The sequence below is a fragment of the Paramisgurnus dabryanus genome, chromosome 5 (genome assembly GCF_030506205.2).
Source record: "Paramisgurnus dabryanus chromosome 5, PD_genome_1.1, whole genome shotgun sequence".
NCBI classification, from domain to species: domain Eukaryota; kingdom Metazoa; phylum Chordata; class Actinopteri; order Cypriniformes; family Cobitidae; genus Paramisgurnus; species Paramisgurnus dabryanus.
This window is the reverse complement of record NC_133341.1, coordinates 15,650,641-15,772,386: the sequence shown is the minus strand read 5'-3', so window position 1 is coordinate 15,772,386 and position 121,746 is coordinate 15,650,641. Positions and strand designations below refer to the sequence as shown.

Sequence of the window (121,746 nt, the reverse complement as noted above, 5' to 3'; positions counted from 1 at the left end):
CCACTATGCATCTTTACATTGACTTAACATTGAAATAATTTGCGCCAGATGCTCTATTTGCATTTGGTGTGAACGCAGCAGTAGGATGTCTAAAAATGTAACAGATATTGATTTGAATCCCAACCCCAAGCTACAATGGTAAGAAAATAGGTAAAACTATGAGAAAACAATACATAAAATCAAGCGAAAAAGAAAGTTGTGCAACGGACACGAAAAACTATTTACAAAATTCGTGCGAGTGACACGAAAATTACATTTGTGCTCAATGCACGAAATAAAGCTACATTTCGTGCCTTGGACACAAATAAAAGAATCAAATTTTGCGTGACTATAATACGACTTTCCGAGGTCACTGAAGAGGTTAAGTCTCCCTCTTTCTTTCTCTCCCTCTGTTCAACCTTGATTGTATCGATTAAATAAATAAATAGCCCAAATCATGACTGGCTCCAGTGTTAGAAAGAAATCATTAAGGTCACATCTCAGGGCTGATAGAGAAAGATAACAATCTGTTTGTTAAACCAATACGTTCCTGAAGAGAACACATTCCAATTAACAGTCCCATGAAAACAATCGCAGGTTTTGTCAGGTTAATGGAGCAAAATATTATTATATTGATATTTTAAAAAAGTTTCGTTTCTGGCAAGCTAGATATATCTGAGCCTATTGCACTTTGTTATTGAGTTGAGCATTTTGTACAGAAAATTTGGTTCCATGAAGCAAAAATCAGGATCTAGTCACATACTGTACTCCATGACTTGGGTCCTTCCACCGAACTGCCATACAGATTAATGAAAATGCCATCTTTAGCTCCTTAATTTGCAGGATGTGTATTATAAACAGCTACGAAGCATAATGTCATTGAACTAAATTTATTCTTATTTTTAAATGCATGAATTTTTAAACAGTGAAATGTTTTCGTGAGAGCTGTGATCAATAAACTGCTTTATTCAGTTAGTGATGTTTTTTTATTATGAAGTCTCTTCTACAGAAATACAATAATTGAAAAAGCTACTGTATAGAGGTGTGTCAGAGCAAAATGACTGCTGTGTTGGTTAAACACATCAAACAACAACAGTGCAATATAATGAAATAATTATTTTATTTATTTACACTTTAAGAGGTACATTTATTGTGAATATTGTAGACAGACGACAAATGAAACAGGGTGTTATAAATAATGAGGCGACATGTCGTCATGTCAGCTTATAAACTGCAATTTGGAACCATTTTTTTTTTTTACTTTATGCTAATGTGAACATCATACAGTGATCTGTTTTCTTTGCATTTTTTCATCGGTGAATTAGCATACCAGCATAAGATTGTTTTAATATCTTGTGAGGGACTTCAAAAGAGCACAAAATCATTTTATTTATCTGCACTAAATATGTAAACATCCTTAAAACAAGTTCACTGTGCACAACTGTGTATTTCACGTTCATCACTAAATGTTGTTGAATGTTTATGCTTGTAGAAAAAAATTAATTTGCCACTTGAATAAAAATGAAGAGTTCAGCTGCAAGTGCATCTGACATGTTTTTTTTTTCTATCAAGCTCTTATGTAAGGTTCAGTAATTTTACCTTAATGGCAATAAAAAGGTTATTAGTAAGTAATTGAAATGTCTTATTCTCACAAATATAAATTTAGTCATTTAATTGTAATAAAAAATTAAAAAAATAGATGGCATTGGTGGTGTTCAGCAGCTTTTCCATCTGAGCTCTTCAAATGTTTTGGATGCTTATATATTTGTACTAGAAACAAGACATCAATCTCTCCCACTGTCACCCTTATACAGTTTAAAATGTTTTAATCCTTACTGTACTTACTGTTTATCAGCTCTGCCTCTATTTGACATGTCCTCATAATGAAACAAAAGCACAATTAAATTAGTAGAAATGGCTCTAATCCTCAATCCACTGGGTCCACCCCAAACAGCCGCAGTGCTTTACCAGCATACAGACACAGGTTTTGGTGAAGTTTCTTTTTTCATATTATGCTTGTTGTACAATTTAATTGCATAAATGCATACTGCTGTATGCTGGTCTGCTGGTTAACATGACCATGCATGTATCTAAAATATGCTTATTTCACCCTGAATTGTGCTTTGGATGAGAGAATCATATGCATGTGTGGTCATCTATTGACTTTATTTTGCATAAAAGACTCTCATGTGCATATGCATAGTGTATGCGTGATAGTCTGTGTCAGTTAGTCTGTTGGCAACGGTATTTCAGACACTGCTTGAGTCTTTGCTGAAATGCGCTTGTTGTGATAGTGTACAGGATGGGGTTGAGGGCACTGTTTATAGGTAGGATAAAAATCACCACCCATAGGATGATGGTACCTGGAGAGAGAGAGAGAGAGAGAGAGAGAGAGAGAGAGAGAGAGAGAGAGAGAGAGAGAGAGAGAGAGAGAGAGAGAGAGAGAGAGCAGATTAAACCATATTTTCCAAAAGAAGAATTGCAAGCACTTATCTGTCTGATAAATGTGCGTCTGCGCTTGCGGCGATTGAATGTCTAACCCTCCCTATAGTCTGGACTTTAGCTTCTCGGTCTTCCAATCAAAATGCGCCTTCAGACTCAGTTGTCAACAATTTTTTACAAGAAGTAATTATATGTGGATTCAGATTCAAAATTTATTCATTTGAACCAAACCAATACATTATGGCGCACATGATTCCATTATGGGTAAAGAAAAAAGGCTGTCAAAGTCCAATTACTGCCTAGACAAAAAAATATGTCATTCACTATTAAGCCCCATTTAAAGTGAATTGGAAAGTCTCTTACTTAGTGGCCATATTTATAACACCACCAGGTAGCTATTTTAGTGATACGATATTAATTAATTTCTACTTGAATGGGGAAATGCAGACACTTTTAAGATCACAATTTAACAACATATGTGACCCTGTCTGTGAAATCCATGTTCATGTAGCTCAGTGGTACAGCATTGCATTAGCATTGCAAAAGGTTATAGGTTCGATCACAGGAACACACAAACTGATTACAGTAAATGTATGCTTTGTAATGCACTGTAAGTTGCATTAGATAAGCGTCTGCCAGATGCATAAATATAAACTCTAAATCTAATTATGAGATTAGGAGCATCAAAGTTTGATTTCAGTCACTGATTTCAGTTTTTGACATGGCCTTAAATGGCCATCAGAGTTATATTTTCACAGAATGTCGTGCCAATTTTATCAAATAGTAGATCACTAAAAATAACTTTAGCTGGGTTTTCACTGGCTTTTGATAGTTGCACATTACATCCATCAAGATAATCAGTGTGAATAAACACAGCTTTTATGGACTTTGAAGCTTGAACATAATCACTAGAAATAAAAAGTTAACCTTAGGCTATAAGTGAACTACACCACCATCAGACAACTTCAATGTCACTTACTGTACTACCACCAAGCTTCCTATGTTTTGTGATAAGCAACTACTTGATAAAAATGTGTGTGTGGTTTTAAAGATCCTGCTATACTCAATGAACACAGATACTGGGTTGCATTTTCTGAATGGATATTAGAGCTCTACAACAGCAGACAAGAGAATTCGAGGCTTCATTGACTGTAATGCAAGCCAAGATAAATCACCTTTGGTGATTTATAATGAATGGTTCTGATTTTACCTCTGAATTATATCAATGAACTCATTAACTAATGTTCAAAGCTATAGAAAGTTCAAACAAACGCTACTGTAGGTTGTAATACACAATCCCAATCATACCTGCGATCTGTACTCTCAACAGTGAGAGAATCTTTAAGAGGAAGATCGGGATCCAGCACATAGCGTCGGTGAATACAATGAAGAAAAATCTCTTTGCAATGGAGACTTCCCGATCATATACTGTTTGACGGGCTGTCTTTGCCGTCTTCTGCACTGAATAAAACATGCTGGAGTAGGAGAATACGATCACCACGAAAGCCAACAGATTCAGACCTGACAAACACAGAGAAAAACACCAGTAATGTAATGGTCATTTTTGCTTTTGATGGGAAATTAAAGGGACACTCTACTTTTTTTTTAGAAAATATGCTCATTTTGTAGCTCCCTTAGAGTTAAACATTTGATTTTTACCGTTTTGGAATCCATTCAGCTGATTTTCGGGTCTGGCGCTACCACTTTTAGCATAGCATAGCATAATCCATAGAATCTGATTAGACCATTAGCATTGCGTTAAAAAATAACCAAAGAGTTTCGATAATTTTCCTATTTAAAACTTGACACTTCTGTAGTTACATCGTGAACCAAGACTGACGGAAAATAAAAAGTTGCGATTTTCTAGGCTGATATGACTAGGAACTATACTCTCATTCTGGCGTAATATTCAAGGACTTTGCTGACGTAACATGGCTGCAGCAGGCGCAATGATATTATGTAGTGCCCGAAAATAGTTCCCTTAATATCTTTCAATAGCAGGGGACTATTTTCGGGCAGTGCGTAATATCATTGCGCCTCCTGCAGCCATGTTACGGCAGCAAAGTCCTTTATTATTACGCCAGAATGAGAGTAAAGTTACTAGCCATATCTGCCTAGAAAATTGCAACTTTTAATTTTCCGTTTGTCTTAGTACACGATGTAACTACAGAAGAGTCAAATTTCAAATAGGAAAAATATCGAAACTCTTTGGTTATTTTTTAGCGTGATGCTAATGGTCTAATCAGATTCAATGGATTATGCTAAGCTATGCTAAAAGTGCTAGCGCCAGACCCAGAGATCAGCTGAATGGATTCCAAAACGGTAAAAATCTAATGTTTAACTCTAGGGGAGCTGGAAAATGTGCATATTTTCAAAAAAAGTGGAGTGTCCCTTAAATTTAACCCCTTTAGGCTGGACCAACCAAATAAGCTGATTTAATCTTTATAGCTTATAAATAAGCAAATTTAATTGTTGTATTGGACTGGTTCAGTGGCACAGAGAGGCATTTACCCAGAGTTTATTTTTGGTAAAATACACCATTTATCAAAACTCTGAATGCTCTTGATATTAAATCCTACAAAGCAATGTTGTTTTTGTATTGAAGAACATATTTGTATATTTCTATAAATATTTGTATATCTGTATATTAATTCTGTTTGTTGTTATCAATTATAAATTAAGTAAGTGTGCAGCAGAGACTGGCTGGTTGATGCAACCCTGGCAACATCTTTCTTGAGTTTACATTCTTAAAAAAGCCTTTTGTTACACTGTAACACTGTCAAATCTCTGGGGAAATTCAGGAAAATTGTTCAATCCTCCAGAGACTGACACAGATAAACCACACACACAAGCACCTACTGCAAAATTTACACACTTCAGTTCCCTCTGCCCTCACCGAGAAATATGGCTGTTGAGTAGCATCTGGCACCAGGTTTCTCTGTCTGGTCAGAGTGAAGAGGAAAACAAACTCCATTTCGGCCATAAAAATTCCCAAACGTCTGTTTATCCCAGAAAGGAATAACAGCAATGATGAATCCCAGCAGCCAGATGAAGGTCAGGGAGCAGAGAGTCTGTTTTCGTCCGGCACGGTAATGCTGGAATGGGAAGACGATGCACAGGTACTTCTCTAAAGTCATGTAGGTCAGCATCATGACAGAAACCTCCGTGGACAGCATGGCAAGAGAGCCAATCAGCTGGCAGGACAGACTTTCCATCCATATCTGAGCGTGACGGTTGTACTCGCCGCAGTACTTGATGTCAAAGGCACCGATGAAAAGAAGGTACACGCCCATTAGACAGTCTGCACCTGTCAGGGATCAACAATCAGAGGTTAACACATCATCCATCCATCCATCCATCCAAAGTCTGAGGATCCATCTGTAATCCATCAACCTGTCATGTTTTATTTTTGTGTACTATATTTATCTTTAGTGATGTGTGTGTGGTTAAGTCTCTCTCTCTCACTCTGTTTATGAGGTGTCTCTTCTGTGCCCTAGAAACCTGGTGGGCAGTTGGTTCAGTGAATTATTAACAACCACTAAATCAAGTTTTTCTACAGTAGTCTCTCCGTAGTCATCCACATAAACAAAACTCCATCTCTACCACTGCTGAAGAAGATCTTTCTACCCTCCTCAGCACATCTCTCTTCTGAGGGGGTGGCACATTTTGATAATTTAAGGGAGCAAAGTGTCCTTTTAACTTTATGTAGGTTACAAAAAAAGTACGTATCCAGCCATCTGCTCATCCGTCAGTCTTTTTTCAGCTCTGTATCTGCTATCTGTCTCGGTGTCTGAGACACAGATTAGCCTTACATTCTGATCCCCAGCTGAATAGCTCTGCGATTTGGCCATTCTGTTAAAAATTCTCTGTTGCATTATGACAACGTGTGCCCGGGAATGTGTTGTGCTGCTGCCGTTTGCGTCATGTGTCAGAGAGGTCGTATAAAAGTATGGCAGCTCTCTTTGTGTGTGTGTATAAAGATGCTGTCTGTTGTAATTATTTATCTGCCCAGCAGGTTGGAAAGTGTGTGTGTTTTGATGTTTATTAAAAGCTTGTGATAACCCATAGATGTATAATTTATTGAGTTTCAGGGCTGTATGTTGATGTGTATAATTAGTCGCATAATGGCACGTGTGTTTGTGTGTGCAATTAGAGGGAACTACGACCCTTTAATCCTGTTTGTCTGATGTCTCTAAACATCAAAAATGTGGCACTTCACTTACACTCCATTAGAAAGACAAATAAATTATTCAGTTATTATTTATGAACATTTACTTCTGTTGATAATTATGTATTTGTCAATATAAAAACATTCTTGTAGTATTGAACGGACTCATCATTGAGAAATTTCTGTAACACTTTACAATAGGTTGTATTTGTTAACAATTAGGCCATTTTCTCACAGACATTACGGAAAATACACGGAAAATGCGTCTGGGATTTTATTTTTGGTTCATTTGGTTCACACTGCCAATGATTTTCCGGAATCTGTGCATGTGTTCACATGGATGCCATAAAGATCCCGTAAAGACACGTGATGTGTTTAAAATCCTGCACTCAGTAGTTTTTTTTCTGTGCAGCGTCTATACATGAATATCAGCTGACGTCACTCACTTGTCTTCCGCCATTTTGAGTACCTGAAGTGGTCGCAAAAGAACTAGAAGCTATGCCTTCAATATGTTGTGAGCATCAAAATCGCTTTTTTTACAACACTAAGAAGGCTCGACACAACATGATATTTCGTTGAAATATCACCTGTGTCTCTACACGTGAACTCGAGCATTGAGAACATTGTTTGTAAACACAGAGTTTACTAAAAAGAAGGTTTTGAACAACTGACTTTGGATGATTTGGCGTCCGCTCGCCGCCTTCTTCCCAGTCAAGATGTATCGAACTCCGAATGCGATGTAAGGAGGGAGGAGAGTAAAGATGGATAGCCCCTAAAGCATAGTTCCATAAAAATGCACGGATAATTTGTTGTTTTGTCGCAAGTAAAAAACAATATTGACCTTCTAGTTGAAAAAGTAGCCTCATATGAGATTCATTCATTGTCACTCGAATCGATTCTTTACGTCTGGCAGAGATGATGAGCGGACACCATAACAGCCAAAGTCAGTTGTACAAAACCTTTATTTTTAGGAAACTTTGTGTACACAAACAATGTTCTCAATGCTCGCGTTCATGTGTAGAGATCCAGGTGATACTTCGAGCAAAGTTTCATGTTGCGTCGCACCTTCTTATGTTGTAAAATAGTGGTAGTTCGGTAGCAGCGGACAGTGGCTGGAAGAACGCATCAGGGATCGAGTAGGCATCACACCCTAACCAAGATATTTTTTTTAAAGTAGCGTTTCTTTTCATGACAGTCGAGGTGCGACATGTTGTCTTTCGTAGCCCTTTACTGTATCCATAAGAATCATAGACAGTAAAAGATAAGAAATCCGTAAATCGTAGCAAGCTAGCCAATGCTTGTCAGTAGCCTACTGGTACTCGGTAGGTCCTCAAGATGGCGGCATGACGAAAAAGGTCACATGACTGATTTCCATCTATAGTTTGCTTACTATCCATTATTTCTCTCACTCGCTTGCATTTTTGTTTATGATAAGACTAAAGGAGCATGTGATGGGCAGTTCTAGTATGCTGGTGAATGATGTCAAATAGTGACGAGCTCCCTGATCTCTGCTTCATTCCAGTTTGCAGACATTTCTTATTGTGAATGTTAATGTGCATTTAAACCCCCCGTTTTAAAGAGATTAATAATATATCTTGTTGCAATGACGCACATGCATTTTTGTTTATTGTAAGCTCAATCTGTTTCACTGCAGTCATATGACTTCAGTCTCGCGCATGCGCTTCACAACAGACGCAGAAGAGAAGACAATGCTGAATAAAGTCGTCATTTATGTTATTTTTGGATCAAAATGTATTTTCGATTCTTCAACACATTCTTACTGACCCACTGATGTCACATGGACTACTTTGATGATGTTTTTATTACCTTTCTGGACATGGACAGTAAACTGTACGTAAATTTGCAGTGAAGGGTCAACAAGCTCTCGAACTAAATATAAAACATCTTAAACTGTGTTTGAAAGATGAACTGAGGTCTTACGAGTTTGGAACGACATAAGGGTGAGTCATTAATGACATTATTTTTATTTTTGGGTGAACTATCCCTTTAAGTATAATCAATTTGTATAATAATTTAATTCAACTTGAATTTTTTAACTCTTTCACCGCCAATGACGAGATATCTCGTCAATTAAGAGAAAACGCTTCCCCGCCAATGACGAGATTTTCTGTCTTTCCGCAATACCGCTATTATCCACCAGTTGGTGATTACAAGAGAACTAATGAAGGTAGGATGAAACGTTTTTTTTTTGTTTGAAAGCAGAGGGTCTGTTCTTTCATCTGATATATTGTTTGTTTATATATTTAAAGAAGAACATTTTCTGGAAGGCATTAAACTTTTGTGAAAATCATGAAAAAATGCTGGTGCTGGCTGGCAACTTTTTTTAAAAATGCTGGCGGGGAAAGAGTTAAGTTACCACAACTAGTCACTAGTCAAAATAAAAAAATTCTGTGAGCAAATTACATATGAATAACGCATTAGAATTTATTAGGGATGTCCCGATCCGATCACGTGATCGGAAATCGGCCCCGATCACGTGGTTTCAGACTCGATCGGGATCGGACGTTACCTCCCGATCAGGACTCGGATACATATGCAGGGTTTAAAATCCATTAAGTTCTCGCTCTGCTCCGCGCCAGTGTACGCGCTGCGCTGGTGCGTGTGAACTGAAGAGAATAGGCTTGTTCGACTTCATCCGGCTGCCGGTTCTTGTGGTGCTGCATGACGTCAAAGTTCCGCGAGAACGATGTAAAAGCAAACTCCTCCGTATGATTTCGCGGATCACTCTCGCGGTAGTTTGACGTCACCAGGGTGTCGAGTGTTGCGGCGCCGCATGAAGTCGAACAAGCCTATTGACGTGCTTTCATTCATAGGCTTCACACACTCGTGCGTGCAAGGAACCCACGACAAAACCGCGTTTTTACCGCTCATTTAAACGACGCGTTGATCGTTATTGTCAACATGTGCTCAGACGCAGCTCCGCGTCTCACTCAGAACCTCAAGAACGCGCATTCGCGCAGGATCATTTGACATTACTGTAGAGATGAGAGAAAGAGAGGTAAGAATGGTGCCCATGTCGAAAAAACTTAATAGAAGTCTAGAAACAAAGTATTAAAGTATGTATAGCCATGTCACTCATCTCATTACAAAATGTTAACTAGATAACTGGATACAACTGATTGTATAGTTTAATAAAATAATGTATTTTGATTATACAAATCAATTACGACCTAACTATAGTGATTGTTTAACTAACAGCTGACCAGCTTAGGGAATCTCTATGGCTAATTTATAAGATATATTGCTGAATCAGTATGTTGTTTTTCTTGTTAATTGAGTCTTTTTGGGTAGCCTATCTTATGCCTAGAATGAGTCAAGGAGGTTAAGTCTTGTAACTTCATTCAAAGTTTGATCAATTGTGCATAATGACATGTGCACCAAATGCATATAGGGTGTCAGACTCATAGATTTGCATAATTTAAAGTTCAGGTTTTAAAGTTTGGGTCAACATGTGGCACAGCTTTAAAACTGAAACTTATAAAATCCTATCAGAGATACAAAATGTCATTGAAACACACCCAGTTGCTTTGCTGTCATCAGGATTAAACATGTTACCCCTCGAACCCTCCCTCCCAACAGAGCCTCCCCACAAAACAAACCCCAATTTAACCCCTGAACATATATAGTATATTTTCATTATTTTTTAACACATCTGTAGTTATGCGCTGGCACAGAGTTAGACTCTTTTGACTCCACACAGAAACAGCAATGCGTGCGGCATGACATAAGGAACATCCTGGACTGGTTCTGTTTTTTTGCTCTTCTTTATTCTTTTTTTTTAATGTATTATAGAAGTATCGGATCGGGACTCGGTATCGGCAGATACTCAAAATCAAATGACTCGGACTCGGACTCGAGGGCAAAAAAACCTGATCGGGACATCCCTAGAATTTATCGAATTAGCCACTAAAATAGTAACAAATTGCTGTGCGATTGTGTTGAATTATTTAGTTTCACTTAGAAATGTCACATTATGGAAATTACTTGGTTATGTATGCATAGCATTGTCACTGCAGATTTCTGATGTACTCCTACTTGGTTCATTACATTTTGGAATGAATAATGTTTGATGGATAACAGACTTACAGCAAAGAGATTTGATGGCCATTGTGTGATGCTGATTCTCTGAGGCGATACAGGACCGCAGACAGATGACGAATATGTTCCCGAAACAAATGATGAAAGCAACGACCCAGACGAACACGCGCAGAATGATGTTCGCCAGCAGATTCTCAAAGGAAGAGATCCCGTCTGTGTTTGGTTTGCAGCTTCTCACGTTGGGAGAATATCCACAGAATTCAAAGCGCTTAAAATAACTGAAATTATACCACACATAAATAACAGAGAACAGAAGAACAAAGTTATTTTGATATTTACCTTCAAACAGGCATGATTTGGATAAGTCTTTTAAATGTTAATAAGGCATTCGGAGGATATGAGTTGAACTGGCACAGTGGCAAAAAAGCCACACCACGTCTTAAAAAAAAACTTAAAGGAACAGTATGTAGGATTGTGGCCAAAACTGGTATTGCAATCACAAAACGTGTGGCTAAAACTGGTACTGCAATCACACAGCTGCTGGCCAATATACCAAACGACAACATAAACATCAGTTGAGGGCTGCAACTCCACTTTTTAAATGACAATATCCTGGCCAGACCACTGTTATCAGTGATATAAGTATTTGAAATGAAAATGATTTCTTAATGTCTAGTGACATATCAGGGCCATTTAATGATTAATTGATATAAATTTCTTACATACTGTTCCTTTAAACAACAAGACTACCTTTGTCACCCAGCTACATCAGAAAGATCATGCTGGTTGACCAGATACGTTTTGGGGGAGGGTCATGGTGGTCCACCAGATTCAGAACAAAACCTGAATTAACCAGCATGAACCCACCTGACAAATTATTTTGTACAATAAATACCTTAAAAGTTGAGTGTTTGTCCAACTTTGTACCATACACCTCATATTTGATGGTTTCATTTAATTTCAAGGATCAGATATTTTACAAATACTGCGCCATTGACCAGGTTTTAGTTGTTCAATGGCGCAATCATTTTTAGTTTCCAAAAAATAGCAATGCACCAACAATGCGCCTGAACACATCCGTTTTCAGACCAGCATGCCAATGGGCGAACAGATGGGCGCAAGTGGATTTGCTATTAAAACAACACGGCACTGGACATAAAAATGAAAACTGCGGGTGTACTGTTTGCTAGTGCCCTAAGTGATGAATTTTTAAAGGTGCCATAGAAATGTAAAACTGTATTTACCTAGGCATAGATGAATAAAAAGAGCTCTGTTGTACGCCCCAACATTAAATGACACATTAAATTAATTACAAAGTTGTTAAAATGCTAAAAACAAAGTTGTGACTTCTGAGTTAGCGCTACATGCTAATTAATGCTATATGCTAGCGTTTAGGCTGAAGTTCTACTATTGACTTTACAGTTATGTTTTGAAGGTCCATACTGAAAAACTTACAAACTTACCACTCAGAAACATCCATTAACAATCTTCAAATAATTAGTTGTTCCTCAAAGTCTGTATTTTCGTCTGATACAGGCTCAAACGTATAAGGTTTGTTTACTAATGTGAGCTACTGGCATGAGCCTCAGAGCAGAGCAATCAGAGCAGAGCTCAATATTATTATTCATGACCCTTCCAAATAGGGCAAAAATAGACCATTTCATTCAAAGGACAAATCCTAGGGTTGTAAATGGACATGTAAAAATGTTTCTGGATAGTTTTTGCACTTAATAAAGTTACATACCTTCTATGTAGATGTCAAAGAACAATTTAATACATTATTTCAATGCATTCTTTGGCACCTTTAAAAGTGAGTCCTTCAGTACACACAGTAGTTTCATTCAGAGTTACCACTGACAGATCAGTAGGTAAGGAGCATATTATCGTATTTCAGACACAATCTCCTAGAGCAGACTGTCGCAAATCGAAAGAGTTTCTTGAACACAACTGATATCTGTAAAGTAACAATTACGGTAAATTCATCTCCACATCAAAGCGCACAAGGGTTCAGAGTGAGGTTGGACTTTTTGAAGACTTCAATACAGCATTGCTCTTCTTTTTTTTTGTTAGATTGTGTGTGGAGAGAGATTCATTCTTCAGAAATAATGGAAATCTATTTAAACTGTCTCTGAAGGCCTTAACTTTACTGCCTTTTTATGTCAATTTCATTTCTCCAGCAGGGAACACATCTGTTCTGAGAAATATTAAATATGATAGGTGTACAGATCAAATTATTCAAGAGCAGAGAAAGGGACACCTTATAATTTCTGCCAGTGGAAAGCTAAAAAAGTAGTGTCATATTTACTTGCAGATGTGACATCTCAAATGAAGTCATCATTCACCCTAGACTGACACAATAATGACTATTACATTTTCTGTCCGTATTGGAGGGCATCGTGCTGTGTGACTTATTGGCTTAATAAAGTTTTTGTTGTGTTTGTTTGTGACTTGTAACTCGCTTTGGAACCCAAAGATTTTAAAAGAAAATCTAAATGTGAGGAAATTACACATTACATAATCAAAAATGTAAAGAACATACAAACTAAAATAGAATATCTGCCTGAGCTGAACCTTGAAAAAAATCTTGAAATAAGTTTACTTTTTTCTTAAATACTTAATTGAAAAAAAAAAATTCTCACCCTATTGGCAGATTTTTTTTGCTGTTTTAAGCACACATTAACTTAAATTGTATATTTTTTGTCTAAAAACTAGACTTATTTTCTTATGTCCATTTGCTCATCAAATTAATTTATGATTTATGATTTTTGTTATATAATATTACTACTGAAAACAAGACAAAAATGAAAGTCATTTTTTACATTGGATATTTTAAGATCTGTCAGTGCAAGTCATTTTAGTTGAGACAGCTAAAACGTGTTTTAGTCTAGGACTAGCCTTAAGCCTTGTCTGTGAAAACAGGGGATCATGTCTAAAATTTGACAAGATTAGGCCTTAAAGGTTAAATATGTCTGTTAAGATTTAGTTTCTAAATCATCTTTTACCTATACAGCTATCAAAGTCTTTTTTCTTCAGCCCATCTTCAGTCAGCCATGAAAAATGTCATTAAAACTGGTACCTGTTGCTTATTTTTCTATGTAAAGCACTTTGAATTATAATTATGCAACGCACTATATAAATAAACTTGCCGTGCCTGTTTTTAGGCAGTACAAACAAACATTCAAACTACCTGTTCAGCCACAATATGCTGTATTATAAGATGTGATAAGCTGTATTATAATAGAAAAAAAGGAAATTTAGTTTGCTTACATGTGGGTGAGGTTATTTAGGGGCCGAAACATCCTGATGCTGATGTTGGGAATCTCCACTTCTTCCATACTCCTGCACACAAAGCAGATAAATGGAGATCAATTGCCATTTTTCCTTTAACTGTTTTCATCCAGAAAACTACCACATTTTAAAAGCCAAAAAATGTAGACATGTAAAGCCAAATAAATCATTAAAAATAAGTGTGATAAAATGTCAACGTAACACAGACCTGTGTATAGAGACACATAGGCCTACTGTAATGTAAAAGTACAGAAAAAAGTATTTTTGTATTACGGAAAATTTCTGTAAGTTTTTGTGCTTGTTATTTTATCCCAGCTGTCGGAATTTTACCGTTTTTTTACAGAATTTTTTTTACAGACTTTTTACAGAAAGATTCATGTATCCTGCAATTATCTGCTGACTATTAACACAATGTTTACTGCGACAGGGTCAATAAGGTGATCATTTGACCTCTGCCCAGTTCTCAATCTCTGTATATAAACTGCACCAAAATTATGATTTTTAGAATGAGCATTTCTATTAACCAATCACTGGGCTTTAATCAAATCTGCTAAGACCCCTAATCTCACATGTCTCTTTTTAAGGTTAAGAAGTGATCTCACAAACTGTCACACGAATTTAATGAAAAAATATATTTATGAGTGCTATACTCGACTACAACAATCGTTTCGTGTTATTCAATTTCTTTTTCCAAAGAGACAAATTTGACAGCTATGTGCAACCTCCATGCAATAAAAGTGTCATGAATGATTGGTTAATAGGAATCCATTTTCGGAAACAATATAGGATGTCGGTCCAGGTGTGTCCCACGTGTGTAAATGATGCTGTGGAGGTCAAGCCATTGCGAATGTGTAATTGTATGAAGTTTGACTTCAAGTTTGACTAGGCTGGACACGACTCGCTTTACTTTTCCACTGCAGTTTAGTATCACTTCAAAGTTTCTGGGATTACAGACTTGTGCTGCCTCTACTGTTGTGACATAATGATAAATGCGACACAAACAACTGAAGCAACAGAGCATATCAATCTTTATTTTTTGATTCTCGGCATGTACAGTAGATATTTTTCCATTTAAAAAGGGAGTTTGGGAACTAGAACAACAAAGAGCAGAAGACGACACCACTTTGTTTGCTCAACTGCGGACAATAAGCTTATCTTTCATACAGCAGTGATCTGCAGTGTTTACACGTCACATTTTACTGTAGTATCGGTACAGCTTGCTTGGTGCTCTGTTTTTAAATGTCAACCTAATCCAGCCGACTTGCATTTGTATTCTTTTAATAACAGTTGTATTTTATAATGTAATCATAATTAACTGCCTAATCAGAGCGCATACACTGTTTGGAAAAAAGGTCAAAATATGTATCCCAGCTGTTACAGAGGCAGTACCCTTTAAAAAGATCCTATATATGTACCATCAGGTACAGATGATATGTATACAGCTCGTACAAATATGTACCTTTAAGATACTAACATGTATCTTTGGGGTACTAATAAGGTCTTATTGGTACCAATCTGTACTTCTGAGGTACTAATATGATGTTCAAAGCTGTACTTTTTAAAAGGGTACTGGCCCAGTAACAGCTGGGGTACATATTTTAACCATTTTTCTTCAATAAAATGAATATTCTATTCAAACTGACTTTTCAATAACTCTGTGAATAACAGACTGAGGTGGATCATAGCTGACGAGTGGATTCCTTATTACTGCATTCATTCATCACATATAATTAAATGCAAGTGCTCATCTGAGATATGTAATTTATCTTTTATGCAAAAAAAAAAAAAATGTGACACCTGTTTACTCACAGAGACTGTAAATTCACCAAACTGTCAAACTGATTGCTGTATATGTGCGCCAGAGGATTATTGGAGATATTTCTGAAAAAACAAAAAATAAACACACCATAAATGGCTATTAGTTAAGAATGTGCCTTTGTGATTCATTTGGCCTGTCATCTGCACAAAGGTAAGAGAATAATACTGACAGACCATTAGAAAAATGGTGTCAGACTACGAGCCTTGAACAGAAACAGAAGTTGAAAAAAACCCACAAAATAATAATATAGTGAAGAATATCAGTCTCACAGCTGTTTAAGGTTCTGGAGGTTCTGGAACAGAGATGGAGGTAGATCTGTAATCTGGTTCACTGACACATCTCTGTAAAAGAAATCACATCAAATGTAGCAGCTGATTTAATACATCAATCATTAATGGAAATGTTTTTAAAAATCTGTAAATAGAAACCGTTTTACCAGCTCATGATTTATGCTTATTATGCTGAGAATATTTAGTTAGCAGGTGCCTCTCTTTGCTTTTTTTCTTTTCACTTTCAAGGTGCCAATCTGCAGTTGATATGTATAGTGTGCCTCAAAACATTTATAACCTGATAAGTGTCACTGTACCGCCAGCGTTTTGCATGTGAATTCTTATCTAATCATGACAAACTATATATCATTTGAAAGCTCTAAGAGTTTTCATTTATCCTCAGCATTATGACGTAGTGAGAGTCAGTTTCTATAATGTGACAGGGCCACAGGTGGACCCAATTTGTTTTTACATACAGTACTGTCCAAAAGTCTTAGGCCACCATGCCAGAATTAGATTAGTTGTTTTTGCAATGTTGTAGTGATCATATAAAATTATTTATCAGTCTCTTTAATAGAATACATCCAGAAAATAAAGAAAATGTGTATATAGGCGGACACTACTGGTATTTTTACTTTCTACATAAAAGTACATTTTTAAATATTTGTATTTTATCAGGGTTTTTCTTTAGAAACCATACATTCCAAAGCATATTGTCATAATTTTTACCCCACTTCATTTCATAATTTCAAGTTTTTGGTTTATATTTAATATTTAAGTACATTAAGCATCTATTTGTTTTACTTTTACTTGAGTAAAAGTACACAATTTTATGTAATTAGGTATTAAATCAATTTTAATATGCAATATAAAAGGAATAAACAGTATGATTCTATGCTTTAGAATGTAGTAAACATTTTTAGTAAAGCAAAGTAAATTTTTTCCCAAGACAAACACTCTGATAAAGCACAGATGCTTGGAAAATTTACTCAAAGTACTCAAGTAGTGTCCGCCTCTGATTGGTATATACTATTAAAAACTGTATAAAAGTATAAGCTGAAGTGTCAAGTATTTAGGGTAAACTCCCCTTCCACTTGAGCAATAGCAGTGAACTGCAGGATCTCTTAAACCTAAATGATATTTAATCCTAATTCCAAATTTCTAGTCTTTTTACTTCATTCTGCTTAAAAACCCTCAAGATGTGTTTAGTGCCAAGAGAGATCACACTTAACACCGACGATACCTAAAGAAGACATTTAGTCCTGATTTTTTTTGTATCTTTTCCTGTATTTTCAGTTTTCAATTTACAGTAACAATTACAAATCACAAATGTCATTTGTCGTTTTTTTTTATCATAAATACTTTGACGTCCTCACAATTAAATCTCAAATAAGATCGCTGAACTTAGCTGGGACTTCACAGTTATCAAAAATGCTTTTTTGTTAATTCTTTGTGTAATGTTCTAAACATCGTCACTTTAAAATGTTATGATGAATCATTTAACAAATGTTTATCCTGCCTTTCATTTTAACTTAAATAAAATAAAAATGCATCGTTTGCATTTGCTCCAATGAAGCTAAATAAGAAAAGTAAACTGGCTAATAATGGAGAATAATAATTTTTCGCTAAGCATGGGAAACAGAATGCTTTTTAATGACATTTTTAAGAGGGTAATATTCTCCCTATGTCATTGTACTGTAGCCTATTTCTGGGCTTTGTCATTCCTTACCAAAATAAATTGGATTCATTTAGGTTTACTTTTTCTTTTATCATTTCATAATTATTGTCAGTGGCATCACTAGGTCCTTTTTACATTTCTGCCCAGTCCACCTAAAAAATTTGGATTTATTCCACAATTGTTATACAATTTTGTGGTCACTTTTAAGTCCTATTTACAGTAAATCTCATATGAAAACGTCAGCGGCTTCGGCTCCGCTTCGTCATTCAGGCAATTTTTTTAGATCCTGAAGCCATGGATCAAAGTGAACATCATAGTGTACATTAACTGATGACATCCTCATTTGTAGTTTTTTATTTAAAAAAAAAATGTTTACACAATGTGATGTCTGAGCATAATAATATTCAGACTATTTTTTATACATTCTCATTGGAGGCCAAACCACACTAATATTAAAAACTTAGAATCGCCCCTAATTATTGCAAAGTTATTTTTCAAGTCATGGCAAAAAAAGTAATTACATTGTTTTAACTTCATGCTGCATTTTTTTTTACAGTGTAAGTGAATCAGATTTGTTGTATGTGAAAGAGTCATGCAGCTTATTAATGTGTTCCAAAGAAAGAAAGAAAGAAAGAAAGAGTAAGGGGCGATCACACCAAAAGCGTTCATGGCAGTTGCAGGCGCCTTTTTTGAATGATATTCTATGGGCAGGGAGCGTTTGCGCGCTGTTTATGCGCGCCGAGCGCCTTGTGGTTTTTGCCGCCGGCCGCAGCACGCGCTTTTGAGGGAGCGCTGAGAGCGGAGAAGCGCCCGACGTCATTCGCGTCTTTCCATTGTCCAATCGAATGAGGGGAGAGGCGGGCCTTACGTTGTGGTGAGGGAAGTTTACAGTTGCTTTGAAGAACCGGACTACACTCGCTCACTCTCTCCTGTGTGTTTGTGCACCTCTCACCCTCAAACAAGGTCAGAGCAAGCGCCCTCTTTTTAAAGTTTCTGCTAATATGACAGTTAACAGCAAAAGAGCGCTCACGCTTCAATATTTGATTGACAACACAGCTGACTCGGTGGTTGCTTAGCAATATAAAAAGGCGGGTCGCACTGCTCTTTTTTTTAAAAGGCAGTGCGTCGCGCCTTGCGTTTCCAAGCGTTTAAAATGCGGTTGGTGTGATTAGCCCCTAAGAAAGTCTTACAGGTTTGTGATACAAAAGACATAATAATAATTTTTAGGTGATTTCTCCCTTTAAAGCTCACAGTCACATTTTTTCCTCTCTTCTCTGCTACTTTCTAGTCTCTGTCTCTTTGGTGTGCACATATTTAAGCATCTACTGTAGCAGTCAATACAATGATAAAAATGCGTGAACTGTGTAAATGAATGCCTTTGTCTATTTATTTATGTGTGTACTCACAAGTCTATCAGCATATGCATGTCTGCAAATGTTCCCTCCTCAATGGTACTAATGTGGTTCCTCCTCAGTGCCCTAAAAAAAAGAAGGTACACAAACACAATATCATCATCTCAAACATCTAACCCAAATCATCAAAGCGTTCATAGCCATAGAATAAAGTCATATACATGTAAATCAGTTACTCTCTCTCCGATTCTTGAAAGAGCCTTAAGATCACACTTAAGAACCATCCATCTGCAGCATGCTCAGGGCCGCCTTAATCTAATGTGAGGCCCTGGGGCTGAGAGGTTTTGGAGGCCCCCCATCCCCTCAATTTATAGTCTCATTTAAAAAAATAAAAGTGTAATATCTAGGTAATCTACATCACAAAATGCATTAGTTTCTTTCAATACATATAACAGTGAGTTTTCCCTCTTTGACCCAGAAAACACCATAATATCATTATTAACATATCACTGAGCCCCCTTGAGCATAAACACAAGACACTTTATTTAACAACCACACACAGCAACTTGTGGTGAAAATAAAACCAAAATGTATGAGAGTATATATGTTTATAAGCTTTATGTTTATATAGTTTTAGGAATATACAAATTTGCAGAAAATTGCCACTCACTAACTAAATGCTCACCACAGTTTTAAAAATATAAGAAGTTAAAATTAGTTTTAAAGTGAAAATGCATTAATGTTTACAAAAGATAAGTCTTTATAGACAGAATCTTGTTTTTTAATCAGTTATTTATTTTGTAGGATATTGAAGATATAGTATGCATTGTATTTAGTATTTATGCATACTACGCATGTAAAACGAACAAGTATGAATATGCACAGACAGGGAACATACCTGTATATTATGCTGCGTTCCAGGCAACCGGTAACCCGTAACTCACGAGTTCAAAACCACGACTCACGACTCTGAACTGGGAGTACATCGATCTAGTACGAGTTCACGGGTGGGAAGTCACGGGTTTGACTGCCGTTCCAGTGCACTTTCACCGAAGGTTGTAAAAACACGAGTTACAGGCTGCCTGGAACGCATAGGGTCGTGAGTCGTGGTTTTGAAGTCGTAACTCACGGGTTTAAAAGCCTGCCTGGAACGCAGCATAAGATCTTTAGATAAGGAGATTATAAATATGAATGGTGCAATCAGGGGATGATCATTTGAGATGGTCTTGTCGCGCTTTGACTTGCACATTTACCGTTGCGTCGTCTTTCTAAACCAACAGATGTGTGTACTGTGAGCTTACATCGCGTCAAACTACATCGCAACAGCTGGGCACGCGTCACTGATATAAACGCAATTAACCTTAACTTTATAACAACGAACAGCATTAATATGTCCGGGAAATCCTTTCTTTATTTGGCGGCACAGTATCTTGCGCACAGTTGGAGAGACATCTGCATGCCAGAGACTCAGCTGCACGAGCACAGAGAGAGAGAGAGAGAGAGCGCGAGCGCGCGCAAAAGAGAGAGAGACCTGCACCTCACTAGTGCTTATTATGAAATTTCAGAAATTACTCTTTCATTTGATGGTGGATTATTTCCCGTTTCTCTGTCACACTCAGTCTAACATGCAGGAATGCCAAGTTGACAACGCGCACTTAATTACATTACGCGGAATAGAAAAATCTGTTACGTCTGGTATTTTATTTCATGGTAAGTTACCACGGACCAATCAGCAGCCGTGTAACGTGCAGTTAGAGTGATTGACAGATAACCTGACAAGTTACAAAACAATATGAACGTGAACTTGGGAGGCCCCTGAACTTGGGAGGCCCCTGGGCTTCAGCCCAGGTAAGCCCGTGCATTAAGGCGGCCTTGAGCATGCTACAAGATAACTATACCTCAAACCCTTTCTATAATGCTTGAGTACAAAAAGATACACGGAGTTAAAAATAAGGCGAAAAATACAATATTTACACAGGTCAAGAAATGAGGTTTGCAACCATAAAAACAGGAATTGAAAGACCCTTTAAATACACACAATATAGTTTGCAGAGGTGGACAATAGTATTTAAATTTTTAAGTATTCGTATTGTGTTTTTTCTTTGGAAAACATACATTCCAGAGAATAATATCATAATTTTTACTCCACTACATTTTATAAATGAAGTTTTGATTAACATTTAATATTTAAGTACACCTAGTACCAAAGTACTTTTACCTGAGTAATTACATGTAGGCATTAAACACATTTTTTTTCTATGCAATAAAAACAATATAATTCTATGCTTTTAGAATGTTTTGAAGAAATTTTTTTCCCCAAGGCAAACACTCGTTGGAAGATGCTTGGAAAATGTAACTAAAATAGTCTACTTGAGTACTGTCCACCTCTGCCAGTTTGTGTAAGATTCAGTAAAACTTCCTGATATTAAAGGGAATTCTGTCATCATGTTGTTGTGAACTTGTGTGAGTAAACTGACGATAAGTAAAAGCGACTTCTACAGCACCACAAAAGAAAGTCATATTTATATATTTAATCAATCACTTAAAAATGATTAAAGTTTTTTGTGGTATACTGGCCTTTTAAGTAGCCGTTCATTGAAATGTATATTCTATATCTGTGTAATTACGCAAGCATCTAGGTTTACAAGGACACAGTGAAACTCTAAAATGCATGCGTCGTGAGAGCAGGAGAGTGAAGTTGTTGACAGCATGTACTTCAAATGTCACTAGCAGATCAAATATCTTACATCACAGCAGCAGAAGATTTCCATGATGTATATTAACATCAAATACATTATGTAATTATTTTAATTTATTCATTCCTTTTGCCTTTAATCAGCTCAGGTCCTAAATTATTCAGTTTAACCTAAGTCTGCATTTATTTAAGTGTTTCCAGCAGAGCCCGGTGACTAAGAAGCTCTACATGAGCCCCACCTCTCTCCTCTCCACACTTTACAGCAATAAAATCCATTTAACAATTTATTATATGAATATACTGGACTATGAATAGCACTCACATAGTGTGTTACAGAGTCAGTAAGTGTTTGTGTGTGTGTGTGCATACTTACAAAACAGTAAGAGAAGAACAGTTTTTAAAACTTGAAGCCCAGAGAGATGAAATTTTATTCCCCTCCATTTCTCTGCAAAAACAAAACACTCATTCACCTGTAACTTCTCAACAGTGGTATAGTGGTGCCTGGAGAAGTGGGTATACTCTTAATGTATTGGCTAATTTTTTAAAGCAGCATAAGGTTAAACGGCCTGTGTTACAAACAGTGAAATGTAAGACTAGTCTTGCATATTTAGTTCACTCAAAAATGGGTCAGTTTTGTCTCATAACTTCGTATGCTTGGCTTATTTGCATAAGGATCATTATGAAATTAATATTATTAAGTGATATATTAAAATTTTGATGTAGGTATACCCCATGTAATCTAAATAAAGAAGTGGGTATACTCCCTACACCTGGGTATACCCTGCATACTGTACTGTGCAAAAGTCTTATGTCACCATGCCGGACTTAGATTTGTTGTTTTTGTAATGTTATAGTGATCATATACAATTGTTTCTCAGTCTCTTTACATCCAGAAAATACAGGAAATGTGTATATAGTTTTAGCTGCCATCAAAGCAATTCATATCTCATTTCAATATAGTTCATAGTTAAACCTCCGCAAGAGAACCTCCATCTCTTTACCTCCGCAAGAAATGGCGTAAGGTCCAATACCTTGCCAATGAATTTTGGCACAGATGGAAAAGGGAGTACCTACTTAGTTTACAACAAAGACAGAAATGGCAAAAAACAAAAAGAAATGCAAAAGTCAATGATATAGTAATTGTACAAGACGATACCGCAACCAGAAACGAATGAAAGCTGGCTAAAGTTGCCAACGTGTATCCAGCTGAAGATGGATGTGTGCGGAAGGTTCAGTTGCTGATCAGCAACTCTGCATTAGATGAACAAGGAAAGAGACTCAGCAAGCCAGTCTATTTGGAGAGACCTATTCACAAGACAGTCACATTACTTGAAGCTGACTAACATAATTTTAACTTGCAGTAATCGCTCACACATAGTTAATTGGTTAAAATCACAAGTGATTTGGTGGGAGTGTAGCTGCCATCAAAGCAATTAATATCTCATTTCAATATAGTTCATAGTTAAACAATATGAGGTTCAAATTTATATGATTAAAATCATGTTTTATAGTCAATAAATAATAATTTCATGTTTATTTCTTTTTGTTAAAATTGTTGTGTAAAAAGGGGGGGGGACTTATTTTTGGTTCCGTGTGGAATTTGTTATTAGGGTGACGTTATTTTTGGGTGCACTCATTGTGATTAGAGAGACATATGCTGTGGCTTGCCAGCCTGTTGTTTGAAAGCTTAAGGAAAGGTGTAAAGCTGACTACAAGTTGTCCTAAGGTGTGAAGATGAATCTCCCTTCTTAAGTTATTCTCTCGGGTTCATGCGGCCAATGAGGTATTTGTTCTGTCTTTGTAATTTATTTGTGTTGTGTGACTGTGTTTGTAACAAGCCAATTAGGATGTTATTTTACATGGCATAAATGTATGTTTTGTTTATTTAGTTTTCTATGTAATTTTGTCTTAATATTGTCTGCAAGTATGTTTATAATTTAAGGTTAATGTATGATTTTTTGTGCTTTGTTTATACCAGTTCTGACGGCAATTTAGTATAAAAAGGGACATGTGACGACATGTTTGAAGATTCTGTCATCAAATAAATGCCCGTTAAAACCCAGGAACGACTTGAGCCTTTATTTAAACTTGAGAGGAGTAACAATAGTATTAAAAAAATGTATAAAAATGTAAACTGATGTGTCAAGTTTTTAGGGTAAACGCCCCTTCCACTTGAGCAATAGCAGGAAACTTCAAGATCTCTTGAACCTAAATAAAATTAAATCCAAATTTCTAATTCTAATCGAATGACTTCAGGACTTAAGTCTCCTCAAAAAAGCTCAAGATGTGTTTAGGGCCAAGTGAGGTCACACTTAACACCAACAATGGCTGCAGAAGACATTTAGTCCTGAATTTTTTTTTTTTTTACATATTTCCTGTATTTTCTGTTTGTATCTTAATAAAATAGATTGAAAAACAAATATAGATGGACATTAAAACTTCTAAAACAACAAGTCTGGTGGTGGCAGCCTAAGACTTTTACACAGTACAGTGTGTGTGTGTGTGTGTGTGTGTGTGTGTGTGTGTGTGTGTGTGTGTGCGTGCGTGCGTGCGTGCGTGCGTGCGTACCTGGTAATTATCACGTTGTGGGGACCAATTGTCCCCACAAAGATAGGAATACCAGTGTTTTTGTGACCTTGTGGGGACATTTTGATGTCCCCATGAGGAAACAAGCTTTTAAATCAAACAAGATGATGTTTATTGAAAATCTAAGGTACAAGAAAGGTTTTTGTGATTGATGGGGTTAGGGAATGGGGCAGGTAAGGGGAATAGAATATACAGTTTGTATGGTATAAAATGCATTACGTCTATGGAATGTCCCCACAAAACATGGAAACCAGAATGTGTGTGTGTGTGTGTGTGTGTGTGTGTGTGTGTGTGTGTGTATATGTGTGTGTGTGTGTGTATATATATATATATTATGTATAAAGCCATAATTAATATAAAATAATGTAGATGTCCAATAAATAAATAAATAATTCAAATTTGTTCAGCACAGTACAGTATAGTAAAATCAGTAATATTTTAAACTCACAGCCAGTTGAGGCGAGGCATCTCAGGACAGATAGAAGTTCTTGGAAACTGCTCTACAGAGTTATTCAATAAAGACCTGAAAAATAAATATACAAATCATCGTGTGTATCATTAAGAAGACAATTTAAAAGCCAAACACTCTTTAATATTTGAAGAGTTTGGTTCCAAAACGCAATAAATCCATTTTGACAAATTTCTGTAAAAACGTGTTTTCTATACCAAGAAAGTGTCAAGATGAAAACCACTATTTTCTGTTACAAACTTTCACGTAGCATCTTTAGGTTATAAAAACATAAAACATTCAAATCCATAACTTGATTTTCAAAGATTTATTATAAAAAGAAATTATTTTTTCCACAAAATGCAATAAATCCATGACAAGTTTTTTTTTTTTTTAATTCTATAAATCTAATCAATCAATGTATAAATGTGCATTCATTTTGCCATTTTATATTCATTTAGTTGAACAGTTGTACACACTGGTAAAAAAAAGAAACATTAATGGCATTAATCAAAACACTTACTTTGTCATATTAAGAACACTGTCATTGCTGTGCGGTTATACTTGACGTCGTCGCTTAACATTTTTCACAGCGATCAGCTGTGATTCTCGTTGACTTTGAGTAAAAGTATGGAACGTTTTTCATAAGATCCCTTGGGGTCAGTGTGTTAGCACGAGAGAAGCTAGATACTGTCGGGAGAACAAGCGATCGTCTCCCGAGTGCCTCTCGCGTAAATTATTAGATGTTGATGGCTTACGTTTCTTTCCCATCACAGAAATTATCAATGCTATTAAAGTATTATTTTGTTTTTGTTTGTTTGTTGATCACGAAGTACAAAGTAGATGAGGAAAACTAGGACTGTGTACTCAACGCGCCGCCATTATTTGTTTACATTGCGTGGAATGGTGCGCTGTAATTTGTGGAGGGGATTTATTGCATTCTGTAGAAAAGGAGGAGTGGCGTTTATTGCGTTTTGGGAAAAAAGGGAAAAAAGATGACAGAATAACACGGCGGATATTGGATTTTGCGTAAAATTAAGAATTTACTTTTAAATACTGACCTGATATAATCACTCATTTTTTTTTCAAAAATGGCATTTATTGCGTTTTGGAACCAAACTCTTCATTTATCTTTTACATAAGCCTATATAGATTAATAGCCAAGGTGAAACAGAAGTTCATTCTTACAGAAAAAATAAAGACTTCAGTCCTTCAAAAGACTTCTGTCGCAAAGACGATATCCTATTTTCATCCAAAATCCTAACCATGCACCAGGAGAGACAAACACACATCAAATAAAGAATTACAAATCCCTCCACATTCAAACAGTTGACATTGAAAGCCATCTGAACATCTTCTGAAATAACTGCTGCTCAGCAGTTCATGTTATAGCTCCATTTTTGGTAATAAGAACAAGTCAGAGTCTTCTCAATCTGAGCACTTAAAGGCCCAGGTTTCATTTCAATTATTCTGTATTTCACTCATACAGAGAATAAACACAGTCCATCAATTATGTCTGTTTGGAAAAAAGAAAAAAGCAAGTAAACAGACAGACAAAAAGAAGAGCTAGATGAAAGAGTAAAGAATGAGACCAAGAGAGAGGGAGAGAAATGACTCACAATTGAAATTTGAATTGCATCTAAAATTAAATCTAGTGTGTGGTATAGGTATGATTTTCTACTTACAGCCACTCCAAATTGCTGAGGTCACTAAATATTCCTGCTTTCAGAGAAACAATTCTATTCTGACTCAAAAAACTGCAAAATAACACACAGAGAGATACAACAGATACAGGGTCAGAGAAAAGAAGGCAAAACAAATTATACTTTTATTTAAATAATCTTGATTACACAGCCCATCTGCTCTCACTGTAGCAGCCATCTGACCAACACTGCTGTTCTTCTACCTACTCACCCCCCATATCTCAATATAATTTCAATTAAAGGCTTTATTGCCATAACAAAAATTGTATTATCAAAGCATTTGAAGCTGAGCTGCGTACATGTAGTGTAAATAGTAAAGGTAAGATGTGCATTGTGTAAGTTCAATGTTTGAGCTCAACACTACACAATTTATTTTTATTTATTTATTCATTTAGCTGACGCTTTTACCAAAAGCGACTTACAATTGATATATGTCAGAGGTCGCATGCCTCTGAAGCAACTAGAGCTTAAGTGTCTTGCTCAGGGACACAATGGTGTGTCACAGTGGATTTGAATCCGGGTCTCTCACAACAAAAGCGTGTGTCTTATCCACTGCGCCACCACCACCAATTTACAACAGGTCCATGCATGCATACATGGCAACAGCATAAGGATGTATTACATTTTGTCCCCAGCTATAGCCTATTGTTACATCATATTTTCCCTTCTTTCCATGGATAAATGTGATGATGAAAGTATCAGACTGATGCTTGTGAAGAATCAGATGGGATGCTCATAACCACAAAAACACAAAGACAGTCTGCTGTACAGTCACATGTATACATTTTACCTTTAACTGTCACACCCTTTTGAGTGGGGGGGGGTGTAAAGATGTGTGTCAAATTTATTTAACTGTGTCAATCTTTGGTCTAGAAGCAAAATCTTTTCTCTGAATTTTTTTCACTGAAGTAGTTGTAAATATTAAATGTCAAAATAATTACAGCAATTTTATAAAAAAATCAAATGTATATAAAAAAATGTAATGTTTACTCCCAAAATGCTATAAAAAATAATGCCACAAGTCTGAACTAGTTCTGGTCCAAATTTCAAATTAAAATCACAAACAATGAGGTTTCTGTCACACTTTTAGTGGTTTTACCAACAAAGGCCACTAGGTGTCAACGGTTTGCTGCATACTCGCAAATCACAAATTAATTACTGTCACTGCATAATTATAAAATGACACAATGCAGCGCAATGCGCAACGCGTCTTTTGCTAGTTTCAACCCGTCGCTATTATCATTTTCATGTTTAGCGCCACGTTGTTTGAATAGCAAATGCATTTGCGCCCCCTTTTGCACCCATGGGCGTTCTGGTCTGAAAACAAGGTGTGTTCAGGGGCATTGTTGGCGCGTTGCTATTTTGAGGCAACTGAAATAGATTACGCCATTGACCAACTAAAACCAGGGGTGTATTCCAGAAAGGTTAATTTACCATCAGATTAACCCCAAACTTTGCGTTGATCAACCCCAAACTTGCTTACTCTGGGTATGTCGGTTCCAAATCACAGTTTAAGAGTTAGTTCAATCAACCCGCTAAAAGTAACCCAGAGTTAACGCACGCTCACAGTAACAACATAAAGGCATTGTCAATGGATCACAGATTTCACGAGTCACCATGGAAACGGCAGAGAATTTAAAAGTTTTTAAATGAGAAATAACATTTTAAACCAATACTTTCTGGCAATATCAACGTTTTATAACGTTATATATGTGCGTGATTACAAAACAAATAAAATTTATTAATTAAATAATTAATTAATACAAACCTATTTTAACCCATTTAAGTCCAATATTATACGAGTCTCAACGAAAATAAACATATTATTTAAATATTATTTAAAAGCCTGTAAAAAGAATCATATATTTTATGTTTGATTTTAAATATATTAATTATATCTAATTAGATATAATTTGACATATTTAAGATTATCTTTTCCCTTACAAAAATTAACAATGGTTTTACTACAGTTAAAACAAAAAACATGGTTACAGTAAAACCATGGTAACCACAAAATAACCATGGTTTTGACAACCATGGTTTTCAAAACCATAGTTAAACCATGGTTAGTGTAGTAAAACCATGGTTTTGCTGATTGTAATTAATGCACCAAAAAAAAAACATGGTTACCACAACTTTACACTAATAAAACCATGGTTAATTTTTGTAAGGGTTGTGGCACATAAAGTGCATAAATCTGTCATAAGGCTTATTTACAGTTTTTTTATATGATTGTATTGTGTTTGCATAAAATGCACTATGATTATATTCACTATATTGTACTTATTTCACTTCTGCTCCTTTGGGTGACCATGTTTAGTTTTTGGACTTTCCATTGTATGACACTGTATCACCATATTTTTAAACATTTACTTAGCTGATAAATGAACCCTATTTTAATTGTAAAGCTTCCTTACAGTTTTTCAATAGTTTTGTGTAATGCTTTTCAGTACACTACACAAAAAATTATCATTCATTTGCATTGGACGATTAGGATCTGCTGTGACAGAAGTGGAGAATAGAAATGTTACGTTAGTGTCAATAGTAACATGTTCTAATATGTCCTGTATCATCTAATATAACCAAATATCTCAATTTCCCTTTGGCTCAAAAATGATAGCTCAGGAAAGCAGCTACAAAAGGCCCATTTTAAAGAAACAAAAAGGTGATTTAGAAAAAGACTAAAGATCAAATGTAGAGAGTCTGAAGTGCATGTAGGATCTGAAGTGCATGTTTAAAGAGTAACTAAACCCTAAACCAACTTTTTTTAGTTAATGATCTGTAAGAATGATGCTTTATTAGTGCTGTTCATTGATTTTAGTAATTTTTTTGACATTTGGATATAAAGTGTTTCAATACTACAATATATGGTGTAAAAACGTCTGGGTGCTGCCCTCTTCAGGTTGAATGGTGGCTACTGCAGTTGAATTTTCCTATTGGATGTTGGGTCCAAGAAATAACTCGTGACGTGAGCAGGTTCAAGCTCACCACGCCCTTGTTACGATCTCACCACACACTTAGTTCGTCCCATCCATCTCCGTTGGGATCTGCCCACTTGTCTTGCATTTTTCAAATATTGCCGTGGGTGGAGTCAGGCTCTGACCAGGGGTTTAGTTACACTTTAAGAAATAAATATGATACTATGAAATATATATTTATAATTTTATTTCATTTTGTACATGATTCTAACTGATAATTGGAAATCTCTGACCACTATGCCAAGTCTGTGATTCAATGGTGTTTCATCTAATGAAGTCTGTGCTTCACCTGTGTCACTCTGTGGGTCAGTGTTAAATCGTGCCTGTGCTTCATGGGTGTCATTCTGTGGGTCAGGTTAGATGCACAGACACTGCAGGCAGGGGTAACTTCTGTCCCTTAGTAATTATTATTATGATAGGCATCATGTGTTTCTATTTGTTATACCCATTTACTGTAACATTGCCACATTGTCACTTAAGTAACATATGTTAAGATTTCTGTCTCAATAATGACAATGTATTTGCACACACATTTATTAGAATTTTAGATTCATCTCAAACGATCTAGTAAGGGAAAGAGATTGATGTGGTTATTTATGAATTGACAGAATTGATATGGAAAAGTACTTTATTGTTAACATTAATTACTCTGATGGAATTGTGTTTCATTAATAATGGACATAATTAAATGTTTAGTATTTAGTGCGAACACATATATGAATCAATGTTTATTAATAATGGGCATAACTAAATGTACTTAGTACAATCACAAATATCAATCCATGTTATTTAAAATATCATATATTTTCTAAGACAGCAATAAATATTCGCGACTGTAATAAAATAAATGCTTTAACATTGTAATATTATGCAAAATACATGCTTCCACCCCCGCTGCACGCTCATCATAAGTACACGCATGCGCAGTCATCCTCCGGAGCCTCGTTTTATTAACTAAAATGAACTTACCCTGCAACATAACCTGCTCCGGACCAGGTTATTTTCAGGGAGTCAGTTGCTATGGTTACATACATAACCTGAAAGTTACCTCCGTTTTTGGAACTGAAAGCAGAGGTTATCCGCTTACTTACTCCTTACTTACCCGGGTAAGTCACATAACCTGCTTTCTGGAATACACCCCTGGTCTAAAGTCTAAAGTCTATGGCGCAGTATTGTTTTTGTTATTTAATGAGTGCGTTAGAAATATGCGCCTATAAACGAGACGACAACGCGGGTTTGCTTATCACACACATGGATGCGCAGCAGCACAAAAAAGCTTTTAAATATGAAAATGTAAATCATTCAAATGTAAAAGATTATAATTGAGTCTCTTGGACATAAATGAGGACTAATTATGAGACGTTAGAAGGTGTAAAGAGCTGCTTCACCTGCAGCCTGGTAAGTAAATAAATGCTTTGCTTCAAACAAATGCATCTGTTTTTAAATGTTTTTTTAAAATGCTACCCCATGGATTTGTTGTATATGATGACTCTGTACCTGTGGATATTGGGAGATGAGAAACATTTTTTAGTAATGCTTACTAAAAACTCATGACGCTGTCCAAAAGCTGAAACGACTTTCCGCACGTTTGTAAATTCTTTATGTCCTGTTTGTTACAAATAAAGTATTTTTAGAGTACAAACCTTTTCTTACATACTTGTAAATTATTTTTTGATGATATTGGATACCCATAAATTTGCAGCAATTAAAAGCCTGCTATTTCTACTTCCATGACTAAAAGAAAATGGGTTTTAAAGGTTTTAATAAAAAAAAAATAACAATTTCAATACAAGTGAAAAACAACACAATTATTTAACATTATTATTAACTGAGGGGTCTTCTTCCTCCGCTTAGTTTTTCAGTTTACAAATTCCGTCATCTAAATAGGGATTAGACATAGCGCCAGCGCAACTGGCTTTTAAAGGGGATAAGAGCGGAGACTCTCATTGGTTTATTGCACATTACGCCCAAAACACTCACATTACTCATTAAAAGAATAGGAACAACCCCTTTCCATGCGCTCGGCGCACAAACCATTTTCCCTGTTGTTTAATTAGCAAAAGTGGATTCGGACACGCCCATTTAGACAGTGCGCTGTACGCTTTAGACCAGTGGTTCTTAACGTTATTCCTCGAGGCCCACTGCCCTGCATGTTTTGTATGTCTCTTTTATCTGGCAGACTCAGTTCAGTTCATTGAGATCTCTTCTAATGAGCTGATGATTTGAATCAGGTGTGTTAAATAAGGGAGACATACAAAATGTGCAGGGCAGTGGGCCTCGAGGAATAACGTTAAGAACCACTGCTTTAGACCATGCACTTAGATCGTTAAAATAATAATTCATTTGTATTCCTTCCTGGTGAGTGACATTTATCTAAATAGTTTTACCAACAAAGGCCACTACGTGTCAACAATTTGCTGCATACTCGCAAATCACAAATTAATAAATTACTGTCACTGCATCATTATTAATGAAAAAGATTTTTTAAGCTTTAATAGGATATTAATGTGATGAATATATAATAGTGATGGGGTGAGTGCCATTTAACGAAACGACTGTCACTACTAAATCATTAAATTTCAAGTTTATAATATATCTAACACCTTGGGCCCACCTGTTGGCCAGTGACATTTTAGAAAATTACTCGTACATTATTTTTGCAAAATGGTGATGAAATATGAAAGCCTCAATCTGAGAGCTTTCCAATTATATATAGTTTGTCAAGATTAGTGCTGGTTAAGACTAAGAAATTTTTGTTTTATATATATAATTCCAAACGTCCCACCTGTGGGACAGTGACAGTAAAAGGTTAAAGCAGAATTCAGAAAATAATTAATAGCTGGTCTTCTGTATGTGATAAGTGATTTATATGAATGTATACACACACACTGTTAATTAATCTTTAACTCATACATTATAATTTTACTCACAGTTTACGCAAAGAGTTAAGTCCAGAAAATGCCCTCTTGGAGATCATTTCAATGCTGTTACTTTCTAAATGTCTGCATATAGAAAGAGAACGAAAGAAAGAGATAGAGAGAGAGAGAGAGTTTACAGTAGTTTGAGTTCATGTTTAGTTACAAAAATGAAGAAGACGAATTTATTATTCCATTATTATTTAGTATTCCTGCTTTATCTACAATACAATACAATCAAATGAAGGATTCTGCAGTCACATATCTTTGTGTAATGACTATTGAATGGTCTGCTGTAGGATTTTTTAAATTCCAGTCCATGCGCCACCCTCCCAGAATGTTAAATATGTCTCCCAATTTCAAACCCCTGATTCAACTTCAGATACTGTTATATTTTTAACAGTACATGTAGACCGCAGAGAGGGGAGGGTGGGCTGCAAATGGCCTGTGTGCCAGTAGTTTGAGACCCCTGGTGTACACAATGTACTGTATGAATACATTTAGTAAGATCTTTAAGACCTATGTCGTTGTGATGTTCAGAGACGCCAATGATGAACATCCACATACTGTATCGGTATTATAAGCACCAGTAATCCATATACTACACTTCAAGACTTAATTTACTATTGAATCTAAAAAAAATGAATGCATGTCCAAACATTTAACAGGCTTAATAAAGATATGCAGGAGGAAGAGGTTTGGAAAGGGCAAGGATAATTGACAGAAGGAAGTGTTACTCACAGTCTTTCCAGGTGTCTGTAGCGGACAAACAGTTCACGAGAGAGAGATTTGATCCTGTTACTGTTCAGCTCTCTGAGAAAATGGCTGTTATTACCACTTGGATAACAAATACAACAGCTTCCGATATTGTTTTTAATGGTTTTATACTTACAGTGCTGTAACATTAGAGGACACAGGAGGAACTTGGAGAAGATTTCTGCCATTGCAGTTCACCTTCCTACCCTCGCAATGACACACGTCTGGATAGACATCTAACACTGAAATCATGAATACAAAAAGGTGAATTAAACTTCCGCAGGATTTTTTTTTATGGTGCATGCACTATTTGCAATGTTTTTCAATGTATATGTTCGGTTAGGCCATGGGTCTCCAACCGGGGGTCCGTGGCTGAACTGAGGGGGTCTGCCAAATGATATTTCATCATTTCATTTTTTTTTTAGGTAAAACATTACAAACAATATTCCCTTTAAGTTGCGCATATGCGTGGCCGTGTATGCTTATTAAAGGTCCCTCGTGTAGTGCAAAAACAAAATATCTGAAGACAACCCAGGAAGCAGCAGTAGGGAGAGAAAAAACTTTACTTCTGCATCAGGCCAGGTATTAGCATCACTAGAGGCTTTTTAGGTGGGCTTTAGCCCCCCAAAATGTCTGCTCAGCCCCCCTAAAAATTGTGATTTATTCCACAATCTGTTCACAAATTTGTGATCGTTTTAGTCCTCTTTAAATCTCACAGAAAACGACTTCAATTGAATTTAAAAAAAAAGTTATTATTGGATCTCGTAGCCTGGCATGGACCAGAGCGAATGTCAAAGGCGTGTACATTAACGAATAGATGACATCTGTTTCTATGTAGTTCATTATTGTATGTAGTTCATATTGTGATGCGGGAGCAATACAAGACCCTTTCTTATCCACTGAAAAAAAATATCCCCCTTTTCTCTGGTTCTTAACACCTATGATTGAAGATTTTTGAAGACACTTTAGAATCATATCATGTTTGGCGATATTATGTTTTTGGAAAAAAAAATATTGAAAACATATTGTGGATGTGACATTAGATAAAAATGCATTCATGCACAGAATATATTAAAAAAATAAATGTACACAGATGCTAAAGGCCTACACATATTTTTAAAACAGTGGAATACTGCAGCAAGATTAGTATAAAATCCAATCATATTATTCAAACATTTTTAATCACACCCTCATTGAGTAATATTAAAAACCTAGTAGAATTGCTCCTGCACAGCCAAGCCTGGCGAGAGAGAGCATGGACAAATTCCAAACTGCGTTTTTGCACCCTTGAAGGGCACTTCGGGAAGAGGACGCTGCATAAACTCTCGCTCCAGAGTCAAATAAAATGACGTTAACATTGCTCAGTTTGTCAAGTTTATTTTTAACGGCCACACAATGTGACAACTGTGTAGAAAAATGTCAGAATGCGCACGTGCTGATTACGTAGAAATGTTGGTGTTCACAAAACTAAGGTTATTAAGCTATGGTCTAGTAGTCCCAATGCTACAAAAAGTAATTAAACATCTAGGATTATGTAAACAATTTTACATTGATGGTAAAATAAAATTAACATAATTAAAAGGCCTATAATAAATATTAATGCACTTTTTTATTGTAAACTAAATAAGGTACATCCATAAAACACAAAAGTTGCCATCTGAAATAAAGCGTGTCTAGGAACGTGCAAGAGAAAAAAGTGCTTAACTGATTTAAATTTAAAGGTACCAGTGTGACTGCTTAATACCCACTGGCACTGACACTGATTATCCTCCATTAACATCAAAACATGCTTTTGTAGTCAACACTTTTGTGTTTCCCAGTGGTGTAAAAAATCTGTTCGCCAGTTCTATTCATGCCTTGTTCAATCCAGTTTTAAACAGCAACTATGACCACTTGAACGTTTTTGTTCGCTGGTTAAATAAATTCCAATTTTTATTTCAACAACTGATGTGTATTGATTTTAAGCTGGAGAAATTGACAAAAGACTAAAGAAAGTCATAGAGAGATAATGAGAACACAACAAAGAAAGAGATTGACATAATACCTAACAGTAATGCCTTCCATTTCACGCATCGATTTACACTGTCCTTTCACGCTTTCCATGAATGTGTAAACACTTAAGTTGCTCAAGTTCGGTTCGTGTTGCTGTCTTCAGTACATTTAGCAAAGAAAAATATGCCATGATTGTCATGAATGCTCTTTCTGTTTACAGTGGTCTCAAACTCCCGGCCCGCGGGGCATTTGCGGCCCGCCCTCCCCCTCTCTGCGGCCCGCATCACCTTTCAAAAATATAACATAATCTGGCCCGCAGAAAGATTTTTATGCACTTTGTTTTATATTCGTTTGATTTAAACGTTTAAGGGTTCGTTCACATATCGTATAATCATAATAGAAAATAAACATGACATTTACAGAAATATAGTACTTTTTTTAACGTTAAAATAGCTTTGCGGCCGCCCGATGAAATGTCAGTCTCAGAAATGGCCCCAAGCCAGTTTGAGTTTGAGACCCCTAAAAGCAAGTTTATTTACAGGACTCAACATAAAGCACTGCCCAATGGCCCAGGCCAGCATGAGAGATGCTTGGGAAAGTAAACAATAAGGGCCATTGCTTCAACTTCAGTCACTTACAGTATATTTTCTGTGTTCGCTTATCTGTATTTATTCCTATTACCATCAGGATACACTTCTCAGCAATGTCAATTTTCTCTACCTTATTGGTTGTTTTGGCCACTGTTGCATGTGTTGTGTGTTACGTAAGCTGGTAGAGCAAAGAAACGTTAAGATGGCGCCAGCACCCTCTAATTATGAGGCCAAACGAAAAGGTAATTATTTAACATTTTGAAAGCAGACATTTACTATGTGTACTTTTTCCTTGATGCAGACAGCGTGTGCTTTTGCCAAGATTCAGTGAGAAAAAGATTTGCGTTTAATAAACACAAACTCTTCTGCCTCTGCTTTCTTATTTTATTAGTCATTAAAATGTAGTTCCTCTGGAAAACCATCAAAATCATGTATGACAATCAGCATCTGCTATGGTGTTTGTGGCTATGAAAAAGTTCTGGATCAAATCTAAGCAGATTTTTAATTCTCTTCACTAGTTTGGTTAGTTTACTAACAATGCCTTGTTATTTCTTTTTACTAGTATCAGGAGAAGCTCACTGGCAACATGTCTGCACCAATGACTGCCAGACATATTTTCCTGCGAGATGTGGTCAGAACGTCAGCAAGGCCATTTACCTGGCAGGGAGTTGAGTTGCCTGGGCTATTATCGCTTTCCAACCGAAAATGTAAATCAACTCTATAAAGCTTGAACTCAAAAACCTCTGGATATTGGAAAGTGGGACTCTTGCATTAGAAAAGACCCTTATAGGTAATCAACCCCTCTACCATCTAGGACTAAGGCCCCGTGTCCACTGAAGTGTTTTTCCTGCGGCATGCATATATTATTCATTATTTCCAATTAAAGTGTTGTGCTGTTAAAGAGATAGTTTACCCAAATTCTTCATCATTTACTCACCCTCATGGGATTTGGACTTAATGGATTATAGGGTTAACTATCCCTTCAAATATCTCTTGTCTACGCTCAGTGCTGGTGTTCAGCATTTAAATCCATAAAAAGGTAAAACATTTTTAACTTGGGGAAAAATGCTCATCTTGTCAATTTTACTTTTCACTCAGCCATCTAATCACAGGAGAGATGGGACAAATAAAACACCAACCAACCGATGCATCCTACAACGTCTGATAAACAAAACAAGTATCAAGCGACCAAAGAGCTTAATTGAATGAACGCTGACAAGCACCCAAGGTTGGTATGCGCCTGACATTTTCAGCCACGTTAAAATGCTTTGGTGAACATGGGGCCTAATTTTGTCAGCAGATCTGGGGTGCATTTCCCAAACAATCAAATGCAGCGCTTTAATTCTGTTTACAAACTTAAAGACGTAAAATACATTTTTATATATTTAGAATGATGGATCTAGAATGTACTACATGTTTTATGCTTATTTTGTCCGAAAGCATTATCAACGTAAGTCTACAATACATATTACAATAACAAGGAACTTTGCTTTCAATGACGGCTGAAGAGCTGTCGTTCCAACTACACAACTTTGCGATACAGTTTGCGAATGTCCGCTGGAATGATGGTTTCGGGAAACACCCGCATCGGTGAACTATGCTGAAATGATGGAACTTGCGACCATAGTTGGCTAACAATGCTTTTGGGAAACGCACCCCTGAATGTTTAGATGCCAGAAGATCAGAAAACTGAACCCTTCTTTTAAAGTGAAAGTTTACACCCCCCCCCCAAAAAAAAAATTCTGTCATCATTTATTCACCTTCATGTTGTTCAAAACCTATAATATGGCTCTTTCTTCTCTGGAACACAAAGAGATATTTGGAAAAATGTCTCAGTGGTTCGTGTCTAATGGAAGTCAATGGGGGCCAGTGTTGTTAGTTTACCAACTTTCTAAAAGTCATAGACATTTGGAATAACAAAGGGCAAAAAAGTCATTTTCGGGTAAGCTATTCCTTTAATAATTGTCACCCTTGTATACATAAACCCCCCCAAACCTCCTTACAACATAGCTAGCTTTTTAACTAGATAGATCACAAACCAGCGGCGGCTGATGACTTCTTTTTGAGGGCGCATGATGTGAAGCTCGTCACAACTTATATTTAGCCCATCAGGTGTGTGGCTCGTCATGTCAAAATATGTATTCTGCGTTTCATGTAAACGTATGTGCCTCACGCGTCATTTCAAAATATGTGTCTGCTGGAGACACTTCTGAAGGGGTTTATGATAAAAGAGACTGACACTCTTGTTTGCCAAATATTCGCTTAATTTCAGAGTTTACTGTTAAGTTAGTGTCTTGCGAGTATTTTGTGAACGTGAGCGTCTCTTTCATCTTAAACCCTTTCAACGTGTGCGCAGCAGGCACGTATTTTGACAAGACGCATGAGGCACATGGTTTACATGACGCAACAAACACATATTTTTAATTTGCACCCCTCGGAAGATAAATCTCCGGCAACCACAAGAGTGATAGTCTTCGCTCACACTTTTACTGAGTTGTTAGCAATAAGGCATCCCAGGGCACTCCCTATTGCACACACAGGACAACCCACCACAGAAATAAGTAGAAGTCTATCACTATCCATTAAGTCCTAAGCTCTGGGGAAATATGCTTAACAAAGGAGGGAACCCTATTAAGTGCTGCAATTAGAAAGACTCTGTTTCTGCCAGGTGGCTCAGTGATTATATAATCAATTGAAAACCTTTAGCATTCACACTAAATGAAAAAGTCGTGTTTCTCATTTTACTTCATTAAAAATAAAAAAAATTGCAACGTTTGCCCTAGTCAATGAAATGAGTTGATTTTATTAAGATTCTCGCTTGTTTCTCCTGGGTGACTCCAAGGTGATTCTCGAGGACAGAAAACAAGCTTCGATAATAAGTGTATTTTCCCTTTCCCTTCTGTGATCTCTAAAACAATCTCCTAGTTTTCCGTGCTGAAAACCACCCATATATTAATCTAAGTACTCAACCCCATTTTCTACCTTTCATTCACAGAGTTCCTTTCTCTGAGGTCAGTCTATTAACATTGCAACAACTTTCTTGCCAGTAAAATGTAATTGGTTGGTATGTAAACTGAAAACGTTCATCCCTTAAATATGTACTAATAACTCTTAGCTTTTTCTGGTCAACTGAAAATAAGATTGAGTTTTAACAAGTAAAGTTATGCTGTCCTAAAACAGAATACTGCTGATACGAATACCAGACCTTTCTCATGACTTCATTTAGCCTGCTCGCCAAACACTGAAGAGTGAATTTTTGGGATCATCAGATCAAACTGATTTGTTTTGCTCAATCTAAACTAGCCTTTGCTACATTTTAACCTCAGATAAGTATCAGGTTTTACATTAAAATTAAGACAAGCTGAATAATTCTACTTAGGTTTGTATGTAAAGTCGAATTTCCCCACCATATTTTTTGCATCGTGAGAACTTGTTACTATTGATGCGATGCATCGATGTATCGGCCGCCGATATTTATCGGCCGATTTTTTATGAATTTGAATACCATCGGCATATCGGCAATAGCACGAGAAAGGCCGATACCGATTGTTTATTAATTAACTGCATAAAGAAATCCCTTATATGTAAAAAAATGAGTTAATGTTGTTAATAAAATAAATGCTGAATAGCAAAAACCACATTTGAAGGTTGTCATGCTGTCTTATTATATTTGTTTTAGCCTAATTTGTGCCATTCTTATTATATAGATCAGTTAAATGTTAATTAGATCAAATCCATGTTCAGTAAAAATAATTTGATGCAGAAATAAACTAGCTAATAGACCAACTCTATAGTATTGTATACAAGGTTTGATATCGGTTTCGGCATCGGTATCGGCCAGAAGTTGTCTGTTTAAATCTGTATCGGCCCAAAAATATCCTATCGATGCATCCCTACTTGTTACCCAAGATCAAGTGAACACAAATGGAACTTGCTTCTTTGAAGTGACAATGTCATGTGCACTTCCCTTACGAACTAAATATGGAAACAAAATATTGATTTAATATATTTTATTAGCTCATTTGAATTGAAAAATGCAAACCTTCCGTAAGGAAAAAAGGTATTCTATCAGTTGTAAACCGAAGACGCACAGTTCAAACAAAACAAACGTGCAATTTGGTTTAATAATTATGTATATTTATATTTAATTTATTAAGTATTAAAATGCATTGATAAAGATGACACGCAGTACCCAGATGATGCTGTGTCTATTTTAGGTGGTTGTTATCTGGGAATAACAAATTTTGAATGTTGCTACTGGTCAATAAGAATTAAACCTGAGCATACTGTGTAAAATAAGTAAGGAATAAATGACGACCCAGGGGCCCAGGCACACGACAAAAAAGAAGACTTGGAGAAGACAAAAAGCAGCACAAAGAATTAACACTGAGAGAGTTAGATAATGATCGAAGACGACAAAGATGAGGTCAATATGAAAAAGACAACTAAATGGGCAGTTAACACTTTTAGTGACTTTTTGCGCCAAAGACAGAACAATTGTGATTTCGAGATCTACTCTGCTTCTCTTTTAAATGAGACACTGCGGGAGTTTTATGCCTCTGTCAGTCTACGGCTGGACGCGAACACAGTGCTGCAAGTTTGATGTGTCTCAGAGCAGGTATAGACGGCATTGTTTGACTTGAAGTCTTTATCACTTATGATGATGTATTTTGTAATGTGACGGTTTATACTCGCTCTGAGACACATCAAACTCCGGTCCACTTCGCGTTGGAATTCTTCGGCTCTACGTCGTGCATTAAAATCCTTTAATGCATGGATTATGCCTTACTTAATCCTCGTGCCTTTGGCCTAATTACAGACGTGATGATATAGAGCTATATCACACAACTTCTAGAGCAATATTTATAGTACAATTTATAAAACAGTTCGACGGCACAAGTTTGAAGATAGAAAACTAGAAAACAACATCTTTTTAAAAGCCTCTTTTTTGGGGAACTACTTTCTTTTGCCACGGATTTGTAAAACTATATTTATATTCTATTGATTTTCCATTTAATCTTAACACGTTACGAGCACTCTTTATTTACTCGACTTTGTTCTTGTCAGAACTACATAAAACATAGAGATCAGACAGATCTTTCTGCATGCTGCTTATAAATATCAGTGGTGATATCTCACAACGTGTTTTAATAGTATCGTCACAGAAAAATAAGTCATTAAGTATCCTAATGTATAGTGAGCCAGAGTCCTTACCTTACCAGTTCCAAACTGCGTTTTTGCATTCTTTAAAGGACACTTCGAGAAGGGTACACGCATAAACAGAAAACCAGATAAAGAGAAAATGTATGTTTATTCATTGCTTTATTCACCAAGTGTATTTAAATTGAACACATGATGTGACAGTATTGCGCTACTTCCTCGAAAGTTGACATCCAGGAACTCTGTGCCCGGTTGTATGAAAGTCCTTAAGTTTAAGGCAGTCAATAAGTATTTACCCTTAAAGGGGGGGTTCAATGGTATTTCAAGCATTCTGACTTATTAACACAGTTATAGAGTTGTTTCCTCATGCTAAACGTAGGCAAAGTGTCAAAAAAGCATTTGGACATGTTACAGAGTATTTCTGTGCCGAATGCACTTCGCCAGGGTTCGTACAAGTTTCGGAAAGTTTTTTTCGATTACGGTCCAGCTGACGTTTCAGGGGTTTTCTATACGTATCACTTCTTTATATGGGCACTTCCCCCGGAAAACCCCGCCCACCCGTCAATCAGCGGGAGACGCTAGAACTTGCAAACATCTTATCACGCCACTCAGCTTTGTTTAATTTCAAAACTCAACAATGGCACGAAAGATGTGTTTTTGGATGTAAGAAGAAGAAATCCAGCCTTATGAAAACAATGGATATAGTTTATTATCCGGGGTAGCAGCGGAGTTTTGCTTGTGTGTTTGATGCGGTGGATTTTCTGAACCGGGTCATGACGAGTTGCACGCGGTAAGTAAGACTTCTGTCTTATGTTGTAAATATGGGCGTGCATATTATATAAATGACACAAACATGTAGTGAATCATAAGTTAAACAGTGTTGTATAGTGTTGCATGAATCAAACTCGCTCCTCCCGCGACTCCTCCTTCTTCATTTTTTCGTACGTTATCGGAAAGATTCGGTAAAGCTAATCTTTCTTTTATAAATCTGATTAAACTAAAGACTCTTCGGAGATATAAAGGATGTCATACTACTCTATAGGTACTCCAGATTAACATCAGAAATGCAGAAACAGCGTGTGTTACGTGAGCTTTAAATGCTAAAGTATTACCTTAAGGTCTGCTATGCGTTGCTAGAAAGTCCTCAAGTCCTATTTTCCCTTAAAAACTTAAGGGACTATAAGAGGTCCCTTAACGTCACACGCGATGGCTGATTTTATGGTTATTTAAGAAAATGAAGTACCAACGAGCATTTCTAACGTTCAAAATAATCCCTCAGAGAAAAGTGATGTGCCTTTATTAGGAGAATAGCGGTATGATCGTCCCTCAATCTAAAGTGTTTCCAGTTTGAATTACTTTCAGGTTTTATACATGCGGAACTTTACAATCTGTTATTTGCGATGTTTCATTGTACACAAATCCACCGTCTGTTGAGCTACGTGCGTTAATTTGTTTAGGCTGTGAGATTTTATAACTATAGCAACCGCTTCTCCGCTGCCGTGTTTTGGCAGAGACTTCCGTAAAATACTTAGTATAAACACTTAGGTAAGGGTGACAGTTAAGACCTTTGTTGCAACGCTCTTAAATAAATCCCTTACCTCAGGGATTTTTTCTCCCTCACTTAAGGAGTTTCATGCAACCGGGCACAGATCTTTGAAGGGATTGGGGGATAGGGATAATCATCTCCGATTGGGTTCCCTTTCAGTCGGTCACTACGACGTCACGTCGTGACCGACGAATTGGGAACTCGCTTAGAGAGACCAATCTGCTTCGTACTCTACTAAAACGCCAATGAACTTGGCATTGAGATATTTGCATAATGCTGGCGCCGCCCCGCCAGGTGCGTATATAAGCAGCAGGTGCAAATAGGGAAATTAGCTTTTTTCGCTTCGAAAGCCGGCATTATCTGCTACTGAGAAGCTACTCTCTGCTCTTCTGGGAACGGTTGCTGAAGTTGATTGACAAGCAGTACTGACACAGCGGACGCTCGCAGTATTCCACTGCTCTGCATATTTTTTGTTTTGAGTTTAGTGTGTGCGTTGCCTCTTCCTGTGCGCATCATCAGCTGAGCACCTAAAGAGTGATTTCCCTAAAGAGTGATACGTGAGAGCTCTGTGTCTTTTTAAAGACAGCCACTCTCTCGTATATTCGGAGATCAGCGTCCTTTTCAGGATAGCTTTTCCTCCGTGCGATCTTGGATGCGAGAAGTACAGGGATTCCAGTGACGGTCACGAGCGCTGTCTTCGTGCTATGGCATCGAGCACTCCGAGGCTGCGTTCGTGGAGAGCTCTTGCTCTCTCTGTGAGAGCATAACCCTCTTGGATTGCGGAGACGACTGTCGTTTCTACGGGAACGGCGTCCGCGCCTTTGCAGTGCTGAACGCCGCCATGGTGCGGCTGTCAAGCGCTCGCAGGACGCTCTTCGCATCACTATGCTGAGTAGGACGGAGGATGCGTCCTTCACCTACCGGCCTTCTCATCCTCAGCCGGTTGAGGCTCCGGTGGAGACTGCAGAGTCGTGTTCTGCGATTTCTGCCGAATCCACTGGACCTCCTTCTGGTCCCGTCACTTCTACAGCATCAGAGGGGTGCCCATTTTTTCCCTCCGAGGCGGAGTCTTCCCGGAGATGGCGGCCGTGCCCGCTCGAGCGGCGGAAACGGTAGAGTTGGAGGGGTTAATCCCTCTCCGCCCGAACCGTCCCGCCCACATGATTGGTACTTCGGAGCTGTCCGGGCCTCTACGGTCCTCACCTCCTGTGCCTGCCTTTCCCGACGGCACGAAGAGCTGACGTGATTTGCGGCCGTCTCGGCCGTTCAGCTTCACCCCTCATCTCCCTCACTAACGGAGCCGCTAAGGGGGATCCCTTCAGTTGAGCGGGGGGTTGCGATGCAGCTGCGTTCCTGGAGGGACCACCCAACCCTTCCCTCCCGTGTTTGTATAGACAGTCGTCCGGTTACGGGCGCTGCCCATCAGGCATGCGGAGACGCGGCTTCAGCCCTGCACGCATTAACGTACTGCAGGTTCACCAAACGAGGCTTTAGAGATATACGAGGGAAGCCGCGACCTTCAGTCGTGCGATGTCCACCACAGTGTTCAAGATCGCCACCCTTGGCTATGTCTGGCTTATATGACGGAACAACTTCATGAATGCTCCTGTCTCACAGACCGGCCTCTTCGGCGAGCCCGGGGAGTCGTACAGCTCCGCTGTGCATACTGAGGCGATCTCCTAGGTCGTGCCCCGGGGGATGAGAGCTGCCCTGGTCCACCAACGCCGGCTCCTCAGTCTGCCTCTCGCCGTCCGCGTCCTGCGGCGGCCACCTCCGTTCCCCTCCTCGGACCCCATCTCGGCAGCGCAGGGGAACCGGCCGTCAGCAGCTCGCCCCGCCCGCTTAGCCGCTTCCCGTGAAAATCGGGAGTTTAAGTGGCCAGAGACGGGCGACCCGGAGTGGCAGAGGATCACTCTTCAGGAGACAGTGATTCGCTCCTTCCCCCGGTAGAGGGTCGGGTGGAAAATCCTTGGTTTGCATATGTTCCACCGGCTGTCCAGCCGGTACCCACTTAACCACACATAAGAGTGCATTCCTCTTTCCTCTCCAGGTCTCCGGAGGATCGAGAGAGCCGTGGGCGTACACCTGCTCACTCTACCTCTCCTCTATCGCCAGCGGGTGTCCTGAGGAGTCCGAGCTCTCCACTGAGCAGACCGGACCACCAGCACCCTCATCGGAGTCTGCGCTCTCCGCAGAGGAGACCAGACGACCGTCACCCTCAGCGGGCTCAGGTCAGTGTCTCACACACACACATACTGTAGATGTTTATGCTGTCACAGCAGACGCACCGGCAGTATCACCTGTCTCGCTTCGCTGCCCCACCGCGGGTACTTCGGTAGTGTCGTTAATTCTCCTCGTACGGTCCCGGGATGCTTCGCTTCAGTTCCCAGCCCGTCTCGTTGGGTTTTACGCACTATCCGCCTCGGTTACGTAATACAATTACCGGCACTCCCCCAAATTCTCGGGCATTCGTTTCACTATAGTGAAAGCGTCCGATGCACATGTACTGCGTGCAAAAGTCGATGTCCTGCTGGCGAAGGACGTTTCGAGCCGGTCCCTCTTACCGAGAATGATGATAGGGTTTTTCCAGCCTTTATCTCATAGTACCCAAAATACGCGGTGGGTTACGACCGATTTATTTACGCACCGGCTCTACAAATGTGATCCTTTAGGATGATACGCCGAGGCTCGTATTTCAATATTCAGATCGGTTTGCAGCATAGACCTGTAGACGTGTACTTTATGTGTCCATCTCCCCTCGCCTTAGACCGTTTTTCGCTCTGCGTTCATGGAGTGGACATACTAATACTAAGTACACCATTCGAGCTGTCTCTCTCTCCCCGTGTCTCCATGAAAGTGCTAGTCATGGCATTAAAATCCTCAGAGAGAGAGAGCGTTGTTCGTATTCTGCTTATATTTACGTCAACTATAATGGCTCGTTCTCGGCAGACGTGCGCGAACACAGAGATTTAATGCTTCAGCATCTCGCTCGTTTAAGTCATCAGGTCAGCTGGGAAAAGAGCAACTTTGCCCCGTGCAGAGGATCCTTTTCTCAGTATGGAAATAGACTCGATCGATTTATTGGCGTGTTTTACAAGAGCGCGCAACCAGTCAGTTCTGACTTGCCTCGGTTTAATTCGAGGGAAGTACGCGGTCCCTCTGAAACAATTTCAGAAGCTCTTGGACATATGGCAGCATGCTGCGGCTGTGACACTGCTCGAGCTGCTTCATATGAGACCGCTTCAGCATTGGTTTTACGATCGAGTCTCGAGGAGAGCGTGGCGCAACGGCATACACTGTGTAACCATTACACCTGCGTGTCATTTCAATTTTACCCCGTGGCAGACCCAGCATTTCTGATAGCAAGATATGCCCCTGAGTCGGGTCTCCTGGCATTCTGTAGCACATACAATGCCCCCAGCACGGGATGAGCAGCCACGTATGACGGGCTTGCAGTCTCAGGGGTGTGAATAGCACCCCAACTGCCGCGAGCGGTGCGCTGTATATCTGGGACTTGTACGCTCCGCTATGGAGATGCGAGGGAAGGATGTATTAGCCGACACCGACAACATTGCGACTGTTGCGTTATTTACCGTTATGGCGGTTTTTGCGCTCTCGTCACCTGTCGCATCTCGCTCGTCATCTCCTCCTTTGGAGTCAGAAGCATCTGAGGTCCCTTCGTGCCATTTACATCCCGGGTTCGCTCAATACAGCGGCAGACGCGCTTTCCCGAGCTGCGCGCCCCGGTGAATGGCGACTCCACCCCCAGACGGTCCAGCTAATTTGGAAGAAGTTTGGTCGTGCGCAGATATATCTGTTTGCGTCGCCGGACGATACCCACTGTCGCCGGTTTTTATTCACTAACCGAGGGCAGCCTCGGCGTGGATGCGTTGGCACACAGCTGGCCGCGGGGGACGCGAAAATACGCATTCACTCCAGTGAGCTTAATTGCACAGACACTGTGCAAAGTCAGGCAGGACGAGGAGAGCCTTTCGTTAGTCGCCCCATACTGGACGACCAGGAATTGGTTTTCAGAGTTAACGCTCCTCGCGACAGCCCCTCCCTGGCGAATTCCCCTAGGAAGGACTTTCTTTCTTTAGGAAGGGGCACATTATGGCACCCGCGCCCCGACCTGTGGGATCTCCATGTATGGTCGTTGAGTGCGCGCAAGGTTTAGGTGATTTATCGCAAGCGGTATCTAACACCATCGACGCGGTTCGAGCACCGTCCACAAGACGGGCTTACGCGCTTAAAGAAACCTTTTTCGTCACCCGGTGCTCTTCGCAACGCGAGGACCCCAGAGAATGCTTAACATTGTGCTTTTATATATCCTCAACATATAGGTTAAATGGTAGGCTGTCACCCTCCACCATTAAAGTTGATATCGCCGCTATGTCTGCTCATCACTCGCTTATTAACGGCAGATCAGTTGGCAGCATGATTTGGTTATTAGATTTTAAGAGGCGCTCGCAGGCTAAACCCCTCGCGCCCTCCCTCTATTCCTCCTGAGACCTGTCCATGGTGCTGAAGCCCTACTACAGGTTCCGCGTTCGAGCCTTTGCAGTCTGCGAGTCTGAAGTTTTTGTCAATGAAAACTCTGACCCTGCTAGCATTGGTCTCCGTGAAGAGAGTAAGGAATTTACATGCATTCTCTGTTGACGATTCGTGCCTTCAGTTTGGTCCTGCTGTCTCACTGAGACCCAGACCAGGCTACGTGCCCAAAGTTCCCACCACTCCCTTCAGAGATAAGGTGGTGAGCTTGCAAGCGCTGCCCCCCGGAGGAGGGCAGACCCAACCATGGCTTTATTATGCCCCGTACGAGCGTTACGCATCTACGTGGATCGCACACAAAGCCTTAGGACCTCAGATCAGCTCTTTGTTTGTTATGGTGGTCAGCAGAGAGGGAAAGCTGTCACTAAGCAGAGGATGTCTCATTGGATAGTTGATACTATCGCCCTTGCTTATAATCTGCAGGGCATTCCTTGTCCATTTAATTTGAGAGCTCACTCTACTAGAAGTGTTGCCTCATTTTGGGCATTCGCTCGTGGTTCCTCGCTAACAGACATCTGCAGAGCTGCTGGTTGGGCGACACCTAATACGTTCATTAGATTTTAGTGTTCTTGTCGAGCCTGTCTCCTCTCGTGCCCTTTCCTCGTTAGGGGAAGCACAGAGAACAGGCTCGCAGGTCGGCTTGCAGCCTCCGACTGCTGCTCCAAACTGAGCTCAGTATGGAAGGCCATCAAGGCAAAAACGCGTAATAATTTGTTTTGCCTTCCTCCGCTGCCTTGGCAGCCTGATGTTGCGGAGCATCCGCTGCCAGCCTCTCACTAGCTGCATCCTCGCGAACCTGTGTTTGGCTCGGGCATCCACATTGCGTCCTACCGGGTTCCTTTGTGAGTATTTTCCGTGGGGTTAATCCTACTAGCCCACGTTTCCCTCAGCAGAGCACTGCTTTGCTTACACAGCCACGGCTGTCATTTATACCTCAACTACGGTTGACTTTCGCCCACCAATAGCCCTTAACGGGGCGGTGGCTTCCGCAGCGTCCCTATACCGCTCAGATAGGGCGCTTCCCAGTCGCTAGCACTACTGTGGGGTTAAAGGAACATCTAGTGCCCGGCCTTCTGCCTTAAAACCTAATTCTCCTTATCCTTAAGTGGAACCGGAGGGCTTTACGCAGACACTGGAAGAGGTCAGCCCTCAGTGGCGTTTTGGTAGGGATTCCCAATTCGTCGGTCACGACGTGACGTCGTAGTGACCGACTGAAAGGGAACGTCTCGGTTACGTATGTAACCCTCGTTCCCTGAAGGAGGGAACAGAGACGTCACGTCCCGTCGCCACAGGGCTGCTCCCTGCTGTTTATCGGCCGGTCACACTTTCCGGCTTTCTCAGCGAAAAAGAAGCTAATTTCCCTATTTGCACCTGCTGCTTATATACGCACCTGGCGGGGCGGCGCCAGCATTATGCAAATATCTCAATGCCAAGTTCATTGGCGTTTTAGTAGAGTACGAAGCAGATTGGTCTCTCTAAGCGAGTTCCCAATTCGTCGGTCACGACGTGACGTCTCCGTTCCCTCCTTCAGGGAACGAGGGTTACATACGTAACCGAGACAATTCACAGACTGATTCAAGAGCTAGGAAACGTATTGAGACACACGGAAAGTGTTTATAAACAGCATTTGTGTCTGTGGATGGGTGACTGTATGGCTCAAGAAAGAAGCCTCCCTGACTAATTCTAAAATGATCAGTAGATGGCAGAATGATACAAACGGCGAAGCGGTTACTGTGATGATATTAGTAGAATAATGCATGGCTGGGAAGAGCTCTTAGCGAATTAGATCCGAGAACCAGAAATAACTGTTGTATAAACTTAAATATCACATGAAATTGTGGTACAGTTGTTAAGGGAATGCAGCAGATGTCTTAGAACACAGGACATATGAATTTCTCTTTAGGTGCATACAACAAATGACAAACAGTTTGCTTCTGATCATACATTCATTCAGATGCAGCTAACATCTTTGCAAAGACAGCATATGGTGATGCTTTTGCTATTTGTTTTTTTCCAGACCAGAGAAAAAGTATGCTGAATCTTAAGAATGTGTTAGACACCCTGATTAACCTGTTGTCTTCTTTGAACCCTGTCTTTTAATTATGTTTTTGCTAGTTGACTGAATCAGTTGTCAACAGTAGTTTTCAATTTATATGTAAAATAAGGTCTGGGAATAACATTTTTCAAAATAACATTTTGTTTAACTTCATAAATTAAATTTTTTTTTAATGTGAATTTTTTAAAATATTGTAAGTTGCACTATGTTAAAGATATACTGATGACTCCATTTGAGAATAACCCTGTAATATATTTTATTCTTTCCCTCAGCTGCTTATTTTATTCAGAAAATTTTGTGTGAGAAATTAAATTTCTTTCCTTCCACTTTTATATCCAGGCAAAGTTAACTTGTTTGTTGACTTTTTTAATTCAGGGCAAATTGCTTATTTTTTTATTAATAAAGCAATATACCGCAACAGATTGATTCGTTGCAGAATTTAAAGTTGTTTGTTGTTTGAAAACAAATTGATCTTCAGAAGTGAGACAATGAACCATGTCTAATATATTTACCAAACTAAACACGCTGGCCACCAGCATCCCTCTTTCTGGCATGCTAAGATGAAAGAGGGATAGAAACTGTTTCTTCCAGTTTTTGAAGTTGCACTATAAGAAGGATCAAATCTCTATAACATTTAAATCCATTACATCCATACTCATAACATCAATGGAATCAAAGCAGTTTGGTAAAATCTTATTCAATATGATAGAAGCACACACATGTCCATCATTTTAACATTCAATAACAACGCCCGCTGATAAAACTTGATGTATTTTGAGTTGAAACACATGATCAGACAAGCAGGATGATGCTTAAATGGGCAAATCAGATTTGACACCCAGGTGGTCTGTGTGTTATTTACCAAAACATAACTTTGGAAAACAAACAGTACAGCATCCATCCCTCTTCTAAACCCGTTTGTCCTCGGCAAGGTCACGGGGGGCCAAACAATAGCATAGCAAGTGAAAACACTTTTATTACCAGGGTTGGCTGCTTATCTTATTTCTGCGGTGATAGCAGATAACAGTCAAACTGAGAGAGGATGGCAAAGTAAATCGCGAGAGGCTTGGAAAAAGTTACCCGCTATGTCGCAATTCATTGTCAATGAAAGGTGCAGGTGGAATGGATAAGGGAATACGGCCAGCCCAGATGAGCGAGAGGAGTTTATCTGGCGTCTGGGCAGCCCCAGAGAAAGCTGCTGCCCTAGGCGACTGCTTAAATCACCTATGACAAGATTCACATCTGATAGAAACACAGACTCAAAGAAAAAGAAAGGATAAGATAAATGAGAAAACTTACTGCACTCTTTTGACTCCTGGACTCTTTTTTTCATGAAGGCATCGAACAGGTGTGGCCAACCACTGTTATCCACTGCAACACACGAGCACAAGTGTGTTCTTTATTAGTTAAATGTAAATGACACAGACACATATGTACCTGGCTTATATTTGTTGCCCTAACACTTAACATTGATCATAAGCTAGAATGAACCATCTAAAATATCCAGATACATTTTTTTTGACATTCAGTACATATATACACTCTTTTCTTAAATTGTAAAAATCTTGACCTGTAAACACTCGCAGATACTAACTAAAAATGCTATATATTAAATATTTATGAGTCTATGTGCACATGGAACATATATATATGCACAAGGAAATACAGTAATGTGATTTTATATTATAAATGTGTGTTTGCTCATGTTTGTGTATGTGCACAGGTTCTGACCACAGTTCTCTTCATCCGCTCCATTAGGACAGTCCTGCTGCCCGTTGCAGTGCTGTGGTTGTGGCAAACACACTGATAGATTCCCACACGGAAACTGACCCAGTGGACACATATCAGAACCTGACGATTCTACACACACACACACAAACATGCACAGACATAAACAAAATGTGCTCAGACTTAATAATTAAGAACAAACAACAGCACAAACACAATCCTGAATACCTGATGAATAAATGCAATTTTTTAAGTTCTGATTCAACCCCTTAATCTGCAAAACATCCATGCCACTAAATCATTCATCCCATTTCATTGCAATTTAAGTTTAGGGTAATTTTGAAGTTTCTGGTGTACACAAATATGAACTTTTGTTTCTTTTTGTCCTCTTCTTTACTGCTTTTGTGGGTATGGGATGAAAATCACAGTAATACAAAATACAATACACATGTTTAAAAGGCAAACAAACAGATTTCAAAATTTGGATTAAAACACTGAAGTACAGTATAACCGAGTCCAAACATGTATTTGATAATATGGTGTACATTTCCTACCCTTCTCGTTGTCCTTTCATTGTGATGGGTGAGGTCAGTGTTCATGATGCTGGTAGGTCACGTGACTGATGGAAGACCTTAGTTAATTCATAGTAACCCTGCCACCACTCGCGTGACCTCCCAGCCTCGTGACATCATACCGTGTAATATCTCAAACAGATGACCTGCAATCCAGGCATGACATAACATCTCGGAACCAAAATGTTCTTAGTGTTGGACATCATAACCTTTCATAATATCATACTATTTCAGCTTTTAAAATGTACATCTATATATTCACACCGCAGATGCCTTATCAGTTGCCAAAGGGCAGACATTTACATTTACAAATTTTAGCAAACAATAAAGCAATTTTTCATATATGAAGGCAATAATACAAGAAATGCTTATCCCTTGTGGGTTGTTGAGGCCATTTTTGTCATTTTTACTATTGATCACCATGTGGCACCATTAATGGTGCCATGGTGATCAACAGTAAAAATTACAAATTTTACCTCTTAGCAAAAGGAAAAACCACCAACAATCAAAAATGCATGATTATAAGATGTCATGGCTTTGCAATCAAAAAAATGTGTTATAATGGAAGTCAATGGGCCAAAAACAGTAAATGAGGGTGTAAAAGAATAAAAACTGATGCTGCACAAAAACTAAAAATGCACCAAAGCCAATGTTTTTACCAATCTTTGGCATGCCCAAGACTGTGAAAAGAATGAAAAAAATCCCGTCCACAATCACTTTTTATATTGAAAATCAGTCAATTTGTGTGTTTATTCCCCAAATCAGTGACACCACTTATGAACTTGGCAATTAAAGAGTTAAAATCATGGACATTTTGTAAACATTTGGTATGTTTGATCAGTACTGAGGTTGATTAACAGATTTATGAAAAAAAATTAGAGAACAAAAATTAATCTGATAAATTTTACAGCCGTTAAATTCAGTGGCCTTTTTTGTACACGAACAACCCAAAAGGGTAGTGAACGGGAACAACCCACAAGGGTTAAACCAAGTTACTAGTTTTCAGAGATTTTTTTAGGAAGATAAAAGAGCATTCAACATATTTGTCATATATTCTTGGAAAATATGAGTTTTTAGTTGTTTTTTGAATGTTGCAAGAGACCTTGAAACTGATAACAAAAGTATCTAGTAACACACTATAGCACATTTACCAGAAAGGAATAAAGAGAGACATGGACAAAGAGGCACGCACTAAATACGACTAAGACCAGACAAACACTGAAGGGAATAGGAGAGTATAAATGGGTTGGAGATAATAAAGGATGATGGTTGTCAGTTGAGTATGATTGATGTCAGGAAACAGGCGAAGGAACGTAGAGGGTGATGGGAAAAGGAGTCCAGAGGGGGCAAACTTGAATACACGGGGAACAGAACAGGAGGACAAACAGGGATCATGACAGTTCTAATATTGTTTACAATTAAAGGGGTTATATGACAGAGAATATAACTTGGATGACATTAAAAAAATTCAAAATAAACATTTGTGCTATAATATATTTATTATGTGGTAAACATGAAAGCAATAAGGAACTCAGATCTCAGCATTGCAAACTCAGGCCTAACAATGCCTGTCAGCTTGATTAGTAAGTTGTCACATGGTTAAGTTGTCACACTGTTAATAACGCCAACAATATGGGCTCTATCTTAAAAATCAAATAGCCACTTTGTGTGTCGACTTCCTCTATAGTCAACCTCGTGTTCACACGTGGTCAAGATCCCTCTATTCTGAGGTAAGCACATGTTTCTTATTTTTCGGATAAAAAGGAAAAAAATTAGCATTTTCAATTTTATGCAAATGTTAAAAATGATTATTTTGCACACAACATGTTTTTTGATACTTTAGCTGACGTGCTTTGTTGAGCAAACCTTGAGATTTAGCCAACATTAGCACACATGTCAGTTTGGGGCAAGTTGTCTCAATGACTTTGGGGCAAGTCGTCATAAGTGACTAAAAAAATAATTTGTAATTTGTTTGTAATTGCACTAAGGTTTTTGAAGAAAGGAAGGAAGACAGGAATCAAGGAAGGAAGGAAGGAAGATGGTTAGAAATTCTTTAGCATTAATGTTAATATTTCCAGTTCTGGTTTGAATTAAAAAATTTAAATCAATAAGTAGTAGTGAACATTCTCTATTTAACAGTCTAAAACTCCGTAATGAGATAAGATATGAAAATGTAATGAATACAACATATGTGCCCACAACCACTAATATACCGGTACTATATTGCTAAAATGTAATGGTGTATTGAGCTTACGGTTTCCACAAAAAAAGCATTTTCATTACAAGCACCTGACACCAGGAATTCCAGTACGCAATGTGTGCTTGTTCACTTATTTATTCCTGTGTTACTGTCATATCTTGTGACATCATGAATTGCCTTTTGCTTTATTGTTTGCCTTATTCACAGAAGCTATTTGTAATTCTCAGCATCCCTCATTCTGCTTTTCTTCTGCTCCATGATCATCTAGTCAAGAGTTTTTTTTTCACTCTTCTCACTGAATAAATATAAACCAGGCAGCAGGTTGGGCTACATGACACCCATGTGAGCATTACTACCACAGACACCTCCACATGCTCCTCATCAAACTGACCTTGTGTAGGTCAGCTGAAGGTCTTTGTCTCACTATCAATCTTTTCCATTCACATACACGGGCACATGAAGGCTTGCTTGAATAGTCCTTGTGTATGTCTTCCTGATTCACTCAGAGTCAGAGGTCTGTCATCATTATCAGCAGGTAAGTCAGTCACGTACGTCGCAAGTCTGACTCCCCTGAACCGCACGCAATTACCTCACCTCTCCAGAAGCTCATCTCTGACACGGGGATGCTCAAGTATACCTCTTTGAATCTCTCTCACAGACACAAACACAACCACATACGCACACACTTCTGTTGACACATGAATGGATGATCTTTGTTATCGTGGTCTTTATTATCACTTTAAAGCTAAGTAAGACAGATAGAGACATATAGAGCAACCGATGAAGATAAATTCTTCATGCTGAGTTGCTCTGAAAGAGAAAGATTTTTCACTTATCACATAAGGTACACCACCAACACTTACAGTAAGAGTGATCGATGTAAAGCAGTTAAACTGTTTAGTGATTAAATAGAGATTGTCTCAATGCTTTGTTTTGCACATGAACACATCCACACTGAAACACACACGCAGACACACAGTGCGGTTACAGTATACAGATATTTACAGATACAGATAATTGTATACAATAACGATTACACATAATTGTAGAAACTGCTCCACCTCAACAATAAACTAAAATGCATCACAACATTGCTTCCTGTTTTTTTGTGAGAAAGCAGGTGCGCCTTCAACAATATAATAATACTGCATCAGAACGGCTTGAGGTTTCTCTACAGGTTTTCAGATCAATAGCTTTCTCCAATGGGAAAGCTCTTGGGCTTATCACACAAGCTAGATGGCAGGTGTGGTTGGCTCAGTCCAGGCTACCTGAGGTATGTCAAAACAACCTTTGCCAGTTACCATCTATTTGTCATTCTCAAATCTTTGACCCAGCTGCTCAGGAGGCCCTTGAGTGCAGGGTACAGGCAGCTGAATCTCGTTCCCAGCATATTGGTTGTAACGTGAGTTACTCTGCACTGGCTGCACAAAGGCTAGCTGTTTTTCATGCAACTTTGCAACAGTCTTATAGCTGGATTCTCAACTTGGGTTGTCTTCAAGAAAGGAGGTGCCCTGTTCTCAACCAACTCACCCTGCCCTCCACCAGGGTCTCTTATGGGACAGTTTTTGGCCTCTCAGTTACATCATCGGAGAGGCATTATAGGCAACAAGTGGCTTCTCAATATTCTCGAGAAGGGATAATGTCTTCAGTTCCGCCACAGACCCCCAGTGAGCACCCAGGTTTGTTCAGGATCCGCATAAGGTCCTAACCCTTTTAAAAGATGTCCAAAACTTGTTTGGCAAGAGTGCAATAGAACCAATAGACCCCCAGGTCCAACCCAGCGGATTCTACTCAAGTTTGAGGCACATCCTGGATCTCAGGCACTTAAAGGACAAGTTCAGTATTTTACACTTAAAGCCCTGTTTTCAGATTGTTTATGATGAAATAGAACGGTTTTGACTGAAATTTCGACATATGATGCATCTTACTTTCTGAATGTTACAAATTGCAGATGTTCGGCATGCAATCAAACCTGGAATGTGGTTCACTTTGGTGGACCTGAAAGGTTCATATTTTCATATCCCCATCACCCTACATCACAGAAAGTTCCTTTGGTTCACTTTTCAAGGCAGAACTGATCAGGTAAGAGTCCTTCAATTTGGCCTGTCTATTTCTCCCCAGATATTCACACATGTCATTCAGGTGGCACTGGAGCCACTTAAATAAGAAGGCATGCTGATTCTTTCATTCCTGGAAGAATTTTTTTTCCCAGCAGGCTGTCGACATTACACAGTGTCTGTTGTTTCATGTAGTCACCTTGGTTCTGAAGATGACCTTTCAGAAAACCTGCCTAATCACAAGCCAGTCAGTGTACTTTCTGGGAATGTAGTTGGATTCCAGGTAGGGCTGCACGATAAATCGCATGTGATTGTCACGCGCATCTCGTCAGTAATGCCGGTTCCTTGATTAGTATTAAATCGGCATCAGCTGCTTTCAGATGGAGCGGCATTAACTGCACAGAGCCGTAGTTCCCTGACATTTGGGGCAATTTCGCATTAATTATGGCAGACGTATCGCCTGCGATATGTATGCGAAATGGCCCAGCATTTATCGTGCAGCCCTAATTCCAGGAGAATGAAAGCTACCCTCACGCAGAGCATAGGGCAGGTATAGGGCAAATTACACCTATGTCAGTAAGATACAACGCTTGTTACTTGTGTAACCGTCATTCTTTGAATGATGGAAGACCGCCTCTGACCGTCTCTGGTCACTTAGATTAAGAATGACTAAGAGACCGACTAGGTTTTCCACTGTGTACAGTACCTAGTAGCAGCAGTGGCTCAGTGGTTCATGTAGGTTGTCTACAAACCGGAATGGCTCACCTGACGAAGCGTCGAGGTGTCCTTAAGCAAGACACACCAGCTGCTCCCGATGAGCTGGATGGCGCCTTGCATGGCTGACACTGCTGTCGGTGTATGAATGAATAAGTGAATGGGTGAATGTGAGGCAACTTGTAAAGCGCTTTGGATGGCCATGGGTCTGCTGAAAGAGCTATATAAATGCAGTCCATTCAGTACCACCTTAGTTAAGGTTCCAAGTAAGCCATACTGCTACTAAAACGTGACATTTAACACTGCAGGTTATTGATTGGTCAGAAAGAAGATTAGCTTACCCCCTTCCACCATGTATTGATCATCTCTGGTATTCCTCCACCATTCAAAAAACCACGGTCACACCAGTAACCAGCATTCACCTGTTAACCACATCTGGGTTAAGCTACAGGTTTTCTGTGAACAATTACATATTTTATAACTTTTTCATAGGTTTCATTTAATGACTTGTGAGATAATTTTCACACTGAATTACTTTCTGTTCTGTTTTAACTTATGGGCGATAAACGTAAATCTCTTTTACTCTAATAAAGGAGACATTTCATCTTACCTTTAAGACTAATTAGTACTGTCTAGAGGTCATTAGATTCAGATGTTTCTATAAATAAAATAATGACCATGAGTTTAAAGATCATTCCTAATTAAACAAATTAGATGCTCTTTTAGAGACAGGTTTATGAAAATGTGTCATGGCCAATTAAATATTCTCGTCTTTTAGGAAATGGGTGTCCAGCATTTATTGAATTCACAACAGATCACAAAACCCCCAAAAAAACAGCCTAACTAAATATCTGCAGACATTTCAGTTTTAATGACCATCAGTCTACATTTGTCACCAGAATAAACTGAACAGGACAACTTGTATGAACGGCCTCATTTCCAAACCTGACTGTTGTATGCTTGTCATAATATCATAACAGGGGATCCAAAAAGCTACAGTAGTAGAAAATACCCTGTTAACAGATGGGTCACATTTCTGCCTGTGAAAACCCAGCTAAAGTCATATTTTGTGATCAACTGTTTTCTACATAAAATCACCCTACATAACGTAAAACTATTCTGTGAAAATATAACCTTGATATGTTTAATACTGACTAGTGCCATGTCAAGGATTAAAATCAATGTGAATTCAATTAAAGAAACTTTGATGCGTTATCTCATTGTCAGATTATGAGACGTTAGCCTGGTTTTCATAGGCAGGGTCACAAATGTTTTGGCTAAATCATTATGCTTAGAAAAACAAAATGCTGCATAACAAACAGAAGAATCTAATCCAAGTATGGGATAGTATAATAGTTTATATTATGAAAGGCAGCATTGAGGTGTATCAAATTGATTTTAAAGGGATAGTTCAAATTTATACAGGTTTGTAACAACATAAGAGGGAGAATTTTTGGCTGAACTATCCCTTTAACCATTAAATAGGTGGTATATTCTGCATTCATATTTGTCTATGCCAAACAATCATTGGTATTGATGGTCCAGGTCACAATTACAAGAAAGTTCAGCCTCTGTCATTTTACAGGTTCTTTCTTACTGTGTTATATAATAGTTTAATGCTACTATTTTAACCTTACCTGTCAAGTATACATTGAACAATTTGTGCTTTTCTCTTACATTATGCACTATACATTTTGCATAGTTTTGCTTGAACTTACATTGTGAACTTTTGTTACTGTAAGTAATGCACCGTTTGCAAGCAGCTGCATTGTAAATACGTTGGCAATGCACAAGTACAAGTGTTTGTCATGCTAATAAAACACCTTAAAAATCAATCAATGTATGCTGTAAGTGAATCTCTGGAGAGGTGAACATGTTGCATTTCAAAACCTTGGGGAATTTTGCACTGTGTGTGTTCGTCTGTGTCCATCAATCTTCTGACTTCTTAATAATTCAAAACACACACACACTCTCCCCGTAACACAAACACGCATTTTGCACCAAGTCTCAGGAGATACTTTTAGATCGACCAACCAATGTAAACGAGGTTTTGCATATTAAGCATCACAAGTATCAACTGCACTCCATGAGCCTTGCAGTTCTAAACCATAACCAATTACAGCAAGTTTATAAACTATGTAAAACCAATTAAGACAAACACAGAACATAAACACACCTTTATACTCAGTAAAACTGAAACTGTGCAAGCAATTACTTCTATCTCTAACACAGCTCAAACTAAAGTGCCAGATGAACAGTTTTCAATCAACATTCTCCCAAGATACAGTATCACATCTATTACTGCAGCACAATGCATACAAGCATTCATGCAAAATTATAGTCATTACAAAATATGCAGACAAGCACATACAGCTGTACTAAGCCCATTTACTCATTCACATTAAAGACATGATCCACAAAACCTGACTGATAAAGCTTTTGTCAAAAGTACATCTATTAAAAGCAGTAACTCCCATGTGCCTTTTGGCTAACGCGATGCCTCATTCAAGACACCATTCTTTCATTTATCTGTGCAGGTATCCATTAAGACCTTAGTTAAGCTGTATCATGACTCACACACGCGCAACAAAGACAGAAAGACATCATTTGACTTAGCCAGCAAAGTAAAGGAATGGCTGATAGTGTGAAACAGCAAAAGAACAAGAATCTCCTGAGATCACAGACAGCCATGCGGTTACCTGTGTTAAGAATGAGAAAGCCAGGTGATATACAGTGCACAAAGTAAGAGATAGAGAGGAGGGGTGAAAAGTTCCTTACCTGAAAGAAAAGCTATAGAACAGAAGAGAGAAGAGAGAAGAATAGGAGAAAGCATGATGCGTGGTGTTCTGAGGCAGGCAGGTATCTTTAAGTCTGCGAGTCCCTAATCTGAGCATTGGAGAGAGACAGAGAGAGAGAGAGAGAGAGAGAGAGAGAGAGAGAGAGAGACTGTATCAATCATACAGATAATTTAGACATGACAACATACTCACTGCTTAAACCAACACAGCAGGATTGCTAACAAACACACATGTGCTTGTGTAAGAAAACCCATGTGCTCTGTCTATTATTTAAGACATCCTGTTGCTATTCAGTTGTAGCACTTTGTCAGTCAGGGAGTCTTCTGATAAATGATTTTACACCATAGTAATGCTGTGTGTTTGTGCATGCAAGTGTGTATTTAAGAAAGTGAAGGGACAAAAATATTGTTATACAACGATTTACAAAATTGATAAAACATAATTATACATAATAATACTTTGATCATATAACCTAATATGAGAGTTTTATGACTCACTAGAAAAAAAAAACACTATTTGGAATAATGGGGAATGAAATGTTGAACTAACTTTTTAAGCCCATTTATGGATTACAAGCAAATTTCCTGACAGAAAAAATATTGACAAAGATCGTTATCAGAAGATACACCAAATAAATATGTACTTTCTCACCTTTTAATGAAAGGATTCGTGTCCATCACTTGTCCTGAAAACGATGTTCTGTTTTTAGTTCAAGTTCTTTTTAATATCCACATCGCCATCTACAGGTGATCAGATCAAATATGCGCGAGATGCACAAACTTCACGGTTCTGGCTAGAGAGGATACAGCTAAGGCCAAATCTCGCGAGATGTTGAGTTTATGGTTTGGCGTTAAGATAAGCATTGTGGTTCTTGATAAATAGGATACAAATAGTCCCAAATCTCTTGAAATTTGAGTTTAGGGTTAGGTTTTGGTAGGATTAGGATGATAACAGCGCTCATCTGGCGAGACTGCACGAGATTTTGGCCTTAGCTGTATTCCTTCTAGCCACAACCAACCGTCACGCCGAATTCTACGTCATCACCGGCCGACACCAGCACAGTAAACAAGCGTCAAACCAGACATTTTTCAGCCTTTTAAAACGTATCTAACGAAGGTCAAATATGCCCAAAGTGGTGTCTCGGAGCGTGGTGTGCTCGGACACTCGTGATAGGGAAGAGTATGATGACGGAGAGAAGCCACTGCACGTGTATTATTGTCTTTGCGGCCAGATGGTGCTGGTTTTAGGTAAGCATCTCCACCACACATTATTAACACGCGTGATCAATTATCCGTGCCCAGAAAGTTTTCTTTTTCCGTTCTGTGTTTTTAGTGTATAGTCCAAAGCTACCAGTCTAACGTTTAATGTAACACATCATCGTGTTTCCAGCCACTGGTCTCCCCATTTGCTAACGATGCGACAAAGTGTAAACAACTTGTTGGGTTAATTAGAAGCGTTTCGTATTAATCGCTGTGTTGCGTTTGCTGACTGTAAAAAAGGGGGATTTTCCTCTATCCCATATGAAAACAGGGATTTTCCTCTATCCCATATGAAAAAAATACTATAGCATACCAAAGTATTTTAGTGAACTGTAGATAACTTACTATAGTAACACTTAGGTGTACTACAGTACACTATGGCAGTGGTTCTCAACTCCAGTCCTCGGGACCCACTGCTCTGCATATTGTGCATGTCTCCCTTATTTAACACACCTGATTCAGATTATCAGCTCCTTAGGATAGATTCCATGAACTGAACTGAGTGTGTCAGATATGAGAGACATCCAAAATGTGCAGAGCAGTGGGTCCCGAGGACTGGAGTTGAGAACTACTGCACTATGGCATACTAATATTTATACAATAATATATTACAGATTTTCACGTGGGAAGGTAACATAGTGTTTTTCAACCAGGGGCCCGGGACCCATTAGGGCCCTCTAATCAAATTACCAAAAAGGCCTTGATGTATTTTAAAAATATTTTTTAACAAAATAAATCTAACGTTAGTTATGCCAAGTTCTAGAATACTTTACTGTGTATAAGTTCTAAGGAGGCCTTCAAATATTGTTGTGGACAATGGGGGGATTAAAGTAAAAAAAGATCCACCGCTCGAAGGTTTCACGGTGTTATCATCACACGTCTCTAAAACAAAGTTGCAGAGCGCCACATCTCAATCAAACGTGTGAACAGGAAAACGCTATTAGGAGCTGGAATGGTCTATCACACTACAGGGCTGTGACCCGGTTAGCTGTGAATATTTAGGTAAAGGTGTCATTTTCGTCATCTGGTGCTTGAAAATGTTTTGTTCTTCAGTCGGAACTGATATGGGATGACACATTGTTAGTTTAAAAGTGTTTCAGACAGTGGCCTTCCACATATCAGACCTGATGTATGAATCACATATGCAACTCTCTTGAGAAGCTCAATCTGTCTGTTTGTTTACACAATAACCATCAAAAAAGAGATGCAATGATTAATATTCCACTCTTGGTGTGGTGTAATGTAATGCTCAAAGTTTTGGACTGGAAACTAATATTATATTGTACCCCGAACAAGAGGTTCATCAGCAGCACCATGCTTTTAATCAGGTGTTTGTCAGTTACTATATGTGTGCACAAATTATATTTACTGATTTAGACTTGGATCTTCAAAGCTTGCTGATGTTCTAATTTAGTATATACACAAAATGCACAATATTTAATCACGTGCTGCTGAATGTGAAATAAAATTTGATTTGTTCATTTAATAATCTCACCACATGATGCCCTGGGTGAAAGTCCCGTTAAGATTAAATATGTTTTAGATTTACATCATTAGTAAATGCACGGGCTGGCATGATAGACTGTCTCCCTGCTTCTGCACAGTTGTTAAATTCTCACTTATTTATTCATCTCAGCAAGAGTGTGATTATGAAGAATAACACATTCACTTGAAATATAATCAGAACAGCTGCTTTTTATTCTCATGCCGTTATTCATGTGGTTTCCCTCTGTGGAATTTTAATGAGTGTGATTAGACTTGCTTTGTACGCTATTTCCGCTATTTGCAAGTTTCAAATTGGTGAAGCTAAAAAACTTTAGTCTTTCAAGTTTAAATGAACATTTCACCAAAAAGGAAAACAACATTTAAAATAATCCCTGGCTTTTCTTGGCTTTGTTATGCCATTGAATGGTCTTTAACTTGTTGAAGCTTCAGAAAGGATATAAAATATTATTTTATAAAATTCATATACATCTATATATGAGTTGTTCACTTTTGGTTGAGCTGTTCCCTTTACATTTATGCTTAACGTACAGGCCAACTTATAAGACATGTGAACTGCATAATATATTTAACTTAAGTAAAGCTACTTCATAAAGAGTTGTTTAAAGTTATTACAGATTAATATTGGAAACACCTGAATGCCTTAGATTAGAAACATTATTAGGTTACATTAATAGGTCTGTATGCATGAGAATCAGAGATAATTAAACTGTGTGATCCTTTTTAGACTGTCAGCTGGAAAAATTACCCATGAGACCACTTGACAAAGCCAGAGTGATTGATGCAGCAAAACACGCCCACAAGTTCTGCAAGGTGGATGAAGATGAGACGGTGTACTTGAAAAGGTGTGTGCCTAAATATAGGTTTGAGTTTTGCATTGCGGGATTGTTTTAGAAATGTACTAACTTCTTTACGTGTCTGTGTGTGCAGGGCGGATGGCATCGAAAGGCAGTTTCGTAAAAAATGTGGAAAGTAAGTGAGCACATCATGTTTCACAATTTTAAATGGCACAGAAAACACACTACAAACAAACACAACGATGAACAGTATGCAGAGTGAAGAATAAAAACTGCATACCCAGCATATGTAAAAACATAGACTACTTCTGACAATGCGTGTTTGACCTTATATCATCGATGAGCATGCACTTATGAGCATATAGGAAAAATAGCTAGTTCTTTATCCTGTTGGGCTGCAGGTCTAGGCTTCCTCTGGTTGCCATGACGAGCAGGCCATGCTGTGGCCCAGGAGGTTGACGTCAAAGCGAATTATTGCAATGGGAGGTGTTGTGCATGTAGCGTGCGTTAATTGTGATCTCAGCAACAATGTTAGTTTGATTCCTATCTGAGTCAGCTGATCTGAATGATCTCCTATGAGAGTTTTTTTTCCAGATATTTAGTCTTATTATGCAGAATTGTAAGCATATTTTATATGTGTGTGTGTTCTGTAGGTGTGGTTTGCTGTTGTTTTATCAGCATCAGATGAAAAGCACTCCAGTGACATTCATCGTAGACGGAGCTCTGGTGAAGTTCGGCCAAGGATTTGGCAACACAAGCGTATACAGTCAGAAACAAGAGGCTCCCAAGAAAGTCAGGGTAAGACAATTTTAGTTGATTGTTTTTGTGTAGTCCCAAACACTTGTTTTTAAATGAAAGATATTAGATTTCATATCAATAAGTATATATGACTTGTGTTTTTTAGGTTATGATGACAAAGCGTACCAAAGACATGGGCAAGTTCAGCTCCGTTACCGTCTCAACAATCGATGAAGAAGAGGAAGAGATTGAAGCTGTACGTTTTTGCTTGACAGTGCTGAGTCATTTCTTTTTTTTGAAGAGCTGTCATTCATTGTGATTGTTTTGTCCTACAGCGAGAGGTGGCAGACTCTTATGCACAGAATGCCAAAGTAATTGAGAAACAACTTGAAAGGAAGGGAATGAGCAAGAGAAGACTACAGGAACTGGTATGAACACACACACAGTGAAGTGAATGCAAAGTTCATGTGTATTCATGCTTTGATGATTGAAACTAACCCCAACCATCACTAAAACCTGTTGGCAGTCTTTCATCTATGAAAAAGTACCATTTAAGTTTTTTAAAGCCCTTCAGTTTAAACCACATATACCAACCCACACACATTTTTTATCTTATTTTATTTAACGGCTCTTTTAAGTGAGCTGGGTAAGGAGCTGGCAATTGCTGGTCTCCAACCAGGGAACCTGTTACGTCAGTGATCACAAAACTCACGGTTCGGATCACATTACAGTTTTTGAGGCAGGGATCAGATAATTTTTCGGATCAGCAAAAAAAAAGGGGTGTGAAAAATCTAATAACATAAAATAAAGAAATTACAAACATTTATAAAAAAAGTTGCACATTCAGTAAGGTGCAACTTAGGTTCACTGATATGGTCACACAAAAATCGCTGCAAAAGATGCTTTCCATTGTTTTAGATGCATTATTGCTTATTTTATGTCACAAACACCTGGATTTGATGCATAACTACCATTTAAAAATGAGTCATTTCAACATACTGTATCAATAAAACACGGCCATCTACAGCGGTTTTGCCATTGTAAAATAAAATGTAAAACCTTTTAAAGTAAACCACAAATATAATATGTATTAAATGTTTAATAACAGCTAAAGCTGAACTTTAGGATTATAAATGTGTTGGAAAAAAACATAATTAAGGAACGATCTTCTGATAGTTTATTTGTATGTATTTGTATATATATATGACTGATTTTACAAAGATGTCTTATAAGCGAAGTACAGAGCAAAATATAAAGGACATATACAACTGATTATTTGATTATTGAATAAAAAAGCTAAGAATTGGGTATTTTGGGACATTCTTTTATAACACATCAGTGGTAAAGTAATATAACACATATACATAATAAACCAGCAAGTAATACAATAATATGCAGCAGTATAATAATTTAACCCTGCACGATTCTGGTTACGCAGTGCATTCAGCTTTTATGTCTTTTATGTAAACGCTGAAAATATTAAAACATAAAAATAAAGTTAAACACATACAGGTTAAGTCGATAAAACATTTCTACATGGGATACACCCATCTATAATGGCTCATGACTCCTCTGAAAGCCCCCCACTCCTTGTTCCTAGCGGTGCAATTCAATAATTGATATTCCTTTCTTACACAAAAGCTTACCTCAATCAATTTCTGGGTCATGGGCTGGAGGTCAGAGGAACGAGGAAACAAGAAAGCATAAATTTGAGTATTGATAATCTTATACAGGACTTAGATGTTCTGCAATCATTCACACTCTCACAAAAACATAGTTTTGTATCTGAACGATAGATCATAAAGATAAAAGATATAAAAGAAGGTTTACAAAAGAAAAATATTATAATGGTAATATTACCTTTTTGAAGAAAAGTCATATATTGTGGTTGTGATGAAATTGACTCAATGAGAATGTGTAAATGTTTTAATAGTCTCAGTGGGTGTAATTGTTTTAATTATGGTCTGAATCTCTCTCCACAGGCGGAACTTGAAGCGAAGAAAGCCAAGATGAAGGGAACTCTCATTGACAACCAGTTCAAATAAAGATTGTGTGTTTGAGAGAGCGAATAAATGTGATGTCTGCATGTGGCTGCGTCTGTGTGTGTGTGTGTGTGTGTGTGTGTGTGTGTGTGTGTGTGTGTGTGTGTGTGTGTGTGTGTGTGTGTGTGTGTGTGTATTTGTGCAATAGATTGTGTGTAAGGGGGCCAGGGGGGTATTTTTTTTATTACAATTTTGGTTAAAATGTTTAAATACTATTTTGATTAAATGAAAACAACTGAATAAATGGTGTTGTTTCTGCTTTCAGAGTAATGTCATAATGCAGATGTCAAGGGTCTTTGGTTTCCTAAGACATAATTAGAATTTTTGCTATCTTTGCTCAGTGCAATATAACTAAATCATTTGGAGCATTAATAGACTAGCTAATGGCACTAAAAGTACACATAGACCCAAAACTTTGACAGCTGTCCACCTAAAGAACTATAAAATAATATTTGCAATCAAAGAAAAACATGCTTTCTGTAACCAAAGTTACAGAACCATCAGGGTTCCTACGGGTCCTTGAAATCCTGAAGTTTTTGAAAATATACATACATAGATACAGGTCATTGAAAGTGCTTGAATCTATTTTATTCAAAAATCCATATAACTCCCTGTGTAGTGTAGGATAATATCATAAAATTCTATACTTTTTTGAGCACACGTGCTAAATGTTCACTTTAAATGCTTATATCTTCTGTATGAGAATTTTGATTCATACCAAAATGCTTTTTTGCAAAGTTGTGTTTGACATATGTAAACGTCTCTGGTTACGTATGTAACTTTTGTTCCCTGAGAAGGGATCGAGACGCTACGTCTCCCTTACCATACTTCCTGCGTCCCTGTAACGCCGTCTTTGGCAATATTTCAGATAGCGATATACAGTCTTGTTCAAAATAATAGTAGTACAATGTGACTAACCAGAACAATCAAGGTTTTTAGTATATTTTATATTGCTACGTGGCAAACAAGTTACCAGTAGGTTCAGTAGATTCTCAGAAAACAAACAAGACCCAGCAGTCATGATATGCACGCTCTTAAGGCTGTGCAATTGGGCAATTAGTTGAAAGGGGTGTGTTCAAAAAAATAGCAGTGTCGATCTTTGACTGTACAAACTCAAAACTATTTTGTACAAACATTTTTTTTTCTGGGATTTAGCAATCCTGTGAATCACTAAACTAATATTTAGTTGTATGACCACAGTTTTTTAAAACTGCTTGACATCTGTGTGGCATGGAGTCAACCAACTTGTGGCACCTCTCAGCTGTTATTCCACTCCATGATTCTTTAACAACATTCCACAATTCATTCACATTTCTTGGTTTTGCTTCAGAAACAGCATTTTTGATATCACCCCACAAGTTCTCAATTGGATTAAGGTCTGGAGATTGGGCTGGCCACTCCATAACATTAATTTTGTTGGTTTGGAACCAAGACTTTGCCCGTTTACTAGTGTGTTTTGGGTCATTGTCTTGTTGAAACAACCATTTCAAGGGCATGTCCTCTTCAGCATAGGGCAACATGACCTCTTCAAGTATTTTAACATATGCAAACTGATCCATGATCCCTGGTATGCGATAAATAGGCCCAACACCATAGTAGGAGAAACATGCCCATATCATGATGAGTTTGAGTTTGAGTTTATTTATTTAAGAAATGGGACAATGCACATTCATAGCCACGCAACACATAGAGCATGAAAATATGCCAAATTTAGCCATACAGGATAATTTTCATTTGTAGTCCCAGGCAGGCGGATGTTAAATAACACAATTACAATTAAAATGCTAAATTCTAATAAAAATAACCATATCATACATTTTCCAAACAGCATAATCATAACCAACAAAACACACACTACACCAAATCATGACAACATTTTTGATTATCTAATAGCCACTGTTTTACAGATGTAGAAAAATAATTAAAAGGAACAATATCTCTTATCTCAATAGGTACAGCATTCCAAACATGTATAGCTCTATAGGAAAAGGCTGATTGGCCAAACGAACTCCTCCTAAATGGTACTGTACAATCTCCTCTAACAGTGGCTCTTGTAATTGCAGTTCGACTCTGCTTAATAAACTCCTTGAGTGGAGGTGAAGCTAAACCATGTAAAATTTTACAAACAAGTAAAATATCTGCATATTTGATCACATTTTCCCAAGTTAAAAGATTATATTTAGTTAAAATATTGCAATGGTAATTCAAATTTGGCTTTTTATCTAATATTTTTAAAGATTGTTTGTAAAGTCGTTCAATTAATATTAATGTGGTTTTTTTTGTCTGCACCCAGCTAGTCAGACAATAATTAATATGTGAAAATATCATTGCGTTTACATACAACTTTGATGCCTCAATTGTTAAATTATTCCTTATATATCTGAAATTTGCAAGATTAAATTTAATTCTGTTACCTACTTTTTGAACTTGTTTTTTAAATGTAAGCTGTGAATCTAATATAATACCCAAATATTTATATTCTTGCACTACTTCCAAATTTCTTCCAGCTACTATAACGTGCGGGTCTGGTTCTCTGTTAACAGACTTTGAAAAAAACATACATACAGTCTTACTAACATTAAGGTGTAAACATGAATTTGACAGCCATTTAGAAACATTAACCAAAGTGGCTGATAATTCTCTTGCAGCTTCAGATTTACTTTTTGCATGCAGATATATAACCGTATCATCGGCATACATTTGACACTTTACTTTAGATGAACAAACTTTTGGTAAATCATTAATGTATAAACTAAATAACAAAGGACCCAAAGTTGAACCTTGAGGTACACCAGTAGTATTGCTTACTATTCGAGAGATCTTATCTTGAACACGTACACACTGTTCTCTACCAGTAAGGTAAGATTTTATCCATGCAATTGACTCTGGTGAAAAATTATAATTTAAAAGCTTATTGATTAAAACCATGTGATTTACAGTATCAAATGCTTTCTTAAAATCCAAAAAGACAGCTCCCACAACACCACCTTTATCCAAAATATATTTTATATTTTCTAAAAGGTAGCAGTTTGCAGTTTCTGTGGAATGATTTTTCCTAAATCCAAATTGCATAGGATGCAGTGTAGGTGTAGTGTTATTCAAGTGTGTCATAATTTGTTCTGAGATCCATTTTTCCAAAATTTTAGATACGACTGGGAGGATGCTAATTGGTCTATAGTTATTAACAACCGACTGGTCTCCTCCTTTAAATAATGGTGTAATTACAGCAGTTTTCCACGCATTTGGAAACACACATTCATTTATGGACCAGTTTATAATTTTTAAAATGTGAGGCGCAAACATATCCTTGTGAGTTTTAAAAAATATAGCATCCATCCCATATATATCCTTTGCCCTAGAACATTTAATAGAGGAAGAAATCTTTTGTAACTTAAAATCACTAATTTCTTTAAAATTTAAAAGAGGACAATTTTGATTCATATTAGGTATTTCAACAGATACGACATTTAGATCTAAGATCTTTGGAGCCAAGGTATTAGTACAATCAATAAAATAGTTGTTGAAGGCTTCTGCTACCTGTAATGGATCATTAATCATAATTCCTTCAATATTTAATTCTATTGCTTTATATGATTTATTACCGCTTCCAGTTAGTTTCTTTAAATTTTGCCATATATCTTTTGTATTTCCTCTAGCTTCCTTAATAGCTTTAATAAAAAAATAAGCTTTTGCCTTTCTAAGCTCCATCACAACCTTGTTTCGTAGTGTAGTAAATGAACGCCTGTCACATTCCATCTTTGAATTTAAAGCTAATTTGAGAGCATAATCTCTCTGTTTCATAAGTGAGCGAATTTCTTCATTTAACCATGGTAAATATTTCTTTTTACTTGTACTTTTTACTCTCCTTGTATGGTGATCTATTATTGCTTGAATTTCATACATAAAGGATTTACAATTTTCATCAACACTTTCATACATTAAACAATCATTCCAATCTTTATCTGCGACTGCAATCCTAACATTTTCTAATTGGCTTTTTGGGATTATGGACTTTTCAATCTTACCAGATAACAGGTTTAACCTCCTTTTTGTCAGCTTTCTTTGTATTAAAATCATATTATGATCAGAGAGACCAGTTACCAAATTATAATGTTTCTTTATTCTATCAGGTTTATTTGTAAACACCAGGTCAATGCAAGTCTCTGATGAAGTGGTAATCCTAGTGGGCCCTACAATAATTTGCTGAAAGTCAAAATTTCTCATTACACCCTGTAACTTTTTCCTATGTGTTTCATCATTCCAATTTATATTAAAATCTCCTAATAAAATAATCTCTTTATTTAAATTACACTCTTTAATTAGAGTGTGTAGTTTATCACAAAAGTCAACCTTTGCAGATGGAGGTCTATAAATTCCTATAACAATAAACTGCATTTTATCAGACAAAATAATTTTAAGACCAATACATTCTAAATCAGAGCCATGGGTCCATTGAATTTGCTCACATCTTATATTATCCTTAACATAAAACAACACACCTCCACCTTTACCAGTAATTCTATCTCGTCTATATATATTATAACCATACACATTCAGCATATCAGCCGGAGAGTTCTGATGCAACCAAGTTTCCGATAGACATAAAAAATCCAAATTTGATTCATATAACAGATGTTGTATTTGATCATTTTTTGGCATAACGCTTCTGATGTTTAAATGTCCACCTAATAACCCACTTGCTTTCGATTTTAAATCCCAAAGAATTCAAGCATGGTTTACTGTTCTAAATAATCTAAAACGGCGATTCTTTATAATCGCCGGATTGATCATAGACCTCCGCAATAATATCCCATCATGACCGTAGTTTACAGAGGAATGCAAGGTATCAGATGTTAAAGCAGTTACCTGTTGTACAGTTCCTGCTTGCACCTCCATGCTTCACTGTGTACTGTGGCTTGAATTCAGAGTTTGGGGGTCGTCTCACAAACTGCATGTGGCCCTTGGACCCAAAAAGAACAATTTTACTCTCATCAGTCCACAAAATGTTCCTCCATTTCTCTTTAGGCCAGTTGATGTGTTCTTTGGCAAATTGTAACCTCTTCTGCACATGCCTTTTTTTTAACAGAGAGACTTTGCGGGTGATTCTTGAAAATGGATTAGCTTCACACAGACGTCTTCTAACTGTCACAGTACTTACAGGTAACTCCAGACTGTCTTTGATCATCCTGGAGGTGATCATTGGCTGAGCCTTTGCCATTCTGGTTATTCTTCTATCCATTTTGATGGTTGTCTTCCATTTTCTTCCACGTCTCTCTGGTTTTGCTCTCCATTTTTTGCACCTCTATAGATTTTCCCCTCTCCAATCAACTTTTTAATCAAAGTACGCTGTTCTTCTGAACAATGTCTTGAACGACCCATTTTCCTCAGCTTTCAAATGCATGTTCAACAAGTGTTGGCTTCATCCTTAAATAGGGGCCACCTAATTCACACCTGTTTCTTCACAAAATTGATGACCTCAGTGATTGAATGCCACACTGCTATTTTTTTGAACACACCCCTTTCAACTAATTCAACTACTTGCCCAATTGCACAGCCTTAAGAGCGTGCATATCATGAATGCTGGGTCTCATTTGTTTTCTGAGAATCTACTGAACCTACTGGTAACTTGTTTGCCACGTAGCAATAAAAAAATATACTAAAAACCTTGATTATTCTGGTTAGTCACATTGTACTTCTATTATTTTGAACAAGACTATACTTCCTGGCTCCCGCTTCACCCTGTCTTTGTCGATAAGCCTCACCATTGGTTGAATTTGATATACACATTCAGACACACTTACCCCTGGAGGCGCCCCCAAAGTTTCACCGCAGTGCGAGTTCCCTCAAAAGGGAACTGTAACAATGTATCTTAAAAGGTAACACGATGTAACCCTGCTCTCACTTGAAATGTGTTCCCGCATTTAGTCCTTGAATTTGAGGGTATTGGACCTGAAAAGTCCTTGAATTTGAAGTTAACAAAGGTGTGGGAACCCTGACCATCTTACCAAGGTGTGGAGGGAGAAGGAAGCTGAGAAAACCTGTGGAGAGCGAGGTTGCACACACCTGAACAAATACTGATGTATGTGTCTGCAGTGTTTCTCAGTCATATTTAGATGTTTGTGATTAATGTTTAGATTCTGGATCATTGAACACTACATGATCATTATTTCACACCTGCCCAGTCCGCAGTGTGGCATTCTATCTGCACAGGTGCATCACCTCTCATTCTGCTCAGGCATCACAGACCGTCTTTAATGGACCAATGGATGGGTCAGCTGCTGCCATTTAAATAGATGAGAATGTTCAATGTGTTACATCAGAAAGAATGCACTTTATTGTGTTTGTCAGATCACACATGTAATCTCTTGCTTACACTTTATGTATTCACTGCTGCAGCAATGGTGCAATAAACAACAGCTGGAAAATTCACTTATATTCACTTTATTTTAAAAAGCATCCTAGTCTAATCAGATATGCAGGCAGATGAATTCAAGCTGTTTTGGCAGAAGGAAATGTGTTGTTGTCGTGTCATCCTGTGGTATTTTAAGGCAGGCTTTCATCAAGGGAGAATAAAGTTGTTGTTAATTTAGGGTAACTGTGTGAAAATTGCTTAAAATTTTTAGGTTTTCCTAAGGGGCGTTTCTTAAATGTTTCTAAATTGTTGTTAACTGCAGGAAAAGCAGCAGGTTGTGTCTGATTTACTTCCTCAGGATTTGACATCTGAGCGTTGTGTTGGTGAAAATGTTCTCAAGCACTTTATATTTACATGTAGATAGAGAGGAGACGAAATGTAAAATTATTAAATATATCTTTGAACTTAAGGGATAATGTAGAGGCAGCCGGTAGGGAGGGTCTTGTATCACACTGAAAGGGCTTATTTCCCGATAACTACCGGCTGCCTCTACATTATCCCGATAATTACACGGCTACTTGCCACATAAGAAAAAAAAACTGGACACGAATATGAATTTGAAACATTTTATTGGCATATTTGTTTTAAATTAACATTTTTATCCTTCCGCGAAACTTTGCACAGATGCATAAAATGATCGTAATACCTTATTAAGATCCTCTGCTTCATACTTGTCTGGCTCCATTTTTTTTTCTCTTTTAGCCAGTCTTTGAGAAGTTTTAATGCCCATTCTGTATTAAATCGTTCAAGTAGTACCGGCTATGTGTTATTATTTTGGAGCGGTTATTATTTGAAAATAACGAACCTGCAAATGTCTCAACTGACCAATCAGAATCAAGCATTCCAGAGAGCCGTGTAATAAATGGTAATAGCCAGCGCTATTTCTTAATGGCCTTAGACCAGGATTAAGCGGATTTGAAGCGAAGGTATTTGAAAAAAGCAGGGGTTTTCAAACTGACATCTGTGGACCACCAGGGCCCCCTTAGAAGGTTCCAAGGGTCCCCAAAAAATTGAATTAGAGGCTTTTGTATCTGAGCTCCTCATATACATCACATTTTTAGAAGCTCAGATGCAAAAGCCACTAAACGCCACCTCAGTCAAAAATTACATAATAATATTGACCGAATGCTATCGGCACATATTCATCCAGGTTTTTTTTTTCTTAATGATGACCCTATGACCCTGGGTCCTTCACTGAAGATGTGTCCAAGCTGCACCCTTTAAGGTGTTTTCAAATCTATTATTGAAGTTTGTAAATATTTGCTGTCCTGTTCAGAGTTACTATTTATCAGTTTAACTTTTTCTTTATAAAACGTATATATGTTATAGGAGAGGGGTCCCTTAATGCTATTGGTTCATTAATGTGGGGGTCCCTGCCATCATTAAGAAAAAAAACCTGGATGAATATGTGCCGATAGCATTCGGGCAATATTATTATGTAATTTTTGACTGAGGTGGCGTTTAGTGGCTTTTGCATCTGAGCTTCTAAAAATGTGATGTATATGAGGAGCTCAGATACAAAAGCCTCTAAATGCCACGTTGGTTTTACAGTAATGCATAGAAGTGCACAGAAGATGAATTAGATGAACGAGAGCACGCAAAACGACCATGGATCACATTCAAAATTGACTAAAGTGACATTTAGGTATTTCAATTACTGACTAATACTCTTTCCATCGCCATTAAAATGAAATTGCTAAACCTAAACATGAGAGCTGGATAAAAACGCTCGTTTACAAGAAAACATGTCAGACGCACTGAAAACAGGAGCACTTTTGCATCTGAACTCATTTATTTGGTAGAAACTTTCATCCCAAGTGATTTACAAGGCATTCAATGTATACATTTTTTTAAATCACTGTCATTATGCTCTATCTATCAAGTAAGCTACAGGAACACTTTTAATATAATTTATTAAAATGTCATAGTTATAAAATAAAATAGTAGGACATGCAGTGTAAATGTGAATTACCCTCCCTGTAGGAAATTACTACGTTTATGAAAGGTGTGCCTGTTTGTGGGTCAAGGTTAATGTGTGATAATGCATGCATAAGTGTTCGTGTTTGACAGAAGAGATTTTTAACCGGTTTTGAGTGCCTGGTCTCTCATTCCCGCCCCTCGTTTGTTTAATGAGTTTTACACATTATGGAAACTTGTACACAAACACTCAGATAAGCTCCACATTACACTGCAGATCACGGCTTGAGTCAGTCTGTCTCTCCTCGTGTGCTCGGGAGAACTGCCACGATGGAAGCAGCAGGAGAATTTTATAATCCTGGACATTTAAGATTAATACAGTACACGCTCACTTGTGCTGTCCCACAGCTCCTCCAGTCAAAGTGTTTCTTATTTGTCTTAGTTTTTAATTAAAACGCAGCTAGTTAAAAAGGTTCTCAGAGTTTGTGTGTATTCAAAGCAGATGTGGATTTTTCACGATGTGTGATATGAGTCATTAATCCGTGTGAGGGCATTAGAGTTATGGGAATAGAAAGGTGGGGAATGGGGGCAGATCAGATGAACTTCCTGAATCTCAAAGGTTTTAAAAAGTTTATAGGAAGTCCTCGGGTTCACACTGGCAGAGATGGGGGTCGGAGGTGTTGTTGCATGTTGGTGTCGACAGAGTGAGAAAAGATTCTGAGGGTTTGATGGATTGGGGAAGATGTGTATTTATGTTAATACCATGTGTCTGTTGAATGCTGCATTCTGATTGGCTGAGAAATGTTCTATGGGTGTTGATTATTTTTCTGTAAACCGCACACCTAACTTGTCAAATGTCTTAAAAATAGGCACCAGAGCAATGTTTGTGGTAACTGTGGTATAAGAGGAATAATTGACTCCTTAGAATTATTTGAAAATAATGCGCATCTGCGGTGTAACGGCACTCCGTCGTGCCGCATTACCACCTTGGTGTGCATTATTTTCGTATAATTCAATGGCCCGTCGTCAATTATTCCTTACGCATATCGCAGGGCTCCAGTCTTGGGGAACAGATACATCTTTAATGACATAATGGACTTGACGTCTCCATCCACTTCCTTCCGAGAGTTACACACAAGACGTTTCCACTTAATCGTCACTTCGACATCACGTCAATGACAGACAAATTGGGAATCCCTCATAAGCCTCCTGGTGCCTTGTTAAGGTAGAGAAGGCCAGTAACTGCTGTTCCTGCACAACCTACTCAATGTATCTGTTCCTGCAGTAAGAAAAGTGCTGCGGCCACATCCTCCTCAAGAGTTTCTAAGTGGGTTATACAGTTTGGAATTCACAGTTTTACTATATAATAAGGACTCTGGGGTGGGCTTCAATGAGACTACACCATATCAGAGATGGCAGGGAAAACACGGACATAGGCTATACTGCGGACAAGTCCTTACATATGGACAGCAAGCATTAGGTTTTCAACAATTCAACAAATGAGGGCTGCCACCAGATGCTCCGTGACGAATATAGCACTGTGATAGTGCTTCAAGTCAAGACATGAGGCACGACTCTCAGTGTTTCACCTGTTTAAGGTGAGAACACTGGAGAATAGATCTAGCAAACGTGTTAAGTGTTTCCCAGCCTGCAGCTCTACAAATACCTGTTAGCAAAGCACCACGTGCCAGCGCACAGGAGGACGCAATACTCCTGGTCTCAACCCGAGAGGGCATGGCCTCCCTTAAGCCAGGGCAATAGCATCCACTATCCAGTGGGACATCCTCTGCTCGGAGACAGCTTTTCCCTTCTGCTGGTCTGAGTAACAGACAAGGAGATGAGGATCATGCAGTGGCCAGTGACTTCTTTTTTCGAGGGCGCTCAATGCGAAGTTCATCACAACATGTATGTAGCCCTTCATGTGTGTGGTTCCTTTTATCAAAATATGTGTTCTGCGCGTCTAGAGATTCTGCGTGCATCACGTGTCTTGTCAAAATAAGTGCCTGCTGCAGACGCGTCTAAAGGGTTTATGATAAAAAAAGACAGGCTCGCGTTTGCCAGATACTCGCATAATCTCATGCGTAATCAGAGTGCACTGTTAAGGGAGTGTCTTACGTGTATTTTGAGAATTTGAGCGTCTCTTTTATCATAAAAGGTTTTGACGGGTGTGCAGCAGGCACTTATTTTGACAAAAGTCTCATTCACACTGAGGACTTTCCAGGTATTATACGGCAAAGTTACTCAGTCCTCTTAACGAGCGATCCGGGACATTTACGGGACGTGTTTGCGTTCACACTAAAGCTTGTCAGCCAAGTTTACAGGTATTTTCTGGGACCAAACTGCTGTGTGAATGAGGCTAAAGAGTGAACCCCTCCAACTAATGGAGTCGCCACCTCAGGGCCGCTTCCTCTTGTGTTTTCTGCCGGGTTTTGCTGGTTCCCTGTAGGGAAAGCCCCTACTGTTCGGCCGCACACCCCAGCATGCAAAATACTACGTTGTATCAGTGGGACAGGGACTCCGCCCTTTATCAGGTACTGGAGCTTGGACCGCAACTCTGACATGGTCAGCTTCCCACAGTGGGAGCATGACTCATCCACAAATGCCGCCTAAGGGAATGTCCAAGCATTTCAGACAACGATTGTGACCATTCCCAGGTGAAAATATCGACCGTCCCCAGAAACACTCAGATGAAATTACGTCTTTAAAAAGACGAAAGAACCGACAGCATAATTTGTGATGTCATAAATAGAATTCCACAGTGACATCATAGTGTGTTGTCTGTGTCACGTGGGTGTATTTTAGAAAGAATACTGGCACAGACGATATATGGAAATATAAACAAGAACAATGAACAATGTTTGCCTTTTCTTTTTTTTTTAGAAACAGTTTTGGTAATAACACTTCACAATTTAATTATTTGTTTCTTGATTTTTCAATTAAGTCAATAATGAATTAATCAAATCTTGATTACAGCATATTTAGCTAAATAAAAATGTTGTGTAACTGTATGTTTAATGCTTTTAATCAGTTTTTACACAATATGTCTTTGTAAAGTGCTGCTGTTCCTAAACCAGAGACACAGATTAAATTTTTAATGACACTATAATTAAAGTATTATTTATAGAAAATGGAATATGTTAGCCAGTCTGTGAAAACCCAGCTAAAATCAATTTTTGTAATTTACTGTTTTGTTCATAAAATCATCTTACACAATGTAAAATACATTCTGTGAAAATATCCCCATGATATCTTTAACAATGAGTAAGGCCATGTCAAAAATTTAAATCAATGATTGAATTCAAACATTTATGCCCCTTATCTCAGAATTAGATGAGAATTTAGCCTGGATTTCACAGAGAGGGTCACATATGTATACTGTATATATTTCACAGAAAATACTTATGTAATTTAAATCACTTCAACAGCTATCAGCTGCCCTCCTTTCGGTTTATCATAATTCTTCTACTGATGTCTGTCTTTTCTTTCTTACACTCTAAAAAGTAGCACCACTGGCTAGTAAGGGGAAACACATAGGGGAAGTGATTTCTAGCATCTACAGTGAAGATCAAAATTAGAAAAGAACCCACAATTTCCTACATTTCAGAGTCGCTTAGTTATCCTAACAGGAGTGAAAGTGTAATATTTCTTGAGTTAAATATAGTCTGAAGCACAGTATAAAAACATAACTGAGATATTAGAAAAATAACGCTGATCAAAAATAGAGAACACTTTCAGATTCCTCCCAGGTGTTAATCTGGCACGTTCTAAAGTCACTGAAACCTTCAGACAGCAGGTTGTTCAGTTGAAGGCCAAAGGATAGCTTTCAACCATAGGAAAAGAAGTTGGTCTTCTGTAGCTTTATTTTTAAATAGTATATATATTATGATGTGGTTATTGCTTTCTACTGACTGTTCTACCTTTCTGCTTTGTGGCCATGGCAATTCTAAACTGAATGTTTCCAAGACAGCTGGTTCTGGCTGGAGTAATCCCTGTCCTGGTGTGTGTTGGGGTATTCAGACAGCAGGTAGAGGCTTACTTCACTGCTGACAACTAAAGATCAGATTCTCAGGGTAAATTCCTCTCTAGGGAGGAGAGTGAGCACACTCAGATCTGAATGATAGACACATGCAGTGAACTGAAAAAAGGGTTCCTCTCATGGTTTCTTTAGCTTCTTTAGAAATTAAATAAATATGTGATTATTGAAAAATTGAAGGTTTTATACATTTCTATCCTATTGCAGTTCATGACGACGACAGCTGTCAAACTCCAAATAATACACCATAAAAATCATAAAAGACTATTTTAAAAACACTTTATTACATGGCTCTCTGGAATGCTTGATTCTGATTGGTCAGTTGAGACATTTGCAGGTTCGTTCTTTTCAAATAATAACCGCTCCAAAATAAAAACGCATAGCCGGACTACTTGCACGAGTAAAATCGCTCCGCGCCAATGAAGATCAATAAAGATTACTGTCTGTTTGGCGCCATCTTGTGACAAACACTCGACAACCACGACAAGACACAGACAGCTTACTGAGACTGAACTTGACAAAATAGAGCATGACAGCTACGAAGCCAACACACAAAAAAAATACAGAATGGGCATTAAAACTTCTCAAAGACTGGCTAAAAGAGAAAAAATGGAGACAGAGGAAACAGAGGATCTTAATAAGGTATAAGTATTACGGTCATTTTATGCATCGGTGCAAAGTTTCGCGGAAGGATAAAAATGTTAATTTAAAACAAATATGCCAATAAAATGTTTCAAATTCATATTCATGTCCAGTTTTGTTCTTATGTGGCAAGTAGCCGTGTAATAAGCGGGATAATGTAGAGGCAGCCGGTAGTTATTGGGAAATAAGCCCCTTCAGTGTGATACAAGACCCTCCGCTTCGCGTCGGGTCCTGATCACACTGTCGGGGCTTATTTCCCAATAACTACCGGCTGCCTCTACATTATCCCTTACATAAACGTACTGTATCTGAGTCCTGCGTCTATTCAAAGTATTACAATAACATTTTGTGAAAACCTTTTCTGTATTTAAAATCTTCTAAAGCCATGTGATAAAACAGTCCACAATGTTTTGCGTTATTTACTATAATCTTTTCTTAAGCTTGAATCTCGGCTGGGTTTTGCACACAGATTATAATTGGCTTGTTGACATCATTGATGCCAAAAGAGCATTGCTCCTCGCTTATGAAGTAACTGTACATGATGCACTATTTTTTTATTGCAAAGGACACAAGCTTGGCAGTTAAGTTTATTACTTAAAGGGGACCTACTTCATTACTAAAAAAACAGCTTTATTTTGTTTATTTGGTATAATACAATATATAAAACGTGGTTTATGGTTAAAAAAAACACATTATTTTCCAAATACTGTGCATTTTTGTAGCTCCAGATTTCCCTCCCTTCCTGAAATGCACTGATTTATGTACAAAACTCATTGATTTAAAAAGCCATGTGTCCCTGATTGGCCAGGTAATCTGTACGTTGTGATTGCCCTGAATACTTCTGATGTCAGCCGGAAAGTGACGCTCCTTACCATGTTTGAAAGATTCGCTCACAATTTTGGGGACATAATTAGGCAGATAATTTGCTTTCATGCTTGCCTCGGAAACATTTAACAAACTCATATTTTGACACAATTAAAAAAACAAATAAAAATCTCATAACATATGACTTTTTAGTATAGAGAACACAAAATAAAACAGTGGTTTAATTTAGACACAGCAGTATTTGATGTTTGAATCATGTGTTTATTACTCTGACGACGTTGTGGTCTGTTGCGCCCTCTAGTGTCCGTGAATGATACTAAAAAGCACAGAATAAAATTGTATCATTTTACCATATATCATATATTTTGATGATGTGATTATTTCTGAACTTCCATGTCTGTTATGAAGAAAAGTCTAACAGTTTTAAAACGTATACTCTTTGTCCTTCATCTTTGTTCGGTAATTAGTAATTAAAAGAAAGCCTAGAGTCCCTATTCCAGCTTGGTGACAAATTCAGGTCACTATTAAAAATGAGAGAATGACATTAACCAATGGTATGGAAATGAGTGCATCGGATGTAGTGCCCATTTGGGTGATACATGTTCGAGTCTGGCCTGCAACATATGCCAATTCAATTCCCCCCTTCCTCCACAATACTTTGTCTAATAAAGAAGGCATGATGCAGCATCTTTTAAAACCTTATGTCAGTTGCACATTTGTGTTTTTCAACCACGTCTAAAAATGTAACAGAAAGTGATTCGAGCCCCGAACCCCAAGTGACAATGGTAAGAAAATAGGGAAAAAAACTATGAGAATATATGAATATAATTTCGTGCTGAATGACACGAAATAGACATTCGTGCTCAAGGCACGAAAAAAGCTGAATTTTGTGCCATGGACACGAATAAATTAATATTTTTTTGTGACTATAACACAAATTTCCATGAGATCATGTTGCGCAAGCCATGTCAACCATGATTATTTCATTAAGCACTTAGGTTAGGGTTATAGATCTATCATAGTAATTTGGTCAAAAGCATTCATTTTCATCATTAACATGGGGTAAGAGCAGGGGTCTCCAACGTGGTGCCCGCGGGCAGAGACTGTGAGCACATTCTATTAATAGTCTCAATTGTAATATTTACATATGTTTTATATTAGCTTGCTTGGCTTAAGTATGTTAACATTTTAAACAATACTAAAACATATCAACAAGTAAAATAAAATAAAATAAACAAGTAAAACAAAAATGTTTTGAGTAGATTATATCAAAAAGTAGCCCTCCAGATTTTATGTTTATGTTGTTTTTTCCATTGTGGTAGCCCTTGCTCACAAAAAGGTTGGAGACCCCTGGGTTAGAGGTTTTATTGCTATACGAATCCAGATAATTAGTGTTTTGCACCGTCCACCCACATAAAAATCCCTACTGTTTTTTGATGAACACCAAGGCCGTGTGGTATTGCAGTCCGAATCCACATCTCTGAGTTTATAAAGGGGATCAATGGAAAAGTCATTCTGCACTTCATTTTAGACCACTGAAAAGCATCATATGGTCACGTGTTTCGCTTCTTTAGTTTGTTTGCATTTTAAACATTGACACCTTCATAACATAAATGATAAGAAGTATATGGGAACAAATTTTCTTTATCACTCCACTAAAGCGGGTGCATGGGGGCTGGTATAAATAAAGAGCTAAATAAAAATTATAAAATGTATTCAATTACACAACAGTATTCCATATAGCCTACATATAATCAAATATCCAGGTCATGTAAATGATCATTTAATAATAAGCAACATGTGGAGCTCATTTTCAAGTGTAACGAGTTATATACTCACATTTCCAGCGCAAATGTATCTTCATCCGAATGCATGATCTACCAACACATCAACAGAGATTATAAGATTATCTTTGAAAATAAAATTATTAAAGTACAAGCCTTTAAATCTCACATTTAGTTATTTTAATTACCTAAATGAAATGAGTGTTTTGTATGAAGGGTTTGTTTGACACTTTTATAGATTATCAGTTGAAGCAATTTTGCTTTGTTTGATTTTTATTTCAATTTATAATAATTAATGTTTTAATTCCAAATCTGTATTAGCTGTTATTTCAAATAAAAATCTTTGATCAAAAATATGTCTTGTAAAAAGGATTATGTATTTTCCTCATTCTATAGAAGTTTGGGCACCCCTGACACTTTCCATGATTTTAATTTATAAATATTTGGGTGTTTGGATCAGCAATTTCATTTTGATCTATCAAATAACTGAAGGACATATTTCAGTTGTGAAATGAGAATTATTGGATTAACAGAAAAGGTGCAATATGCATCAAAACGAGATTAGACAGGTGCTTAAATTTGGGCACCCCAACAGAGAAATCACATCAATATTTAGTAAAGCCTCCTTTACCAGAAATAAGAGCTTCTAGACACTTCCTATAGCCTGTAGTGTCTGGATTCTGGATGAATGTATTTTGGACCATTCCTCCTTACAAAACATCTCCAGTTCATTTAGGTTTGATTGTTGCCGTGCATGGACAGCCCGTTTCAAATCGCCCCACAGATGTTCAATGATATTGCACAACATTCAGGTCTGGGGACTGGGATGGTCATTCCAGAACATTGTATTTGTTCCTCTGCATAAATGCCTGAGTAGATTTTGAGCAGTGTTTTGGGTTGTTGTCTTGTTGAAATATCCAGCCCTGGAGTAACTTCAACTTTGTGACTGATTCCTCAACATTATTCTTAAGAATCTGCAGATATTGAGGGGAATCCATGCGACCCTCAACTCTAAGATTCCCAGTACCGGCACTGGCCACACAGCCCCACAGCATGATAGAACCTCCACCAAATGTTAGTGTTTTTCTTGGAATGCTGTGTTCTTTTGCCGCCATGCATAACACCCCTTGTTACGACCAAATAACTCAATCTTTGTTTCATCAGTCCACATCACCGTATTCCATAATGAAGCTGGCTTGTCCAAATGTGTTTGTGCAACTCCGTTACTGGCGGTGTGAGGAAAAGCTTTTTTCGCATCAAAGTGCAAAGTGCACTGAATTGTTAAACGATGCACAGTGACACCATCTGCAGTAAATTGATGTTGTAGGTCTTTGGAGGTGGTCTGTCTGTTTTTGATCACTCACTATCCTTCGCCTTTGTCTCTCCAATATTTTACGTGGTCTGCCACTTCTGACAAGAACTGTGCCTGTGGTCTTCCATTTACTCACTATGTTCCTCACAGTGGGCACTGACAGCGTATATCCCTGCAATAACTTTTTGTAGCCTTCCCCTAAACCATAGTGTTGAACAATCTTTATTTTCAGGTCATTTAAGAGGTGGTTTGAGGCCTCCAGCTTGCCACTCTTCAGAGGAGAGTCAAAGAGACCAATAACTTGCTATTGGCCACCTTAAATAATTTTTTTTTATGATTGGATGCACCTGTCTATGAAGTTAAAGGTTTAAGAGCTCACCAAACCAATTGTGTGTTCCAAATAATCAGTGCTAAGTAGTTACATGTATTCAAATCAACAAAATGACAAGGGTGCCCAAATTTATGCACCTGTCTAATTTGGTTTTAATGCATGTTGCACATTTTCTGTTAATCCAAAAAAAACCATTTCACTACTGAAATGTTACTGTGTCCTTCAGTTATTCGATAGTTCAAAAGGAAATTGCTGATCCAAACACCCAAAAATGTATAAATGAAAATCATGGAAATTGTCAGGGGTGCCCAAATGCATTTGTTGTGTAGACCCTAAATGTAAAGCCTGTATGATGTGTGCCAACGGACCACTTATTCACCTAACACAGATTCACCCCACCACCAAATTTTATACTTCACTAGCTATTTACTGACATGGGTCTGGATGAAAAGTGTAGAAAGACCAATAATACTGTAGTGACCAAAGATTTGACACCATATAATAATTTAAAGGCGGAGTCCACGATGTTTGAAAAACGCGTTGGAAAAGGAGACGGGCCGACTACCAAAACACACTTATAGCCAATCAAATCAAATCAAATGCCGAGTTGCGTATGTGTGGGGCGGGTCTATCAACAGAAGGTCCAGATTCTATTGGGGTAGGGGCGTGTTTGTTTAGGTGATTTCAAATATCAACATTGGCTTTCAAACATCATGGACTCCGCCTTTAAGTCGAACTTGAAAATATACACAAAAACATTTAAGGTCACTTAATAAATTAAGCTCATTTTTATCATGTTTTTAAATGAAAACCCCACCGACGAATACATACCTATGTTTTTTCAATGCATCCACTTTTAATCTTTGTACAGCGCCTCATGAATGTGTTACCATTTAGCCTAGCCCCATTCATTCCTTAGGATCCAAACAGGGATGAATTTAGAAGCCACCAAACACTTCCATGTTTTTAAAGACTGTAACATGAGTAGTAACATAAATAAGTATGTTGGCACAAAATAAAACTTTTGTTTGGAGCCTTATGCAGCTTTCACATAGGACTCGGTGTGTGCTGCGCTATGAAACCACTTCATTTCAATGGCTTGAGCCGCGCGAGGGCGGTTTGTCAGCTAGCGCTCACGCCGCGGTCAAAGTTCAAAATAGTTGAACTTTTGCGCTGCACTCTGTGACGATTACCCGCGCGACAAATAGAAACGGGGCATTCAAACAAGGTATCCATATTGGCTGGGCTGAACCCAGCGGCAAGCTCAGTACACACCGCGGCCTTTGTGAAAGCTGCAATAGGAATGAATGGGGCTAGGCTAAATGCTAACACATTCAAGAAGCGCTATACAAAGATTAAAAGTGTATGCATTGTACAAAGATAGGTATGTATTAATTCATAAGAACTTAGTAAAATATTGAAAAACCGTGGTGCTTTCCTTTAAAATCCAGGAGAAAGTCCCATAATCTAAATATGAGATATAGGAGCATCAATACATTATACATTAGATCTGTGGAGTTTATCATTACATCTTACCAGTTGGGTCAGATGTTTGGATGGCACTGTACATCGCATTCACAACACACAGATATTCAGACGCTTGACATCTAGTAATACTGATGTAGTAGTGATCAGACTATATGCATATAAGACCCAGGTTAATTAAAGTAAACCGCAGTCTGTCTCGCCCACCATTTGTGCTGATCACCCAGCACAGGTGTTCAGGGCCTTAGCAGTCCCTTTATGAAGCAGTTGCGTCTCCACAATATATGCTTTTCAGCTTTAACTGTACTCATGAGGACTCTTCCAGAAATTTCATACTCACCAAAACAGCAAGGACAGCAAAAACAAGCATTGCCTACAGAGAGGACTACTGCAAGTCTTTTTCAGTGATATCAACTTTGAACAACTATTGTGAATAAAAGGTGCTAAACAAATAAACTAGCCTGCAAAGCATGTATATAAATGATGGGCTGTTTTTATGCAGATTTGTTTGTTTGCTATTATTTGGCACACTTCAAATAGCCTACCTTAAAATTGTGCCGTTTTTGGGTGTGTCCTTTAAAATGCAAATGAGCGAATGAAATGCAAAGACTGATCAAAATGATGGTGGTTTGTTGAAATTGAAACTCAATTGTGCTGTCAATTATTTTTTCTCTCTCTGCTCTAAATGGCAGTGCCGTGGTTGGATAGTGCAGATTAAGGGGCGGTATTATTGTAATAATACCTACCTCACAAAACAGGCGAAATCTAACCTAATAATCCAATGCTTGCAAAAAATGGCTTACCCAAACAAAGTTACTGGGTTATTCTTTTTCACGTTTTCTATGTTGATAGAAGCACTGAGGACCCAATTATAGCACTTAAACATGGAAAAAGTACAATTTTCACTCTATGACCCCTTTTAAGGGGGTAAGATTTCCCCATCTAGTGATGAAATTGTATTTTGCATTCAAACAAATAGTGCTCTCTAGCGCCCGCTTTCCCAAATGTGTGTTGCAACTACTGTAGCCGTTATGTATTCACTGATCTCTTTGGGCTGTTTACCCTTGGTATTAAGATGTGTTTTCATTGATCGGATCACAAGTGGACGAGAGAGCCACATTACGTTTACACCTGGTATTTAAATCCGTCTCTTTTATCCACTTTCGACCGCTTCTGTCCTGAATACTGTGAGGGGGTGGTCTGTGAGACGGTGGGCGAGTCTCTCTGCTGTCATTCAAACACGAGCGGGAGTAATTATGAGTTTATATGGACGCAAACTAATATTATGTCGGAGTCCACTGCTTGTTTAGCAAGTAAACATGCTGCACAGAGTTTTGTACGTGTGTATGTAAGAGCTTTCTCTGAATTTTCAGCGCAATTGATGAAATAGGATCGCGCAACTTTCACACGCTTTCAAAACGAAACTACGGAGATCAGCCGCTTTCTTGTATCAATGAAAGGCTAAAAATAGCGCTGTTCACCGTATGTTCACGCCAGAAGTCGAAAAAAGACGTAAAACTTGTGTTTAATACCTCAGATTAGATAAATGGGCGGAGAGAAGGCGGTCGCGTGTGGCTGTTCGAACTCATTCAACCACATATGCGTTCCGCAACTCCAAAGCGATCCGATTCAAAGTGGTTTCGACTACCTCTGGATGTTGTTGAAAGTGGTGGAAAGTGGACAAGCTCAAAACGTTTTGAACACCGTTTACACCTGGCATTAACGTCGTCCACTTGTGATTCGATCGAAGAAAACGCATGTTAATGCCAAGTGTAAACAGCCTCTTTGTCCGTTTCAGCTGGTTCACGTGTTCTGAATGAAAACGCGTTGTGGTAACACGTTGGTAGGCTAGTGCTTTTTGTCCCTCTTTGCTATATATAGACATGGAAGCCTTGGACTTACCCGTTCAATGTAAAGAGAAGAAATTCTAAGCTTACAAAGAACAGTCAGAACATTGGCAGAGGTAATTTGACATCAACAAGGACATATTTATAAATAATGACATTGATTTTAACAAATAAAATAATTTAAAGGGGCCATGGCATGAAAATCTGACTTTTTCCATGTTTAAGTGCTATGATTGGGTCCCCAGTGCTTCTAACAACCTAGAAAATGTGAAAAAGATCAACCCAGTAACTTAGTTTTAGAAAACCATTATCTACAAGCACATAAAAAATAGCTGGTTGAAATTTGGCTCTCTTTATGATGTCATAAGGAGCTCTTATTATAATAATACCACCCCTTAATCTGCACTATCCAACAACAGCACTGCCATTTAGTGCAGAGAGAAAGAGAGAGAGAAAATAATTTACAGCACAAATGAGTTTCAATTTCATTAAACCACCATCATTGTGATCAGTGTTTGCACTTCATCCGCTCATTTGCATTTTAAAGGACACACCCAAAACGGCACATTTTTGCACACACCTACAAAGTGTCAATTTTCACATGCTATAATAAATTATTTATATGGTATTTTGAGCTAAAACGTCACATATGTACTCTGGGGATACCAAGGATTTATTTGACATCTTAAAAAAGTCTTGTGACATGGCCCCTTTAAATCCTAATTATTGTCCCTTTAAAAGAGCTCTATGGTAGCCTATGCATATTACACCCTAGCTTCAATTCATACATCATATTACTTATAAACATAGCTGTGTGCACTATGCTAAAGATAATACACTTTGACTATGCTTATTGCTGATATTTTGGGGGCCTGAAAATGTAAGCTTTTGAAAACTGGCCATGATGTATCGTTTCCGTGCAAAGTCTGCAAACTGCATACAAAAGAAAGCGAATTTAGTTAAAGCGGCGACGTTACCTCATGCGTATTACGTTGTTGGACTGTCCCCAACTGGCCTGGATAATACTAAACACTATGCACTATGGTGCATCTGTTTAATTAAACACCTTCGCAATTGATACTTAAGTACTCTAAATATTTTTTTTTTATTACAATAATTCAATACTTATGATAATTTAGAGCTTCGTTGTGTTTTAAAGCGATCATAGTCCTTTATATTATTGAATCTCACAGGTGTTATATATATTGATGACCACTAGGTGACAGCGTTATCTCATGTGTGACTGGGCGGTTTCAACAGGTAGAACCGTGCAACGTGGTGCTGAGCAAAAACGAGCACACAAATTTCGACGAAGTCCCAAGGATGATCGTTCCCAGCAGGATATTTCTCCACAGTCTTCAAGGAACATGTGCAGGTCCAGTCTTTAATATATTTTAAAAGTCCGACAGAGGTCTAGTAGATGATAAATTGATAAGGCATAAAATAAGACAGAATAAGGGACAGATCTGTTATCCAAAATTTCACAGAAGAGACAGAATGCCTGAAAGGGACACACTGCAATTTGTGGCGTTCTTGATTATACATCCAGTCTCCACTATATTTGACTCTCTTTGGAAGGAATGCTGCTAAATGTAGCTAATACACACCCATATCCGTGTGTGTGTGTGTGCGCGCGCGCGCGTCTGAGTGATGAAAGTCATAACATTGCTGTTTTCATTTCTCAGTTTCAGTCGTTCACTTAACTGGACTTGATTACATGAGCCAAATGAAAAAGAAAGAATATCCTCTGATTGCTGTTCCCCTTTTCTCATAAACAGGGAAGACAATCAAGATTATGTATTCAAACTGATCTTGCTTAGATAAACACCACCATATTCAGATTACGGGTAATGACCTTTACAGTGTTTTGTTCCATCATATCGCTAAACATTATAGCTGAAAATGGCACCAGTGAAATCCAAATACACAGCAGATGCACCATAGTCTCTGTTTCGGTGTCTGTCCGTCTGAATTCTCTAAAAACATTTCTGCTTTGTCTGACATTTACAGTGATGTTGACCTTTTATCTCCCCACACTCATCTCACAAACTCCCGTCCCCCCCAATGTTTTTTCTGGAAACATATCCCATCTCATCACCGTCATCATCATCCTCGTTTTTGCTCTTGTTCTCCCTCTTTCACATTCACATGCACACACCCACATGTTCTTAGACTAAACTTTTATTGTTGACATCCAAAGACACACAATACATCATACAGAGGTTAAAACATTTAGTTTTCATGTATACAAATCTTTCTGCTTTGTAATGGATATGGCTTTAAGTCCTGCTTTACGTTTTGTATCAGTGAATTTGGGCAGTTTTAGCCTTCATTACCGGTAGATCCTTTCAAGTACTATCAGATTGGATTAGGGGCATCATTGTGATGTCGTTTCAGGTTTTGCCACAGTTTCTTTACAGGGTTTCAGTTTGGCAGGGGTGCTTAAACAAAGTGATTTGAGTTCCAACAAAGTGGCTAGTTCATATTGTTTGTCTGATGCTACATTATAGATCATTTTCGCATCTGGCATTTTCACAGTCAACAACACTTGTCACGTTGCTCTTGTCAGCACATTGTGATGTTGTTGGCACAGCCATGCTTTATGGTAGGAAAGTAATAACCTGGTGATGAGCAGGATTTGGTTTTCACCAGAAATGACATTTGACATTTAGACAGAAGTGTTGTTCTCATAAGATCTTCCATGTTCTCTGTCAGATATATCTGTCATGGAGACCTCATTAATAGAGTAGCGCAGACATGAATCAGAGGCATGTAAACCACACACTTATAAAAAAAAGGTTCCTATAATGGTCTTTGTTGGGTTGTATGGCTCCATAAAGAACTTTTCTGTTGCACAACTTTGTAGCAGGGAGCACCAAATGGGTAAAATGACTATCCTCCAAAAACAATGACCTCATAGTTCGATTGTGTGAGCAGCAGCTTATTTTTGATCTACAGTTACGTTATAGGCTTATTACAACCTGTGGTTATGTTTCAAGGTTGTTTGCCTAATGCATAAAAATAATACACATTTAATTTTCTGAAAATGTATGGTTTTAAAGATATTTTGGACCATCTAACCCCAACCCCACCCTAAACCCAACAACTTCTCAACAATATAAAATAAATCACAACAGTTAACTTTCAGGGGTCGACAATGGCATGTGCGCTGCAACCTCTTAATTTTTTAAATTACTGCGCAAAGAGACTTACTGTGGGTCTACACCAGACACGAGTTCAACGATTTGCGCGAGTAGATTACATACAAAGTCAATGCAAAGATGTGATCAGACGCGTCCTCGCATAGGGCGATGCGAATGATGTGATATGGGCAGCGCGTTTGCCGCAGAAACCCGCGCTAATGGCCTAGAACGCGTCTTTGCCCAAGTTTAAAATATTTAACTCCAGCAAAAAATTTGCATGACACAAAGTTAAATCCCGCGAGTAATCTAGAGCTAGTAACGTGATGCCCCACGTTTGGTGTGTACATAGCATTAGATTTCTATTAAGAAAATATACATGATGCGCGTTCTGATATATCAGAATGTTATGCTTTTCGCAAAATTAAATTGTGCTTTTCACAAAATAGATTGTGCTTTTTACAAAATTAAATTGTGCTTTTTGCAAAATTAAATTGTGCTTTTCGCAAAATGAATGCATCAGATTAGACACATTTAATTTTTTGAACATTTATGGTTTTAAAGATATTTTGGAACATTTAACCACAACCCTACCCTTAACCTATATTTGTTTGTACACTGAAAAAATGAATCACTGAATTTAATAAAACATTTTAAGGTAAGTGGTTGCAATCAATTTATTTAAGCTACATTTAAACAAAAAAGATTAGTAACGTAAAATAAAATATAAAATTGTTGTTTAAATGTAGCTTAAATAAATTGATTGCAACCACTTACCTTAAAAAAATGTATTAAATTCAATGAATCATTTTTTTCAGTGTATATACAGTATATACAAACAAAATAATTACTTTTGTATTTCTTTTTTGATTTTTCTCCAACATTCCTGCATGAGAGGCTCAGGCTCATTATGCAAGTCTTTGTTTCCTCAGGTGTTAATCACAGGTTATTCAGGAGCTTTCACGCCTCCTCATATATGGGCTTTCGAAGCAAAAAGTGTCTTAGGGGCTGTTTACACTTGGTATTAAGATGTGTTTTCATCGATCGGATCACAAGTGGACGAGAGAGACACATTGCGTTTACACCTGGTATTTAAATCCGTCTCTTTTGTCCACTTTCGATCGCATCTGTCCTGAATACTGTGAGGGGGCGGTCGGTGGGCGAGTCTCTCTGCTGTCATTCAAACGCGAGCGGGAGTAATTATTAGTTTATATGGACGCAAACTTATATTATGTCGGAGCCCGCTGCTTGTTTAGCAAGTATACATGCTGCACAGTGTTTTGTACGTTTATTTGTTGGAGCTTTCTCTGAATTTTTAGCGCAATTGATGAAATAGGATCGCGCAACTTTCACGCTTTCAAAACGAAACTACGGAGAACACCCCGCAGTAGTTTTATCAATGAAAGGCTAAAAATAGCGCTGTTCACCGTATGTTCACGGCAGAAGTCAAAAAAGACGTAAAACTTGTGTTTATTACCTCAGATTAGATAAATGGGCGGAGAGAAGGCGGTCGCGTGTGGCTGTTCGAACGCATTCAACCACATTGCGTTCCGCAACTCCAAAGCGATCCGATCTAAAGTGGTTTCGACTACCTCTGGATGTGGTTGAAAGTGGTCGAAAGTGGACGCGTTCAAAACGTTTTGAACACCGTTTACACCTGGCATTAACGTCGTCCACTTGTGATCCGATCGACGAAAACGCATGTTAATGCCAAGTGTAAACAGCCTCTTAGAAATTGTAGATCAATATGAAGAGTTTGATAGTTCCAAAACGATAACTAAAATTAACGATAACATTTTTGTCAAAACATGTTTATTATTATGTTATGTCTTTATTGTGCTACTTAGCCGTTTTTTTTTTTTTTTTTTTTAGTTATAAAGGCTCAAATTAAAACAAACCAACTGTATTTTGATTGATATTAATTGGAAAGCACAATCAAAATACAAGTTTTTCATCAGAGTTATCTTGTTTTGGAACCAAACTCTTTATATATTGCTTGATATATTCTCATAATTTTAAAGAAAAAAATCTGGACTACTAGATCCAGTTTTAAAAGTCTTGTGAAAACATATTTTGTATGGGTTTTGTGGACTTATATTAGCGACTTAAATATTTTGCTTTTTCTAAAACCACATGTAAACATTTTTTATTTAAAAATACAAACATGTACATAGATGTTTCTCACATAATATTGTAGCCCAGTTTGTGCTGAACACAGTGTTAGGAGATTTTTGCCATTATTGTGTTTTTAAGCAACTTGAAAAAAGCACAAATGTCAGTGCAGATAAAACTGCTCAGGGAAGCCAAATCACACAAGGACATCAGAGAGTTAAAGTACAGTCACAGGTATTTATTGCATAAATTGACTAACATCTAATAAACCTTGCAAACTCAAGCCATAAGATAACTTAATATGAAGGTCTGCTATACACTCACCTAAAGGATTATTAGGAACACCATACTAATACTGTGTTTGACCCCCTTTTCGCCTTCAGAACTGCCTTAATTCTACGTGGTATTGATTCAACAAGATGCTGAAAGCATTCTTTAGAAATGTTGGCCCCTAATGAAAGGATAGCATCTTGCAGTTGATGGAGATTTGTGACCTGTCACGGAAACCAGTGACACAAGTCGGCAGCACAAGTTTCGAGATAATGAGAAACAACGTTTTTTTTTTTCAAAATTTGTGATTTTTGTTTATTGCAGAATCTTTTAGTTGAAATCACGAAAAATCCTCTCCATGTTAATCTGTTAGTTGAGATCCCGAAAAAGCCTCTCCATGTTTGAGATAGCAGTTTTTGTATATTTAAAAGCGTACATTTTGCGGTTGAAATCCGCTTGTTTTTCGAGAAATTCTAGCGTGCAGCAGGGGGCGTCATTGTCTGTGTGTATATTTACATACTGTATAAGCGGCTTGTGTTTTCGCCCCCACCCCCAAAGGGAACAGCGTGACTACTAAATAAGGATAGTTCGCCCAAAAATGAAAATAATGTAATAAATGACTTACCCTTATGTCGTTCTAAACTCGGAAGACCTCCGTTCATCTTCGGAACACAGTTTAAGATGTTTTAACGTTAGATTTAGTCCGAGAGCTTTCTGTCCCCTCCATTGAAAATCTATGTAGGGTTTTCATGTCTAGAAAGGTAATAAAACATCATCAAAGTGGGTCAGTAAGAATTTGTTGAAGCATCGAAAATACATTTTGGTCCAAAAATAGCAAGAATTACTACTATATTCAGCATTGTCTTCTCTTCCGGCTCGAGCGTGAAGTCACGTGACTGTAGTGACGCGGCTGCCCTGTTCCTCAAACATGTTTGATAATTGTTTTTTTTCAAACTTGTAGCGTGCGTCTCCCCGGACTGTAAATCAGGGGTCTTCAACTACTTTTCTTCGGGGGCCAGATTTTAAAATTGTAAATATGACGTGGGCCAAACTTTTACCCCTATTTTTACTTTTGATATATTTTTTACTTTTACCATATATATGTGTGTGTTGTTGTCGTTTTTGTTACTTTTGTTGTAGTATATTTGAAAAAAAAACATATAAAAAAAAATTGAAATTTAAAAGCATTTTAATTACTGAAAACTCATATTTTCTTTATTAATATTTAAAACAATTGCAGTTTAACATGTAAGAGCCAAATGTTAATAGTAAAAGTGTAAAAGATCAATACTCCTAAACATATTTTGTTTATATCAGTGGTAACTTTCATTAATTGTTACATGTCAACTACTCACAACATATAGTCTTCTCCTAATGACTAAAATTGCACTACATGTTTTCTTTTTTAATATTTTATAGATATATAGGCTAAACAGCCTTTCCATTGTACATTACATACAGATATAACTGTCAGGAGTTCGCCCCCTAGTGGCAGTCGAAATGAAAATGTAGTTTAATCGTAAATCTGTCATGGGAGAGAACCTTTAATCTACGAGTATAGTTAATAATTTACTTACCAGCAATTAAAGTATTCAAGTGTTACTGATAAAGTAAAACAAAAAATAATTAATAATTTTAACTTTGCACACAGTTTTGATTGGAACACACTGAAATACATCACTTCTGGTCGCCGCGTCACATGCGGTGTAGTCGCATAAGTTTATTTTCTTGAATGCATCCAAAGCTCGAATTGGATCAAATAATTTCGCACCCGCAGATGATTGGCACCCCACACAGCCCCTTTCTGTGTTGTCTTGTACAGTGGAAAGGTAAAAGTAATCACGCTGAATTTAAATCAGACTATAGTCGTTTCTCAATAAGGCTGCAGCCTCCGGAGGTCGCATTTCCAGGCTGCATACGTCATTAAGTCTTATTTCAGAATTTTAACAATTATAAAGTTGACTATTATTCTTAGTTAATCGTAAATTGTTGTAATATGCTTATGATTTGTGAATGCAATGCTCAGTTAACTTAAACTTGATGACGTATGCAGTTTGCATATGCGACCTCCGGAGGCTGCAGCCTTCCGATTGAGAAACGGCCAAAGGTGACCGGCGGGCCGGATAAAGATGATTGGCGGGCCGCACTTGGCCCGCGGGCTGCCAGTTGACTAGCCCTGCTGTAAATGAAGCTCGGGCGCACAAAACAATAGAAAAATAAAAGAAGCTGGGACGGAACAAATAACAGTCAGCCGCGTCGTACGTCAGCCGCATCACTGACTTTATGCGGCGCCGCAGTCATATGATGTCAAAGTACCGCGAGAGCTCTTCAAGAAATCTTACGGAGTAGTTTAATTTCGACTCGCTCTCGCTGTACTTTGATGTAATCTATCTGTCAGTTCTTGCAGCGCAGCATGAGTCCAAACACACATAAGTTACACAGAGATCGTTGAATTCTTTATATAATTGGCTACATGTTTTGTCTATTAATATTTTCCATAAAGTCATTGGCTGATAGAGGAATGAGTGAGCGATTGGTTACATCCCTAAAGGACTTCACGTTTTCGACGGCGCTGTTTGGATTACCTATTATACTACCTCCCTATTTTAAATGCAAACTTTGAAGGCGGGTTCATGTGTTTAACGGAACGTACATTACCGGAGTGTAATCTCATATACCCTTACATGTTACGATGTAAATAGTCCTCAGATTTTATATTATATTGTATTACCAGACAATAGTAAATAGTAAACAATAGACTATATATCTATATTTCACGGATTATACGCATTTGTGGACAAAAATGGTCATTGGATGATTCACACATCTGAAACAGACTGGATTCGACTTGTGATCCACACAAAGGTGAAAAGTCACGTTTATTTGTGCATGTTGTCATTCGGACTTCTGTCATAAAATCAACATATGATGCTAGAACATCTGTATCTCAAAACGGCTTTACAGGGGGTATGGCTTAGCTAAATGAGATGTAAATGAGCCGTACTGTCTCCCCCAGCTGGAAAGAAGAGTCCCTCTCATCTCAATTTTCTCGGTTTGAGTTTTTCTGAGTTCCTATATTCAAATGGCCACAACTTCTCCAATTCTTATCATATTTCCATGTGTTACACATCGTTGGAAAGCACTTTAATAATCTGTGAATGACTCAAAATAGCCCAGACCCTACTTTCCGTGACTGGTCATATTTGTGGGATGCACATCCAGGGCACGAAGCTCCCGTTCCACCGCATCCCAAAGATGCTTTATTGGGTTGAGATCTGATGACTGTGGGGGCCATTTTAGTACAGTGAACTCATTGTCATGTTCAAGAAACCAATTTGAAATGATTCGAGCTTTGTGACATGGTGCATCATCCTGCTGGAAGTAGCCATCAGAGGATCGGTACATGGTGGTCATAAAGGGATGGACATGGTCAGAAACAATGCTTAGGTAGGCCGCGGCATTCAAACGATGCCCAATTGGCAATAAGGGGCCTAAAGTGTGCCAAGAAAACATCCCCACACCATTACACCACCACCACCAGCCTGCACAGTGGTTACAACAAGGGATGATGGATCCATGTTCTCATTCTGTTTACGCCAAATTCTGACTCTACCATCTGAATGTCTCAACAGAAATTGAGACTCATCAGACCAGGCAACATTTTTCTAGTCTTCAACTGGCAAATTTTGGTGAGCTTGTGCAAATTGTAGCCTCTTTTCCTATTTGTAGTGGAGATGAATGGTACCCGGTGGGGTCTTCTGTTGTTGTAGCCCATCCGCCTCAAGGTTATGCATGTTGTGGCTTTACAAATGCTTTGCTGCATACCTCGGTTGTAACGAGTGTTTATTTCAGTCAAAGTTGCTCTTCTATCAGCTTGAATCTGTCTGCCCATTCTCCTGTGATCTCTAGCATCAACAAAGCATTTTCACCCACAGGACTGCCGCATACTGGATGTTTTTCCCTTTTCACACCATTCTTTGTAAACCCTAGAAATGGTTGTGCATGAAAATCCCAGTAACTGAGCAGATTGTGAAATACTCAACGGCCCATCTGGCCCATCTTCCACGCTCAAAATTGCTTAAATCTCCTTTCTTCACACCCCTAAATGCATTGAAGCAACTACCATGTGATTGGTTGATTAGATAATTGCATTAATGAGAAATTGAACAGGTGTTCCTAATAATTCTTTAGGTGAGTGTATATCTGTAAAGTGCCTGAACAGTGTACTGTGTAATATGAATACAATTAACCTTAGCGGTTTAAATAGAAAATCATATTCCAATACATGTCATTGCAAAATAATACCCCAATATATCATTTCATACCCCAATATATTAAACGTTTTACCTGCTGCTGTTTAAGATGACCATAGGTGTAATAGTGATTTGAAAGTTTAACTCTCTGAAATATATAATATATAGTGTACATTATGTATCTTTCCTAATCGTGTCTATTCAAGTGAATAACCATATACTAGGTTGGTTACACTGCCAGATATTCAAGAATAAAAAGAAATGTGACCTTGCCTCTTTTTTGTGGGTGATTTACTGTTCCCTTTCAGTCGGTCACTACGGCGTCACGTCGTGACCGACGAATTGGGAACTCGCTTAGAGCTACTTGCTCTTCTGGGAACGGTTGCTGAAGTTGATTGACAAGCAGTACTAACACAGCGGGCACTCGCAGTATTCCACGGCTCTGCATCTTTTTGTTTTGAGTTTAGTGTGTGCGTTGCCTCTCCCTGTGCGCATCATCAGCTGAGCACCTAAAGAGTGATTTCCCTAAAAGAGTTGTCCGCTGTCCGCGCCTTTGCAGTGCTGACGCCGCCATGGTGCGGCTGTCAAGCGCTCGCAGGGCGCCCTTTGCGTCACTACGCTGAGTAGGACGGAGGATGGGTCCTCCACCTACCGGCCTTCTCATCCTCAGCCGGTTGAGGCTCCGGTGGAGACTCCAGAGTCGTGTTCTACGATGTCTGCCGAATCCATTGGACCTCCTTCTGGTCCCGTCACTTCTGCAGCATCAGAGGGGTGTCCATTTTTCCTCCGAGGCAGAGTCGTTCCGGAGATGGCGGCCGTGCCCGCTCGAGCGGCGGAGACAGTAGAGTTGGAAAGGTTAACCCCTCTCCGCCCGAACCGTCCCGCCCACAGGATTGGTACTTCGGAGCTGCTCGGGCCTCTCGGTCCTCTCCTCCTGTGCCTTTCTTTCCCGACGGCACGAAGAGCTGACGTGATTTGCGGCCATCCGGCCGTTCAGCTTTCACCCCTCACCTCCCTCACCAACGGAGCCGCTAAAGGCGGGGACCCCTTCAGTGGAGCGGGATGTGTTCCTGGAGGGACCACCCAACCCTTCCCTCCCGTGTTTGTAGACAGTCGTCCGGTTACGGACGCTGCCCATCAGGCATGCCGGAGAGGCGGCTTCGGCCCTGCACGCAATAACGTTGCTGCAGGCTCACCAAGGATTTACGAGGGAGGCCGCGACCTTCAGTCGTGCGATGTCCACCACAGTGGTTCAAGATCGCCACCTTTGGCTGTGTCTGGCTGACATGACGGACGCAGACGAGAACAACTTGAATGCTCCTGTCTCACAGACCGGCCTCTTCGGCGAGCCAGGGGAGTCGTACAGCTCCGCTGCGCAGACTGAGGCGATCTCCTAGGTCATGCCCCGGCGGAAGAGAGCTGCCCTTGGTCCACCACGCCGGCTCCTCAGTCTGCCTCTCGCCGTCGGCGTCCTGCGGCGACCACCTCCGTTCCCCTCCTCGGACCCCATCTCGGCAGCGCAGGGGAACCGGTCGTCAGCAGCTCGCCCCGCCCGCTTAGCCGCTTCCCGTGAGATTCGGGAGTTTAAGTGGCCAGTGAAGGGCGACCCGGATTGGCAGAGGATCACTCTTCAGGAGATGGAGCTCCTTCCCCCGATAGAGGGTCGGGTGGAAAATCCTTGGTTTGCATATGTTCCACCGGCTGTTCGGCCGGTACCCACTTAACCACACATAAGAGTGCATTCCTCTTCCCTCTCTAGGTCTCCGGAGGATCGGGAGAGCCGTGAGCGGGTACACACCAGCTCCCCTACCTCTCCTCTATCGCCAGCGGGTGACCTGAGGAGTCCGAGCTTTCCGCTGAGGAGACCGGACCACCAGCACCCTCATCGGAGTCTGCGCTCTCCGTAGAGGAGACCAGACGACCGTTACCCTCAGCGGGCTCAGGTCAGTGTCACACACACATACTGTAGATGTTTATGCTGTCACAGCAGACGCACCGGCAGTCCCACCTGTCTCGCTTCGCTGCCCCACCGCGGGTACTTCGGTAGTGTCGTTATTTCTCCTCGTACGGTGCCTGGGTGCTTGGCTTCAGTTCCCAGCCCGTTTCGTTGGGTTTTACGCACGATCCGCCTCGGTTACGAATCCGGCACACCCCAAAATTCGGGCTTTCGTTTCACTGTAGTGAAAGCGTCCGATGCACATGTACTGCGTGCAAAAGTCAATATCCTGTTGGCGAAGGATGTTTGAGCCGGTCCCTCTTACCGAGATGATGATGATGATAGGGTTTTTCCAGCCTTTATCTCATAGTACCCAAAATACGCGGCGGGTTACGATCGATTTGATTTACGCACCGGCTCTACGAAGGTGTTTTTTTTGGATGATAACGCCGAGGCTCGTATTTCAATATTCAGATCGGTTTGCAGCCTTAGACCTGTAAGACGTGTACTTTATGTGTCCATCTCCCCTCGCTTTAGACCGTTTTTTCGCTCTGCGTCGTGGGGTGGGCATATTAATACTAAGTACACCATTCGAGCTGTCTCTCTCTCTCCGTGTCTCCATGTGCTAGTCACGGCATTAAAATGTCAGAGAGAGAGCGTTGTTTGCATTCTGCTTTTTTCTACGTCGACTTATAATAGCCCGTTCTTGGCAGACGTGCGCGAACACAGAGTTAATGCTTCGGCATCTCGCTCGTTTAAGTCTGCAGGTCGACTGGGAAAGAGCAACTTTGCCCCGTGCAGAGGATCCTTTTTCTCAGTATGGAAATAAGACTCGATCGACTAATTGGCGTGTTTACAAGAGCGCGCAACCAGTCAGTTCTGACTTGCCTCGGTTTAATTCGAGGGAAGTACGCGGTCCCTCTGAAACAATTTCAGAAGCTCCTGGACATATGACAGCATGCTGCGGCTGTGACACTGCTCGAGCTGCGTCATATGAGACCGCTTCAGCGTTGGCTTTACGATCGAGTCTCGAGGAGAGCGTGGCGCACCGGCATACACCGTGTAAACAATACACCTGCGTGTCATTTAAATTTTCCCCGTAGTAGACCCAGCATTTCTGATAGCAAGATATGCCTCTAAGGGGTCTCCTGGCATTCTGTAGCATGCGATGCCCTAAGCACGGGATGATCAGCCACGTATGACGGGCTTGCAGTCTCTGGGGTGTGCATAGCACCCCAACTGCCGCGAGCGGTGCGCTGTATATCTGGGACTTGTACGCTCCGCTATGGAGATGCGAGGGAAGGATGTATTAGTCGACACCGATAACATTGCGACTGTTGCGTTATTTACCGTTAAGGCGGTTTTGCGCTCTCGTCACCTGTCGCATCTCACTCGTCATCTCCTCCTTTGGAGTCAGAAGCATCTGAGGTCCCTTCGTGCCATTTACATCCCGGGTTCGCTCAATACAGCGGCAGACGCGCTTCCCGAGCTGCGCCCCCGGCGAATGGCGACTCCACCTCCAGACGGTCCAGCTAATTTGGAAGAAGTTCGGTTGTGCGTAGATAGATCTGTTTGCGTCGCCGGACGATACCCACTGTCGCCTATTTTATTCACTAACCGAGGGCAGCCTCGGCGTGGATGCGTTGGCACACAGCTGGCCGCGGGGGGTGCGTAAATACGCATTCCTTCCAGTGAGCTTTATTGCGCAGACACTGTGCAAAGTCAGGCAGGACGAGGAGAGCCGTTTATTAATCGTCCGTACTGGACGACCAAGAATTGGTTTTCATAGTTAATGCTCCTCGCGACAGCCCTCCCTGGCGGATTCCCCTGAGGAAGGACTTTCTTTCTCAAGGAAGGGGCACATTGGCACTCGCGCCCGACCTGTGCCATCTCCATGTATGGTCGTTGAGCGCGCGCAAGGTTTAGGTGATTTATCGCAAGCGGTATCTAACACCATCGACGCGGTTCGAGCACCGTCCACAAGACGGGCTTACGCGCTTAATGAAACCTTTTTCGTCACCCGGTGCTCTTCGCAACGCGAGGACCCCAGAGAATCCCCATTAACATTGTGCTTTTATATCTTTAACATAGGTTAGATGGTAGGCTGTCCCTCCGCCATTAAAGTTGATATCGCCGCTATTTCTGCTAATCACTCACTTATCAACGGCAGATCAGTTGGCCAGCATGATTTAATTATTACATTTTAAGAGGCGCTCGCAGGCTAAACCCCTCGCGCCCTCCCTCTTTCCTCCTGAGACCTGTCCATGGTGCTGAAGCCTTCAGGTCTCCTATTTTAGCCTTTGCAGTCTGCGAGTCTGAAGTTTTTTATCAATGAAAACTCTGACCCTGCTAGCATTGGCCTCCATGAAGAGAGTAGGGGATTTACATGCATTCTCTGTTGACGATTCGTGCCTTTAGTTTGGCCCTGCTGTCTCGAGTGTAACATTGAGACCCAGACCAGGCTACGTGCCCAAAGTTCCCACCACTCCCTTCAGAGATAAGGTGGTGAGCTTGCAAGCGCTGCCCCCGGGGGACGCAGACCCAACCATGGCTTTGTTGTGCCCCGTACGCGCACTGCGACTCTACGTGGTTCGCACGCAAAGCCTCAGGACCTCAGACCAGCTCTTTGTTTGTTATGGTGGCCAGCAGAAAGGGAAAGCTGTCACTAAGCAGAGGATGTCTCATTGGATAGTTGATACTATCGCCCTGGCTTATAATCTTCAGGGTATTTCTTACCCTTAATTTGAGAGCGCACTCCACACGGAGTGTTGCCTCATTTTGGGCTATCGCTCGTGGTTCCTCGCTAACAGACATCTGTAGAGCTGCTGGTTAGGCGACACCTAATACGTTCATTAGATTTTACAATGTTCGTATCGAGCCTGTATCCTCTCGTGTTCTTTCCTCTCCAGGGAGGGCACGGAGAGCAGACTCGCAAGTCGGCTTGCAGCCTCCGACTGAGGCTCCAAATTGAGTTTCAGTATGGAAGGCCATCAGAGCAAAAATGCGTAAAGGTTTGAATTGCTCTTCCTCCGCTGCCTTGGCAGCCTTTGTTGCGGAGCATTGGCTGTCAGCCTTTCACTAGCTGTATCCTCACGAACCTACGTGTCTGGCTCGGGCTCCACATTGTGTCCCACCGGGTTCCTTTGTGAGTATTTTTCCGTGGGGTTAATCCTACCAGCCCACGTTTCCCTTAGCAGAGCTCTGCTTTGCTTACACAGCCACGACTGTCTTATTCCTCAACTACGGTTGACTTTCGCCCACCATTAGCCCTTAACAGGGTGGTGGCTTCCGCAGCGTTCCTATACCGCTCAGATAGGGCGCTTCCCAGTCGCTGGCACTACTGTGGGGTTTTGGAACATCTAGTGCCCGGCCTTCTGCCTTAAAACCTATCTCCTCCTCCTTAAGTGGAACCGGAGGGCTTTACGCAGACACTGGAAGAGGTCAGCCCCTAGTGGCGTTTTGGTAGGGATTCCCAATTCGTCGGTCACGACGTGACGTCGTAGTGACCGACTGAAAGGGAACGTCTCGGTTACAGATGTAACCCTCGTTCCCTGAAGGAGGGAACGGAGACGTCACGTCCCGTCGCCACAGGGCTGCCCCCTGCTGTTTATCGGCCGGTCTCATTTTCCCGGCTTTCTCAGCGAAAAGAAGCTAATTTCCATATTTGCACCTGCTGCTTATATAGGCACCTGGCGGGGCAGCGCCAGCATTATGCAAATATCTCAAGGCCAAGTTCATTGGCGTTTTAGTAGTATACGAAGCAGATTGGTCTCTCTAAGCGAGTTCCCAATTCGTCGGTCACGACGTGACGTCTCCGTTCCCTCCTTCAGGGAACGAGGGTTACATCCGTAACCGAGACGTTTTCCACATAAAACCATTCTGTGAAAATATAACATTAGTATCTTATTGACTAAATAAGGCCATATCAAAGATTGAAATCTGTGACTACATTTACATTCACCCTCATAATGCTATAATAAGATTTTGGAAATATAACGATTACACTTGATCTAATGTAAACACAATACTTTGATCAAAATAATGCAATTAAGCTCATAACCGCAGCAAGTAATCATATTAAAACGTGTCGTATGCTGATTTTAATCGCAATACTCTGCCATGTAAGCCCTTTAATCGCATCTATACTGCACTAACTGAAGCATGCATGTGTTTTTGTCACGCACCTTAAGCGTGAATTTGTAGTAAATTTGAAATTAGGACGTTTTCCCTAAACTCATCAACACAACTCATTATTTGTGTTGTACATTGGGCTATGTGAATAACAACAACCACAATTATTAGTGAATAATCTGAATGTAAACAGGAGGGACATCACATCATGGGTGTACATGTAAATGTAGTCAATGTGAAATCAATGACTGACATCAAACCTTGACTTCCTAATCTCATAATTAGATTATGATACTTTAGCCTGGATTTCACCGATAGGGTCACAAACCATTGCCTTTCACATTTCTTCATAATTGTTATTTGGTATTATGTGACAGTTTTGGCCGGTTAGGTCATATTTCCCATTGTCTCTCACTTTATGAAGGATTATATTTCATTGCTCAGTCCTTCTGTTCACCTTGATATCTTCATCCGTTTCAATTTCAATATGCTTTATTGGAATGACAAAAACTTTACATTTTTAATCTGCTTTACTTTGTGTAGGACCACTCAGATTCAGTTAAAGGAGGATCATGTTATTATATAATTAGCCGTCACATTAAGGTGGAATAAAATTCCCAGCTTCTTTACTTCTCACATTGTTGAAATGGTCAACTGCTTATACAATTTTACACATTTAACTTCAAAACACTTCACTTTATAAACTTGTCAGTAAGTATGAATGCCTTCCTTGTATCAAGGAGTCCTTTAAAAGGTTTTCGCTGTCTGGGTTGTGATTTTTGCCCAGTAATTAAGAAGCTGGGTTGGAAACACAAAGGTCACAAGTTTGATCCCAAGTATGGATAACACCATTGTGCTTTTGAGTAGCACACTTAACCCAGCGTCGCTACCCGAGCCTGTCCTTACAATTGATGTATTGTAAGTCACTTAAGATAGAAAGCAACTACTAAATGAAAAGTAATCAACTCCTCTTTTCAATCTATCCATTAGTTTTTGTCTTGTCCAGAAATTAATTTAGCCACAATTTACTCCAATTGATTTACTTTTCTGCTTAGAAGAATACCTGCTATTGTATATATTATATTCTCTTTCCCTTTGATAATTTTTTTCCCGTATGAGAGAATGAAATCTGAGTCACTGCTGACACTGCGAATCAATCCTCTTGAAATACAATAAAGGAGAGATACTAAAAATGGATGATGAAAGCTGGAAAGCCTGATCCATGAAAATAATATAGCATAGCCACTGCAGTATCAGAGCACACACAATAACCATCTGTTATAAGTATTTTTAATGATGTGATGCTAGTAATCAATGTTTGTCTTTATTAGGGCTCCAGGATATTAAAGAAATGCGATATGCAATAACTTGCTAAATAATGCAATAAACAATATGCAATACGATAATGGTTTCAATTTTGAGCTTATTAAAATATGTTTCAAAACTGAAAATTATATAACAAAATATACGTTTTATATTCTTTCTGATAGTTGATCATCTTGCACAAGTCGGAGCACATACAAGCATTCATTCGTTTGCCAGTCTCTTTGCTAAAATTTTGATTATACACAACCCCCCGGAAATATTAAAAGTATTCCGTTATTGCAAACGTTTGCGATATGCATATATATTGCGCATATATGCATCTCTGCGGTATATGTATTGTGCAGCCCTGGTATGTATTACATTATTCAAAAATACATTAGAAATTCAGAATATTTACGCATTTGTTTCAATTCACCTCTTAAAAATAGTGATTCAGGATACATTTTTATTATGTATCTATAAAAAAATACCAAAGAAGTCAAATATTCTATTAAAAATTTATTTTAAATGTTTATTAAAAAGTCTGTGTGATTAAGTCATTGGAGGAGAAAGAAAGGACTCATCCTCATGAATGAATGTGTTAAAACAACTTTAAATATAATTTAGCTTGCACTTGAGTAATAGTTTTTATATGCAGAACACATTACATTGTAATGTATGTTTCATGAAACGTCAATTCCAAGAACTTGGAAATCCTTTAAACGGATAAATTGTAAAATTTGTCTCTTTTCTCTCTGTGTGTCTTTCTCAGACATTACGATGGGGCCATCCGCATCCTCTTTCGCTTTCCATGTGCAATTTAGGATGGATGGATGCTGTCGGTAAACATGGTGAGGCGGTGACCCAGCAGGTAATACCATGGTTTGCAAATTGCCTGTTTTATGATAAGTACCTCCATGGCTGCATAATTTATATTTGTAGAGTAAAGTTTTTGGTGTAGAATGTGCACGGCACAATGCAGCGGACACATCACTCCCGAGGTCAGGCTCATAGGGGGCATGCTAAAGAGCCATAAAGATGCTCTCAGCTGCAGCTGTCCATGCAAACACCTATAATATCTTTGTTGAAATGCAGTGAAAGTTGCATGAAGTCTCACCCTTCATCTGCAATATAATGAATTCCTAGAATTCTGCAGCTGAAGAGATGTTTCCTCCAGGCAACGAAACCTTTTGACCTGAGCCGTCTACAGGCCATCTGTAGAGATAGAAAACGGCTGTTGCGGAGACTGGAGGATTTCATTTATGAGAGATTGATGCTCCTGCAGTCGCTCAAAATTCGGTGTCAGTCTTTTCAGGAATGTGCACATTTTGGGCGTTAACATGTCAGATTTCTGTTGTCTTGATCGTATACTAGTGAGTTCATCTTGAAGTGAAAGGCTTTATACACTTTAGCAATTATCTGATGCTTTAACTTCATTTAGAAAAGTAAAAAATAAGAATTATACCTTTCTGAACAGTATTGGCTGCATAAAAGGTTATTTAAAAGTTCACATACTTTTAGCACATAAGGTTGTAATTTTTTGCTGTCATATCCTTCAGCAATGAAGTGATGTTGTGGGCTGGAAATGTTAAGAGCCTCATTACAGTGTCCATGATGTCTTTTACTTTCTTGCTCAGTTTGGCACACAGCACCACTGATCTATCAATAATGCACGGAAATGCCATTAGTACAGGAAATGGCAGTTAATGGCTGTCAGCCGGCGTAACAGATGCTTGTGTTGTCCATTCAAAGAGTTCCATCAATAACAGATATGTCATTTCCAAGTTTAAATGGTTTTATTGCTTTACTTATATACTAACCTAAATATTTAGTTTAACTAAAAATGAAAGCGTGCCATTATTTACTCATCACCTCTTTCGAAACATGCATGACTTTCTTCGTAAAAAGATTTGGCTTTCTCTTGAATTTTTATTCAAATTCAGTTTTAATGTATTTATTTCTTACAGCGCTTTTCACAATTTTGCATTGTTGCAAAGCAGCTTTACAGTAAATACATATTAGTAAACTGTCAGAACAATGGTCCCAAGCTGTCAGACGTGTCAGAGAGAGTCTTTAAACTGCTGAGATGCTTCACGCGTTAATGATTAAAGGTGCCAAAGAATGCATTGATATGTTAAGTTGTTCTCTGATATCTACATAGAAGGTATGTGGCTTTATTAAGTGCAAAAATGATCCAGGAACATTTTTACATGTCAATTTACAACCATAGGATTTGCACTTAGAATGAAATTGTCTATTATTACCTTATTTGAAAGGACCATGCATAATAATGTTAATCTCTGCTCTGATTGGCTGTTTCTCAAAGCAGTTTAGTTCAGTAGCTCTGTGTGTGTGTGTGTGTGTGTGTGTGTGTGTGCGTGTGTGTGTGTGTGTGCGTGTGTGTGTGTGTGTGTGTGTGTGTGTGTGTGTGTGTGTGTGTGTAAATAGACCTTATGTTTGAGCCTGTATCAGACGAAGATAAGGAATTTGAGGAATAATCAGTTATCATGTCTCTTATTTTGAAGTCTTGTCATTGTCAACCATGTCTGTAGTCTTTTGTAGTTCTTTTGTTCATTGGTCCGTCTGTTGATTGTTCCCCAGGTGTGCCTTGTTTACCCTGATTACTCTGTGTATTTAAACCCACCGTGTGTCTCAATCAGCTCCCTTGTTCAGTAGTCAGGGCACTGATCAGGGAGTCGGCCATTTTAAGGGCTGTCTCAATCGCAAAATCCGTTCAGTGCACTGGAACGTTCGTTCCCTAAAAATTCCCACAATGCAACGCAAAAACCAGTGAGCATCGATGTTCCCTATGTTCCCTAACCGGAAATCACGTGACCTTTTCTGACGCTCGCCACCCGAACATCACGTGATCCAACTCAATAAACTTTATGAAATGTAACAGAACTTTTATAAAGACAAAGGTTTGTTTTAGTTGTAAATATAAACACACATTGCTACACAGTAAGGGACCACAATCTACTCAATATTTAAAATAATAATATTTATTTAAAATTGTAAATATATTTATTACATTTAAAATGTAATTATATGCCTCCAATTTTATGCACAGATATGTAAGAGAATAATGACAGCATTTTCCACAATGTACTGTTTTTTAAAATTAAGTCAGAGAGATGTTGGTTTTGCCGGTTGTTGATGAGTTACAGCTGTGAATATTCACAACGCGCTTAAGCAGCCACGTGACAGAAAAATAAGTGAACATTGTCCCAATGTGAAATGAGCTAGGGTCCTTACCAGTGCCCGAACCTGTGTACACGATATACTGATTCACGACCTCGGGAGCTAGGGAACGAATCGAGACACACGGCCAGTGTTTTCACTGTTTCGTGTCGATTGTTGAATGTTGTTACTGTGGCTGTGTCCCAATTCAAATGCTTAGAATGAAGCCTCAAAATGCGTCCTCATTTCTCCGTGCTTTTAAGGATAGAATGAATGAATCCTTAACAGCCGAGGATATCCCAAGAGTCATTGTGCGTCTGCAACGGCTGCATATAATGGCTGGATCATTTAAAATAAACAATTAAAACCTTTATTAAATAAAAGTGTATTTATCAGAAAAAAATTTTTCTTGTCACTGTTTTAGTATTATAAGTTATGTTTTGTGTTAATATTATTCTTTTTATGTTGCGTATATTTCTAAGGTTGATTAATTTGATATACTGTTGAATAGTTTAATCTACATCAACGTGTCATATTTTCTAAAATAAATTAATATTTTTCTGATTTCAGATTTATTTTAATAAGTCAGAAACGTCTCGCTGTGTCCTGCTGACAGGCGCGGTGGAAGCGTGCAGCAGGTGACGCCAATTATGGGTCCTCCGAAGGTTAGACGGTCTCATTTCAGTTCTCTTTGCGAACTTCTGAGGCTTCCACCTTGAAAGACTGAGTGCTCACCTTTTAAGGTCGAATGCTCATAAGGTTGCAGCCCTTGAATTGGGACACAGCTTATTAGTGATGGGAGAAACAAAGCTTTTTAAAGCTTCGAATCAATTGAACCAATTGCTTCGCAAATTGATTCAGTTTTTCGAAGCGTTCGAAACACCATACACGCTGGCGACACCTGCTGGTCAAAATAGTGTAAAAGCAGCAAGATCATTTTACACTTTTTACAAAATAATAGCAAGATTAAAAATAAATTATTTAATTTAATTAAGACATAATTAAAGTGTATTCTGTGTTTTTAGTTTTATTTATGGCAAACAAATCATTAAAACAAACACATTTTTTCATTAAATCTGTCTATAAACAAAAAGTAGACAAAATGTGTTATAAGTCACAAGGATACGGTTATGAACTTTTATAATAAAACTGACCCGAGTTCACCTACACTGGTAATTTGTGATCAACTCCCCCTAGTGGTGAATCCTCGGATTTTCTAAACGTTTCGAAACAGTTATGGCGTAATGAAGCATTGTTTGCTAAAATCACGTGACTTTGGCCAGTTTGAAACAAGCTCCAAACCAATGATTCGTAACAAAAGATTCGTAAATGTGTCGAAGCCTCATGAAGTGTGCTTCGAAATCACCCATCACTAGTTACTGTGTTTTTCCTTGTGGTCCATGTTGGACGACCCTGCCTGCCCTGTGTTCCTGCCATGCTCCTGTTTTTGTTTGTTTAAATAAACTTTAAGCTGCGCTTGGATCCGCACCTTGTTTTACCTGACTTTATCCGTAAAGGTAGTCTTCCAGGTCATTTTTGTCTCTTAAGTAGCTCTCGCTCACAATAAAGTCAGAGACCCCCGGTCTACACAGTCAATAAACAGTAGCCTTCTGTGATTAGTTTTAGGTATAGCCAACATTTGTTGGTATACTTATGCTTGACCTAAATATTGGGAAGGAGCCAAAAGTTTGACTTTTTGGGCAAACTTTGCACTACAACATCTGTTTTAATGTTGGGTGTAGAGTCTCGACTAATCTGTGGTTTTGCCATCTTCAGACGAACTCCCAAAAACTCTTTCTCTGGCATTCAGATCAGTTACTTGAGTAAGGGAATAAGTAACATATAGTCAGGAGAACTAACTCTGTTCTGTGTTCCTCTTGTTTTCTGTCATCGGGTGACTAGCCATGCACACCAGACATGGAGCCTGGTTTCTGTGCTCTGGCCCACCTATTCTGACCTCCACATTTTAGACAACAATGCCATCTATTACAATTGAATCTGGGACAGGGGGCAGGGTGGTTCCACCAGCTTGGCTCACACAGCTTTTGCCCATCCCAACAGCCTCATTCTGATGTTCAATTTAAGTTTGCTTCACTAGTGTGGACAGATAAATTTCCTCATTTATTGCTTATTTAAGTACATGATTGTTTTTGACAAGCCCTAACCAACTTCATTACATGCTCACACTAAGTTGTCTTCCATTGCGTGCCAAATTTGTGCAACTGTAAATAGATAGTAGATAAAGAGGCGGTTTCCCTGACAGGGATTAGACTAGTCCTAGAATAAAATTAATGTAAGAGCTGTTCAAACTGAAAACAACTTGCACTGACACATCTAAAAATTAGGGCTGTCAATAGATCAAAATATTTAATCTAGATTAATCACATGATTTCATGAGTTAACTCGCGATTAATCGCAAATTAATCTCACATTTTTATCTGTTCTAAATTTACCTAAATTTAACACTTTTTTTATGCTCTAATCAACATTTATTTGGACAAATATATATGCTATATGCAAATGTATGTTTTCAACAGCCTGTTTACATTTTCAACAGAACCATCAGCCATAGTTTTATATATGATTTTCCCTTTAGAAGACCTTGTTCTCCCTACATTTCTGTTTGCTGCTGCATCATTTGTGACCTGTGCTGGCAAATTGAGTTGGGATGAGCAAATTTTCAAAAATTAGTTATTTATATTTTAACATTCTCTATTAAAAAACTTCAAAACAATGCATGATTTGTTGGAATCTGACAAAACATGACAAAACTACACCTGTTTACGCAAAGCAAAAACAATATATGTTAAATGTATGTTTTTATTTTATTGTTTAATTTTGACATTGAGACAGTCCGCTTTAAGATACTGTAGGCTAATGCAAGGGTTTAATATAATGATATACAACAGATATTCTTTTCCTCAACAGTTAAAGGTGCTCTAAGCGAATTGAAGCATTTTAGACCATAAAACATTTTTTGTTACATACCGGAAACATCTCCTCACTATCTGCTTGCTGCCTGTCCGCTGATCAAACTGTAAAAAAACGCGATCTCTGTAGACAGCCCAGGCTTCACAAACGGCAATATCAACAAATGGCCAAACCTAGCAGCACAAAACAAAACAAAGTATTCCAGCCAATAAACGACAAAAAGGATTTGGGGGTGGGGGTTGGGCGCGTTCATGAAAGCACGGAAGGGAGGGGGAGGAGTTAGCTACGCTCTGTCTGTTTGAAAACAGTTCAAACATCAACAGGAAGTGACGTCGCACATTATTCGCTTAGAGCGCCTTTAACCAAACATTCACTTCAGGTATAACAGATTATAGGTCATACCTGCGAGAATTCTTGTCAAAACAGATATTTTTAAAACTGTAATTTTGTCTAGATGTCTATATATATTGGGGTCGCGCACTCGCACTTGTGTGCATGCGCTTCAGACGTCAGCGTCAGAAAGATTTCTTTTGAGTCTATTGACTCTTAATTACTCATTTAACATCAATCAGGTCCCGAACTTTATCACTCTTAATAATTATTTTAACATCAATCCAGTCCTGCAGTCTATTTTCTATAATTTCTGCATACTTTAAAAACGAAACCAAAATACGAGCAAGTGCATGAAGCCGCATCTTTGCTTTAGATTATGGATTTGTGACGGTACACCTCTCAGGAAACGTACAGATAAAGATCATTTATTAGATGTTTAATGACCATTTAAAGCATTGGATTTGCTAGACGAGAGCTTAATGTTCTTATTTTTATGAAAACCTCCGACTCATCTAGACAGCGCGGGTCACTAGCTGCGTCTCAATTCATCTAGCAGTGGGCTAGACCACGGGTCAAACAGAAATTGCGTGTTGTGTTAATCACGCATTAATAAAATTAGTGGCGTTAAAATGAATTTGCGTTAAACACGTAGTGTCCGTGACATCATCCATTGGTTTGTGAAGATGGTTTTTGAAGCTTAAAGTAGGCGTTGCTTTCCGTCGCCATCATACTGTAGCTGCGCGTCACCGCAAATCACTCGTGGAAAACCGAAAATGGGTAAAGAGGCGGGACTTGGGTGAAGCTGAGGTGGCTGGTTGCTGAAACCATGCCCGCCTAGCTCGATTCTAATGACAGCAGTGGCTGTTCAACCGTCACGCACTTAATTATGCAGAAGTTTAAGGCTTTATTCAATTTAAACGGATGATTTACAAAAAAATTCACCCCCTCACAGTTGTCATGAAGGGCAAAATTAGCTATAAAGACCAAAAACACTTTTTGTACCAGGCTGTAAACATCTTTTTCTACTGTAAAGTTGGGCATTTTTAACATGGGAGTCTATGGGAATTGACTCTCTTTTGGAGCCAGGTTGCCCCTCGCTTAAAATACATCAGTGCCCTTTGTTTTGCCTAAAAATGCACACAAGTAATGTTTTTAGTAAATCATGTTTGTTAAATCTAGTTATATTTCATATAACTTCTATTTCATTTTAACTAAGGTCTAGTCCTGTCTTAAGCTAATCCCTGTCCGGGAAACCATCCAAAAGCCTGTACGTTTTGATCATTCCCAGTGGGAAATTGGCTCATTCTAAGAATTAATTTAATTCCATAAAAATTAACAGCTTAATCTAAGGAAATCAGAGACATTATATATATATATATATATATTTTTTTTTTTTTCCATACACCCATTAAACATAATTCAACACCCATTTAATACTCGCAGATGCACACGTCATATCTGACTAAATCTGTTTGTCAACTGAGCTGTCATGCAACAGCTAACCGTCATCTCTCCAGGAGGAGACATGGGCTGCAAAAGCTGTTGAAAGCAGTTTCACTCAATGCTGCTATATTATACCAGGAAATCTATATTCCAGTCATTTACATGCACAAACCGCAGCCACAAAAATTGACTCCCCAAAACTTCCCTCAACTCTTTAGGAAGACACATTTAACATCTTTTACATCAGCCAAACATCATTTTTTAAAACCCAATCGCTAGCCTAACCATTTGCTCTCTTTACGCTTCATTGCACTCCAAAATTTGTCTCCTGACGTCTTCACAAGATCATGATTTTTGCCTCTGTAGTGTCATGACGAGCAGTAGAGCGTTCAGCGAAGCTCATTTCGTTCGGTTGTCTCTCACAAACAAATTTGCTTCAGTCCTTTTCTGCGAGCGCTCCCCAGATGGGAATGAACTAAGCGGGATGTTCAGCGGATTTTATGTTCATTTAGTTACACTGAAAATATGTTTACTGCTCTACTGTTACTCAGAAAGCCATCAAAAATCAATTAACATCACATGTGTCACCAGAGGGTTCACCAGTGCTGTTTCTAAACGTTTGCTTTTACTTTGTTTAGTTTGGTTTTGCGTATGATGGTACATGTTTACTTATCATGATTTGATCAATTCAGACAGTCGACTGCGGGCACAATGAACGCGTCTCGGTGCCCGCGGAGAACCATGGCGCCACAGGATGCCACCGTCTGTCTGTTACCGCTGTTTACGAGTGTGTGTGAAAGGGCACCTTGTTTTGGTGAATAATTAAAATCCTTGTTAATCAGCTCATCATCGGCTTCACAGTGAGTGAACAGGCATCCAACCATGATATGATTATTTGCGCGCACACACACACTTTTGGCATCCATTCCATGCACACATGTAAACAGGCTAACCAGCATGTTTAATCGAATGATCATCAGTTTTCCCTTTCTCAGTTATATCCCCCGGATACAACAATCAGACTACTGTCCAAATCGACAAACACACATTGTTGGAGAATGATCCGGTGAGGGATGCATTGAGAGGTCATTGGAGTATTTGTATCCTCGGGGTGGATGCATAAAAATTTGGCAGGAACAAAAATTGAAACCTTATTGAAAGTCTAACGTCAAAATGTCTCAAGATTTCACTTTACAACAGTATAATGCTAAAAACAAGCATAGGATCAGTTTTGGGTGTATGCTGGCATGTATATAAACATCTGTGGATAAGAAACTCTCTTTATTCTCATCTTGCTGTTTTATTACATGCTCGTGTTTGTGATGGAAAACAGACGTTGATTTATTCCTTCTAAAGATGTTTATTATTATGTATCGAAGACATGTTTCGTGTTGCCAAAACCCGACACATTTTTCATATGAAACATTAATATCAAGCTTAAATAAATGACTTCAGTGTAATATTTCCCCCTAAATCCTCCATATATTTCCTAAATGACGAGCAACGGCGAAATTGATGGATGGACGTGTACTTAATGTGTGTAAGGTACAGTCAGTCTGTTTAATTATCACACAGCTGTAGTTAGGATCAAGGGCCCCAAGCATATGTTGGTCGCTGTACGTGTTGATTTATGTTAGTGGGCTGTTAGTATTGTATTTCAGAAACTAGAACCACATTCGAGAGATGAAGTGAGAAAGTGTTTCGACAACGAATTGAAACTTCTGGAGCGTTTAGAAAAAAAGAAACTCGTGAAGATTTGATTTATTTCAATCACATGCTCTGAATGCCTCGGTTCGATATGAGTGCTGGACCTTATACTGTTAAGGGATTTGAGATATGTCCCAGGCTGCTATATGATTCACTGAGCTTCGGCTGTTCCTGACATACTTTTGGGAATTTGGGAATTGAGTTGAACATAGGAGAAAATCGATGCACGTATGTGCAAATCAATGCAGGAAGGGGTGTCAAATATGCAGTAACTGAGCTGAACATGTTAAAGTGATATTACTGAACATTAATGGTTGAAGGAGGAAGTGAGGAAGGGGGTTGGCTGTGTTACAGTGTCTGTTAATGGTAGTTTTATGGTTAATGGTACTGTCAGTGTTGAATCAGTGTTTGTTACTATTAATTATGGTGTGATGTTAGTGTTGACAGAAGTTATGTTAACGTCAGGTGTTTTTACCGTTATTCTTAACCCTTATGTGTTGTTGGGGCCATTTTTGCAATTTTTTTGTCTTAATTTGGCCACAACTTTCTCTGTGTTTCAGCAAATGGAATGATTTTTGGTGACAAATCTTATATTTACACATATTTTAAGAAAATGCTTTGAAATTTTTCAAAAACGTAACAATATACCGTGGGCAAATTTACTACCCTTACGTGTTGTTAACGGCCAAAAAAGGCCACTAAATTAAACTGCTGTAAAAATGTATCGGATGAATTTTTTTAAACATTTTTTTTTGCATAAATCTGTTAATCAACCTCAGTACTGATCAAAACTACCAAATGTTTGCAAAAATTCCATGATTTTAACACTTTCATTGTCAAGTTTATAAGTAGTGTCACTGATTTGGGGGGGAAAAAAAACACAAAATGACCGATTTTCAATATAAAAAGTGAATGTGGACTGGATTTTCTATTACCTTTTTTACGGTCTTGGGCATGTCAAAGATTGGTAAAAACAATGGCTTTTATGCATTTTTAGTTTTTGTGCAGCATCAGATTAAATTTTTTTTGTTTTTTGTTTGTGGCCATTTTTTCCCCATTGACTTCCATTATAACAACATTATTTGATTGCAGAGCCATGACACCATATTACCATGCATTCTTGATTCTTTGTGGTTTTACCTTTTGCAAAGAGGTAAAATTTGTCATTTTTACTATTGATCACCATGTGGCACCATTAACCCTTTAGTAGCCTGTGCAAAAAACATTGAGAGCTTAAATGATGGATTGTACATTGAGTTATAAAGCCAAAGTTTTTACCAATCTTTGGCATGCCCAGGACTGTGAAAATGGTGAAAAAAAAATCCAGTCCACAATCACTTTTTATATTGAAAATCAGTGATTTTTTTTTTTTCTCAAATCAGTGGCATCACTTATGAGCTTGGCAATTAAAGAGTTAAAAGCATGAACTTTTTGGAAACATTTGGTAGTTTTGATCAGTTCTGAGGTTGATTAACAGATTTATGCAAAAAATTTGAAAAAATATTAATCTGATACATTTTTACAGCCGTTTAATTTAGGGTCCATTTTTGGCCGCTATCAACACGAAAGGGTAGTGAATTGGAACAAGGCACAAGGGTTAAAGTTACTGTTCCTGCCATCAGTGTTTGCCTTTGTAATTGTATTTAGCAATTGTGTGTGTGTGTTAGCGTTTGTTAAGAACCATATCTGAGAAAACGTTTAATTAGATTTACAAAATTCTGGCATTAATAAAGGAGAATCTGACATTCACGGAGAGCACACCCCTCTTTTGCACTCTCTGCTCTCAGTATTATGCGCAATAATAATAGGCATTAAAATGAATTTCTGATGCCTGTCTTCTAAATGCCACGCTGGGGAGGTGCGATTATTCAACAGAAACGATTAGATAATTAGACCACCCTACTGCTTTGTTAATGCACGCACAAACACATACATTCATCTTCTGCATTGTCATTGTATATGATACAATAACATTGCCACTCAATGGTTATTAGTCTTAAAGGGATAACATGAAAATTCTGTCATTATTTAGCGTAGGCTATATATTTAAGCCAGTCCAAACCCATATGGATCTCTTTTCTTAGTGAGTGGAACATGAAAGTAGACGTTAGGCAGTGTGCTAATGACTGACAGTCACCATTCACTTACATTTGGATGGAAGTAGGGAGAGCTTTAGCATTTTTTTAGACTTTCTTCTCTTGTTCCATGTCAGAAAGATAAGCTTGCTCTAGTGGTCGACCGATATGGGTTTTTAATGGCTGATATTTGGTTGATTTAAGGCCAAATAGCACAAATGTAATTACGTTAAATGAAAGACATACTGTAAGAAAAATTGGGGAAACTGAATGAACATTTGTTGTGCATTACTGCACATGCCGCTAACAAGCATCTACCTTAGCATCAAAACTAAAGCACATGAAAATGTACATTCCACACACGTGATATTACATTAATCGTGGACAATGAAATATGGCGGATATTTAATTAAAATATATAGAAAACTGTTATTATACCATTCAATGTTCATATCTCATCCACATTACACGACCCAGATTTTATTTCATGGAAAACACATGCTTTTGAGTCCGGAAGAAAACAGAGTCTTGTTTAAAGGGGACTTTTCACGAGACTTTTTTAAAATGTCAAATAAATATTTGGTGTCCCCAGAGTACATATGTGAAGTTCTAGTTCAAAATACCCCATAGATTATTTATTATAGCAAAAATGTGCCGTTTTGAGTATGTCTTTTTGAATGCAAATGAGCTGATCTCTGCACTAAATGGAAGTGCCGTGGTAGGGTAGCACAGATTAAGGGGCGGTATTATCCCCTTCTGACATCACAAGGAGAGCCACATTTTAATGAACTATTTTTTTGCTTGCAGAGAATGGTTTACCAAAACTAAGTTACTGGGTTGATCTTTTTCACATTTTCTAGGTTGATAGAAGCACTGGGTACTAGTGATGCACCGATGTATCGGCCGCCGATATTTATCGGCCGATTTTTGACGAATTTGAAACCATCGGCATATCGGCAATAGCACGAGAAAGGCTGATACCGATTGTTTATTAATTAACTGCATAAAGAAATCCATTATATGTAAAAAAATGAGTTAATGTTGTTAATAAAATAAATGCTGAATAGCAAAAACCACCTTTGAAGGTTGTCATGCTGTCTTATTATATTTTTTTTTAGCTTAATTTGTGCCTCTCTTCTTATGTTGGTAAGTTGAATGTTAATTAGATCCAATCCATGTTCAGTAACAGGCACGTGCACAGATAGGGCTCAACCTGTGCAGAACACATGCCCTTTTTGTCCTTACACTCCGAAGTGCCCGTTTTTGGAATGTGTTTTTTTTTTTTTATATATATATATATATATATATATATATAAATTAATGCTATTGTTAAACATTTACGTCTGTCTGTGTGTTTTACAAATATATTTATCAAATAAAATTATTACAAAACTAAATATTTTTGGATCCGCTCAAACCTGTCTGTCAAACCTCTTAACTCCGCCCCCTGAGTGCAGCGAGCTGAAGTTCCACAGCAGTCAGAGGCAGCTGAACGTCTTGCTACGGTAAATAATCTAGTTGTTTGAGTACAATGCTGTCTCATTACGAAAGAAACACTAGTATGTCTATAACGGCGCATGTTTTATAAATTTGAGCAGAGCTGAATTATCCATAGACGGGATTGGTCGAGCGGGCAATCAGGGGGCACTAAGGGCTCCAAACTGCGACCAAATTGAGTTTTTGACAAAGCGCGAGCAGTTTTTAAACAAGTATTCACCCATGTGAAGGGCACCCGTGACAACAATACGGAATGCACGTTTGGGTTTTACCGCTTTTTTTGCATGACGCGTCTCAATCGTTAAACTAGTCAACACATCTCACGCGAGAAGACACGCCCGTGCGGGTAAACGTCTAGCCAACATTAACACCAAAAACATATCAGATTAGAAAGGTCTTAGACATCAGATGCCCAGTTGGGAAAACTGGATAGAGACGAAAAACGTGTAAAGGATACAAGTATGTACATTATATTGCCCTGTCACTCATTTCAGTATGCAATCTGGATATAATTTATTGTATAGACCAGTTCAAATGATGTAAACAACACTGGTCCAGAAACACTTCCTGTTACAGTTTGTGACAGTTATTTTTTTATTTTACATATATTATTATCTTTAAGATGTTTGTTTAACTTCAGTTAATTCAGGTGTATATGTTCTGTTGGTTTATTTTATCCCAACGTTTATCTAGTGTTAAAAAATGGAAACAGGAAGTGCTTCTGGACCAGTGTTGTTTACATCTTTTGAACTGGTCTATATGCATGTATCTTATGCCTTGAATTAGTCAAGGGAGTTGTATGATTATTTGGTTCATAACTTTTTATTCTGAAATCAATGGCATAGAGTTAAGTCTATTTAGTATTTAGTATATTTTTCAGTAATGCAGTTATTTGCACCTTCAAAAGACCAAGGTTCCTGGTCCTCAGCACAGTTTTTTCCAGGTAGGCAGATACATGTTGAATATGCTAATGGTATGGCTATAGTATAGTATAATCTCCTATTTTGATCTTTAATCTCCTATTTCCCCCTCTTCTCAATCACATATCAATCACACAAACATGTTAACCAAATAATAAAAATTAACTTATAAAACCAAACAGAATACCTTTTTTTTTTCTTCAAACATATTTTTATGTAACTTTATGTATGTAAGCAGAGGAAAAAAATAAAATTATTATATTCTACAATTAAATAAGAGCGAGTACACAAGAGCACTTCACAAACACATGACTACAAATAGGCCTAATACAGACAAACACCCAGGATGTAAATTGTTAAAGCCAATTTACAAGGGCAGATATCCTTTGCACTGTATAATGCCAAGCTATCATAAAATGTCATTTTTCATTCATTAATAGTGATTTTTTCAATCATTAATAGCGAATAAATATAAAGCTATTAAGATGATTATTAAGTGATATTTATTTGGAGGGGGTGCCCTTTTTCAGTTTCAGCACATGCCCCTCAAAAGGTCTGTGCACGGCCCTGTTCAGTAAAAATAATTTGATGCAGAAATAAACTAGCTAATAGACCAACTGTATAGTATTGTATACAAGCGTTAATATCGGTATCGGCATCGGTATCGGCCATAAGTTGTCTGTTTAAATCGGTATCGGTATCGGCCTAAAAAAATCCTATCGGTGCATCCCTTCTGGGGACCCAATTATAGCAATTAAACATAAAAAAGTCAGATTCGTGATATGTCCACTTTATAGACCCCTTCAAGGTTTGTAAACATTGAATGACTACACTGTAAAAAATAAATTGTTGGCTCAATGAATTATTTTTTAGTAACTAGTTCCACAGAAATTTTACGTTCACTCAATTTCTGTCTCCAAAGTGTTACCTGGATTGATGTTTTTTAGTTGGCCCAAATTTGACTCAAATATAAAAAAGTATGTTGGCTCAATTAGCTTTATAGTTCATTCAACTAAAATGTTTTAATCAGTTGAATCTTTAAAAACTTACAGCAAAGACTCTGTCAATTAAAATTTAAGTATTTACTCAATGTTTTGTGTGTTACTTCAATTAATATTTATTATTTGGGATTTTTTTTAATAACATTTTTAAATTATTTATCAAATAATTTATGCTGGTGTTGTAAACAAAAGAATTAACTTCAGTCACATAAAAACAAAAGCTTTTTATTCACTTATCATACAGACTGAACATACAGAATTAAGTCTTCTTTAAATAGAGGGCATAAAACAGTCCAAAAAGCCTCCAAAGTCAGTCAGAACATCACCAGGGCCATTTAGGAGACTTTCCTCAGCCAGTCCAAGCGGAGACTGTCTCGCTATGTCTCGGGTCTGCCTCTGACATCATCTCCGCTCTGGTTTGATAAACGGAGGAATATAAACACACACACATACATAAATAACATGTTTAATATAATAAAGTTTGACGGTGAAAGACTTTATTCCCTAAATAACGTTAATGTTAGGCCAAATTTCCCTCAGACATCACACATAATTAAACACTATTGGGCGGTTTTCTCGGACAGGGCTTTTCACTGACTGAAATAACTTACTGACATCTCTTAACATATGAGTGCTATTGTTTTGTCTCAAAATGCACGCCAGTATTGTATTATATAAGGTTTGTTTGTAAAAATGTCCCAATTATAATAAAGACCGAGTTCTAAACTCTGTCCGGTAAACCAACCCTATATCCAGGCTTTTTATCTTAACTAAAATAGCTCCACTTTACTTCGGTCAAATAACATAACACACTTCTAATATATCTTTACAAAAATATAATTACAAAAACGTCGAGTATTTGCGTCTTTGCCAATTAATATATTCTAAAATTAACATTTAATTACAAACACTTACCTGACGTGAACTTGAGGAAACGGCTGACTTGTGTCCTTCCTTGTGTGAATCAGTAAGTGATTCCAGCTGTTGCGTGCGGATTGATCTCAGATGAAATGACCTGTGATCCAGATCCTTCCGAGTTATAACATTTTAAATTCAAAATACACAGACGCACGCGCATACATACATACATGCACACGCGCGAGTACGCGCGCACACACGCACGCCCCCGGGTACACACACGGGTATATTTAGAAGTTTGTTTAGAAGTATATTTAGAAGATTGTTATGATATTGGGACTATTTCTCCACTCGCACCTTCGCTCTGAAGTTCAAATTCGCAGGCAGTACGCAGCCCAGTTATAACAAATGTGAAAGATATGAAATATCATTCAACAGCGATATCATTTAAGTGCAATCCTAAAATATGATTTAAAACATACCGGTAAACCTTTTATTATTAAGTATAAGAAATTAAAATGAATTAAATCGCATGTTTAAACGCCACAGATATCAGAGCCAGCAGTCGATTTCTGATGGGCTTGCCGAGGCGAGGCTGCGCTGGGCGGGGTGTGAGCGCTTAAGTGTCTGTGATTTTCTGGAGCTCATCTGGAGCTCTTCTCCGTCCGAAAGTGTCCGAGCACATTTTTAAATAGACGCTATCTATATTAACCGACCGCATATTTAAACTTAAAGCACATACATTCACGCCTGAACAACTCTTAAAATTACATTTTGTTACCAAATAACAGTAATATTATGAGCATTTTGTTGTCAGGAAACATAGCTGTCATAAGTCCACATATTGACCAGATTTGTCTTAATTAGTTCAGTCAACATAGCCATTCTGAATGTTGACTGAATTTGAAAATAACAATTCACTTAATGTTTTAAACACAGATTTATGTAGACTTAAAATAATATGTCTACTCAACTAAGCCCAAACAAGAAAATTGGTTTAACTTATATATTTTTGCCCTTCCAACATTTCATTAATTGGATTTTTTACAGTGGGGGTGCGCGTGCAGCACGGGGTCAAACTGTTCATACCATTTAGGCTTTTTAGTTTAATCTAACAGGGCTGAAAAATTATGATTTACCTGAAATGAAGTGAGCACTACAAACACAAGCCGATTTGATCTTTGCATTATCGCAGTCTGCACGTTTAATTGCTTGCAGCCACATATGTTGTTTTTTTGTTTTTGAGATTCTGCAGGAATTCCGAAAAACTTAACGGCAGACCTGGTGAGATTTTCAAAGCCCACGACGCAAGTAGGCATTTTTGACGATACCGAATAATACCCAACTCAATCTGCTGTAAGGACTTTTCTGACCCTGACATGCGCAGTGGGAACAGCCTGTGACGTGAACTGTGAAGGGGTCTATTAGTTACTGAAAACAACACGTATATCTGAGGAAGATCCATTTGCTAAATTTGTAATTATAAGGTACAATTTTTTTCAATTTTTGATTGAATTGCACTTTTAATTCTGCTGGGTTATTTTTAACATATGTTATAAATAAACCTATTCTGGGTTGCTGCTAACTCCGTCATGAGATGAAACAACCCAGCAATGCATTGAAATAACTTTTGCTACCTTAAAATGTTTACTTGAACCATCGCAGATTTACAAGTCATGCCAACTTACTATTATTTATCTTGACAAGAGATCAGTTGCTACAACTTATAAAATTAAGTTAACTACTTTTAACTATATTTTATAAGTTATAGCAACTTAGTCAAAATAAGTAATAGTAAGTTAAAATGACTTGTAAATTTGAGTTGATTAAACAAAAAAATGTAAGGCAGCCAAGAATTTGTTTACAGGAGTGTGTTCTGTGCAATATATACCCAGTATTGGGTTAAAAATAACCCCACAGAATTTAGAGTGTTGGAGATGTATTGGTCTACCTCTAAATTGGTCCGACAGTGGGTATGATAACAGAAATTGAATTTCTTGGTGCATTACTGCCCTATCAAATCCAAAAGGAAGCAAATTTGTTTTTTGTCGAGATGAGTTGTTGATCATTTTGGGACAATCAAGACCTCCTTTATCACATGGATATGTATCCACAGTCAGTTTTGTTGTTTTTTGAGAAAATAACTTTCAACGGACAGCTTAAAGTCACTAAATAGTGTAAACTAAAAAGCCATTTTTCTCAGTTCCTCACTCTTGCGAGTTTAGGTCTTTTGTCTTTGTAGGGCAGATTAGTCCTTGAAGATACTGAACACACTCACACAGACAGATATACATTGCCTTTCTATACAGGATCTGACTCTGGCAGTCCTATGGATAGGATCTGAGAGATCTAAAGGATATTTCAAGGATTACTCCGCCATCTGTTGTAGAGATGACTTGCCCTGCAGTGGGGGAGTGAACCATAAGGGGGCAGTGCAAGAATGCTTCAATGTGATGATGGCCCTTATGTTTGAAATCTGACATCTTAGTACTTCATGGGAAGTGAAAACACAAAGCATTTATAGTGTAAAAAAGCCCATTTGTGAGTTGGAGAAAGGAAAATCATATTACTGAATGTGTAGTTTTAACAAACACAAAAGCCTGAAGTTTGCTAAAGTGTGGTATTTTA

The 121,746-nt window shown here is 38.5% G+C and overlaps 2 protein-coding genes across 2 annotated transcripts; one reads left to right on the top strand and one right to left on the bottom strand.

Moving 5' to 3' along the window:
• Window positions 1-1,080: 1,080 nt before the first annotated feature.
• rxfp2l (relaxin family peptide receptor 2, like) lies at window positions 1,081-59,171 on the bottom strand. The gene is made up of 18 exons (XM_065267252.2): window positions 59,080-59,171; window positions 50,762-50,890; window positions 50,330-50,401; window positions 33,272-33,377; window positions 33,121-33,192; window positions 32,395-32,466; window positions 26,469-26,540; window positions 25,972-26,043; window positions 24,784-24,858; window positions 22,123-22,194; window positions 19,109-19,180; window positions 16,025-16,096; window positions 15,746-15,817; window positions 13,916-13,987; window positions 10,697-10,926; window positions 5,318-5,728; window positions 3,730-3,942; window positions 1,081-2,342 (listed from the first exon to the last, which is right to left on the bottom strand). The coding sequence occupies exons 1-18, from the start codon at window positions 59,132-59,134 to the stop codon at window positions 2,203-2,205; spliced, it is 2,079 nt and encodes a 692-aa protein (XP_065123324.1). The 5' UTR covers window positions 59,135-59,171; the 3' UTR covers window positions 1,081-2,202.
• Window positions 59,172-60,117: 946 nt separating this feature from the next.
• steep1 (STING1 ER exit protein 1) lies at window positions 60,118-65,697 on the top strand. Its single transcript, XM_065266843.1, has 7 exons — window positions 60,118-60,346; window positions 62,589-62,706; window positions 62,792-62,833; window positions 63,312-63,456; window positions 63,563-63,652; window positions 63,732-63,824; window positions 65,379-65,697. The coding sequence occupies exons 1-7, from the start codon at window positions 60,223-60,225 to the stop codon at window positions 65,439-65,441; spliced, it is 675 nt and encodes a 224-aa protein (XP_065122915.1). The 5' UTR covers window positions 60,118-60,222; the 3' UTR covers window positions 65,442-65,697.
• The last annotated feature ends 56,049 nt before the right edge of the window (window positions 65,698-121,746 follow it).

What these genes read in the sequence shown, in the direction of transcription:
- rxfp2l (XM_065267252.2), bottom strand. Translation starts at nt 59,134, where the DNA reads ATGCTTTCTCCTATTCTTCTCTCTTCTCTCTTCTGTTCTATAGCTTTT. An exon ending in CTCAACAGCCATATTTCTCG is followed by an intron (nt 3,943 to 5,317) that starts GTGAGGGCAGAG and finishes TGTGTTTGTCAG; the next exon opens with GTCTGAATCTGTTGGCTTTC. An exon ending in GTTGAGAGTACAGATCGCAG is followed by an intron (nt 2,343 to 3,729) that starts GTATGATTGGGA and finishes CTCTCTCTCCAG; the next exon opens with GTACCATCATCCTATGGGTG.
- steep1 (XM_065266843.1), top strand. Translation starts at nt 60,223, where the DNA reads ATGCCCAAAGTGGTGTCTCGGAGCGTGGTGTGCTCGGACACTCGTGAT. An exon ending in TTTCGTAAAAAATGTGGAAA is followed by an intron (nt 62,834 to 63,311) that starts GTAAGTGAGCAC and finishes TGTGTTCTGTAG; the next exon opens with GTGTGGTTTGCTGTTGTTTT. An exon ending in AGAGAAGACTACAGGAACTG is followed by an intron (nt 63,825 to 65,378) that starts GTATGAACACAC and finishes CTCTCTCCACAG; the next exon opens with GCGGAACTTGAAGCGAAGAA.